The sequence below is a fragment of the Chiloscyllium plagiosum genome, unplaced genomic scaffold (genome assembly GCF_037043375.1).
Source record: "Chiloscyllium plagiosum isolate Xiang-an unplaced genomic scaffold, Cpla_swu_hap1 HiC_scaffold_19, whole genome shotgun sequence".
NCBI classification, from domain to species: Eukaryota; Metazoa; Chordata; class Chondrichthyes; order Orectolobiformes; family Hemiscylliidae; genus Chiloscyllium; species Chiloscyllium plagiosum.
This window is the reverse complement of record NW_028270157.1, coordinates 48,452,669-48,574,564: the sequence shown is the minus strand read 5'-3', so window position 1 is coordinate 48,574,564 and position 121,896 is coordinate 48,452,669. Positions and strand designations below refer to the sequence as shown.

Genomic DNA, 121,896 nt, shown 5'->3' with positions numbered 1-121,896 from the left:
GTATGCCACCATTATCCTTGGTGCTAATACTTATCTTATCAACAGCTGAAAAATGTGTTGCTGGGAAAGCACAGCAGGTCAGGCAGCATCTAAGGAGCAGGAGAATCGACGTTTCGGGCATAAGCCCTTCTTCAGAATCAATACAAAAACAAATCAACTGGTGATCATGACACTGCTTGTGAAAGTTTGCTTTGCCCAAATCCGCTGCTACATTTCTGCCACTTCTAATGGCTACATTTCAGGAAATAGTTCATTAGAAAATAGCAGTCGAGGTACACACAAATATAAAAACTCCTACATAAATTCAAGTCTTTCTGTACACCATTTATTACACAAAACCCTTGCACTATTTTTCACACTACGCCGCTCTTGCACAACCAACTTTTTTTAAAGCATTAGGCAGTTTTCAGAAGCAGCACTATTTGCATTTTCTTTTTTCACATTAAGCGAACAAAGAATCTTTTTCCATTCTCGTGTTTCTGTTCCCCAACGCCGAAGAAGCCAACCATTGCGATGTTTACCAAACCTTGGGCACTTCAGCTCCCAGAAGCCCCAGTCCGTTTCCGGTCCTGCGGCGGATGTGACGTCTGGTTTATCGCCCATGGCCCCTTCCTATTGGCCGAGAGCTGCTCAGGAGATGTCTGACGCTGCGGAGCAACCGAGAGCGACGAGCGATGGAGCTGTGAGTGGCAGCGGCGTCTTGTACTTGAAAGGAAGCGCAGTGTGAAGAGAAGTAACGGCCTCTCCATCGGACAGGTAATGGAAGCCGCCGAGCTCAGTGTTTGTTAGCTGCAGTCAGGCCACCGCACTGATGCCCACCGGGCTGAGGAGATTTGGTGGGGGCCGGTTCATTGTTGCCCGAGAGTGACAGCTGGCTCGGGAAGAGCGAGGCAGAGCCAACCGGCGAACGGTGGCTGTGTGTCCGGGCGGCGGGTCAGGCTCAGCTGCCGGCCCTCTCTCTCTCTCTCCGGTGTGTGTCTATGGGGAAGGGAGGGTGGTGTGAGCGTGTCTGTGTACGCGCCTCAGGGAGTCTGTCCATGGGAGGGCAGACTGAGCAGGTGCTGGCGCCTCAGGGAGGGCAACGTCCATCTCAGTGCAACACAAGTCAACTCGAGTACAGTTCCCATTCCTTCTCCTGGAGGATGGCATCCCAAAGTTTTTAAGGAATCCTGCCTGTGGTCAAGAAATCCAGTCGACGACTTGATCTGACCGCATACTGTTACGAAAGCTAGAGTGTTCAGACAAAGCATGGTGCGAGCCTGGTGCCCATGAGAAAGTATGTGATCATTCTCATACTGTCAAATTCAGACTCGAATGGCTGACACCCTGGACGCACCTCAGAATGAAAATGAGAGTTTTCAAATCACTTTTTAGTGGACTATGTGCCAATTTTGTTCCAGCAAACACAGCATTGATTGGTAAATGGGATTTGCTGTGAATCAGGATACCTGCAGCAGTGTTCCAAAAAAACAAAATAACAAGAGTAGATGATAAGCTGGGCCACCCGCACCAACCAACCCAACCGCCCCGTGGCTGAACACTTTAGCTCCCCCTCCCACTCCACCAATGACATGCAGGTCCTTGGCCTTCTCCATTGCCAGACCCTGGCCACACGACACCTGGAGGAAGAGCGCCTCATCTTCTGCCTAGGAACCCTCCAACCACATGGGATGAATGTAGATTTCTCCAGCTTCCTCATTTCCCCTCCCCTCACCTTATCTCAGTCCCAACCCTCGGATTCAGCACCGCCCTCTTGACCTACAATCTTCTTCCTGACCTCTCCGCCCCCACCCCCTCTCTGGCCTATCACCCTCACCCTCACCTCCTTCCACCTATCATATTCCCAGCACCCCTCTCCCAAATTCCCTCCCCCCTACCTTTTATCTCAGCCCGCTTGGCACACCAGCCTCATTCCTGAAGAAGGGGTTATGCCTGAAATGTTGATTCTCCTGCTCCTTGGATGCTGCCTGGCCTGTTGTGTTTTTCCAGCACTACACTTTTCAACTCTAGATGATAGGTTGCCCTATCAATCAGTGCATTACATTAGCTTAGATTTCCTATGGAAACAGGCCCTTTGGCCCAACAAGTCCACACTGACCCTCTAAAGAGTAACCTACCCAGACCTAGTCCCCTACCCTATATTCACCCCTGAGTAATGCACCTATCACTATGGGTAATTTAGCATGGGCAATTCATCTGACCTGCACACCTGTGGATACGTTCATGATTGATCATCTATAATTGCCCATAAGAAACAGGATAAAGTCAATCTGACCAATTACACCTCTTAGGGGCAGCCTGGTGGCTCAGTGGTTAGCACTGCTGCCTCACAATGTCAGGGACCCAGGTATGATTTCCACCTCAGGCAACTGTCTGTGTGGAGTTTGCACATTCTCCCCGTGTCTGCGTGAGTTTTCTCTGGCTACTCCAGTTTCCTCCCACAATCCAAAGATGTGCTGGTCGGGTGAATTGGTCATGCTAAATTGCCTACAGTATTAGGTGCATTAGTCAAGGGTTTTAAAAAAGGGTAGGAGAATGGGTTACTCTTCGGAGGGGTGGTGTGGACCTTTTCGGCCGGTTTCCATACTGTAGGAAATCTAATCTAATGTTTACCTTTTGATCAGCAAAATAATGGAAAGGCCATTGATAGTGCCATCAGTTGCAACTTAGCTGTTAGCTGACGCTCAGTTTGGGTTCCATCAGAGTCACTCAGCATCTGACCCCATTACACGCTTGGAACAAAAATGGATAAAAGAGCTGAACTTGAGGTGAGCTGAGAGTGACTGCCCTTGATTCCACACTAAGTTACACATTGCCTTGGTGTCAAAGATCGCCGGCAAAATTCAAGCCAGTGGAAATTGGGGAAAGTTGTACATTGGATGGAGTCATACTTCACAGAATGATAGGTTGTTTGGTTGTTGGAGGTTAAATATCTCAGTTCCAGGACATAATTGCAGGAGTTTCTCAGAGCGTTGTCCCATACCCGACCATCTTGAACTGTTTCATCATAACCTTCCCTCCATCACAAGATCAGAAGTGAGGTGTGCCCTGTTGCATAAAGTTTTGTACCATTCATGAGTTATACTGAAACAGACATGTCCAAATGTAGCAAGATCTGGATGACATCCTGGCTTTGGCTGACAAGTGGCAAATAATGTTTCTGCTGCACAAGTGCCAAGCAATGACTGTTTCCAAGAACAGAATTCAAACATTAGCCCATAATATTTAATGGCATGACCAACACTCAAACCCCATCAATATCCCCGGTGTTACCTTTGATCAGCAAATGAACTAGACCAGACATATAAACCTGTCTGCCGCTACAAAGCAGAAGTCAGGAGTGATGGAATATACTTGATTTGATTGGGTGAGTGTAGATTCAATAACACTCAAAAGCTTGACGACATCGAAGGTGAAATAGGCTAGTGATTGGCACACCATCTAGACCTTAAATGCTCACTTCCCCCATGACCAGTGGTAGTACTGTTGCCATTGAAAAGTTGTACAGCAGTAACTCAAAGATTCCTTCATTAGCACCTACCAAATACCACCACATCCAAGTTTCCACACCAAGACATAACACTGTCCTGTCTTGAAATATATTGTGTTTCTTCACTGTCACTGGGTCAAAAAACCTAGATTCCCCCTACTTAACTGTCATGTTGGAGTACCTTCATGTCATTGATCGAGGTGGTTTGTGTAACTGGTTTTGTTGATGGGCCACAACCCATATTGTTTGGGAGGGAGGCAGGAGGCAGCATGGAGACTATTGTAAAGATGTTGGACTGGACATTTAATCTAATATTGTGCCTATCACACCTCTGTCAAAAACCTATCTGGTATAGGCAGTTAAAATTGAGCTCATGGAAGCTGACTCAGTCCCATTTGCTAGCACTTTCCCATATCCCTCTAAACCCTTCCTATTCATATAGTCATCCAGATGATGCTTTAATTGTACCAGTCTCCACCACTTCCTCTGACAGCTCATTCCATATACGCACCTTCTGTGTGGGGAAAGTTGCCCCTTAGGTGTCTCTTACATTTTTCTCTCTTGCCCTAAACTTATGCCCTCTAGTTCTGGACTTGCCCCCCCCCCCCTTTTCTACTTACCCTATCCATGCTGCTCATGATTTTATAAACCCCTATAAGGTCACCCCTCAGCCTCTGACGCTCAAGGGAGTGGCCCAGTGGTTAGCACTGCTGCCTCACAGTGCCAGGGACCTGGGTTTGATTCCAACCTCAGGTGACTGTGTGGAGTTTGCACATTCTCCCCGTGTCTGCATGAGTTTCTTCCCACAGTCCAAAGATGTTCAGGTTAGGTGAATTGGCTGTGATAAATTGCACATAGTGCTCAGGGATACCTAGATTAGGTTCATTAGTCAGGATAAATGTCGAGTAATGGGGTAGGGGAATACTCTTTGAAGGGTCATTGTCGACATGTTGGGCCAATAGGCCTGTTTCCACACTGTAGGGATTCTATGAAAACAGCCCCAGCCTATTCAGCCTCCCTCTATAGATCAAATCTTCCAACCATGGCAACATCCTTGAAAGTCTTTTCTGAACCCTTTCAAGTTTCACAACATCCTTCCTATAGGAGGAGACCAGAATTGTGAAATTTGGAATACAGATAGATCAGCAATGATTTATTTAGTAGCAGAGCAGCCTTAAAAGGCTTTTCCTAATTTGTATGTTCATGTATTTCTACTTGAATTTTGAACATGCAAGAGGATGAGAAGTTTGCAAAAGTTCCTCAAAAAAGGAGGGATAAACCTGATAGCAACAGGCCAATTAACCTAACTTCAGTGATGACAAAATTACTATAGAGCAGGGGGAATGATGAAAAAATGCATAATTTTCCCAATCTGGATCTTATTGTCCCTTTTATTCCCAATCACTTTTAAGTCTAGATCACATTTTCCATTTCTCCTAACTCCACACCCTATTGATCTCCTTCCCTTTGTAATTTTCTGTTTTCTTTGTGACCAGTGAGTCATATGGGAGTGGTTGGAATGAGCAGCATGGTTATAGTTTCATTGAGTTGGACACCCTTCCAATACTCTTGTTGAAGTGGCCATATCTGAGCTGTGTTTGTTCGATTGCTTAACATGGTGTGAAGTGGTGTCAAAGCAGAACCAATTCTCATTTGAACACTTTCTGATAAAATAACATCGGTGAACCCAAAGTGATTCTATTGTTACAGATTGCTGGGGGTCCAAGTTGTTGTGGCATCATGCACTGGCAAATCATGGTGTCCACAACCTCATGCCCCAGAAAAGTCTGTTTGTATTATTATAATAAGGAAGGTGGAAAGTTAGCAGTGCTTTGTTGCAGTGATTGCATTTTATTTCCAGTGAGAAACTGGATTTGAGAGCAGTGAGAACTCAGTCTTGTAGTCCAAACAATTATTCTATCATTAATTGATAACATAACTTCAATGCTAATGCACCTATCTTTTAACGTCTCCGTGTTAGAATTAGAGTTGACTACAGAAGTTGTTTAGGTTGACTCACCTGACAGCCAGTAAAGTAAATTACTTTTGAGAAACTTGTATTTTAAAATGTGATTAGATTAATCAGAGCAGTGATCATTCAAATTCATCGATCACCCTCTAGTCTATAATGACAGTATAGACAAGCAATGTACAATAAGCTAACAAACTAAATGAAAGAACCTAAAGCCTTGTACTTCGGCATGTTGAATTTATCTGTTTCAAATTTTACTTGTAGCCAGCATTTCTTCTGGGTCTAATTAAATGCACCTAATTTTCTGAAAATTTAACTTGTGAAAAGTTAAAAGAATTTATTACTTCAATTGATTAGAGCTCAGATTTATATTAGTAACCAAATAACACGCAGTGTTCAGACTTTTAGCCAATTTTATTCGCTACTTTGTACGTTTTATATTACAATTAGAAAACATTTCATCTAGAGAACTCCTCAGTAAAGAATTATTCGGTAATAACTTTGTTAACATTAGAAGATGTAACAACACCTGTTCTGACATTTTGTCTGGAGGCTGTCCTGTATGTGATTGGATCACTGACATTAACAAAACAAGTTGTATTTAATAACTTTTTAATGTAGTCACCTGTCCCAAGGTGCTTCACGGGAATGATGATATAAAGTAAAATTGACACATGAGATAGTAGGACAGATGACCAAAAGTGGGGGCAAAGAGTTAGGTTTTAAGGAGCACTTTCAAAGAAAGGAAAGAGCGATCAAGTTGTTTAAAGTGGGTTTTCCAGAGTTCAGGACGCTGGGAGTTTGAGGCATGGTGACTAATAGAGTGATTAAAATCTGAGGTGTTGAAGAGGCCTGAATCAGAGGAGAAGAGATGTCTTGATGGTTGTTGGAGGTTACAGTCATGGTGAGGCCATAGAAGTATTTGAAAATAAGGATGGGAATTTTAAAATTCAGGCACTACTTGTTTGTGAACCAGTATAGTTTAACACAGACAAGGATGATAGTTGATTGAGGGAAGGTACCAGTTAGACACAGGTAGCAAAGTTTTTTAGATGCTGTCTACTGTACGGAGGCTGGAAGATAGAGGCTGACTTGAAGTGTTAGATTTGTACCATTCAAATGTAGCAAGGGATGAAAAACAATCAGAATGAGGAAGGGATGGAGTTAGGCAATGAGGAAAAAATGGCAATTCTTGCTGATGTGTACATTGGGTCAGAAGCTCACCCTGGTATTCAATCTAACACCACAGTTGCAAATAGTTGTATTCAACTTGAACAGTTGTCAAGGAGGAAGGTGGAGTTGGTGGTTAGGGAATGGATTATGTGGTAGGGATGGAGGATGATGACTTCTGTGTTCCCAATGTTTAACTGGATGAAATTTCTGCTTAGCCAATATTTGATGTTGGGCAAATGGTGTGACAATTTTGGGACAGTGGAGAAATGAAAAAAGCTGGATGTGATGTTGAAGTGTTGACTTTATCTGTATGTGGAACCGGGAGCTGTATTTTTGAATGCTGTTACCAAGGGTATCAGGAACGTGAAAACTAGGAGGAAGTTAAAGAGAGATATGTGTGCCAGCAGAAGTACTTTTGTGGAAGCAGCAAAGGAAGTCATTGCAGGTGATTATTTGATAAATACTGGATAGACGAGGAGGGGGCAAACCCAGACTGAATGACATGCCAATTAGCAGAGTCTGTCAGGAAAATGTAGTGTGCATTGCGTATACACTTAAATTGTTACACAATGCAGCAAAATACAAATTTTGTATATCATACAGACCCAATTTGATATTTTTAAGTTAGGAGTCTTGCACGACTTCACTATCAAAGCTTGTGTGTAGTTGCTGTATTGCAGAAGGCATGTGTTAGCAAAAAAGTATTTATGAAGTGTAAATGCTGTTGTCTAAACTGGCTATGTTAAACCCTATTTTGGACAAGCACCCTATTGTATACAATAAATCTTTTGACTCATCCTGGGTATTATTTAGAAATCTCTTATATTAAAAACCTTACACTTGCACAAGTTCCCATGGGTTAGCACTGCTGTCTCGCAGCGCCAGGGACTGGGTTCAAATCTAGCCTCTGGCAGCTGTCTGTGTGGAGTTTGCACATTCTCCCCGTGTCTGCGTGGGTTTCCTCCGGGTGCTCCAGTTTCCTTCCACGATCCAAAGCTGTGCAGGTCAGGTGAATTGGCCATGCTAAATTGCCCATAGTGATAGGTGCATTAGTAGGGGAATGGGTCATGTGTGGATTACTCTTCGGAGGGTTGGTGTGGACTTGTTGGGCCGAAGGGCCTGTTTCCACACTGTAGGGAATCTAATCTAATGTAGTCTAATCACTCCTTTTAAATTCCTGTCTCTTTATTTAAAATGGAGGACCTCAGCAAGACACCCTCTGAGGACAAGCAGTCACTTGCACTGAAAAGCAACTTGTTGTGGGCCTGGTGTCAAGGAGTGCTTAAGACTGAAACATTACATCATATTACACTAGTGTGTGTGTTCTCACCCCCCGAACAAAAAAAAACAGGTGGAGGGGTAAGAAGGAAGGATTTGGCTGGAGAAGTTTTGGAGAGCAGCAGCTCAGCAAAAAGTACAGGTGAGCTCAGGTGAAGTTCTTTTCTTTTTATTTTACAGCAGTTAAGATGTCAATTCGGACAGTTGCATGTTTCTCCTGCAGGGTGTGAGAGTTCAGGGAGACTTCCAATGTCCCTGATGACTACACCTGGGGGAGGTGCACCCAGCTGCAGCTCCTGGGAGACCGGAGTTGGAGCTGGATTCATTCCAGGTCATCTGAGGTGCTGAGCATTTCATAGATAAGAGTTTTAGTGAGGTGCAGACAGAGAATAGCTGGGTGGAAAGGCAAATGAAGTAGGCAGAGAGTGTAGGAAGTCCCTGTGGCCATTCTCCTCGAAAACAAGTATACCATTTTGGATCGTGTTGGGGGGAAATGACCATTTGGGGAAAGCAGTAGTAGCTAGGTTGATGGCACTATGACTGGCTCTGGAGCACAGCAAGAAAGAGTAAACGTAAACAGGACCTTAGTGATAGGAGACTCAATAGTTAGGGGACAGATGGGTGATTCTGTAGCCGCAAACGGGAATCCAGGATGGCGAGTTGCCTTCCAGGTGCCAGGGTCCAGGGTGTCTCAGAGCAGCTGCAGAACGTTCTTAAGGGGAGGGGGAGCAGCCAGAAGTCATTGTACATGTTGGCACAACTGACATGGGTAGAAATAGGGATGAGATCCTGCACAGTGGTAAGAGAGCTAGGAAAAAAAGTTTAAAAACCAGGACCTCGGTGATAATCTCTGGATTACTTCCAGTGCCATGTGCTAGTGAGGGTAACAACAGGAGGATGTGACAGCTGAATAGGTGGCTAAAGTGGGCAGAGATTCGGATTTTTAGGATGTTAGGATTTTTTCTGGGGCAGTGGTGACCTGTTCAAGAGGGGCAGGGTCAGTTGCACCAGAACTGATGGGGACCCAATATCTTGGCGGCCAGGTTTGCTAGTGCTGCAAGAGAAAGTTTAAAGTAGATTGGAAGGCGGGAGGTGGGATCCTCAACAGCAGGGAGGCAAGTGCGAGGCTCGAAGGAGATACAGTCATCAGAAATAGTAGGTTGAAGAGACTAGTCAGGCTGGAACACAACAGGGAGTAAGGAATGCCTGTTGGATTAGATTGCATTTATTTCAATGCAAGAGGACTGACAAATAAGGCCAATGAACTCAGGGTGTGGATAGATACGTGGGACTGGGATATTATAGCCATTACAAAAACATGGCTAAGGGAGGAACAGGACTGGCAGCTTAATGTGCCAGGTTACATGTGCTTTAGGCGCGACAGGAGTGGTGGAAGTGGGGGGGTGAGTTGTAATTTTGATTTAGGCGATTATCACAGCAGTAATCAGATGAAATAACTGAAGGATCATCCAGTGAGGCTTTGTGGGTGGAGTTAATAAGGGATGGTGACCTTATTGGGGTGGTACTGTAGACCCCCAAATTGTTAAGAGAATTAGAGGAAAAATTATGTAGGGAGATTGGGAAGATTTGCAAGAGGAATAAGGTTGGGATTTTAATTTTCCTAACATAGACTGTGACTGTCAGACTGTTAAAGGCTTAGATGGGATGGAATTTGTTAAGTGCATTCAGGAAAGTTTTCTCAAGCAGTATATAGAGGGCCCTACTCAGGGAAGGGAAAAACTGGACCTCTTGGGAAATAGGACAAGATGGTGATGGAGGGGACAATGGGGGAGCACTTTGGGACCAGTGACCATAGTTCTATTAATAGTTATGGAAAGGGACAAAACTGGTTCACGTTCTAAATTGGGGCAAGGGGAATTAGACAGGAGCTTACGGGGTTGATTGGAGTAGTTTGTTTGCAGATAAAGGGATGCCTAGCAAGTGGGAGGTCTTCAAAAGTAAGATAGCTAGAGATCAAGGTCTATATGTTCCTGTGCGTTTGAAGGGCAAGGTTGGCAGGAATAGGCAACTCTGGATGACGAGATATTGAGGCTTTGACCAGAAAAAGGGAGACGTGGCTTAGGTACAGCTGGGATCAAGGGAATCCCTGGATTATATAGGGAATACAGGGAGTTTACTGAAGAAGGAATTCAGGAAGGTGAAAATAGGGTATGAGATAGCCTTGGCAGAGAAGATTAGGATGAATCCAAAGAGGTATTTTTAAGTATATGAAAGGGAAAAAAAACTAGAGAGAGAATAAGGCCCCTCATGGACAAAAGTGGACATGTATATGTAGAACCGTAGGAGGTGGGTGAGGTTCTTACTGAATATTTCTCCTGTATGTTTACTGTGGAGAAAGACATGAAGACTTGGAGACAGTCCATATCACAGTAGAGGTGGTGTTGGATGTATTAGAATGTATGAAGGTTGATAAATCTCCTGATTCTGACCAGATATATCCAAGAACACTGCAGGAGGCAAGACAAGAAATTATGGGGCCCTGGCTGATATTTTTGCATTATCGTTCGTCATGGGTGAAGGGTAGCGAATGTTGTGCCATTATTCAAGGGCTGCAAAGGGAAGCCTCGGAGAACCCGAGGAGCAGGAGAATCAACGTTTTGAGCATAAGCCCTTCGTCAGGAATGAGGCTTGTAGCCCAAGGGGGCTGAGAGATAAATGGGAAGAGGGTGGGGCTGGAGGGATGGTAGCCAGGAATGCGATGGGTAGATGAAGGTGGGGGTGATAGGTCGGAGAGGAGGGTGGAGCAGACAGGTGGGAAAGAAGATGGACAGGTAAGACCGTTCAAGAGGGCGGTGCTGAGTTGGAAGATTGGATCTGGGATAAGGTAAGGGAGGGGAAATACGGAAACTGGTGAAATTTACATTGATCCTGTGTGGTCAGAGAGTCCTAAGATGAAAGATGCGGCGTTCTTCCTCCAGGCTTTGGTGGCCCAGAACTTGCATGTCCTTGATGGAGTGCGAGGGGGTGTTAGCCATCCTATGGCTGAACACTTTAATTCCCCCCTCTCACTCTGTCAAGGACATGCAAGTCCTGGGCTGCCTCAACCACCAAACTCTAACCACCCAAAGCCTGGCGGAAGAACACCTCATCTTTCGTCTTGGGACCCCTCCGACCACATGGGATCAATGTGGATTTCACCAGTTTCCTCATTTCCCCTCCCCCCACCTTATCCCAGATCCAACCTTCCAACTTGGCACTGTCCTACCTGTCCATCTTCCTTCCCACCTACCTGCTCCATCCTCCTGTCTGACCTATCATCTTCACCCCCATGTTCATCTACTTATCACATTCCCAGCAACCACCCTCTGCCCCCAGCCCTAACACCCTCCCATTTATCTCTCAGCCCCCTTAGGCCTCTTCCCCCTCATTCCTGATGAAGGCCTCATGCTCTAAACATCAACTCTCCTGCTGCTTGGATGCTGCCTGACTGGCTGTGCTTTTCCATCACAACAGTCTTCAACTTAGAAGGATATGGGCCAAGTGCAGGGAAATGTGGTTAGCATAGACAGACATTTTAGTCAGCGTGGACCAGTTGGGTCAAAGGGCCTATCTCATGCTGTAGGACTGTATGGCTCTAAATAATACGTTGACAGTTTCAAAGGCATCTCTGTTAAGAGTCTCTATCAGTGTGTTACATACCAGGAGGGCATGTGACCTGGATTACTGGACTGACTGATCAAATAGGAGTTCTGATAAAGGGTCCTCAAGTATTTAGCATATTCATTTTGTTTCAGATGCTGAGCGATATATTCTCCATTTTTGACTTTTATTTGAATTAAACTTGATGTTAGTTTTGGAATTTCCAGATGCTTTAATAAAATGTACTAATCTACTATTTGGAAACATTACTTTAAATATTGATGTTTAAAGATCTACTGATACAGGTGAAATCATGTCTACCTAACAGATTTTTTAGATGTTTTCATTATTCAGTTGTTTTTGTAAGTTTTTTTGTAGGATTGTCTGTCAGTTGCATATGCATTTTTGTAATTTTTTGATCAGGATGATTCTCAGTAATGGAGCGACAAATATTTTACTTTGTAGCAGCAAGCAGTTGACATTAATAAGCTCATATTGCAGAGGAGGGAATAGGTATGAAATTTTAACACTTTGTCTTCTACCTTTGTGCTACTTTGTATAGAGAGTGGTGGTGGAGGGTTGCTTTTCAGACTGGAGGCCTGTGACCAGTGGTGTGCCACAAGGATCGGTGCTGGGTTGACTGCTTTTGTCATTTCTATAAATGATTTGGAGGTGAACATAGGAGGTACAGTTAGTAAGTTTGCAGATGACACCAAAATTGGTGATGATGTGGACAGCCAAGAAGGTTACCTTGGAGTACAATGGGACCTTGATCAGATGGGCAGGTGGGCCAAGGTGTGGCAGGTTGAATTTAATTTAGATAAATGGGAGGTACTGCATTTTGTAAAAACAAATCAGTTGCAGGACTTGTATACTTAATGGTAAGGTCCTGGGGAGTGTTGCTGAACAAAGAGACCTTGGCGTGGAGGTTCATTGTTTCTTGAAAGTGGAGTCACAGGTTGACTGGCTAGTGAAGAAATTGTTTGGTATGCTTTTCTTTATTGGTTAGTGTATCAAGTATAGTGGTTTGGAGGTCATGTTGCAGCTGTACAGGACATTGGTTAGGCCACCTTTGGAATTCTGCATTCAATTCTAGTCTTCCTGTTGTAGGAAGGATGGTGTGAAACTTGAAAGCATTCAGAAAAGAGTTACAAGGATGTTGCCAGAATTGGAGGGTTTGAGCTATCAAGAGAGGCTGAATAGGCTGGGACTATTTTCTCTGAAGCGTCAGAAACTGAGGGGTTTAGATGTTCATAAAACCTGAGGGGCATAGATAGGGTGAATAGCCAAGGTCTTTTCCCCAGGGTAGCCGAGTCCAGGACTAGATGCATAACTTTTAAGTGAGAGGGGAAAGATATAGAAGGGATCTGAGGGGAAAGATATAGAAGGGACCTAAGGGGCAGCTTTTTTATGCAGAGATTGGTGCATGTATGGAGTGAACTGCCAGAGGAAGTGGTGGAGACTGGTACAGTTATAATACTTAAAAGGCATCTGGATGTGTATCTGAATTGAAAGGCTTGAGAAGAACATGGGCAAAATGGAGGCAAATGGGCCTAGATTAATTTTAGGTTGTCTGGTTGGCATGGATGAGTTGATAGCTCTAACTTTAACTTGGGACTGCAATCTTAGCTTCAGAGTTGGATTGATGCCACATTAGAAATGAAAGCAGCATATGGTAAAGTAGATAAAATAATATTTTAAGATAGCTGACCAAGGCGTAAACAAGTATCCTTTTGTATTTGCATCTGTGGAGTGTTATTTGTGGCTGGGCCAGATTTAAAGTTTTATTATTATTGTTCTTGTGAACCACAGCTAGTTTGAGTGTATATTTTCCATTCGTACAGCAGTCTGTCTGTCCATGTGTTGCTGTCTTTTAAAAGTGAGTATGAAAAATGAATTTCTCAAGCTTTGTTCCAGAAGTATTAGAAAGTTAGGAGCAGTCTTGCCGGAATGAATTTTTTTTCAAAGTTTGAAAGATATGAAGGAAACTGCAAGCAGGGAATCAACTATATAGTCTTGAGAGTAATAGCAGAAGGAAACTATGAGTCTGAATTATCTTTTTTAGAAAGAGTAAGCTCCTCAACTTGAAAATAAGCTCTTTCTGAAAAGCAAGGTTTGGTTTAAATAGAATCAGAGTTCATAACCAAGTGGACAGGAGGGAAAGGCTGGATGTAAATAGTATGAAACAAAGGTACTCCGTGCTGGTGAAACTTAACAGCTCTGGTAGCATCTTTGGAGACAGAAATTGAGTTAATGTTTCAAATCTAAACTCAAAACATTAATTCTGTTTCTCTCTGCACAGATGCACCCAGAGCTGTTGCATTTCTCCAGTGTTTTTGTTTTGTCTTAGATTGTCAGCATTTTTAGTATTTTGAATGTTGGATGAATGTTTAGAGATGTGTAGAATGAGAGTTCAGGGCCAGGCAACACGTATAATGAAACTAACAAAAAAAGATAATGAAATTTAGACAAATGAAATGAGGACCTGTGCTTCCAGTGGTGATGGGGGCTGTTATCTACAATGTAATAAGAACTATTAAAAAGGGATTCCCATTTCAATAGTTTTCAATTTTCTCATTATAGATGTTTATGGAGACAGCTAATATTTTAAATGAGGATATGTGGATTTATAATATTGAAAGTTTGTTGGAGAGTTTGTAAAAATCTTGCATTTTGCAATATTGTAGACTCCTTTTATAGTGTTAGTCAGTGAGTCAAAAGATTTGATAAGGTTGTTGTGCTATACCATGAGATCACGAATTGATGGTAAATCACACCCCTAGAGCAGGGGAAATTGAACCACAGCTTTCAGTTTGGTTGTTGGGAGCCCAATTTAAATTGTGTTCTTGTATTTTACTGATACTTTGGGATTTGAATTTTACCACTGTTGCCCTTTGTAAAAGCATGGAAACATAGCATAGAAGAAAGCAGTAGGGGTAGGCCATTTGACCTGTTGAGACAGCTCCGCCGTTCACTGTGATCATGGCTGGTCATTGAACTTGATAGCCTAATCCTGTTTCCCCCACCCCAGACCCTTTGATTCCTTTGTGTGGTAAGGGACACACTAAGTTTATCTACCACTTCCTTAAAAATGCATAATGTATCGGCCTCAACCCTGACAACATTTCTGGCAAAAATGCATTAATAGTTTTGTTTTATGTATACTGTTAACCTATGTATTCTGTTTTCAATATTATATTTAATGTTAAGAATATACAAGAAGTATTTGGGAGAAATGATGTTCGGCAGATGATATTAAGGAGTCCCATAAGATTTGATAGCTTGGACTTATGGGGTTTTTAAAAATCTGAGATCTCTATAGAGGGGTGCCCAAATGTTGGGAGAGCAAAGAATATGAGGCTTGTCTTGTTAAATTCCCAGACTCTACACAAAGTGAGGCAAAGTGTGGTAATGGACTTCAAAGCAGTAAGTGGAAATTGCTTTATGATTTCTAATGGATCTCTTTGGACATTGAATTTGGTATTTGTGATTGGCTCTTCATTAGGTGTGTTATGTTTTCTTTCCTTTATTTTCTCCAATGCAATACAAAGACATGTTGATTGAAAATCTTAAGTTTGATTTTGGCCTTTTGGTGATAAGGGTAATCTTTTCATATTTGGTCTAGCATGCAGCTTGACTGTTCCTGGATAAGCATGAGAAAAATAAGCAGGGTCCTTTTTCTTAATTCATTGATGTATGTTGACAACTGTTGATAGAATCTGCAATACTCTCCAAAGTTGCACTAATGTGTTGACACTCAGCATGTAGGTTTACATCCAAAATACTGCAAAGTTCCATCAAGCTGCTAACATTGGAACTAAACGGCAACATTGGGAAGAGAGACCTTTTAATTGGGAAAGTAAATAAACTCAGTAGTTTGGGCCTCCTCTTCACATTGGAGAATGCATGAGAAGTTTGTACTAAAATCAATGTTTTTCTTGTTTATGATTAGCAAAAATAATTCCCGATACTAATACAGTATTAACTTAGTGTATGTGCAAAATATGGATGAGAAGATTAATTTATGTACTCTTCTTAAACAGGTTTTTGAAATTAACAGCATTCTGAACCAAACAAAAACACCAGTTATTTTTAAAGAGCAACTTTATATTGTTAACAAACTGGAAGGCCTACGGTTAGAAGAGAGTCTAAGCTCAGGCTTAAGGCATCGGAGAGGAGGAATAAGAGACCTGATGTCAGCGCAAGAAAAACTATGTGACACTCCAAGTTCAGAGTTGAAAGAAGTGAATCCAAATGTAATCCATGAACCTGACTTACTGAATGTAAGTACTGTATCAAATTTAAAATGTTGAGTAATGGATTAGGGGGTGGTGGGGGAGAGGGACCCGTTGCTCTCTTTATTTCTATAAATGCTATTTTTCAGTGTAGTTTAATACTAGGGCAGTTCAACACAAGCTTTCTTGAGTTCTGATTGAAATGTTCTTGTAAGGATGAAATACACCTGTCTGACAAATTCAGTATTGCGCTATGTATCAGTCATTCAATAGCTTAATACTAAAGCAGGAGACAAGTCTGTTTTACATGAAACTTGGCATATTTCTAATATGTTCTCGGGTATAAAATTAGATAATTTTATAATTATTATTTTTGAATAAGGATATCTGCAAATAATTGACTAAATAAATTGCAGTCCTTTTGAAAACGCTAAATTCCACTTTATAAGAGAAATTTGGGTGAACTTGTTTCTTTTAATGATAGTATTCTAAAAGGACAAGTTGTATTATAAGTAAGTATATTTGACATCTCTTAGTTAAGCTCTTTGTTGAACATTTGAGTTTTTTTTTAAAACAAGACTTTAAATGTGCCTTTAGTAAGTCTTTGTACATCATCCCTCGCAGAGTATGTGCTTCTAGATCTGTCATTGCTGCTTTGAAGCTGCCTCTTGAGGGTAAATGAGGGTTACTTTTCAGTTCCAGAGGATAACTATCTGGACTTCACCTTTACTCCCCAAATTCTGTACCTGTCTTCAAGAACTTATTTTTGTGGAATATGTTGCAACTGAGGTTCTTTATTTGATACTTAGTTTAACTCTTTCTTGTTCTGAAAAATCATGTGACTATATGAACAGCTGAACATAAAAGGATCATCTTAGAGATGTAATCTAGATAGTCATCAGGCTTTCAATAAAATGTAGAGAACTAAGGTTTGAGCTTATGGAGTGAGAGAATATATAGAATGACTAGAAAGTTGAATGCAAAACAGAATAAAGATTTAGTGTAGTTAGACTGACAAAAGTGGAAATGATGTTCCAAATGCTTTAAAGGCAGTTGACTGCATTTGAATTTTGTCTATTTATAAATTTAAATAAAGTGGAGGGGCTGGTATTGGACTGGGGTGCACAAGGTTAGAAGTTGCACAACTGTTGTAGTCAAAAAGTGTGGCTCTGGAAAGGCACAGCCGGTCAGGTGGGGAGCAAGAGAGTCAACGTTTTGAGCATAAGATCTTGCATCAGGAATGTGGAAGGCCCCAAGAGGGCTGAGAGATAAATGGGAGAGGGAGTGGGAGTGGGGGGAAAGGTAGCTAGGAATACGATAGGTGAACGAAGGTGGGGGGTGATGGTGATTGGTTGGAGTGGAGGGTGGAGCAAACACTGTTGTTGTCCAACAGGTTTATTGAAATCACAAACTTTGAGTGCAGTCCCTTTGTCAGGTGAAGTGAAGAAAAACATATAGGCATAGAGATCAAAAGATCGTACAAATGGTGTGAGTGCAGTGTCGTATAATAAGTCTCTTCAGGTGATTGAATATATCAGATGGTGAGAATAAAATGTCAACAGCTGAATAGTACGTGAAGGTGATCTGTAATCCAATTAATTGAGGCAAGGAGATAACTACTAAAAATTAAAAATATGTTGGTGCTGGAGGCAAATCAAACAGTTGGGATAACATGATAGGTAGAAGAGTCACATGCTGAGGGTCTAACCAAATTAACCAGTAATCCAAAACTGTACAACCTAATTAAGTTAGAGAGATCATAAGTTATCAGGGTGATGATGTTAAAACAAGACAGTAAGGAAGCTTTTCCAAATACAGTAAGGAAGATTTTGGCAGGTGCAGAACAGTATGGTGGTGTTACATGGCGACTTTAATCCAAGAAATAGGTTGAGGCCATCTTCATGGATTCGGAACTTGGCTATCAGTTTCTGATCAGCGATTCTGCATTGTTGTGTACCTCGAAAGCTGCCTTGGAGGACTCTTACCTGAAGATTGGAAGCTGAATATCATTGACCGCTTAGGCCATTTGTATGATCTTTTGATCTCTGCCCAAGTATGTATCTGCCTATAAATTATGCGCCTGTATGCTTTTCTTCACTTCATCTAATGAAGGGGCAGCGCTACAAAAGCTTGTGATTTCAAATAAACCTGTTGGACTATAACTTGGTGTTGTGTGACTTCTGATCTATAGTTTTAAATCTCAGGATGCAATCTTTGCACAGCACTCTCACAGTGAGTTTTTTTCCTCTGTGGTATTGGATCGCTGTTCTCCTGAAGGCTGAGTAGTTTGCTGCAAGCGATGGTCTGTTTGAGGGCAGGAAGTGGGGGCATAGGAATAATGTGGCAAGATCTTCATTTTCATTGGTGACATGTTGATAGGTGTATAAATATCAGTCATGACAATTATTAACACCTCTGCTCCTCTTGATGTAGTACATGGAGCCTTTTATGCCCACTTGAGATAGCGTATAGAACTCAAATTTAATACCTCACCTGAAAGACAGCACCTCTTGTGTTATCTCTTCAACACTGCACCAGAATAACGGCTGGGACTTTTGTTCTTGCATTTCTGGAGTAGGACTTGAAAGCACAATCTCTTGGTATGAGTTTGAGTCCTACCATAACAATCATGTTAATGTTGGTAAAAATGTCAAGTAGTGAAGACAATAGGTGAAGCTACAAGAATTTAATGTTTGCATTGTTGATTTGTATTAGATCAAAAGATAGAATTCAAAATAAACTGTCACTAAAGAATCCAACTGGAAATAGATGGTTTCCCACAGGTAGCAGCTGGCTTATTTTTGATAACTCAATGATACAATATGGTATTTGTACTGGATTGGTTATGACCACTGCATATGTATAATGGTCAACAAAAGTACGCAAATTAGAACATGATTTTTAATACAAGCTTGTTTAGGAATAAAGTGTGACTGTCTGGGTATTCATGTTCACCTTTGTTTCTGTTACCTATTTTATGAAAATATTCAAATTTTCAGCTACAGGAAATAATGCAATGCTGATTATATAGTTAAATGTCTGTCTCTTGCATTTTTAAAGTTGGTAAGCTGTATTTAAACCCCTGCTCCACAATTTTACCCATTTCCAGAAATGTTTAGAGTTACTTCCATGCTTGGTCAAACTCTTGAAAAGAGAAAAGAGTAATTTATGAAAAAATAGATCAATGCAAAACTTATCAATATAATCTTACATTAATTGTTTAGTACGCTTGCATCATTGCTCAGAACATGGAGAATAGGAAGTGGAATGTCATTTTGAAGTTGTACAGGACATTGGTGAGGCCACTTTTGAAGGATTATGGGCTGTTCTGGTCATTCTGCTGTAGGAATGATATTATTACATTGAAGAGGGCTCAGAAAAGATCTGCAAGAATATTGCTGGAGGATTTGACTTGCATTGGAAAGGCTTTTTCAGTGGAGCATAGGAAGTTGAGGGGTGACCTTATAGAGGTTTATAAAATCATTAGGGACATAGATAAGGTGAATAGGAAGGGCCTTTTCCCTCTGGTAGGGGAGTTCAAAATTAGAGAGTGCATTTTTTTAAGGTGAGAGGAGGAAAGATGTAAAAGGCACCTGAGGGTGGTTTGTATGTGCAATAAACTTCCTGAGGAAGTTGTAGATGCAGGCACAATTAAAGCATTTAAAAGGCACTTGCACGTGGATAGGAGCGGTTTAGAGGAATATGGGTCACACAGGGACTAGTTTAGTTTGAGAAACTTGTTTGGCATGGACGAGTCGGACCGAAGTGTCAGTATCCATGCTGTATGACTCTATAATAAAAGTTTCCTGGTTTCTATCATGCATTTCTCAATATACCTAAGAACTTTTGACATGCTAAAATGTTTGTGTCTTGTCAAAGGAATTGGGCATTGCTATTTGTAAACCTGGCCCCAATAGTATATGGGTCCTAAATTTTGTTTTTGTTATCCAAGCATGTGGAATGACAAATGTGGTCCAGCACACATCTGTTCACAAGTGTGCATAGATTATGCAGCTAGGTTGTATTATGTTAATTTGCAATCAGAAATTGTTGAAAGCTGCCATTGTTTCAACTTTGTCAGTTGCAGGCTATATTCTGAATTTGCACCTGACCTGTGTATACATGAAGTGGGGGTATATTGGGAGAGGGAAGATTTGTTTGTTCTGATCCACAAAGAATTAGGAATGGTGTTCAGTTTAGAGAATTTAAGGAGTTATGCTCCAAGTTCTAATCTAGAGCCGCAGTGGATTGCTATTTAAGCCATGTCCTCATTGTCATAGCAGCTTAGAGAATTAAATATGTGGTTCAAGGGATGGTGTGGCAAGAAGGAATTTTGAAGGGACTCAATTTGACGCGAATTGAACATGAAAATAAGCTGTTTCAATTACACAAGACAATGGTGAAACCACATCTTGATACCAGTGTTGCACACACCATTGCTTATTTTAGGAGGGATATAGGTGTAGTGGAGGGAGTTCAAAGAAGGTTTACGAGATTGACACCTGAAATTATTTAGTTGTCTTATGATACAAGATTGATCTGGCCAAGCGTGTTTGGACTGGTGTTTAGAAGGCCAAGGGATGATTTGATTGAAGTGTATAAGATAACGAATGGTCTTGACAAGGTGGAAGTGAAAAGGATGTTTACTCTTGTGTGTGAATCTAGAATTAGGGGACACTGTTTTATAATTAGGAGTTGCCTTATAGGATGAGGTGAGATTTTTTCTGAGGTTTGGAACTGTTACAGAAGGCAAAGAGGCTTGATCATTGAATATGTTCAAGGCAGATATTGATTCCCTTTCCCAACAATAATCTAAGATTATCTGGGTAGATGGGAATGTGAAATTTGAAACAAATAAATTGGAAATTGCCATGATCTTATTGAATGGCGGAGCAGGCTTTCAGGGTCAAATGGCCAACTCTTACTCCTCGTTTATATGAACATGTGCTCGTATGAATAAAGGGAGAAAGCAGGAGCAGTTCCTTGGTGACAGGCACCACTGCAATGAATTATATAACTAGAGCAATGGATAGGGTCTTAAAATTAAAAATAAACATGTTGGAGGTGCTAATGAAAGGAGTATGTTTTTGAAGGAAAGGAAGTTTAGAGGAAAAATAAATTTACATAATGTTGAGGCAATAGAACACGACGGTCATTTGAATAGAGAAAAATGTCCAGTACTAGAGGGCGTAGGTTTAAGATGAGAGGGAAAGATTTAAGAGACCAAAGGGGCAACAGTTTCATGCAGAGCGTGGTGCATGTATGGAATGAACTTCCAGAGGAAGTGGTGAAGGCTGGTACAATTACAACATTTTAAAGGCATCTGGATGGGTGCGTGAATAGGAGGGATTTAGAGGAATATGAGCCAAGTGCTGGCAAATGGGACTCGATTAATTTAGGATATCTGGTCAACATGGACAAATTAGACCGAAGGGTATGTTTCCATGCTGTGCATTTCTATGATTCTAAAACTAGAGTTTGAAAGGAAGGGACAGAGATCTAAATCTTAATGGTATTGTGGATCCCTGTGAGAACTCTTCTTTTTTGAAAAAAACAAAAGTGGCATGTGGATCTCGAAATCCTGTGCATTCTTATGAATATTCCCTTTGTTGGGTTGAAACAGACTTCACTTCTGTGATAGCAAGGGCCTTGTGTGGAAATTGCATATTTTAAGAGTAGATGTAAATATTCTTCAAGGTTAGATAAAGTGTAAAGAACCAAGAAAGTTATCTAAATGCCCATTCCTTTCTATTTAAAAAAGGTTTAAAGATAGCCCGCCTTTGCCTGTGATAATTGAAAATAATTCTGTTCTAGCAACTACAGCTTTTTGTTGACATTACTCTAAGAGCTATCATTAATCATGCTTGGCTACTTTTCATAGCCAATCAGCTCAGTAAAGTGTCCAAAGTCAATAGATTCAAGAGGTTATTAAAGGATTATCTATCTGAAATTATGAATACAAAAATGTTTTGATTTTATAGGGAATTCTGTATTAAAAGAGATTTTGTTGATTAGCCTCCCGTGTGGACCTTTTATTACATGCTTTCTGAAAATCCAAATTCAGCACAACCAGTGGTTCTCCTTTATAAGCTACAAACAGTGTCTACTAAAACTGCAATAATTTTGTTGAACATAATTTTCTTTTCACAAATCTATATTGAACTTTACCAATTTTAATTTTTTGTAAATTGTTTGTATCACACCCTTTTAACAGGTTCTATCAATTTTCCCTGCTGATGATATCAAGCTAACAGGCTTGCAGTTCTCTATTTCCCCTTTACTATAATTTTATCATAGTGGTTGTTTGTTCTTTTCAATTTGATAAAGTGATTTGCATTTTATGTCTGGGTATGGTAGTGTAATGGTTGGAACTGAACTAGTAATCCAAATGCCTGGACTAATACTTGAGCATGTACTAAAATCCTAGTTTTAATTCAATTGGGAGAAAAAAATGGAAATGAAAAACAGATTAGAGAAAGTGTTTCTAAGGCAGTCAAATTTGACGTGTCTTTCAGGGGAAAAATGTTGCCTTCCTTATTTGGTTTGGCCTATATATGACTTCACTCTAGAGGATTGTGATTGTCTCTCAGTTACCCTCTGAAGTAGAATAACAAGCTACTTAGCTATTCAAGCTGCTTTCAGGTCAAGTTGGATTGAACAATAAATAGCTATTTTCCAATGACTTGTTCTATTGAGGATCAATGATACGTTCTCAATGCATATAATACACTCTTCAGCTTGCATGTAACTCTAAACCTCTTTAAATTCATGAAATTGGATTCCTAACATAATACTTAACCAGTCAGATTCAGTGGATGAAGGCTATTTATTGAAACATATCTGCCTTTATTATTGATAAGAATATGGTGTTAGTTGAAGCTGTGATGGTCCGTTAGTTGTTGCAGCTCTGGGAACTCTCATTGCCTGGATGGTCAATTTTTGTAATTCAGTGTATGTACTAATGCTGGATCATAACCAGAAGATTAAGGGCGGCACGGTGGCACAGTGGTTAGCACTGCTGCCTCACAGCACCAGAGACCCGGGTTCAATTCCCGACTCAGGCGACTGACTGTGTGGAGTTTGCACGTTCTCCCCGTGTCTGCGTGGGTTTCCTCCGGGTGCTCCGGTTTCCTCCCACAGTCCAAAGATGTGCAGGTCAGGTGAATTGGCCATGCTAAATTGCCCTTGGTGTTAGGTAAAGGGGTAAATATAGGGGTATGGGTGGGTTGCGCTTCGGCGGGTCGGTGTGGACTTGTTGGGCCGAAGGGCCTGTTTCCACACTGTAAGTCTAATCTAATCTAGTCTAATCTAGTCTAATCTAATTAAGTAGCCAACAGGAAGCGGACAGTAGGCATAAATGGGTCAGTTGGCAAGATGTAACAATTAGTATGTGGGCGGCACGGTGGCACACTGGTTAGCACTGCTGCCTCACAGCGCCTGAGACCCGGGTTCAATTCCCGCCTCAGGCGACTGACTGTGTGGAGTTTGCACGTTCTCCCCGTGTCTGCGTGGGTTTCCTCCGGGTGCTCCGGTTTCCTCCCACAGTCCAAAAGATGTGCAGGGTCAGGTGAATTGGCCATGCTAAATTGCCCGTAGTGTTAGGTAAGGGGTAAATGTAGGGGTATGGGTGAGTTTCGCTTCGGCGGGTCGGTGTGGACTTGTTGGGCCGAATGGCCTGTTTCCACACTGTAATGTAATCAAATAACCCTCCTACTATGTTTTGGCATTATATTAAGCATTTAAACTATTTGATACATTTGTGGTTTTCTCCCATTTCTTGTTGCTTTTAATGCTTTTTTTTTGCCAACGTCCCCAATTCTGACTGTTTAATGGTTCAGATTGTTGGCTTTACACAAGACTAGTTCCATCCGAGCACTGATCAGAGTTGCAGGACAGAATGTTTTGTAATTAAAATGCACCTTGTAGTCTTTTTTTAATAAAACAAAATCTATTTGGCTGTCCCTCTTCTATAATAAAAATACTTTGTAAGTTGGTTTACATGTTGACTTCAAACTGAGTTGCACATATTCTGAAAGTAAATTATAGAATATGTTCATTCAGTCTTTATGTTTACTGTAATTGTATGTTCATGTTTTTATATCCTTGATCAGGCTCAAATAGGAAACAATTGTACACCGCAGCCATATTATACTTTATTGATCACGTGTTTAAAATGGATCTTAACAGCTATGTCAACAGACTTGATGATGACAGATCCTGCTATAGTCCTTTTTTTGGTGTTAACAAGTTTGCTTTGCACTAACAGTTAGTTTTCCCACTTCATTGTGTTGATTGTTTCCAATAGTTTACTTGAGTTGCATCATTAAGCCTTTGATGACCTTTATACATAGTGAACTTTGTTTCTGAAAAAAATCGTTAGTGCTGTAATCTGCATGCTGTGTTATGTTCAACTGAAGGTATTTCAGTAAGCACCAGTGATTTGAGATTTAATTTTGTCTGACTGATACATTGAAATAAATGCAGTTTAAATTTAAGAGATCTAACAGGGAAGGTAAATGAACTCAGGACATGGTTAAGAACAGGGGACTGGGATATCATAGCAATTACAGAGACATGGCTTAGGGAGGGACAGGGCTGGCAGCTTAATGGTTCCAGGATGCAAATGCAATTGTAAGGGTGAAAAGGGAGGCAAGAGAGGAGGGGCATAGGATTTTTGACGAGGGAAAGCATTATGGCTGTACTCAAAGAGGATAATCCTGAGAATATGTCCAGGGAAGTTATTTGGGTGGAACTGAGAAATAAGAAAGGGATGATCATTTTATTGGGATTATATCATAGATCTCTCCTTCCTCCCCCCCCGGCCCCCAGTAGACAGCGGGAAATTGAGGAACAAATTTGTAAGGAGATTTCAGTTATCTATAAGAATAATAGAGTGGTTATGGTAGGGGATTTAAATTTCCCAAATGTAGACTGGGGCTGCCATAGTGTTAAAGATTTACTTGGATAGACTGAATGTAAAAGTTGATGTTCTAAATTGGGGGAAGGCCAATTTTGACGGTATTAGGCAAGAACTTTCAAAAGTTGATTTATTAGCGGATGTTTGCAGGTAAAGGGACAGCTGGAAAATGGGAAACCTTCAAAAATGAGAGAATGCGAGACCAGAGACAGTATATTCCTGTTAGGGTGAAAGGCATGCTGGATGACTAGAGAAATTGAGGTTTTGGTTAAGAAAAAGAAAGAAGTACTGTATATGTCAGGAAAAGACAGCAGAAATCGAATGACAAAGGCAGTAGGAGTATACTTAAGAGAGAAGTCAGGAGGGCAAGAAGGGGACATGAGATAGCTTTGGCAAATAGGGTTAAGGAGAATCCAAAGAGATTCTATAAATATATAAAGGACAAAAGGGTAACTCGGGAGAGAATAGGACCTGTCAAATATCTGCAAGGCAGCCTATGTGTAGAACCACAGGAGAGTTACCAAATGAGTATTTTGCATCCGTGTTTACTGTGGAGAAGGACATGGAAGATTCAGAATGTGGGGAAACAGATGGTGAAAAATGTCCGTATTACAGAAGAGGTGGTGCTGGATGTCTTAAAATGCATATAGATAAATCCCCAAGACTTGATCAGGTGTACCCTGCAACTCTGTGGGAAGTTGGGCAAGTGATTGCTAGGCCCTTTGCTGAGATATTTGTATCATCGATAGTCACAGGTGTGATGCCACCATTTACGAAAATAAGAAAAGCGAGGTAATTATAGCCAGGTGAGCGTGGCGTTAAGTTGTGGGCACGTTGTTGGAGGGAATCCAGAGGAACAGGATGTACTTGTATTTGGAAAGGCAAGGACTGATTAGGGATAGTCAACATGGCTTTGTGCATGGGAAATCATGTCTCACAAACTTGATTGAGTTTTTTGAAGAAGTAACAAAGAGGATTGATGAAGGCAGAGCAGAAGATGTGATCTATATGGACTTCAGTAAGGCGTTCGGCAAGATTCCCCATGGTAGACTGGTCAGCAAGATTAGATCTCACGGAATACAGAACTGGCTCAAAGGTAGAAGACAGAGGGTGATGGTGGAGGGTTGTTTTTCAGGCTGGGGGCCTGTGACCAGTGGAGTGCCACAAGGATCAGTGCTGGGTCCTCTACTTTTCATCATTTATATAAATGATTTGGATGCGAATATAAGAGGTACAGTTAGTAAGTTTGGAGGTGTAGTGGACAGCGAAGAAGGTTACCTCAGATTACAACAGGATCTTGATCAGATGGGCCAGTGGGCTGAGATGTGGCAGATGGAGTTTAATTCAGATACATGCAAGATGCTGCATTTTGGGAAAGCAAATCTTAGCAGGACTTATAGACTTAATGGTAAGGTCCTAGGGAGTGTTGCTAAACAGAGACCTTGGAGTGCAGGTTCATAGCTCCTTGAAAGTGGAGTTACAGGTAGATAGGATAGTGAAGAAGGTGTTTGGTATGCTTTCTTTTATTGCTCAGAGTATTGAGTATAGGAGTTGGGAGATCATGTCGCAGCTATACAGGACATTGGTTAGGCCACTGTTGGAATATTGCGTTCAGTTCTGGTCTCCTTCCTATCGGAAAGATGTTGTGAAACTTGAAAGGGTTCAGAAAAGATTGACAAGGATGTTGCCAGGGTTGGAGGATTTGAGCTATAGGGAGAGGCTGAATAGGCTGGGGCTGTTTTCCCTGGAGCGTCGGAGGCTGAGAGGTGACTTCATTGAGGTTTATAAAATCATGAGGGGTAAATAGACAAGGTCTTTTCCCCAGGGTAAGGGAGTCCAGAACTAGAAGGCGTAGGTTTAGGGTGAGAGGGAAAAGTTTAAAGGGACCTAAGGGGCAACTTTTCATGGTGCATGTATGGAAAGAGCTGCAGGGGAAATGGTGGAGGCTAGTACAATTACAACATTTAAAATTCATATACTTGAATGCCAAGGAAGGGTTTAGAGGGATATAGGCCAAGTGCTGGCAAATGGGACTACATTAGGTTTGGATATCTCGCTGGCATGGATGAGTTGGACTGAAGGGTCTGGTTCCGTGCTGTACATCTCTATAACTCTGTGAATTAGTGAAGGTATATAATATCTAACTGCACCAACGAAGAGCCTCTGATGTCTCTATGTTCAGAACGTGATTTATTCAACAAGTTTCTAATGCAGGCTCCATTGACCTGTTTCTTGTTTTGTGAAGTATTTATCTGAACCTGAAAGCACACATGAGGTTCATGAATGCGTTGTGCTGTTGAATGAGCTGTCTTTTGGACCTTGGATACTCGGACCTTTTCTTAATTAGTTTTCATATGGCCATTCTTGAGAAATGAATGTTGCTTGCTAGAATGGCATTAACTGGCCATTCCTAATTGTCCTTGAGTTAAGAATATGCTGATTAGCCCCCTCCTTGAACTGTTGCAGTTTTAGGGTTGAAGACAATCCCACAAAGATGTTAGATAGGGAATTCCAAGATCTTAACACAGAAATCATGCAGTAGAACAACAATATATTTCCAAATCCGGATAATGTGCCCTTCTCCTTGTTTGCAATGTGCTATCAGTGCTTCTCATAGAAGGTGCACACAGCAGCTGTGGTAATCTGTTGATGGAAGGAGGAAATGTTTAAGGTTGTGGATGAGCGCCAGTTAACCATCATGTTTAACAAAAAGAAATTACAGTAGATGCTGGTGATCTGAAATTAAGTTAAAATCACATCACACCAGGTTATAGTCAAAAGGATTTATTTGGATGTCCGAGCTTTCGGAGCAATGCTCCTTCATCAGGTAGCAGTGCTCTGAAAGCTAGTACTTACAATGAAACCTGTTGGACTATAACCTGGTGCTGTGTGATTTTTAACTTTGTCCACCCCAGTCCAATACTGGCACCACCTCATATGAAGTAAAAAGTGTTGGGAAATTCAGCAAGTCTGGTAGCATCTATGGGACGAGAAGCCATGGTAATGTTTTGAATCCAGTAACTTTCTTTGAATGAAGAGATGTGCACAAGTTGAAGGCTTTATGCTGTTCAAAGAGGGAGATATAAGTGGGACAAAAGGGCAGGTCACAGAGGTTAAGGACAATTAGAGATCAAAAGTGTTGCAGAACAAAAGACAAGATGAGACCTAGATGGTTGTTGAGGGTTGGAGCAGGGTACTGTGAATGTTCCATTCCACTTATCAGCTCACTTGGAATCATAGAGATGTACAGCATGGAAACAGACCCTTCGGTCCAACTTGTCCGTTCCGACCAGATATCCCAACTCAATCTAGTCCCACCTGCCAGCACCCAGCCCATAACCCTCCAAACTTTTCCTATTCATATACCTTTTATATGTTGCAATTGTACGAGCCTCCATCACTTCTTTCTTGAGCTGCCTGGGGAAGTCATAGAGATGTACAGCATGGAAACCGACACTTCTGCCCAACTCGTCCATGCCAACCAGATATTTCAACCCAATCTAGTCCCACCTGCCAGCACCTGGCCCATATCCCTCCGAACTCTTCCTATTCATATACCCATTCAGATGCTTTGTAAATGCTGCAATTGTACCAGCCTCCACCATGTTCTCTGGCAGCTCATTCCATATACGTACCACCCTCCGTACAAAAGTTGCCCCTTAGGTCTCTTTTATATATTTCCCACCTCGCCCTAAACCTATGCCCTCTAGTTCTGGACTCCCGCACCCTAGGGAAAAGACTTTGTCTATTTATCCTCTCCATGCCCCTCATGATTTTATAAACCTCTATAAGGTCACCCCTCAGCCTTCGAATGTTCCAGAGAAAACAGCCCTAGTCTATTCAACCTCTCCCTGTAGCTCAAATCCTGGCAACAACCTTGTAAGTCTTTTCTGAACCCTTTCAAGTTTCATGACATCTTTCCGAGAGGAAGGAGACCAGAAATGCACACAATATTCCAACAGTGGCCTAATCAATGTCCTGTACAGCCGCAACATGACCTCCCAACTTCTGTACTCAATACTCTGACCAATAAAGGAAAGCATACCAAAATGCCGCCTTCACTATCCTATCTACTGCAACTCTGCTTTCAAGGAGCTATGAATCTGCACTCCAAGGTCTCTTTGTTCAGCAACACTCCCCAGAACCTTACCATTAAGTGTATAAGACCTGCTAAGATTTGCTTCCCCAAAAAGCAGCACCTCTCATTTATCTAAATTAAACTCCATCTGCCACTTCTCAGCCCATTGGCCCATCTGATCAAGATCCCATTGTAATCCGAGATAACCTTCTTCGCTGTCCACTACACCTCCAATTTTGGTGTCATCTGCAAACTTACTAACTATACCTCTTATGCTCACATCCAAATCGTCTATATAAAGCTTGAAAAGTAGTGGACCCAGCGCTGATCCTTGTGGCACTCCACTGGTCACAGGCTTCCAGTCTGAAAAACAACCCTCCACCACCACCCTCTGCCTTCTATCTTCGAGTCAGTTCTGTATCCAAATGGCTAGATCTCCCTGTATTCCATGAGATCTACCCTTGCTACCCAGTCTCCCACGGGGAACTTGAAGATTAAAAAAAAAGTGAATTACTTGTACTTCATTCAATAATATTAATCGTATTCATTGTTTAAAATGCAGTCTCCTCTACATCAGGAAGGCTAAATACAGAACATGAATGTAACTCAGTCATTTTGTTTCTGCTTTTATCCTCCTCCCCAGAACTTCCCTTTTGTTCTTCCTTCCCAATGTTCCTTAAAGCCTGTCATATCCAACTTGCCCTAGTTCCAAAAAAAAGTCATCAATATGAAAAGTGAGTTCAGTTTCTTCCTCCATTGATGCTTTTTGGTTGGTGACTATTTCCAGAACATACTGGTGCTTCAACTTTTCTCTTTACAGGTGCTGACTGAACAGTGCATTTCCATTCTTACTACAGAGTCCTTAAGATTTCAGCTCACTAACATTAAGTGATGAACTTTTTTGAAAGCCTATCCTAAAGCAGGATTAAGTTTTGTCACCAGCAAGAAGAACTTATTTACTTATTTGCTGTGCTGCTATCCTGTTCTGGGGTCTCGTCCAATGCATGCTGTCAGAATATGTGCAACATGCAGATTTAAAAAGATCACAGGATTAGTGTTTATTGTATTCAGCACTGCTATCATAATTTGAAACCAACTCCTATTTTGTGATATTTACCCTTTTAATGGGGCCATAGACCTCAAATTCACGCCTCAGTTTAGACTTTGTTGTATCATAGTTCACCCTGGCAACAAACTGCTTCATTATCTGAGGAGTTGTGAATGCAATTGAGTATTGCAGTCATGAATGAACATCGCATTTCTGATCTTATGATGTAAAGAAGTTTATTGATGAAACAGCTGAAAACATTTGCGCCTATGTCATTGTTGAAGAAATCCTCCCATGGCAAAATGAGTTGAGATGATTGGCTTCAAACAACCAAAGCCCTTTTTATGGCTGTAACCAGTGAAGAGTTATAGTCGGGGGTAAATGTAGGGGAATGGTTCTGGGTGGGTTGCTGTTCTGGGTGGGTTGCATTAACCTTTTTGGCATGCAGTCTTCTACATATTTACTGAAAACTATTATAGTAATGGCATACTCGTTTAGGTTGGTTGCTTAGAGATCATCATAGAATCTCTACGGGGTGGAAGCAGGCCTTTCAGCCCATCGAGTCCACACCAACCCTCCCAGATTAACTATTGTGAAGAAATAAATTTTATAGATCAGCTTCCATTCCCTTATTTCGTATTCAGAATATTTTAATTTACTTTAGATGCATTCAGCTTTTGTGAAAGAACATCTATTTGATTTTGGAGAAAGGTTGTTGCACTCAAAAGACAAAATCTGTTTGTTTAATACACAAAATATTGGGTGTTTTCAGGGTATCTGATTAAATTCCGAGTGGAAAATACCTTTCTGAAATTTGAACTACATTGCTTCACGTGAAGGGCTAAAGGTGACATCTTGAAGTGAAAATAATTATAACTTCACAAATCTCCATTTCGTATTCTAGAATTGTTTCCATAATAATGTTCCTTCACTTTATTTACGTTGTGGGTCTGCTTTGGCAACAGTTGTAAAATTGGTGCATATACACAATGAATTGCTGCCGTGCCACACGTGTGTATAGCATATGCAGAGCCTAGATATCAAACTTTAAACTTCTCGAGCAAGCTGAAAAATGGTTAGAATCCTGTGATTGGCTGTGAAAATTAAACATCAACTATTAAATATTTGAGTTGAAACTTGCAATTTAAAAAATTGCACAACTTCAAATATCTTTTGAAACCCCAAAACTGGTTTTGTTTTAGCTTATTTTGCCAAAATCCACCAGTTACCAATTTATCCTTTGCAACAATCAAGATACACTAGGTATAGAAAAATGAATTACTTACGAGAATGATTTTTTTAAAAAAGTAGTCTTTTGTATCTTTTAAGATATAATTTCTTTTGCTTAAAAGGAAAATACTGGCCTTTTGTCAAGACCACAATAGCTTTAAGACACTGATCATTGGTTTATTGTGGCTTATATTTGTTTCCTTGCCCTATTCTCTTTCACTTTTCCTCCCCACTGCTCATCCACCTCCAAATAAAGTGAATAACTGGCTGCTTAAACTGAATACAACTTTTCAAGTTTGTGATCACAATACATAAATTTTTTCCAGCGTAAGAGGAAGTTCTGTTTTAGTTATAGAGTCATAGAGAGGTGAATAGCATGGAAACAAACCCTTTGGTCCAACTTGTGTATGTCAATCAGATATATTAAATAAATCTAGTCCTATTTGCCAGCATATGGCCCATATCCCCCTCAACCCTTCCATCCAGATACCTTTTAAATGTTGTAATTGTACCAGCCACCACCACGTCCTCTGGCAGCTCATTCTGTACTTTCTGCTGTCACTTGTGTGGGCCAGCATTATTAATTTTAAGCATTTACAAGTTGAGATGTTGTAAATAATCATTTTTTGTTTTTTGTCCCCCCTTTACAACCTGTATTTGCAAAAATGCTTGAAGTAATAATCAGGTCAGGCAGTGTTTATGGAGTAAGAATAGAGTTAATGTTCTGACATTAGAACTGGGAAAGTTTAGAAATTAGGTTTTTAAGCGAGTGAAAGGGGGAAGAGGGTGAACAAAGAACACAAAGGATGGTATGTACTAGTCTCATAATGAGATATTAAATGTCAGAAATGTTTGTGTTGTGAGGCTGAAGTGGTAATGAGACAAATTTTAAAAATATTTTGATGTGAATTACAGAATGATGAACAGCTTCCATCTAAAAGCAGAGGGAAATTTAGTACGTCCCTGAATTTGCAAACAAAAGGAAATAGATGTGTACAGAGATAGTTTATACTCTAAAATTGCTGACCTCGATATTGAGTCCTGAAGACTGCAGAATATCTAATCAAGCTTATGTTGAGTTTCATTTGGAACATTGCAGAAGCTGAGGACAGGGAGGTCACCATGAGAGCCAAATACAGAATTAAAATGACAGGAGATGGAAACCCATGGTCATGTTTACAACTGAACAGAGTGATTACTATTCTGCATTTGTTTTCCCTGGTGTAGAGCAGACCTCATTGTGAACAGTAAGTGCAATATAGTAAATTCACTGTTTTCAGCCGAAAGAAATGTTCGGGACATTCTGTGAGAAACAAGAATTAATCTCCGAACTTGCATGGGGAGGGGTGGGGTGTTGGAGGTGATTGGCAAATGCAGAATATTGAATAAACAGTAGTGGAGGGGCCAGTTTATCAAATAGGAGTGGACTCCTCCATTAAGGAAAGAGGAAGAATCAGAAAGATTGCATCATCACTGTGATAGGTTCAATTGGAAAGGAATAAAGAATTTTTCACCTATTCCACAAAATCAAAGCTGTAGCTAGAGTCATGTGACTATCCCTAACAACACCTTGATTTGGAGAATGCTGTTTCAATTTTCATAAAGGAAGTTAAAAATCACAACACCGGGTTATAGTCCAACAGGTTTATTTGGAAGCCGTAGCTTTCGGAGCACTGCTCCTTCAAGTAGCTGTGGGTCCTGATAGCTCTCTGGAAACTAGCGCTGCCAGATAAACCTGTTGGATTTTCACCGGAGTGTTGTGAGAGTTTTAACTTTGTCCACCCCAGTCCAACACCTACTCCTTCACTTCATAAAAGAAGAGAATGACATAAGTATTATGGTTCAATAAGCGAGAGCTGAATTTGAATAGAAGTAGTTGGCATCACTCAGGAAGTTGACCGATCCATGGATGCATCCTAGGTTATTGAAAGAGAGCAGAAATTCTGATCTCAATCTTTCAGTCCTCTTTGGATATTGTATTTGCCAGAGGACTGGGGATCACGGATATTACAAATCTAATCACAAATGTGAATTTTAGTAAACCTGGTAATGGCAGGTCAGTCATCTAATATCCACTCTCCAAGCAAGCATCGTGACTTAGTGTCATTCTCCTCATGTCTTTCACTTTATTTCTGTTTAATTAATTGTCTGATACACTCTTGTATTAATCAGTGGGCTCTCTCTCCACCACACATTCAGGCATTTCATTCCAGACCTTAATCACTTATTGTATGAAAGTTTCTCATGCCACATTGGCTCCCTTTGCACATTACTTAAAGTCTGACCCTCTATTCTGGATCCTTTTATGAGCAGGAACATTTCCCCCTCTCTACCCTATCCATCCCCTGCACAGTTTTGAAAACTTCTGTTTGACCTCCTCTTAGCTTTCTCTCCAAGGAGAACAGTCCTCTCCCTCTTCAATATGTCCTCGTAACTGAAATCTCTCATTTTGGAACTATCCTTGTAAATCGCTTCTGTACACCGTCCAGTGCATTAGCACCTTTCCTATATTGTGGCCTCCAGAAACGTGCACAATACTGTAACTGAGGTCTTAAGTGCCTTTTAAAAGTTCAGCATAATGTCTTACACTCAATGCATCTATGCCTAGGATACTGTATGCTTTTGTTAACTGCTCTCTACACCTGTTCAGCCACCTTCAATGATCTATGCACATATACACACGGATCCATCTGTTCCTTTAGACCCACTTTAGCCTTGTACCCGTTTGTGTTGTCTGCTTATGTTCTTCCGAGCAAAATGCATTCCATTGGACTTTATCTGCCACCTTTCCCTGCACCCACTCTAACCTGTCTATGCCCTGTCAAATTTCTACAATGTCCACAGTTTATGATGTTTCCAAGTTTTGTGCATCTGTAAACTTTGAAATAGTTTCTTGCATGCCAAAATTCAGAATGTTAAGAAAAGAAAGGATCCCAGTGCCAGCCCTAGTAACTTCACTATGACCTTCCTCTGTCCCAAAAAAAATTGTTAAAGATTTTTATTTGAAATGTGGGTCGTGCTGTCATTTATTGCTCATTCTAATTGTACAGAGGCAAATTACAATCAACCACATTATTGTGGGTCTGGACTCCCGTGTAGAAAGTGAGGTCTGCAGATGCTGGAGATCAAAGTTGAAACTTTATTGCTGGAACAGCACAGCAGGTCAGGCAGCATCCAGGGAACAGGAGATTCGACGTTTCGGGCACAGGCCCTTACTCCCGTGTAGGTCAGATCACATGCTGATCCAAGTCATTGCCAGTATGAACCATGACCTCTAGCAGTACACCCTCCCAGCAGAATACCCTGCAGTTGCTCTGTAACATTCTTGATCCTGGTACCCGGGAAGCAACATACCATCCGACAGATATGTGAAAGACCCCAGAAATGCTTATCTGTTGTTCTATCTAACTAATCTCAAATCTGTATTGCTGTTCTTTCTGCCCAGCTGAGTTCTCGTTCTACTAGCATTGTATTTAAAGGACCATCTTTCACCATTCTCACCAGCCCCAAAATGATACTTTCATCAAACATGTCTTCACCTAACAGAACGTGGCTCTGACTGCACTCTCTTGGTGATCCAGTGTTCCCATCAACTTTGAAAATGGAAAACTGATTTGTGGGCAGGACCCCAGGGGATGCCTGTTTCTTTTGGACTAACTGGCTCCTAAACTATGGTGTAGTCAACTCTCTGAATGTGTTATTAATGCAACTCAGTCTTGAAGGTCAGCACAGTGACTCCACCTGCTTCTCAAACTCTGAAATCTGCACATAAAGTTTCTGTAGCTGCATATCATCTTGGTCACAAGCTGCATTTTAGACTTGATCAGGCTATTTTGCCATGTCTTAACTTTACTTCCTTTACATAAATTTTATTCTCCTTTGGTCTTAGGTTAGGTGATGGCCTAGTGTTATTATTGCTAGACTAATAATTCAGAGAGGAGAAAGTGAGGACTGCAGATGCTGGAGATCAGAGCTGAAAATGTGTTGCTGGAAAAGCACAGCAGGTCAGGCAGCATCCAAGGAGCAGGAGAATCGACATTTCGGGCATGACGTGCTGCGCTTTTCTGGCAACACATTTTCAGCTAATAATTAGAGACCCAAGTAATGTTCTGGGAACCCGAGTTTAAATTCTGCATTTGAATCCAGTAAAAGTCTGGAATTGAGAGTCAAATGGTGACCACAAAACTGATGTTGGAAATATTTATTATTGGAAAGTTCTATCTGGTTCACGAGTGCCCTTTTCAGGGAAGAAAACTTGTCCTAACTGGCCTGGCCAGGCCTACATGTCACTCGAAACCCACAATCATGAGAGTGCCTCTTAACTGCCTTCTGGGCAGTTAAGGATGGCCAAAAATGTTGGCCTCATCAGTGATGCCCACATCCTGAGTGAATGGGGGAAAAAAGGTTACTTGTATTTGCTCAGCCTCGGGATTGATCAAAGTGTTGCACAACCAACAAAGGCCTTGAAATGCAGCCACCATTGCAGTGCATGGAACATGGTAGACAATCTGTACTAACCTTCTGGGTTATGGGGGAGAAAGCTGGATGTGGGCGCAAATAGTGCTCTCTTGCTTAAGAACTGGCACAGGCACGATGGGCGACATGGCTGTTTTTCTTGTCTTGGTATTTCTTTGTGAACGAAGATTTTAGGAAAGTTGTGCACATCATTTGCAGGTCTTTTGGTGCCTGGTCAGGCTTCTCTGTGGCTGACTCATTCTCCCACAGTGGATATAGATGAAGGTGCAATTGCTGCTGGAGGCAGTTGGATTATCTTTCCCTCCTTTTCTGTTTCACAGTGGCTCCTTGCTCTTGGGCAGTCAACTATCTTTTATCTGGGCAACGTGACCATCCAACACAGCTGGCTTTGCAGGAAAATAGCTTTAATGCTGGTGATATTAGCTTTATCCAGGATTTTCAGGTTTGTAAAACAGTCCTGACACTGGATTTGGAGTTCACTGTGGAGACAGACTGATGAAGTACATCGTCAGTAGTAAAAGACCTACGCCATGACTTGGCACAATATAGAAAGTTGGCGAGGACTGTGGCTTTGTCCATTTTGAGTTTGGTCTGCAGTCTGAGGCTGTGGATGCCTCACATTTGTAGATTCACTGTTTTTGGAGCTTTATTGTCTATGGCAGCTTCAATGCAATGATGCTTCCCAAAAACATTCCCAGCTGGTTACCTCAATGACACTGCTTGGTGAATCTGTATTCTTCTGTTGATGTATGCTGATGCAGGACTTTGGACTAAAATTTAATGAAAACTGATGAATTGTACTACCTCAGAAAAACATGTTGTTAAATGTTGCAGGTCTGACTGGGCCAGGAAAAGTACATTTATCAGTGAGAAGGTTACAGATGAGTGTTTCTCGTGTGAGACTTAAGAAACCGGAGGTTGTAAAGATTTTCCATCAATCCAGAAGCACGCACAAATTCCCTCATCAAGGTCTTTGGTCTTTTGTGCTATAAAATTCTGTGATGATCCAATGACATTCCAATGAAGTACTGATTTCTGTGGTGTGCCTGGTGCTGACTTGCAGGTTAATCATTAAGCCCAGTTCTGTCTATCCTGGTGATACAAGTGACTGATCCAACTTTTGTGATCTTTTGAAGATAATCAGCAAAATACCATTTTGATATGTTTGCCAACTCAAAAATAAGTCAATTAGTCTCTCGGCTCATTGTTTATGGAATATTGCTAGGTCCAAAGTTGCTGCCAGATTTGTCACATAGTAGTAGCATGGCTCTATGAAAGTTCACTGATGGAAAATAAACTTTGTTTGGCTCTTCACAAATTCTGTCATACCTGTGGAGCATTTCTAATTTGTTTTGATTTTTAATTCAAATTTCCAGCATCAGCTATTTCTACTAAGAGTTTGGCCTGGCACCTTTTTTAATATTGCATAAAATGTTGCTTATTGAGTAACTGCCTGACTGTTTGCTTTGATATGGATTTTGTGACTTAGACTATCCATTTTTAGTTTCACAACAAATCAGGGCTAGCTTCCAAATCAACAGTCACTTTTTAAACTGAACACTTAGATGTTTGCCAGGAAATCATAATGCTAAGTTTTTAATTGTGAAACTAATTTTGTGACAGATAGTAGAGGTAGGTGTTTGTTATTCAGACATATTTCTGGAAGAGTTTAATGTTACAATAATTAATTCCATTACAAAATATATTTGGGTGATTAAGGTCTTTGCACAATAGCAATCCTCCTGTCTACAGAAAAACTACAGCCATTGACAGTATAGTACTCACATGCTGTTCTTCTGAAATACTGCAGCCCCAAGTATTATTGTATTTCATCTTACTGACTCACTAAATATGGCGTATATGCTGTAAATTATGAAATGTGTTTCTTTGCTTTAAATAAAATCCTGCTGAACATTCTTATTATTTCTGTACCCCAATGTTATTCTATGCTACTTTGTGTCGTCGTAACAGCTAAACCTTGTGGTGATTTGAGAGTTGATCAATAATTCTGCCTTGGTGAACGAACATTTTGTTAAGAAGAATCCATAATAAGCTGGATCTCCAATATGTGTTTGAGCATACCTTTCAGTTTAAGAGAAACTTGTTAAATGACCAGGTTTAATAGGCTGCAACCAATGGTACAAACTTGGCCAGAATTTCCAAGGCAGCCAAATTAACTACAGCTTAGGAGGATTGTCACTTCATAATTTTTTGCAAGATTATATAATTTAAATGTGTGGGCCCTTACTTTTTTTATATGATCATAGACATGCAGTGAAGTTACTTAAAGGAGCTGATCTGTGCTTGGTTTGCATGGGAGCTTGCAGCTTATTTTGTGGTAGAGAAGCTTGGAGGAGGGCTCCCACCTGAGTCCCAAACTCCAGTGGGTTTGCAGAAGTAACATTCGGGGTTGAGTTTACCTTTTTTTAAGGCAACAAAGATGACTTTGGAAGAGGATTGATATCCCAGTCTGGAATCCCTGACAAGAATCCTGGGCACGTTGGATTGATGCCATCAAACTTCAGGCAAATGCTAAACTGTCAGTGATTTGATTTCAGAAAGAGGTTGACCATTTAGGACTGAAGTGAGGAGAAATTTCCGGTTTCAGCAAGCTCTATTAGTCAGATTTTGTAATAAATAACATTATGGTTTAATCAAAATAAATCTTGTTCAAGTTCGATGCAGTAATTGGCTAACTTGCATGTAGTTTTATATGTATGCAAGAAGTATATATGCTTATTTCTCTAAATTTCCTGAACATAGCTGTGCAAGGAAAGAGATAAATTATTGATTTTTTTGTAGATTTTGACCTTTTAAATAAAAACAACTTCTGCCAATAGCATTCTAAAGTGTAAATAAATAAACTGAGATGTTCTAGAGTTAGCAAACCTGTCTATATTAAAATTAAAACAATATATTGTAGGTGCTGGAGTTATGATATAAAAACAAGGTGCTGGAGAAACTTCAGAACTGAGGTCTGAAGAAGAATCATACCAGGCACGAAGCGTTAACTGTTTCTTTCTTCATGGATGCTGCCAGATCTGCTGAGGTTCTCCAGCATTCTGTTTGTTTTCCTTTATCCAACTTGTCATTTCTTTAAGGAAACTATCATGACTTGGATAAATTTAATTTCCCTTTCACAAAGCAATGTTGACTCTGCCAGATCTCATTGATTTTCTATGTATCTAACCATAACAATAATGGATTCCAGCAATTTGCTTATGAGACATGCTGAACTAATTGACTCATTGTTTCTTGTTTTTTGCTTTTCTTGAATAATTATTACATTAGGCCTTTTCTAGTTGAAGGAATTTTGGGAGATTTTAATCATGCAGCTACTTTCTCCAGAGCTGCTGCTTTTAAGACCTGGGGACACAGGTCATCTGGGCCTGGGGGGGATCCTGTCAGACCTTCCGTCTAATAGTTTCCTAATTATTATTTTAGTGATTGACTTAGAGGAGATTTCTAAGGCTTCTATGGTGAAAAGACACAGAATATCTGTTCATTCCTTCTGCTATTTCTTTCTTTTGTTATCTGGATTTATCCTGTTTAATTTTAAACTTTGATTTAGAGTAACTTACTAAAACTGTTTATATCAAACACTGTTTTGTGTAAACTTCTTGATGTTGTGTAAACATCAGCATTGCAAGGAAATCCCTTCCTTGTTTTTGAATCATTATTGCATCAGCATAGCATTTCAACATGTAGAGTAACTATAGTCTCATAGTTAGCTCAGTTGGCTACATGGCTGGCTTGCAATGCAGAGTGATGTCAACAGTACATGTTCAGTTACTGCAATGACTGAGGTTACTGTGAAGGCCCTGCCTTTTCAACCTTGCCTGTCTGAGGCATAGTAATCCTTAGGTTAAACTCACCACAGTTGTCTTTCTCTAGTGAGAGAGCAGCCATAGTATCCTCTGCAATTATGACGACTATACCTTAGTATTTTCCAAAATCAAACTGTTCTGATTCAGTAAATAGACTGTAACTAGATGAACAAAGGAAAACTGACTTGCACAAAATGTAAAGGTAGAACTAGAAAGGGGCTTACTGGAATTAATGTAGGAAAATGCTGAAACAATTAAAATGACAGTCATAAGGAAAATGTGTGTCCTGGGTAAAAAGACAAAACAACTGAAGCTAATAAGAATCAATAAATGAACCAGTGGTGATGAAGCTGTTGTAGCACAGAGGAAGTGTCACTACCTCTGAGCCAGAGGTCATATTCAAGTTCCACCTGCCCCCTCAGTTATTGTAACATGACTGAACATGTTGATTAAAACACCAAGCCAGTAGTGATCTGTGGAAATATACTTTTAGGCAGTGAATGGTAATCTCGAATGCACTACTTTCACCAAACTTTCTGACAATGATAAAACTTGGAACAAAAGGGAATTGGATAAATAATAGGACATAATTTACAGGGTTATAGGGAAAGTGCAGATAAGTGAGACAAATTTGGGTAGTTCTGTCAGAGAGCTGATATGGGGATCATGGGTTGATTTATCTCCTTTGTTTCAACATTCTGTAATAATACAATTCGCTGGGATAATGTGTCGGAACTCGAGCGATACAGTTCACTGGGGTGGTGTGCTGGAAGTCGAGCCCTATTCCCAGAGTTGTCACAAAATTTAAATATTTTGAAGTAAAGAATTTCCAAACTTGTCACATTTTTAGATACAGATTGATGGAAAGTATGGACCAGATCTTTGTACTGAACAAGAATTGTTATTTATTAGAAGTAATTAATCTATTTAGAAGTAAAGAGTTGTAAACTGTCAGTGTATAACACTGCAAATTAAAAGGAATCCCCTTAAACTCTTACGTGTACACGCACAGGCAAACAGATAAGGAAAAACAGTTTATCGGCAGAGAAAACTGGGAGGCAGTTCAGTGGACCCTGTTCATAGGGTGCTGAAGTGCTCCTTTATAATTGTAATGCTGGTCAGAATGTTGCTTTTCAATCGTTTGTCTTAGATCCTTCCACTTGTTTGCAAGAAACACATGCTGGCTGATTAGCTTACTAAAGGTCTCTTACTTAGCAATCTAAAAATTGCAGCTTGTTTACAACCGCTGAAGGAACGGTGAACTGGTTTTCTTAAAGTTTTAAAGTGAGTTTTGACTGCAAAGGGCAGCTGTTGTGCTGATAGAGATCAAAACTCCTCTCCTTACAGGTCGTTCTGCTACAGTGTGACATCTGTATTCCTCTGCACCCTCGCGGTATAGAACATCACGCTGTAGAAGATTGCTAATAGAAAGTCACTATATCCATTCAATAGAAAGTTTGTGTTATCCAAATAACATCTACAATTCGTCAATCATGTTATAGCCAATTCACACTGATGCGTGTTATAGCAGAATGACCTGTACTTTATTCCCACCCCCAAGGTGTTCAATTTCCTGAGAACCAATTATGTGGTTGTTGGCAGGCAGAAGGATTTTGTCATCAATAATTGTTCACTAGTACATAGACCAATCAACTACAAGTTGCCACCTAGCTGTATCTATGCACAGAACTCCTTGGCTCCAATTTGCCTACAGCCACTTTAATTATTGCTTGCTTAAACAGCAATTTGCACAGTGCTTGCTATGAGTATTGGGTTATTTGTTTCTTTTTCAAGTTCTTTCTCATTTATGTCTGCAATTTTATAAAGCATAAAAGTAAAAAGACATGTCTTCACAATAGTCAAAACTAATCCTTCTGTAATTGAACAGCAAGAGGGCAAATAAGTAAAAACTGAAGGATGAAAATTGGCTTGAAACGGAAGCTGAGCATAAAATAATGGCAGATCACTTACCAAGGGGAAATTCATGAGTAACATGAATTATCTCTAGCATAATGGGTGAATTTGCCATTAATGACATGAAGTCTCAGGCCGAATAAGCACAAAATCAATTAATCCATGAGCATGGATGATATTTAGTGGTTGAGTGATGGTCGTAAACCAACTACTGTAGCAATAATGTTGTGTTACTTTGATTCCTCCCCTGGAATTTGTCGTAACTCCCATAGAGAACTGGAACAAAAAGCAACATTTTGGTTGGAGCTAAGGTACTGAATTTTCTGCTCAGGGCAGGCATTCAGGTGCTGGTATACCTCTGTACCTAGTTAGTGACTTTCTGCCTTAAGACTGTGAAGCAAAGCTCCAAGATGGTGCACCATGGTAGTGTATTTCTTCTTTCAGATGTGTGGCCTCAATTATAAAGTACAGTATCTGTCTATGAAATGGACTTGCATATTTTCCCAGGTTTTGCCTGTACTGTATCTGAACCTGATTAAGGTTTGGGGCAAAATTATTTCGCTTCAAAGCTCTCCCCCCCCCCACCCCCCCCCCCCCCCCCCCCCCGTAGGGGTGGTGGTGGTTGTAAGGAAGCTGCTGCTCAGGAATGTGGCCTTTGTCAGTTGTGTTCTAGGAGCCTAGTGGAGGAGAGAGCTCAAGGTGCTGAGGGTGACTAGATTTCAAACTTGTTGGATATTGGAGGAACAAGCTGAATGACATCACTTCGGGTGTCTTCATTTTGGTCTTTGGTCAGCATCTGCTACACAATCAAAGCCATCTGGGCACTCATGACCATGGTACTTGGCTCCAAAAATACACAAGACTGAGGCAGCTCAGGAGTGCAGTGAGTTTTCAGGTAACCTGACTCCAGTCTATATGGAACTTGACATTGACCCCAGGAAATGAGTCCACCCTCTGGAACCTGTGCACTATGATCTGAAGTGTCTTAAGGAAATTTCCTTTGTGTCCACAAGTAGCACAGAGACACTTTCTATATGGGCTGCTGCAAACTTTCTATTTCCTCACCTTAATCCACTGTCTGGAGATGCCCTGGAATAATGTCCTATTTTCTGGTAGCAGAAATTCCCAGTAGCAGGCTTGCTGGAGAAGTTCTCCTTCACATCTGTGATGTGCCATGGAGTGTGCTCCATGCAGTCATCGTATGCGATAGATATGTAAGTATGTGCTAGGCCATGTGTTTTGTGGCCCAGAGGCAATAATCTTTCTTGTTTGTTTTGAATGTTTTTGTTTGCAGCGCTTGTTGAATTATTAAATGTTTTTACATTTTTAGTCACATTTCAACCCCATGATGCTGATTTCTGGCCAACCTGTATATGGTGGGGTGGAGGCGAGGAGAACAGATTGGAAGATCTTTTGCTCTTGGACCTGGCAGGTCTAGATCAATAGATCCAGGCAGCAGACCATGATGGAGGTCGGAGCACTTGACTGTCTGTCTGTCTTGAGGTTACATGTGCATTAGAGTGACCATGGCGGGGGAGGGGAGAAGTATGTGGAATCACCTGCACAATAGAAGTCTTTGAGTGCCATAGGCCCCCAAGAACTGGCATGCTTCAGCATCCTTGGTAATAATATTTTGATAAGTTTCTGTTGTAGTTTTCCACTATCCTTTTCATTTTTGATTTTGTCTGAGGTTGTTTGATCTGAAATCTTTGTTTAAATGTGCTGTGTATCCCAAGGTTCTGTATTCTGGGCAAGAGATTTTAAGGTATTTAAAAGATGGTGATCGTAACTCTTAAGATTTAAGGTAACTCTGCAAAAGGATAAAGATGGACTAAAAATAAAGGTTCTGGATTGGGGAAAGGCTGATTTTTATATAAGGCAGGATCTGGCCAAAATGAACTGGGAATAGCTGCTTGTAGGAAAATCACAAAAGTCCTAGGAAAATACCAAGTGCCAAAGGAACTTAGGAGAACAAGAAGGTGGTATGAAAAAATACTGGCAGGTAGAACAAAGAAGATCCAAAGATGTATGAGTATATTGGGTCAAGAGAATAACCATGGAGTAGAAACCAAAGTGGTCATCAGTGTGTGGAGCTGGCAGACATTGAGGTTTTGCATCTTATTCACTGTAGTGAAGGATAATGTAGGTGTAGAAATCAGGAAAGGTGACTGTGATACACTGAGAAGGAGGAGGTTATAAAATTGGATAACTGCCCCAGATCCAGAAGAGAGAGAGAATTGCAAGGGCCCTGACCTTTAATTTTTCAAATCCTCTCTGGCCACAGAGAGTTGCCAGAGAACTAGAGGACAGCTAATGTAGTACCATTGTTCAGGGAGGTTTGTAGGGATAAGTCAGGGTACTATAGGCTATTGAATCTAATATCAGTGGTAGAAGTAGGAAAATTTTGTTTTTTAAAAAAAGCTAATGGGTAGAATTAACTTCCTCCTGGAAAGGGCAAGGATAATCAGCATGGCTTTTTCAGGGAGAGATTATATCTTACAGGTTTAATTGAGCTTTTTTAAGGAGGTAATTAGGTATGTAGGTGAGGATAGTGCAGTTAATGTAGTCTACATGGACTCTAATAAGGCTTTTGACAGTGTTACATTGGAAAACTCATCCAGATGGTAAAAATCCTTGGGATCCAGGACAATGTAGCAAATTAGATCCAAAATTGGCTCACTAGCAGAGGGTAATGGTGGAAGGTTGTTTTTGTGAGTAGAAGTCAGTGTCCATTGGCTTGGTGCTGGATTATTTACTGTTTGTCGTGTACAAGAATGATAAAGTAAGAAATCACATGACATCAGGTTATAGTCCAACAGCTTTATTTGAAATCACAAGCTTTCCGAGTATAGTGCCTTCGTCAAATGAAGTGAGAGGGGAGCACACAGAACATAGAATTTATGGACAGAGAGATCAAAAGATCATACAAATTGTGTGAGGGGAGTGTTGATTACTAAGTGTCTGCAGGTGACCAAGGGTGTTAGATAGTGTGAGTAAAAAGCCAATAGTTGAATAAGGATGACCTATAATCCAATTAAATGAGGCAGAGAGATAATTACAAAAAAATAAAAATAAGGAGACAAACCAAGTGAATGGAATAACATGGAACAAAAACAGAAGCTTTTGGAAAACCAGCAGGTCCAGCAGCGTGAAGGAAAAGCAGAGGAAGGATCACTGGATCCGAAACGTTTTCTTCACAGATGCTGTCACACCTGAGCACTCCACCCCCAACCCTAACCAACAACCTCTGCTCCTGATTTACAGCATCCACAGTTCTTTAGGTTTTCATTTGAGTGGAATAACATGTTAGGAGTAAGAGTTGCATGCCTAGGGTCTAATCAGAATACTTTGATCAGTAAGTTTGCAAATTACATCAAAATTGGTAAATAGCGGAGGCTGAAAACCTTAGGCTACAGGATAGGCTTGTCAGATTGGTAGAATCATGGCAAATGCAATTTAATTTAGAAAAGAGAGGGGTAGTACACTTTAGAAGGACGAACTAAGCAAGGGAGTACACAGTGAACGGTAAGACTCTCGAAAGTACATCAGATCAACATAAGGTGGTGTGAATGTCCATAGCTCTTTGAAGGTGGCAGGTTAAGGAAGCATATGGAATACGTGACTTCATTAGCTGAGGTTTTGAATCCAAGAGCAGAGAGAGTTTGATGGAGCTATATAAGTTGCACACTCTGTGCAGTTTTGATCGCCACATAATATGGAGGATGTATCACTAGGGACTCTTGTGTAGTGGTAGTGTCGCTATCTCTGAATCAGGAGGCCTGGATTTCAGTTCCTCTGCTTCAGCTGTGAAGAGAGGCAAGGTAGACTAGGATTGTTTGTCTGAGAACAGTGATGGTTGTGGGGGGCCCACTCGAGGTGTACAAAATTGAGTGGTGTAGATAATTAATGGAACTTTGCCTCTACCACGAGTTGTTATTGATATTTGAGTGTTGCTGTTGTACTTTCAAGAAAACTGTATAAACCTGCAAATTTGAAAGTAATTGCAGTTTTTGACACTTATATACTCACCATTAATTCAGTGTGATGCTTGTACCTTTGGTAAAGGTAACTTATATATTTGTCAATATGGTACTCTCTACAGTTAGGACAAAATGGAATTTCTGACTCTAAGCAAGGAAACTTTATTGTGATTCTGAAGGATTGGGGATATATTGTTTAATAGGCTAGATGGCCCATAAATGGGATTTAGTGAGCTGGCTAAAAATCAGGGTTTCAGCAATATGTTTGAATGTATGCTGTTTTCTTTCAGGGTAACATGGAATCTGAAGAAAGGGAAATGGTTGAAGAAGAAGGGTTCATGGGCATTGCACCACTTTTACCGGCATATCATGCTATGGAAAAGATGGAAGAGTTTGTTCACAAGGTGAGTTAACCCAGTTAGGAATGTTTGAATTCTATCACTGAAAAAATTTTGTCGTCTTTGTATTTCATGCTGTTGATCCTCCTTATAAATCTTGACTAAACCCAGTATTCATTCTAAGTTTACTTGACATGGTATTATCACCTCAAAATATTTGTTACGTATTCTTCATAGCAAATTTTACTTTAAACAAAATTAAATCTTAAATTAAATCGGTGGGCGGCACGGTGGCACAGTGGTTAGCACTGCTGCCTCACAGTGCCAGAGACCCGGGTTCAATTCCCGACTCAGGCGACTGACTGTGTGGACTTTGCACATTCTCCCCGTGTCTGCGTGGGTTTCCTCCGGGTGCTCCGATTTCCTCCCACAGTCCAAAGATGTGCGGGTCAGGTGAATTGGCCATGCTAAATTGCCCATAGTGTTAGGTTAATGGGGTAAATGTAGGGGTATGGGTGGGTTGCGCTTTGGCGGGTCGGTGTGGACTTGTTGGGCCGAAGGGCCTGTTTCCACACTGTAAGTAATCTAATCTAATCTACATATCATTTTGCTATATGTTACTAGAGAGATACTCAGGTATAGATGGATGGAAGAGCTTTATGAATTCTTTATTGGTGTGGTATTATTTGATGGGCAAACAGACTGAAGCAGTCAAAGGGATGAAAAAATGCTGGCACCAGTAGAAAAGTATTTACAACACAAAGTCTGTCTTATCCATCCATGCTTCATTTGTGATTAGTCATAATGGCAGTTCACTTTTGTTACTAGAACTTCATTTCTGTTTCATTGGCATTTTATTAAAAGCTGCAGTCTTTTAATGTATAAGCTGTTCTTTAGTCGAATTATTTTATATCTGTTGATTAATTCATATCTGATTGTTGCTCATCATTTTTAAAAAAAATCTGATGTTGATCAATAATTTGTAGAAGTCAGCAGCCAACCTAATGAAAAGATAAACTTTTAGTTTTTAGGCTTGCAGCCAGTTGGTAGTGTTTCAGTTTCTTTCATGCTTGCAACAGTCTCAAGTTAATTGAACAGACACTCCAAAATGAGTCTAATTTTATTTAGTTGCTCTGCAACTTGACTCACTGGTTCTAAGATAAAATAGTCTGCTATTGCTTTCCTATGTGTATTGAAATGCTCCAAAGTAAGTCTTACAGCTGGGTACTATTTATTTAAAACTGTGGGAAGTAACATGGCAAGATCTAAAAGAGCCAATAGCTGAAACAAGTCCACCATTTTAGTGTAATCAGGCCTTTAATAACTGAACTTCCATGTGCTTTATTATTGATTTGTGCAATGTGCAAGTGTTCTTCAATGTTTGGACTTCTTTTGGTATGACAGGTAGATAGACATAACACTATCACAATCACAGGAAGAAATTGATACCTTGATTTCAAGACCAAGGTGAAATAATTCATATCTTTCACAAAGGTTGTAACTGTAGCCTCCTTTTCCCAGGTAATCCAATACAAATAAATAAAGGCAAGTCTCCTTTCACTAGAATAGGAAGTAATTATTGTTGAACTTTATTTTGAATTGTTCAGCTGTGCCAAAACCATGGAATCAAATATAGGTGGTACTTAAATCTATGCACTACTGCATTTCAAATTTCATTCTGTTAAAGTAACACTTGGATGCAAATAATTTTAATTTGACTTGCTACATTATAGGCATGATTTCCAAGAGGTGCTATAATTGATAATAAAATGATCTGTCCTGAAACAAGGTCAAGAGAATATATCACCCATATCGCCTATTATCATAACTAGTAATTCATCGTATAGTAGTACAGAACTTGAATTTTGATCAGACTTTTCATTTTTTGCTCATAACAATTGAAGGGGAAATCAACATGTCTCCTGAATGAAAGGAGTGTGCTGATTGGTTAGCAAGTGGATGCTGGTTGTTAGAGATATTGCAATGGAGAATGCACCAGATAGATATGACTAACTGTTAATTACTTTGTTTATGTTTAAACGAGCCATGTTGACTCTGATCAAACATTGTTTGTAGAAACGAACTATCACCACACTCAAACAGCCTGTGCTTCCAAAATTCTTAATGTTTTGTCCAACATTAGATATAATTCCATGGTTGGATGCATTTGTTGGATAATACAGAGTATGCAAATAATTAATCTCATCATTAATTTAGGATTGTCAGTTGGGTTTGCAATGTGGTGCATTTCTATGTATTTAAATCTGCATATATTAATACCCAGGGCCCTGTTCTTTTTCAGAGAGAAAGAAAATGTATATGTACTGCACTTGTTTCAATTCAAAATAAGTGACAGCTATTTACTGGTTCATTTCTCAGGGGACTTGGAGTCAACTTGCCTGGTTTAAAATTTAAGCAAAGCCTGGTGATTTAACTGTCTGCCACTATTAAGTTGTGCATTTTCCATTGAAATGCCTCAACCATTCAGAATCCACTTGACAACCAATCAGCACTGTTCTCTCAGACATAATAAACGTTGGTTTCCCCTTACAATGGTATTTTTGTGAATCATCCTGAAAAGTGCAAGGTGAAAAGATTTGACAAAATACGTATTCTTCAAAAACGCAAAGTATTGATTTTATGAATCCTCAATCTATACAAGTACAACTTTATATGAGAATGGATACTGGCAAAAAGTAGATTTATTCATGGTCCGGCCCAACTACATATACCTCCTCATCTGTGTGAATGTTTATGAAGAAATGACATGGCAAAGCTTAGTGGTAAACTAGATGATTGGGTAATGTTTAAAAATCAATAAAACACTACCAAAAGAAACAAAATAAACTCTGAGGCAATGTTTGCAAATAATATCAAGACAGCCAGCAGAGCTTCTTAAATATATAAAAAAGAGGAGAGAACATAGATCCCTTACAGAATGAGATTGGAGAAATAATACTGATGAACTAGGAAGTGTTAGGTGTTGAATAAATGCTGTGCATCAATGTTCACAGTAGAAGACACTAATGGAATTCCAAAGTTAATTGAAATATGGATTTCAAATTTGTGCTTATGGGGCTTTTGTTAAATCCTCTTTCTTCTAAATTCCTGCTCCAGTTTACTCGGTCTCTAAACACAGGATAACCTCTCACTCTGGAATCTATTTTAACCATTGCTAGTCCCCTCTCATGCATACATATCTTTGGTCCAATATAGCAATTACATATGCTCACAGTACTCCAGGACTGGTTTCACCAAAGCCAAAGGACAGTTGTAGCTGATAGACCTCAGCACTGAGATTCCTCTTAAGTTGAAATGCTGCTGATTCTGTGGTGTGCATGATTTTGGCTTTTTGCAACTTAATATTGATTGACTGTAATATTTCTAAATGCTTATTAAAATAAGTGAATGTTATGAATCAGTCAAAGCTGATAGCCAACTAATTTTATAGCTCAGGCGAAAATGAGGACCGCAGATGCTGGAGTCAAGAGTGTGGTGCTGGAATTGCACAGCAGGTCAGGCCGCATCCGAGGAGCAGGAGAATCGACGTTTCAGGCGAAAGCCCTTCGTCAGTTGATGAGATGACTGATTTGCAACAGTAATACCAACAGCATGGGTACAGTTCCCATACTGACTGGGGTCATCTCAGCTTCTCTCTTTATTTGAGACTTGGTGACCCTAGTGTTAAACTCGTCACCAATCAATTCCCTCGAATAAGGAAACCTTTGATCCTGGGACTTTGGCAACTTTTATATTCACTGATGTGTAAATTCTGTGGTTTATCAGTTCTCTTTTCCTGAACAATTTTATTTTGTTGCTGATCTTCAGTAAGAATGACATAATTGCATATTGAAGGAAGATTAGAAATTGTGGCAAGAACCAGTGCTGTCGACTCTCTAAATCTAAATGGTCTAATATTTGTGCCCTTCGGGTCAAGTGATTCTTCTACCACTATAATTTTTTTCTTGCCATCATTTCCTTCCAGCTGTTTCTGCATTCCCACCAGGTACATTATATTGATAAACTAATGCAGTTAAAGGCTGACAAAGGACCTGGACCTGATCATATACATCCCAGCCTGATAAAAGTATTACACTAAAAGTAATGACCTGTAAATGTTAGATGGGTTAGTGATCATTTTCCAAACTATTATCGACTCTGGAGCAGATTTTACAGGTTGGAAGGTGCAATATATAACCTCACTCTTAAAAAAGGGAGGAAGAGAGAAACAAGAAGTACAGACCCATTAGTCTAACATTAGTATTGAGCAAAATGCTAGAGTGTAATGACAGGAATGTTGAGACTGGGCATCACATGGCAGTTGAGGTACAACATGACTAAATGTGAAGTTATGCACACTTGTGTGGAAAACAGACATGAATAGTAGTATTAAACGATAATATATATATCTTCATACCATCTTTGCTGTGAAGACTCTATTTCATTCACCCACTTCCTCCACCTCTGTCTCCATCTGTTCTGATGATGCCAGTTTCAACAAGGGAGCCTCTGAAATGGCAGCCGCCTTCCTCAACTGAGGATTCTCCAGCAGCATTGCTGACTGGGCGCTGAGCTGGGTCCAACCCATCCCCCGCACTTTGGCCCTCAACCCCTGTCCTTCCATCACACAACAGCGATAGGGTTCCCCTGTCTTTATCTACCATCGCAGCAGTATCTACAGCCAGACGATCAATAGCTGCTATTTCCACCACCTCCAGTGAAATACCACCACCAAACACATGTGCCCCTCCCCTCCCCTCTCTTCCATCCTTCCACAGGGACTGTTCCCTCTGGGGCACTGAGGTCCACTCTTCCTTCTCTTCCAAAAGACCCTCCCCTCAAACAGCCCCACCATCTTCCCCTGCAATAGCAGAAGGTATAATGCCTGTTTACTTCCTCCATCCTCAGTATCCAAGGGCACAAACACACCTTCCAGGTGAAGCAGCGCTTTACCTGCACTTCACACAATCTAGTTTACTGCATTCTTTGCTCACAATGTGGTCACCTCTACATTAGAGAAATGAAACGTAGACAGGGTGACCACTTTGCAGAACACCTACATTCTGTCCACAAAAAAGACCCTGAACTTTCAGTTGCCTGTCTCTTCAACAGTCCACCTTGTTCCCTGGCCAACATCTCTGTCTCAGGCTTGCTCTAGTGTTCCAGTGAAGCTTAGTGCAAGCTGAAAGAACAGCACCTAATTTTTCTGTGTGGGAACTCTACAGCCTTCTGGACTCGATATTAAGTTCAATAAGATTAGGGTTTGAACTCTCCCATGTCCTTACCCCAACTCCCACACACCAGGCCTTGTTATCACATGGTCTGCTATTACTTACAACCCATTGTTAGCCATTAACAATCCCCATCAACAACTATTCACCCTTCTAGCCAGATTGTTGTTCACTCCTTTGTCTGTACAACTGTTCTTCTCTGTGGGCTCTAACCCCCTCTCCACCCTATCTTCTTTATAAACTGGCATTTTCTTAGCTACCATTAGTTCTGAGGAAGGGTCATTGGACCTGAAATGTTTACTCTGATTTCTTTCCACAGATGCTATCAGGCCTGCTGAGCTTTTCCAGCAATTTCTGCTTTTGTTTCTAGGGATCTAGGTGCCTTTGTACACTAGTCAACAAAAGTAGACATGCAGGCGCAGCAAGCAATTAGGAATAAAAAAAGTGATATATCGGCCTTCATTGCAAGAGGATGAGAATTCCGAAGTAGAGGTGTCGTGCAGCACTTGTATAGGACCTTGATGAGGTCGCGCCTGGAGTGTGACATGCAGTTTTGGTCCCCCGAGTTGAAAGAATAGACTTGCCATAGAGTGAGTACAATAAAAGTTCACTAAGATGATGAATGGATTTGGCAGGACTGTCCTATGAGGACAGCTTGGATTGACTAGGCCTGTCTTCTCCAGAGTTTAAAAGGATGAGAGGGGATCTGAGGAAATTTTACACATTGCAAACAGAGTTCAACAGATTAGATGCCGGAAGATTACTTTCCCTGGCAGGGGAGTCGAGAACAATGAGATAAGAGTTTGAATATTTAGGACTGAGAGGAGAAACAATTTCTTCACTCAAAGTGAATCTGTGGAACACTTTTACCACGAAAGGCTGTGGAGGCTATATCACTGAATATATTCAAGAAAGATGAATTTTTAGATTTTAAAGGCATAAAGGTTTATAGGGAGAAAGTGGGATTCTTGCACGTTGATGCAGGACATGATCGCATTGAAATGTACATTAGGCTTGAAGGGCCAATTCCTGCTCCGAGTTTCTACGTTTGTGTTCTCTCTCACTCTCTCTCACTCTCTCTCACTCTCTCTCACTCTCTCTCACTCTCTCTCACTCTCTCTCACTCTCTCTCACTCTCTCTCACTCTCTCTCACTCTCTCTCACTCTCTCTCACTCTCTCTCACTCTCTCTCACTCTCTCTCACTCTCTCTCACTCTCTCTCACTCTCACACCCTCACACCCTCACACCCTCACACCCTCACACCCTCACACCCTCACACCCTCACACTCTCTCTCTCACATTCTCATTCTCTCTCACACTCACACTCTCTCTCTCACGCTCTCTCTCTCTCTCACGCGCTCTCTCTCTCTCTCACGCTCTCTCTCTCACGCTCTCTCTCTCACGCTCTCTCTCTCTCTCACGCTCTCTCTCTCTCTCACGCTCTCTCTCTCTCACGCTCTCTCTCTCTCACGCTCTCTCTCTCTCTCACGCTCTCTCTCTCTCTCTCACGCTCTCTCTCTCTCTCTCACGCTCTCTCTCTCTCTCTCACGCGCTCTCTCTCTCTCACGTGCTCTCTCTCTCTCTCTCTCTCACGCGCTCTCTCTCTCTCTCTCTCACGCGCTCTCTCTCTCTCTCTCTCACGCGCTCTCTCTCTCTCTCTCTCACGCGCTCTCTCTCTCTCTCTCTCACGCGCTCTCTCTCTCTCTCTCTCACGCGCTCTCTCTCTCTCTCTCTCACGCGCTCTCTCTCTCTCTCTCTCACGCGCTCTCTCTCTCTCTCACGCGCTCTCTCTCTCTGCGCCTACCAGGTAAAGTCTCATTTCCAATGAATGCAGGACTAATAATAGCAGGAAGCCAGGACCGCAGCACCAAGGAAGTCTGAATGTTTTAATTACTGTGCACTTAAGCCAATATGAGGAAGTTCACATATTTCATCTTTTAAGAAATGAACTCCCAAGTTTAGCTACTGTTATTTTGAACTTAAATATGCTTTACGTATTTGTCAAACTTTATTTTTGCAAATGTCTCTGGTCTTTGCAGAAAATTGGCTGATGGTAATTGCTGTTTCTTCAGTTTGTAAAACTTTGTTTCCTGAGTTCATGTGCATTTGTTTAAAATATGACTGTGCAACTTGCAAAAAGTTTGCTAACTTTGGTGATTTGTTTTAAATTTTTAAATTCAGATTTTTAAGCTGATTTAATTAACAAGAATGAAAAATTAACAAGATTTTTTTGATTCATGGAAATAATTTTTAACTTAATGCCTGGATGGCAGCCTGGTGGAGAGGATTAGAACAAAGAAACTTTACAGTCCAGGAACAGGCCCTTTGGCCCTCCAAGCCTGAGCTGATCCAAATCCATTGCCTAAACCTATTTCCCAATTACTATGCTTCTGTATCCCTCTGCTCCCCACCTACTCATGCATCTGTCCAGACTTACCTTAAATTTATCTACCGTGCCTGCCTCTCCTACCTCTACTGGCGACGCGTTCCAGGCACCTACCACCCTCTGTGTAAAGTACTTTCCACGTGTATCCCCCTTAAACTTTTCACCTCTTAACTTGTGACCTCTCGTTATTGAATCTCTCACCCTGGGAGAAAGCTTATCTCTATCCACCGTGTCTATACCCTTCATGATTTTGTAGATCTCAATCAGGTCCCCCCTCAATCTCCTTTTTTCTAATAAAAACAATCCTAACCTACTCAACCTCTCTCCATAGCTAGCACCTTCCATACAAGGCAACATCCTCGTAAACCTTCTCTGCACCCTCTCCAAAGCGTCCACATCCTTTTGGTAATGTGGCGACCAGAACTGTACACAGTATTCTAAATGGGCCGAACCAAAGTCTTTTAACATGAGCTGCCAGCTCTTATACTTAATACCCCGTCCGATGAAGGCAAGCATACCATAAACCTTCTTGACCACTGTATTCATCTGTGCAGCCACCTTCAGGGTACAATGGAGTTGAACTCCCAGATCTCTCTGCTCATCAACTTTTCCCAAGGCTCTTCCATTTACAGTATAGTTCGCTCTAGAATTAGACTTCCCAAAATGCATCACCTCACATTTGCCTGGATTGACCTCCATTTGTCACTTCTCCGCACAACTCTCCAGTCTATCTATATTCTCCTGTATTCTTCCACAGTCCACCAATTTTTGTGTCATCTGCAAACTTGCTGATTGGACCAACAGTGCCCTCTTCCAGATCATGGTCACCTTTCTCCATTTCGAGAAACTCCCTTCAACTACTACTCTCTGTCTCCTGTTGCTCAAGCAGTTCTTTATACGTCATGTGACTTCACTTTCTCCATTAGTTACCATGGGGAACCTTATCAAACACCTCACTAAAGTCCATGTAAATGACTTGTTTGCCTGAGATTTGATTTTGTTTTGTGATCTATTCTACCTGTGTAGTTTAAAAATGACCTTTGTTCTCAAAATTAGAACTTGAATATTAGACTTTGAAATGAGCTGCATTAACATCATAATGTTGTTTACGTAAAATGTTCCTGTTACAGGTATGGGAGGGGCGATGGCGTGTCATCCCCCATGACGTGCTTCCTGATTGGTTGAAGGATAATGACTACCTCCTGCATGGCCACAGGCCACCAATGCCATCTTTTCGTGCCTGTTTAAGAAGCATCTTTAGGATCCACACAGAAACCTTAAACATTTGGACGCATCTCATAGGTAAGCTGAATAGAAGAACAGCTGATTCAGCACTTAGCTACTAGGTATTGGTGTATAAATTAGAAGTGGTAAATATAAGAGTTTCTTGACTAAGTTGGATTTGGTTTGTGTTGTGGTTAATGATTTAATCCAAAATGCTGCTTAAGAAAGAGTTTTAAGGAAGAATATTCTGTGTTGCATCCCTCAGGGTGCCACTTAACTGTTACATCTGCAGTAGTATAAGAAAATGACTCTAAAGATAGGTGTCTCTTCCATATGAATTTAGAGAAAGCTGAGAGGTAAGTCTTGATGCTGGCCATATGGTGCACTGGAAGAGAAGATTATACCCATAGATGTCGCCTGAGGGGAAAGAATTCATATTCATCTTTGGTTATACTACAGTTAAGGGTACAGCACTGTACAGTTTTGAGCATCTCTTTGTAGAAAATATTAAAACCAGAGAGGATTGAGCATAATTATACCAAATGCAGATATTGTAGTTTGAGATATTGCATAATTACTGATGGAGATCCTCGCTTGACATGTCTGTTTCATGAAATGATCGACTACAGCTGAGCTGCATGTTTTTTTCTAGATCTTACTTTATGGACTCCAATTTCTGAGTGTCCATTTCACCAATGAATGGCACTGACCTTACATTGACTGATGTTTCTTTCCACTGCTGGGCTATCTGCCATCTGATTTTTGTTTTTGTCTTATACTTTTCCTGTGTCCTTTCTATATATTTATTTATTGGTACTCCAGAAAACAGCAAGAACTTGTCATATTATTGACTCTGACCCCAGTTAATTTGATCCTTTTGATGGCAGGCTCCTTTGGAGTTTGTTTTGGGGATGTAGCAGTTGTCCATTTGGCTTGCAAGATCCAGCCAATGGAGTTGCCACTGATTTGAGAGCAATCATTGAGGGCTGGGGATCCCTGCCATTGGTTTACTTAAATATTCAGTACTCATACCTTGCCAGAAAATGTCCAATACTCACCTCGAGCAGTGGAGCTGTAAGGTGTTCAGCTGCTACTCTTTGCTTGCATAAGTTTAGATTACTTACAATGTGGAAACAGGCCCTTTGGCCCAACAAGTCCACACCGACCCTCCGAAGAGCAATGCACCCAGACCCATTCCCTACATCTAACACTACGGTCAATTTAGCATGGCCAATTCACCTAACCTGCACATTTTTGGACTGTGGGAGGAAACCGGAGCACCCGGAGGAAACCCACGCAGACACAGGGAGAGTGTGCAAACTCCACACAGACGGGAATTGAACCCAGGTCTCTGGCGCTGTGAGGCAGCAGTGCTAACTACTGTGCCACCCTTTGATGTAAAGGAGACTGATGAGAAATACCTGATACACACACTTTGTATTTTTAGTCAGTTTGCTGTTTGTCCACACTTGAATTTTCAACTCACAGGCGTGACTGCCATGGCATTAGAAACCCTGGTGCTGATTTACAAAACATGGTACATGTTGGTAATTGTTTATCCAAGATGTGTAAACTATTGATGATGTCAGTGTTAATGGAGCGAGGAGCCTCTGTCCTGGTCCACAAAGTCTTCACACTGATTGTCAATCCAAACTCCTTGCAGACCCAGGAGAACCAATCTACAAGCTATGGTACCATCAGTAAATAGGACTTCACGGACTTGGACTTTATGCACTTTGGTCTCAGCACATAGTTTTGTCACTTTGAACAGCTTGCTTTCATCTCTGGCATAATGTGTTTTACTGAAAACATACAATAGCAAGTGAAAAATATGCCAAAGAGAGTTGGCATAAGGATACTGCTTTACCCTGCTGCTGATCTAGAGAGTGTCTGATGATGCTGTATTGTAAGTGATGGAAGTGTGTGTGTTCTCATGGAAAGAAGAATTTAAGTGCAGATGGACAGCTCTTTATAGCAGCTAGAAGATTTGTTTTCTGTTATTGAGCTCCAAGGCTTTGAGGCCTATGAAGCCAGTGTAGAGTGGTCAGTGTTGTTCACAGCACTCCTTCTGTAATTGTTAAAGTGAGAATATTGTGTCAACCATCGATCTTTCAGCACTGGAGTCATATTATGTATCCAGTTAGATACATAACATCAGGGGCTGCAGTCTGGTCATAGCAAAATGGATAAAGATCTTACCCATGTGACTTAGCAAAGAGATGCCTCAGTAATTGTTGAAATCACTGAAATGCCCTTTTTTTTTCCCAGGGGATAGTATTTGAATCACACATGGCTTTTGGAACAAATCTTTGCTTCCAGCAGAGGTTCAAAAACACATAGTTGTGCTGCAGCAATTCTGGTTTTTCCTTTTTTTTTCAGATTTGTGGTGGAATGCCATTTTTTTCTAGAGCTGTATCACTGATAAGACGGAGAAAGATCTTTATGAGCTCCACTACAGTGAACTTGCTGTTTCTTCAAGTCCTCCATGGGAGGCATGTCTGCAATAGTGGAGATTTTTTTCAGTCTACATTATATAAAGTTTGTGGTTGTGCTCCACATTTTTCTATCTCCTAACTCAGTTCAATGATGATCCTTGCCCTTTAATTGACTTCAAGGGGGCCAATTTAGTTGTTGCATGACTTATCGGTTTTTTAATTCCTCCATATGTCATTCGATTAGATTCCTTACAGTGTGGAAACAGGCCCTAGAGCCCAACAAGTCCACACAGACCCTCCGAAAAGCAACCCACCCGGTCCCATTCCCCTACATTCACCCCTGACTAATGCACCTAACACTACGGGCAATTTAGCATGACCAGTTCACCTAACCTGCACATCTTTGGACTGTGGGAGGATACCCACGCAGACACGGGGAGAATGTGCAAACTCCACACAAACAGTCGCCCAAGGCTGGAATCGAGCCTGGGTACCTGGCGCTGTGAGGCAGCTGTGCTAACTATTGAGCCACCGTGCCACTCCAGTAGCAGATTTCATACTGTTGCAGCGTTTCAACCAATGTTGGTTGTCTGCTGAGTATGGGTAATGGCAGCTCTGGGAGTATTTACTTTTTATTTGTTGTGGACTGACTTGTTGTATGAGAGGTTTCCTCTTGGTCCGTTTCAGTCTAGTAAACCTCCAACCGATCTGTTTTCCTCTTGTGACAAATTAGGCTGGAGGATTGGTAAATATAACTCCAGTGACAGACATTTAAGAGAATATTTCTAAATGCACAGAATAAATGCATTCCAACAAGTAAGGGAAGTTACATGGGCAGGCCCACTATTTGTTGTCAACTGAAAAGGTTAAATTTCAACTTAAAATTGGACTAAGGCAGATGGCAAGTCAGAAGAATTGACAGAATGTAAAACATTTTTTTTTAAATTGAGGAAAATATTAGCACTTGAGAGCAAGCTAGCCATAAATATAAAAAGATAGTAAGAATTTCGAGAAATTTTTATGAAAGGAAAGAGTTAGTGAGCTTTGGTCCTCTAGAAAATGAGTTTAAAGAATTGATTATGGAAAATTGGAGATGGCAGATGAACATACATTTTGCATCAGACTTCACAATAGAAATTACAAATAATATTCAGAAGTAATTATAAATTAGGAAATGGAAGGGTGGGAGGAATTCAGGAGAATCACAACTACCAGAGCAGTGGAACTGAGTGAATTGTCAGTCTGCAGTTCCAACACATGACCATCATAGAGTCTTAAAATAAGTAGCGAGTGAGATGACTGTTGCAATGGTTTCAATCTTCCAAAACTCCCTAAATTTTAAGAAAGACTTATTAAATCAGAAGATAGCAAATGTCACTCCTTTATTCAAAAATGAAGCGAGCTAGCAGGAAACTACAGACCGTTCAACTTAACATCTGTCAGAGAAAAAATGTTAGAATCTAATATTAAAGAAATTAGATTACTTGTGTAAGTTTAAGGTAATCAGGCATATTCACCATGGTTTTGCAAAATGGAAATCGTAGTTTAACCAGTTTATTTGAGTTCTTTAACATGTTGATGTACTGTACTTGAGTAAAGTACAGCTATTGCAGATGCTGGAAAAACTTGTACTTCAGTATTTGGTATAGTGCCGCATTAATGATTATTGCGGAATATTCAACCTCATAGTATAGAGGACAGTGTATTGGCATGGATGGAAGATTGACTGGCAAACTGGAAGCAGAGAATAAGCACAAATGGATCCTTTTCACGTTAGTAAGACCTAAGGAGTGGGGTGCCACAGGGATTGGTGCTGTGACCTCAACTATTTACAATTTATATAAATGACTTGAATGAAGGGATGGAGTGTGTGGTTGCCAAATTTGCTGATGACACAAATATTTAGATTGGTTGAGGTGCCAAAAGTTGTGGCAAATTGAGTGTAATGTGAGAAAATGTGAAATTGTCCGTTTTGGCAGGAAGAATAAAAAAGTGTTTATTTAAATTATAAAAGCTTGCAGAGCTCTGATCTGGGATTCAGTCACTCGGTCTCGTGACTCGTTTCTTTTACCCCCTCTAATTATTTCATTCTGCATGGAATTGTTAGCAACTACCTATTTTTTCTGAAGTTGCAAGGTTCTTTGTTTACTAGCTTGTCCCGTTTCCAGTTCAGATATTCCTCATCTTTCAACTTGAAATCAAAATTCTGTTCATTCTAGAAATCTGAAATAACAAAAAAAATGCTGAATATATTCAGAGAGGTCTACTGCACGTGCTGTTTGCTCTTTGTGTCTCTTAAATGTCTTTAATCAATTGAACCACTTCATTTATTATTTGCCTTTAAAGACCTTGCTATAAGTTGTTCTGTTTCCTCTCTTGTGTTATGTTTTCCTCCTCCCTTCATGCTGTTTCTTTATCAATACCATAATTTTTCATTTGTAATTACCTTAAAAATTATGAAAATTCGATGAAATCTGAAGAAAAGTATGCCTGAAATATTTAACTTGTATGTTTTCTGTCCAGACATTGACTGACTGGCATTTTCTGACTTTGTTTCATATTTCCAGAAATTATTTTTTTGCTTTGAATGAACTTGGTTTTACTTCCCCTCTGCATTCAGGTGCTTTGTAAATAAACTTCTTTATGAATTTCTTTTCATCACTTTTCACTGTATATTTTCCTTTTATTTGTCTTTGCTCCTCTTTCTCCCTTTTGAAGGGCTCTGACATACTTGGTTTGTTGAGAGTGACGAGGCTTGCTTAATCCCTGAGCTTTGTTTACAACGATGGTGGAAATTAGAAAGAACTTAGAGACCAAGGTCCATGAACTGAAATTGTGTTGTAGCTGAACCACTGAACCACATTTTATCTAGGCCCCTTGGATACTTTCAGCTCCCTACTCAATTACCGCAATCATCTCATCAGTCTCCTCCAGTTGCTCAGGTTGAGGAATAGTTGCCACCACAGCAATGTATGCCTACCCTGGCACCTATGCAGCTGATGTCTGAAGAATCTTACTGTTGGATGCTTGAGCATGGAACAAGGAAGAAAAAGCTATTCTGAGTGAGGAGTGGTAGATAATGCAGCTGGGAGGATGAGAGAGGGAGACCCCAGTATAAAATGTAAGACATGGTCCCTGACTCTGTTTGACCCTGTTTCCCTATTTGAGCCAGAATCAGAAGATTGAAAGATTCCAGAGTAAAATGGTAAGAGGGCAAATTACTCCGTCTGTGTTAGACACTCCCTAAATATGGGGCACCCTCCATTAGATTAGAAGATAGCAGATGTCTTTCTGATGTAAACCAGCAAAGTTGGACCCTGACTTGGAGGCCATGAGAAACCCTGGTGCTGTGAACAAATTTGCGATCCATGTAATACTGCACTTGCACTATATATGATTTATTATATATAAGAATGCACCTAATTGCACCATTTACTTTTCTTAGAAATCCCTGAAATCTGTCTCCCCTATAATCAGAGCGATGTTATTAGGACTGAAAGTATGAAATTTCGGTTCACAAAAGTTATAATGTACCACAGAACATTAATTGACTAATTAATTTTACAGTGTCCATTGATTCATGCTGCCACTTGTTGTTATTTATTTCTAAGTATTTTTGTTTGTATCAGTTTATTATACATATTGATCTTTTCTTTCTCAGGTTGTCTTTTCTTCCTGGGTCTTGGAATTTTCTACATGTTTAGGCCGAACATATCCTTTGTAGCTCCTGTGCAGGAGAAAGTAGTATTTGGGGCGTTCTTCCTGGGGGCCATACTCTGCCTGTGTTTCTCTTGGTTGTTTCATACGTTCTACTGCCATTCAGAAAATGTTTCACGTGTATTTTCCAAGTAAGTAACCATGTGTAAAAGAACAATATTCAACTGATGACCTAGCATTCAAAATTTTAAGTAGCATTTTATAACTACTATAAAGGGTATTCTGGATATCTTGGAAGAGGTAAGGATTTTTTAAAAATCCATCTTGAATTGAAAGCAGAACTATTGATTATAATTGATTACTAAAGCAAAACATCCATACAGATCTGTGGTCTCATTTACTTCTCCCCTTCCTTTCCTCCATTACCAAGAAAAAAATTGTTTGGAGTATGGACATCATGGAGTTTATATTTAATCAGATCTGGGTTGCAACTGTTGGTTATTGTTGCCTGACCTTTCAATGCAGCTCTCAGTATTAATTTTCACCCTTGAATGTGCAAGTGCATAAATACAGCATGCAGACTAAAATCCCCTTAATAGGTGTGTGCAAAATTAACAAGAGTTATGGAGATGAGCATCACGAAAACAGACCCTTTAATCCAATATGTCCATGCCGACCAGATATCCTAACTTAATCTAATCCCATTTTCTCTCACTTATTCCTCTAAAACCTTCTTAATCATATACCCATCCAGATACCTTTTAAATGACACGAAGATTGATGGAGTAGCAGAAAGCATAAGGGGCTGTCCGAGAATACCAGAGGATATAGATAGACTGGAGATTTGGGCGGAGAAGTGGCAGATGGTTTTCAATCCAGAAAAATATGAGGTGATGCATTTAGGCAAGACTAATTCTAGAGCGAATTATACAATGAACGGCAGAGCCTTGGGAAAAGTTGATGGGCAAAGAAATCTGGGAGTGCAGGTCCATTGTACCCTGAAAGTTGCTGCACAGGTGAATAGAGTGGTCAAGAAGGCATATAGTATGTTTGCTTTCATTGGACAGGGTGTTGAGTATAAGAGCTGGTAAGTCATGTTAAGATTGTACATGACATTGGTTCAGCTGCATTTCGAATACTGTGTACAGTTCTGGTCGCCACATTACCAAAAAGATGTGGACGCTTTGGAGAGGGTGCAGAGAAGGTTAACGAGGATGTTGCCTGATATGGAAGGTGCTAGTTATGAAGAAAGGTTGAGTAGGTTAGGTTTATTTTCATTAGAAAAAAGGAGATTGAGGGGGGAACTTGATTGAGGTTTACAAAATCATGAAGGATATAGACACGGTGCATAGAGACAAGTTTTTTCCCAGGGTGAAGGATTCAATAACAAGAGGTCACGCTTTCAAGGTGAGAGGTGGAAAGTTTAAGGGGGATACACGCGGTAAGTACTTCACACAGAGTGGTGGGTGTCTGGAACGCTTTGCCAGCAGAGGTGGTAGAGGCAGGCACGGTAGATTCATTTAAGATGCATCTGGACAGATGTATGAGTAGGTGGGGAGCAGAGGGATACAGATGCTTAGGAATTGACCAACAGGTTTAGACAGTACATTTGGATCGGTTCAGGCTTGGAGGGTCGAAGGGCCTGTTCCTGGGCGGTAAATTTTCTTTGTTCTTAAATGTACCAGCCTCTACCACTTCCGCTGGCAACTCATTCCATACGCATGCCATCCTCACCGTTTAAAAAGTTGCCCCTTGGGTCTCTTTTATATCTTTCCCCTCTCACCTTAAACTTATGGCCTCAAATTCTGGACACCTCCACCCTGGGGAAACTATCTTGTCTATTTACCCCATCTGTGTCCCTCATGATTTTAGAAACCTCTAAGGTGACTCCTCAGCCTCCGACCCTCCAGGGAAAACAGCCCCAGCCTGTTCAGCCTCACCCTATAGCTCAAACCCTCCAACCCTGGCAACATCCTTGTAAATCTTTTCTGAATCCTTTCACGTTTCACACCATCCTCCATATTGGAGAGAGACCAGAATTGCACACAATATTCCAAAAGTGGCCAAACCAATGTCCTGCAAAACCACAGCATGACCTCCAACTCCTACATTCAATGCTCTGACCAATAACATACTAAACACCTTCTTCACTATCCTATCTACCCGCAACACCACTTTCAAGGAACTTTGAATGTGCACTTCAAGGTCTCTTTGTTCAGCAACACTCCCCAAGATCTTACCTTTAAGTGTATAAGTCCTGTCCTGATTTATCTTTCCAAAATGAAGCGCCTCACATTTATCTAAATTAAACTGTATCTGCCACTTAGTCATAGAGATATACAGCATAGAAACAGACCCTTCGGTCCAACTCATCCATGCCGACCAGATCTCCCAACCCAATCGAGTCCCATTTGCCAGCACTTAGCCCATATCCCTCTAAATCCTTCCTTTTCATATACCCATCTAGATGCCTTTTAAATGTTATAATTGTACCAGCCTCCACCACTTCCTTTGGCAGCTCATTCCATACACTCACCACCCCATTGCCCATCTGGTCAAGATCCCGTTGTAGTGTGAGGTAACTTTCTTTGCTGTATACTACACCTCCAATTTTCGTGTCATCTGCAAACTTACTAACTATACCTCCTATATTCAGATCCAATAATGACGAAAAGCACTGGACCCAACTCTGATCATAGGCCTTCAGTCTGAAAAGTAGCCCTCCCCCACCATCCTCTGCCTCCTACCTTCAAGTGAGCTCTATATCCAAATGGCTAGTTCTCCCTGTATTCCTTGTGATCTAACCTTGCTAACCAGTCTACCACGAGGAACCTTGTCAAATGCCTTACTGAAGTCCATATAGATCACATCCACTGCTCTGTCTTCACCAATCCTCTTCGTTATTTCTTTAAAAAACTCCAAGTTAGTGAAACAAGATATTGCTTGTACCAACCCATGTTGACTATCCCTAATCAGTCCTTGGCTTTCAAAATACATGTGAATCCTGTCCCTTAGGATTCCCTCAAACAACTCGTTCGCCATTAATGTCAGTCTCTCTGGTCTGTAGTTCCCTGGTTATTTCTGACCACCCTTCTTAAACAATGGCACCATGTTAGCCAACCTCCAGTCTACTGGCACTTCATCTGACTATCGATGATACAAATATTTCAAGGAGCCCAGTAATCACTTCTCCAGCTTCCCACAGAGTTCTAGGGTGCACCTGATCAGGTCCTAGGGATTTATCCTTATTTATGCATTTTCTGACATCCAGCACCACCTTGTCTGTGTAATGTGGACAGTTTTCAAGATGTCACCATCCTATAATTCTTACAGATGACTGAGATCTCCTTACAGATTAGTATCTGAATTTCCCTCACCTATTGGGGGTTCTACAGTACAATCCCAATAAGGTGATCATCCCTTTCATAATTCTCAGTTCCACCCAAATGACTTCCCTGGACATATTCCCAGGAATATTCTCCCTTTTAAAAAAAAAACTGCTCTCCCATATCAAAAATGCCACTCCCCCACTTCTGTTGACACCCACCCCCCCCCCCCGCCCCCGCCCCCCGCCCCCGCCCCCGCTTCTATCTCTCCTGTAGCATTTGTATCCTTTGTACGCTGCCACTCCTGTCCATCCCTGAGCCACATCTCTCTATTGCTATGATATCCCAGTCCCTTGTTCCCATCCATGCTCATCTGCCTTCCCTATTAGGCCTCTTAAATTAAACTGCATTTATTTCAATTCATCAGTCCTATGTTGTTCTCTGCTTTGTTCCTGCTTGCCCTGACTGTTTGACTTGCTCCTCTTTCCAAATGTACCAGTCCCCAATTGATCATCTTCCTCACTGTTTCCCTACTCCCCACCTTACTAGTTTAAATCCTCCTGAGCGGCTCTAGCAAAGCACCCTGCCAGTATATTAGTCCCCTTCCAATTCAGGTGAAATCTGTCCTTATACAGGTCACTTTTATTCTAGAAGAGATTCTAAGATCCAAAATGTGAACCCTTCTTCCCTGCACCAGCTCCTTCGTCACACATTCATCTGCTCTATCCTCCTATTCCTCCCCACACCTGCTCATAGCACGATGAGTAATCCAGATTGAGGTACTTAATGTTCTTTATTTTTTTTCTGGTCTTCACTGGTGCAAAACATTTGAAGGTGAACTTGTAGTCATCATTTATATACTAAACTAAGCTTTATCTCAAGGGCCAGTGTTGTATCATGTGCAGAAATGTTCACAAATGTTTCTGAAGTTTGCTTCTGTTCTTTGAGGGTCAGTTAGCTTGGTTGGCGAGATGGTCTTTGCAATGCAGTGAGATGGCAGTAGCATGGGTTCAATTACCATAATGGCTGAGATCACCGTGAAAACCCCACCTTCTCATCCCCTTCCCTCACCTGAAGCATAGTGACCCTTATGTTAAACTCAAATGAGAGAGCAGCCCGAGAGTCCTCTGGGACTATGATGACTTTACCTTTTATCTGATTCTGTTCTAGTTGTTCTGACTATTTTGTGTTAAAATAATGAGTTTAGCTGTAGACTATATCCAACATCAAAAAGGTTTTCAATTTAATAGATAGGTAGAATTTAGTAGAATCCCTACAGTGTAGAAATAGGGCCTTCGGCCCAACAAGTCTACGCTGACCCTCCGAAGAGTATCGCACCCAAACCCATTCCGCATTACTCTATGTTTTACCCCTGACTAATGCACCTAACCTACATGCATGGCCAACTCACCTAACCTGCACATCATTGGACTGTGGGAAGAAACCGAAGCACCCGGAGGAAACCCATGCAGATGTGGGGAGAATGTGCAAACTCCACACAGACAATTGCCCGAGCTGGTATCGAACCTGGGATCATGATGCTGTGAGGCAGCAGTGCTAACTGAGCCACCGTGCCATCCAATTTTTAATTGGTTCTTGCTGCCCTTGTTTTGTGGCAGATTTTGCAGGGAAACCCCAAGCTTTGCTAAGACCCAGAAATGTGACTAGTCTTGCCTGTTATTAGAATCTCCTGTTATTAGAATCCTCTCCTCCTCCTCAGTAAAGCAACCTTCAACTTATATGTTGTATACTATTTAACGTTTGGTGAACAAAGGATCTTGCTATGTCACTAAGGTTTTCCAGCTTGTTTAACAAATGGAGTAGGATTCAACGCTTAGTACCGCAACTTGATCTCCCAGCCATTGTAAATGTTGGCTTCTTTGATAGAAATGAACTATCTTCGACGGACTGCTTTATCAGTAATTGTGACTGGTCATTTAGTGAGAGATCATGTGTTTTCACTTTAATACCCACTATTTTTGATTGTGCTTCACAGTACTTTTAGTGTTTATTTGTGCTTGCTTTTCATGTCAATTTATCACCTATAAGAATATTGTATTGCTACAATTAGCCTGATATATGCCATTATCTTGTTTCCTCAGATTGGACTACTCTGGTATAGCACTTCTAATAATGGGCAGTTTTGTACCATGGTTGTATTACTCCTTCTACTGCAATCCCCAACCATGTTTCATTTACTTGCTTGTTGTCTGTGTACTCGGCATCACAGCAATTATAGTGTCCCAGTGGGACTATTTTGCAACACCACAGTACAGAGGTGTACGTGCTGGTAAGTTGATGAGTTTCATCCAACGTTTTACACAACTGTTTGCTGAAGTAACTTTTAGGCTCACTTGTTTTTTATTTGTAATGTTTTTATCGAGCTGCTCATTTTGAAATCAGTTTTCTTGGCTACTTAGCTGTGCTTCAAAATACTGTGCTAAATTTGTTTTAAAGAGCAAGCATTTAGATAGATCATTAAGCTTGTCAGTGCGTGGTATAATTTTGAAATGCTTAACGAAGTGTAATGTATGTAAGCCCTTTCATCCCTGGAGTATGATCGTTTGTTAGTTATGTTACCTGGCTTGTAGTCCAGAGAGATTTGGACTAATGATCCAGAGACACGAGTTCAAATTCCACCACAGTGGCTGTAGAATTGTATTGAATTTAAATTACTTAATTAGATCTGAAATAAAAAGCTAATATTGTTATTGATAACCGTGAAGCTACTGGTTGTTATTGGGTTGTTATTAAAACTCATCTTGTTCAAGAATTTCCTTCAGAAAAGAGAGTTTGTCATCCATCCTTGCTTATATGTAGCTACAAACTCATAGTAATAGAATTGACTTTTAACTGTCTTCTGAAATGATCTGCTAAGCTCAGAATTTGGGGATGAGCAATCAGTGCTGGTTTTACTGGTGACCTCTACATCCCACAAATGAATAAATAAAGAACGTGTGCTTTATCTTGTCGAGTAATCTTTATAACAGTTGCCTATTTTGTGCTGGGTTTTAAGCACCATGCTGCACCTTGTATTTCTGTGGCTTGCATCATTGTAAAATATGCAGGTATACTCAATTTAGGAAAGAAATGTTAGTGCAGTTGACTTTATCACTAACAGCTGCTTTACCTCTGTGTAAGTGAAATGTCCCTGCTGTGTCACTGTCGCATCCTCCTCTCCCCCCCCCCCCCCCCCCCCCCCACCCCAACTGCACAGTTGCTTCAATGTCCAAAAACGCTGGTAGCCTGGAGGTAACAGTGCATTTGATAGTGAGTGTGAGCAGCTGGCGCTGGTCATATTGAATGGTGGAGCAGGCGCAAAAGGGCCAAATGACCTTCTGTTTCTATTTTCTGTTAACTTCAGCTTTGCTAAATACTACTTGGATATATTAATTGTTATGGATCAGATCAAACCCCCTTCAAATATATAAAGGAGATAGCCTAGACCCTAATGTTTTTTCTTTAAAGGCAAATGTATGGTGCTATTCCAGATGTAATTTGATTGATTATGCTGCTATACTCTCAGCAAAACACTTCATTTTTACTCTGTAGAAGAACTAGTCTAACTTTGACTCTATTGGAAAACCTAACAGAATCATAGATTATTTAATTACTAAACAGCAATTGTTCTAATATAGTAAAATTCCATGAAAATCCCTTTGACAATGGCAAAGTCAATAAAATAGATGCATGTGAGACAATGTGTTTGTAATCCAGGAGAAAAGAACATCAAGAGAAAATCTGGCAGAGAGAGAGAACTCTAGCTTTTCGCTGTAGCCGAGAAAAATGTGTGGCAGCTTCAAACCCCCAAGAACTACTGAAAGCTAAACTAAAACACAAGTCCTATGTGAGCCTGACTGTACCCATTCCAGATTCCTGATGAAGGGCTTTTGCCCGAAATGTCGATTTTCCTGCTCCTCGGATGCTGCCTGACTGCTGTGCTTTTCCAGCACCACTCTAATCTTGATTCTACCCATTCGTTCTGTTTTTATTGTTTCAACTTATAAGAAAACAAACCCAAGGCCTCTCAAGCTGTTTACTTTATTGGCTTCATGTAGACCACTCTGTTCATTTCTCTCAACCTCTCTTCATAAAAGAAAACAAGACAAAATATGCCTCTTAAAGCCATAGTATTGTCACGTAATGCAGATTGGGTAACACTACTGGAATCATTTACAGATATCAAATATTGATGTTGCTTAAGTAACAGTGGTTTGTCATATAGTTTTAATTTGCATTTAAACCATGACTGATTGTGTGTTTTTTCTTTTACAGGAGTATTTGTGGGATTAGGTTTGAGTGGAGTTGTACCTACTCTGCACTTTATGATATCTGAAGGATTTTTCAGGGCTGCTACAATTGGACAAATTGGCTGGCTATTCCTAATGGCAGCATTGTATATCACAGGTGCTGCCTTGTATGCTGCCAGGATTCCAGAGCGTTTCTTCCCTGGGAAGTGTGACATTTGGGTGAATAACTAGCAATTACTTTTTTTGGCTTTCTGTTCAATTTCTTTGATATTTTGGAGAATCTGCTGTTAGAATGTAATGTGTAGGCACTGTACATAAAAAAAAAAATTCAAGAAAATATTTTTAAACTGTTTGACATTTTAGTCGCATGCTCCAAGCAATCAAATTAGTCCTTCTGTCGCTCAAATTGTGTTTCCGATTCTTTTAAAAGAGCATTACTTACTATCTTTACAGAGTAACCATAAGCTTTTGTGAGTTCTGTGTTAATTCCAACTTGTAATATCATTAGAAGAAAAATGGGAGCTCCTCACTTTTTATCAGGTTTATAATTGAAAAAAAAAACAGTAAGCTAGTATTGTCAATTATAGCAGTAACAAAGATATCTCGATTCTTGTAACATATATGTTCATATAAAAATTCAGACGCTCTCTCTTTGTAGACATTTGGAAAGTAACATACCAGTAGATGTGTTGCTGATTGCTAACTGTGGGTTAGGTGCATTAGTCAGGCAAAATGCAGGCTTTCAGAAATTTAACAGGGATGGGGTAGGGTAATGGGTCTGGGTGAAGTGCTATTCGGAGGATTGATGTGAACCTTTTGGGCCGACTGGCCTGTTTTCACACTATGGGGATTCTATATAATAAAATCAGTGCACTGCATGATTAGCTAGATATTTATATATGGTTTATATTCTTTAAACTAGGTTGTTTACTCTGCTTTTTATTTCCACAGTTCCATTCCCATCAGTTGTTCCATGTTCTGGTTGTAGCTGGCGCATTTGTCCATTTTCATGGTGTCTCGAACCTTCAGGAATTTCGACATGGTGTTGGTGGTGGATGTGCTGAAAATGGCTTGCTATGAGACTGATCTTTAATTAGATGTGCAGAGAAACTATAATCAATGGAACTGGTGATAGAAATACTGAAGACTGTTCTGATAATTCTTACACAGTTGTAATTTGGGTCCGTCAGTCCAATATTGCGTGTTTCACAACTAGTGATCAGTTTTCTCATCTGTTTTGGATGATGCTATCTACACCTGGAAACGAATGGTAATCAGATGACCTGGGAACCAACTGGAAGAGTGCATAACTAGTTTGGGCTTCATTGGAAATACAGGACTACAACTGCATCAGAATGGTGTTTTCCACAACCACCATGGGTAGCCAAAGGAAGTAACCCTTGTAGTAGAGATGGACAAAGCCACTATGCTTGAAGTCAGCAAATGAAGGGTTATCCATGCAATTGTCTAACTAGTTGTAAAATCCCAATTAAAATATGTAAATTATAAATTATAATCTAGTATGTAATTTACATAAGTGCTGAATCTGAAGCAAAGTTCTGCTTTTATTGAATACCATATTTATTTCTATGAAAAAATATAAAATGGAAGAAAATTTTGAAGGAATTAGTACTTCTGGCAGGGTCTGCTGCTTATAACAATAAGGTCCTTGTAAATAAGATTTCTAACTTTCAGTTAATTAGAAAATTTATATTATGAAAAGACTTTTGTACAGAGAGCATTTGCAAGAGTACCACACACTGTTAACTTACATTGCACAAATATTAGTAGACATCACTTCAGGTAGTAGAAAGATGCTAGTATACGAAGCAATGCAAAAAGCCTTCCTTGCGATGGCTTTCCCACTAAGTGTGCTGTGAGGCCTGGTAATTTTATTTTTTATTATGCCGTATGCTATGCTAATAGACAGCAATGATCGGTGAAATCAACTTGAAGCAGGAGTGCAGATTTCTACTGATTGTGCACCCAGTTCAGCTTGTAAGGAATTACATGCCTTTATATGTATGCATATGTTGTATAGACATATTCATTCATATACAAAAATTTAATTTTGATTGTTGTGATGTCCTTTGCATGGGTTGGGGGTAGGACTTGTCACTACATTTTGTTGGTTGTTTTGTTAGTCGTTGACGTAAAGTGATTCAACTGGATCAATGCAGTTTGCTTTCGGTTCAGTTAAAATTCAAAATCATCAGCTTTAAAACATTTTTAGCTTATTTTGTCCCCGTGGATATTCCAGCAAATCTAAATTACTGAAATAAGCAGGTCTTTTATGGTTTCCATTATTATTGTAGGTGCAAAATTGATTCCTTCCTCATTTCTGACTATAGTAGTAGTAAAGAAACTGAACATCGCAGTTTCTATTTGAGATTCATGTTTTGAAATAATAAATCTACCCACTATAAATCATTTAACTTATTTATTGCACTCCTATTGCATTCAAACATGATAGCTTCTGTTATCTACACAGCTGTAATGACAGCTACTGTTTTATGGTTGGATATTTTCAGTAGAAATAATGAAATTTTTAATTCTGACAAAGGATAGTCAAATTACTCAATATTGATTAGTGCTTGCTTTGGCACTGGGCTACCATGGATATTTTTTTCATTCTCCCACACTCTTCCCCTTTTCCTGAATTGTTAAAGTTGATTTCGTGTTTAGATTGGTTCAAGTTGGACAGTTGATTCAAGTGCTTAGCATACAGGAAGAAAGATGCACCTTGATTCAGTCGGCTGAGCGTGACTATTGGCTGCAGTTATGAAGAAGCCTGAAATGCTAATGTGAAAGTAATGCATTATTGGCAAGGAGAGAAAAAGTGCAGTAAAGAACTGAAGTCTCCGCTCATGAGCTCCAGCAATCGAAAGTATTTTCAGCTCTGAGCCAAGGTGTGCTTGACTCACCAGGTGTTGGGTTCATGAACCTAAAATAAGAAGCTATAGTGCTCTTTAAAGGAAATTTATTTTGGTTATTCTTACCTTTAATATTGCTTGATCTTATTGTTTCCTTCTCCATTCTATTTGTCAAAAGACCAGTATGTCATTCTGTTAGGCAGCTAGAATGAGTGCTGATAATAGTATCAAACGAAGAAAGTGCTCCTAGAGGGTGCAAAGTTTGTACCGGTTTCTTTGACAAGAGCAGATATGACATTAAATTAAACATTAAATGTAATGGGTCAATTTTTTATGTTTTACATCATATGTTTGTAGTTGGATCAAAAAATAATTTGCAGGATAAGTAAAAATGTTCATGATATGTTCAAGCGTCAAGAGCCTACATACCAAAATGAGAAACTGACTAAAAGCAAAATTTTATTTGTTTATTGAGTATTAAATGCACAATAATTGCTGCTTAGCTCAAATAAGATTTCCTAAGAGTTTGTCCAATGCCTTATTTGAATCAATTATTTTGCTTGCTGTGGGAATGTTTTATAGTCAAGAACATTTCATTTTCAAATACAATGAGGCCTTGTTTATTTTATTTTCCAATGCTTTACTTCGTGTCTCTAGATTATATATTGGCTGAGGGTGCATAATTGTATTTTTACTTGATGTAACATTCAATTCATCTAATAAAAAAATTATAATTTTTGGTTTGGTTTTGTATCATTTTGACATAACTACCGATATATCTGATTATTGAATTGACTTTATTGGCAGAGTTCTTCTCTTTCTCCTCCCTCTTCCAAGTCTGATTTGAGTATACGGCTACAAACTGAAGCAAGAAATTACTTCTCAGGTCCCCATTTTGCAGTAAGGCGTGGAGTGAGTAGTGGCATTGGATTGGATACAAATAGAAAGTGGTGCTAAATAGATTGACATTTCTCAAAAGTTAATAAATCCAGATGGGATTCATTTTAGGTTGCAGAAGGCATCTAGATAGATCAGAAGCTGTGACCACCATTGTTTTATCTCTCTTTTAATGGGGAGTAGTGCCATTGGACTTGAAGGATTACAAATGTTTACATATCTGTTCATAAAAAGGGAGAAGACTAAACCTTATACTTTCAGTTTGACATCAGTGGTGGAAAATCATAAAGCTGCAACATTAATCCAGAGGTGGTCTCACCAAAGCCCTGTATGATTGTAGCATGAATTTATTCTTGTACCCCAATTCTCTTGCAATAAAGATGAACAAGTATTTTGCCTTCCTCATTGCTTGCTATACTTACATACTTGATATTCCTTGTACAAATATATCCATACCCCTCTGTATCAACATTTTGTAAATCAACATTTACAAAACATCATGCTTCTTGAACCTTACTAGCAAAGAGAATAATCTCAGTTTCCATGTTATTTTCCCCATCTGCTACCATGTTGTCCATTAAGTTAACATGGATGTTTATGTTTGCAGTCTGTGTTCTCACAGCTTGAATTTCCACTGCAGTACCTTGTGTGCCATATGATTCAATGAAGCTACATTGTGATTCTGGATTTTTATTCTCTTCATTGTCTTAAGCCAAGTGCTGACAAAGTGGTGCTCAATTATTGTCTTGTTAACTGTATCCCCTTTTTAATAGTATTGGGAGTTCCTGCAGGGAGAACTGCTGTCAAATGACAATGAGATGTGTTGCTTCAGTAATAAATTATTCTATAGATCACTCCAGACCCTACCATTCAAAAGCATCTGTGTGAAGTGCATGGTTGTTAATATCGACCAAAAGATAACTGGCCACTTGCATTAACATTAATTTCAAAATTGCCAGTTACAGCTTGTAAAATGGCCCAGTTATTTTGGGCAGAAGCAGTTTTTAACTAATCTTGAAATATTTAAGACGTTGGATTTCATTTCAGATATTCGAGAAGCAAAGTGAGGAATGTCGATTCTAACACTGAAAAGTTTGTGCAGGGAATTCACCTGCTATAGACCATGAGTTGCCGGATTAGCATTAAAAATCTAATGAGTCTGACTGGTTTTTCCTTCACCGGGTTGACTCCATTTAATCCCATCAAACATCAGAAAGAAACAGAACAAAATTGCACACTGCCATTGTGGCATGGGCATTCTATCAGGATTCAATAACGTCAAAATAAATGCAGTTGACTCTATATGGTTCTCCTCATTAACATCTGGGGACTGGAATCAAAGTTGGGAGAACTGTCTTAGAGGAGTCAACCAGTTGTTTGTCATAACGGCTATGGTTTTCTAAATAAAATTAACAGGGCACACTCGCAGAGGAGTGCACAGTAAGGTGGAAGTGATTCTAGACGTCCTCAATATTGACACTTGAGCCGTGAGGTTGCATGATGTTAGGCTAAACAGGAGGAAGAAAATCCCTTGCTGGTTAGCACTGATTGTTTTCACCTAGTTATATTTGATGTTAAACCTCAGGGCAGCACGGTGGCTCAGTGGTTAGCTCTGCTGCCTCACAGCACCAGGGTCCCAGGTTCGATTCCAGCCTCAGGTGACTGTGTGGAGTTTGCACATTCTCCCTGGGTCTGCGTGGGTTTCTTCTGAGTGCTCTGGTTTCCTCCTACAGTCCAAAGATGTGCAGCTCAGGTGAATTGGCCATGCTAAATTGCCTATGGTGTTAGGTTAATTAGTGAGAGGGAAATGGGACTGGATGGTTTACTCTTTGGAGGGTTGGTGTGGACTTGTTGGGCTGAAGGTCCTGTTTCCATACTGTAGAGAATCGAAAGAATCTAATCTTGTGAGAGTAGCCAGGGCACAAAATACCAGCCTTGCCAGCAAATGCTATGTCTCAGTAATTATTTTTAGAAAGCACAGATTTCAAGAGCATGTTTAAACATATTTTTAAATTATGGGATCTTACACCATAGAAAGAGGCTGTTATGCCCATGCATGTCCATACTGGTCATTTGCAAAAGCTATCCAACTTGTATCACTCCTCTGCTCTTACCCTATCGTTCTTTTAGAACATGAGAACCAGGTGCAGGAGTACGCCATCTGGCTCTTCAAGGCTGCTCCACCATTCAATAAGATTATGGCTAATCTTTCATGGCCTCAGCTCTACTTAGCTGCCCTCTCACCAAAACCCTTCATTCCCTCGCTGTTCAAAACATTCTTGCCTTTGAGAACATTCAATGAGGAAGTCTCAACTATTTCACTCGCAGGGAATTCCACAGATCTACAATCCTCTGAGTGAAGAAGTTCCTCCTCCAGTCTTAAATCTGCTCCCCCTAATTTTGAGGATATGCCCTCTTATTTAGTTTTACATCCTCCCTGCTTCTATCTTATCTATCTTTATATCTTTCTATAAGCTCCCTCTCATTCTTCTAAATTCCAATGATTATAATCCCAGTCTACTCAGTCTATCAACTTTGGAATCAACCTAATGAATCTCCATACCCAGTATCAGAACAAGTGAACTTTCTGTGGACTGTCTCCAATGCCAAAACTCTTTTCTTAGATTAGAGACTCAAAACTATTCACAGTTTAATTCCATAATATGTCTACATGAGTTCCTCAGAGAACTTTTATTTAACTAATGTTTCTAAACAACCTGTTCGGAGATGTTACCCTCCACTTGAATCCAGACCTCCCTGACCGGGGGTAGGGTCATCACCACTGTGCAACAAAGAGGGCCCCATGAGTTCTTCAGGGTAGTAACCTAGGCCCATACATCTTCAGCTGCTTCATCAATGACCTTCCCTCCATCATAGAGTCAGAAGTGGGATATTTGTGCTGATGATTGCACAGTGTTCAGCATCATTCACGACTCAGACACAGAGTCCATGCTCAATTACAACAAATCTGGACAATAGCCAGGTTTGGGCTGATAAGTGGCAAGTAACATTTGTGCCACACAAATGCTAGGCAAAGATCATCTCCAATAAGAGACAATCTAACTACTGCCTCTTGGCATTCATTTAATCCCCCATTATAACAACTGGAGGGGTGGGGGGGGTTACTATTGACTAGAAACTCAACTGGACTCACCACAAACATAATGGCAACAAAAGAAGGTCAGAGGCTAGGAATACTGTGACAAGTAACTTGCCGCCTGTCCACTTTCTATAAACCAAAAGTCAGGAGTGTGATGGAATACTCCCCACTTACCTGGACGAGTGAAATTCCAACAACATTCAAGAAGTTTGGGACCACCAGGACAAAGCTGCCCACTTAATTGACACATTGATAAGCATCCACTCCCTCCACCATTGATGCTCAAGTGTATGTGATTGCTACTATTTACAAGTGGACTGCAGAAATTCACCAAAGATCCTTGAACAGCTCCTTCCAAACTGACAACCACTTCCATTTAGAAGTACAAAGGCAGCAGATACATGGGAACATCACCACCTACTAGATCTCCTCTAAGCCACGAACCATCCTGACCTAGACATATATCATCGTTCCTTTGCCTTGTGCAATTGACTAATATTCAGCTCCTCTGTCCTTCCAAAGTGTATGACCTCACATTTTCCTTTTTATTCTCATTCCAAATATTTGTCCACCTACTTAACTAGTCTATACCCCTCAGCTAACTCTTTGCGTAACCCTCACCATTTGCCATCCCCACATTATTTTGTATCATCGACAAACCCAGCTACAGACCATTTACTTTCCTCTTTCAAGTCACTGATGTATATTATAAATAATTGTGGCTCCTGCTCCAATCCCTGTGGCACACTACTAGTTACTGGTTGCCATCCTGAAAACGACCCCTTATCCCAACTCTGTATTCCAAAAGTTAGCCAATTCTCTATCCATGCCAATATACTACCTCCAACACCATTATTAAGTAGCTTTATGCGTGATACTTTATGAAACACCTGAAAATCCAGTTTTATTACATCCACTGCTTCCTCTTTCACTATCCTGCTTTACTACCACCTTAAAGAATTTGAATAACTTGGTCAGGCATGACTTCTTCTTCATGAAGCCATGCTGACTCTGCTTGATTATATTATGTTTTTCTAAATGCTGTGATATTGCATTCTTTATAATAGGCTCTATCATTTTCCCACTAACAGATGGTAAGTTAACTGATCTATAACGACCAATTCTTTTTTTGGTAGTTCCCTTTTTAAACATAGATGTTACATTGGCTATTTTCCAATCCTTTGAGATTTACCAGAATCTAAGGACTTGTTGGTCTTTAGCCTCACTAGTTTTTCTAGCATATTTTCTCCACTGACAGTTATTGTATCTATTTCCCTTCTTCCTTTCGCCAGTTGATTGTTAGTAATTTTGGGAACGCCATTATTGTCTTCTTCTATGAAGACTGATGCAAAATACTTTTTTCATCTCCACTGCCATTTTGTGGTTCCCCCATCATTATTTCCCCAGCTTAATTCTCTAAGGGGCCTTTTTATCTATAGCCTCCCCCTAAGATATCAATCTTGCTTCTTCCTGAAATGTATTTCAAATTTTGGTTTTATCAACTACAGTATGCTAAAATCTTGTTCATCAGTCTGACAGAGATCAGAAGAAAATAGTGATGTCCCAAGCTGTCTATAAAACAGAGCAGCACGTTATATTGTGATGGTGGAGATAGAGAGCCAAACCTCAGTTCATAGGTTGAGATTATAGGGTTGTATAACTTGATATTGTAACAATACATGAGCAGTGATGCAGTGAAATAGCAACACATGCCTTCTTCGTGACCAGCTGTTTGTATCTATTTGTTGATTGTTCAATGAAAGAATGGGTCAGGTATAATTAGCATGTTAACTGGCAGCCAATAAAGAGCCACAAATGGTGCACTGACATCTTTCACCAAAGGGCAAATACAGATGGTTCGATAATAAGATAATACCTACAGCCTTTGTCAGATAACTTTGTACAAGATCGGAGCTCCCTATATTACAACCAATATATTACATGGCTTGAGGATTGTTTAACACACAGAAGGCAGAGTTGGGATTAATGGGTCTTTTTCAGATTGAAAAGCTGTCACTAGTTTTTTTTGGGAGGAAGAATTAAATGGCAAACTATTATTTAAAAGGTACGACACAAGGGCATTTGAATGCTCTTGTGCATGAAATGAAACAAAATATTTACCTGCAGGTTCAACAAGTAATTGAGAAGGCAAATGGAATTTTAGCCTTTATTGTCAGATGCATGGGAACATCACCACCTGCTAGATCTCCTCCAAGCCACGAACCATCCTGACAGGGAAAGTCATTTTACAACTGTGCAGGATATTGTTGAGGCTGCAACTGAAGCACTGAGTACAATTTTGATCCCCATATTTAAGGGCTGGATGTAGTGGCATTGGAGGCAATAGTTAAACAGATTAGGCCTTTATTCCTCAGAGCTTCAAAAAATAAAGGGAGATCTTATTGAAACAAACCAGATTCTGAGGGCCTTGATAGGGTTACATTGAGATGATGTTTCCAGTAGTGGGAGAATCTCAAACTAAGAGACATAGTTACAAAGTAAAGGGACACTTATTTAAAACAGAAATGTGGAGAAATTTATTTTCTCAGAGAGTAATGAATGTCTAAAGTTCTCTTGTGGAAGCTAGCTAACTGCAAGTATATAAAGAGAAGCTAGATAAAACATAAAATATTGGGAGCTGAAGTGAAAAGAGTTGAGGCCTATACATTTCAGCCATGATCTCATAGCATGACAGGATTGAAGGGCTGAAGGGCTGAATGCCTATTCCTTCTCCCATTCTTTATGTTCTTAGATATGCTTAAGCCTGCAACAAGTTGTTTTAGAAATTGACCTTTAAAAAAGGTTTCACGTTTGCCAAGTTTCAGAGCTCTAAGAATATCACCTCATAGGAAATAGAGGAAATCTGCATTTCTTCAGATATGTCCCAACTCAAACCATAAGAAACTCTACTGTGGAGAGTTGGAAGTGATTGTAACTGTTAGTTTTGTGTTAAAACTTGCTCCTGTTTCATAGGAGCAACTTATCACATTGTATTATAAACTATATCAGTGCAGTCAGGTCAGGCAGCCTTTATGGAGTAAGCAACAAACTCTGACTTTTCAAGATTACATACTTGGGAGGTTAACTCCACTTCTCTTTTCACAGGTACTATCAGATCTGTTGAGTACTGTACTTCCTGTATTTTCTGTTTCTCTTCAGACTTCCAGCACTCAAAGTATTTTGGTTTGAATTATATTAATTACATTTGAGCAAATAATCAAAAGTGGAGTAGTTCTGTGCAATGAATACTGGAAACAGAATTGTAAGACCAACAGCGGTACATCGCTCATTGTACTTTATATGTCAACAACCAAAGCTAATGATGTGGAGGCACAAATTTGCTAGGAAATAATAGAGATGCAAGAATTATAATGTATTTGTAATGGAGATTTTATCGAAATGGAGACTGGAAAAGCAGTTGTGTAAAAGGCAAAGAGAGGGAAGTGTTTCAGCAGTGTTGAGGAAAGATTTCTATGGTGACATGTTGCCAGTCCAACAAGAAAAGTTCTGTGGAATCAGGTGTGTTAAGTAACAGAATATTTAGGGGATATTAAGCTTGTACTGTAATGTGGAAATAATATTCATAATGTTGGCTGTGGTAAAGGACAATGAACAATCCAGAGTAAGAATAACTAAATTAAAGAAAGCCAACTTCCATGAAATAAGACTCAATTTGTCCTCAATAAATCGGAATCCAAAGTTGGCAGGAAATACAAGAACTGAAGAATAGACTTCTTTTAAAGAGGAGATGATTTGAGCACAGTCAACGTACATTCCCATCGAGTTAAGAAGTAAGGCAAACAAATCTAGAGCTCCTGGGGTAACAGGATAGATGGAAATTAAAATGAAGAAGGAAAAGAAGTGGATTAATGAGAACAAGGCTGCATATGAAAGGGTTGGAGAAAGAATTAACACTGTAATATCTTCCACCCGACCCCTTCTCTAACCAAAAATGAAGGGACTGTCGTGTGTTGCTAAGGTAAGGTGTTTCAATTTATATTTCTTGTGTATCGTGTGATGGATTAAAAGTTTACTATTAGTTGGTTAGTTGAATAAGACCATAGAGAAGTACTAGAAATTATTTAACTCATAAATCTGCATAAAGATGGCTGGACAGGTGATGTGCTATAAGCTGTATGACGTGGGAGCTGGCTGATCCCATTGTGAACGACAGTGATCACATCTGCAGCAAATGTTGGTTGCTGGAAGAACTCCGGATCAGAATTGATGATCTAGAATCTGAACTTCAAACACTGCGGCACATCCGGGAGGGGGAGAGTTACCTGAACGCTTTGTTTCAGGAGGCAGTCATACCTGGTAGATTAAGTAATTCAAACTCAGTTAATGATCAGGGACAATAGGGTGTGACTGTAAGTGAGGCACGTAGGGGGATTCTGAGTTCAGGAGTGCAGGAGCCTCAGCCCTTGACCTTGTCCAACAGGTATGAGATTTTTGGTCCCTGGACCAATGAGGGTCAGGGCTGTGGACGGGATGAGTCAGCCATTCAAAAGGGGAGAACAAAAAGACAAATAGTTGTTATAGGGGATTCTATAATTAGGGGGACAGATAGTATCCTGTGTGAGCTGGATTGGGAGTCCCTCATGGTGTGCTGCCTGCCCGGTGCCAAGTTGCAGGACATCTCTAAGTGGTTTGAAAGGATTTTGGAGTGGGAGGGGGAGGATCCAGTTGTTGTGGCCCATGTTAGCACTAACAACATAGTCAAGGCTAGGAAGGAGGACCTGTTTGGGGTTTATCAAGCACTAGGAAGGAAATTGAAGAACAGGTCCTCAAGGGTCTTTCTGGATTACTGCCTGAGCCATGTGCTAATTGGCATAGGGATAAGAAAGTTAGGGAAGTAAACACATGGCTAAGAGATTGGTGTGGGAAAGAGGGATTCCATTTCACGGGATATTGGCGTCAGTTTTGGAACCGGAAGGATCTGTACCGATGGGACAGTCTCCACCTGAACCAATCTGGAACCAGTGTTCTGGTGAAAAGATAAATAGGGTGGTCACTAGGATTTACACTAGTGAGTCAAGGGGAAGGGAAAGGGAAAGCAACTGGGAGTATGGAGTCAAGTAGAAAGATAAGCTGCAGGTTAGCATGTGTGCAGGATTTAAGTTCAAAGCAGGCTCGGAATGAAGCAACAAGGAATGATAACTTAAGACATATGACTAGAAATGTTGGAAATCATGAGGATAAGACAATTAGTATTTTGAGATTACATTCCCTACAGTGTGGAAACAGGCCCTTCAGCCCAATCAGTCCACACTGGCCCTCTGAAGAGTAACCCACCCAGACCCATTTCCCTCTGACTAATGCACCTAACACTATAGGCAATTTAACATGGCCAATTCACCTGACCTGCACATCTTTGGACTGTGGGAGGAAACAGGAGCACCCGGAGGAAACCTATGCAGACACAGGGAGAATGTGCAAACCCCACATAGACAGCCACCCGAGGCTGGAATCAAACCTGGGATCCTGATGCTCTGAGGCAGCATTGCTAACCACTGAGTCACTGTGCTGCCCTTAGGCATTTTGTCTAAATGCTTGTAGTATTAGTAACAAAGCAGATGAATTAACGGCACAAATCATCATGAACGATTATGATATGGTAGGCATCACAGAGACGTGGTTGCAGGGGGTTCAGGACTGGCAGTTAAACATCCAAGGATTTATATCTTATCGAAAAGGCAGGGAGATGGGCAGAGGGGGCGGGGTTCCCTTGTTAGTTAAGAATGAGATTAAATCTATGGCTCTGAATGACATAGGGTCAGATGATGTGAAGTCTGTGTGGATGGAGTTGAGGAACCTCAAAGGCCAAAATACCATAATGGGAGTTATGTACAGACCTCCCAGCAGTGGTCAAGACCAGGGGTGCAAGATGTACTGGGAAAAAGATAGGGCATGTCAGAAAGGCAAGGTCATGATGATCATGGGGGACCTCAATATGCAAATGGACTGGTTGAATAATGTTACTGTTGGATCCAAAGAAAGGGAATTGATGGAATGCTTACAGGACGGCTTTTTGGAACAGCTTGTGATGGAGCCCACAAGGGAGTGGGCTATTCTGGACTTGGTGCAATATAATGAGCCAGACTTTATAAAAGATCTTAAAGTAAGGGAACACTTAAGAGGCAGCAATTATAATATGGTAGAATTCAGTCTGCAGTATGAAAGCGAGAAGGCAAAATCGGATGCAATGGTGTTACAGTTAAATAAAGGTAATTATAGGGGAATGAGAGACGAACTGATGAAAATCGACTGGAAGCAGAGCATAGTGGGGAAGATAGTAGAGTAACAATGGCAGATGTTTCTGGGTGTAATTGAGGACACAGTACAGAGGTTCATCCAAAAGAAAAGAAAGATTATCCAGGGAGGGTTTAGACAGCAATGGCTGACAAAGGAAGTCAGGGAATGTATCAAAGAAAAAGAGAAAGCCTATAAAGTGGCCAAGAGCACTGGGAAATCAGAAGATTGGGAAGACTACAAAAACAAACAGAGGATAATGAAGAGAGAATTAAGGAAGGAGAGGATTAAGTATGAAGGTAAGCTTACCAGTAATATTAGAAATGATAGTAAAAGTTTCTTTCAATACATAAGAAACAAACAAGAGGTAAAAGTAGAAATTGGGCCACTCCAAATTGATGCTGGAAGGCTAGTGCTGGGAGATAAGGAAATAGGTGAAGAACTTAATAAATACTTTGTGCCAGTCTTCACAGTGGAAGACATGAGTAATATCCCAACAATTAAGGAGAGTTAGGGGGAAGAGTTAAGTATGGTAGCCATTACAAAAGAGTAAGTGCCAGAAAAGCTAAAAGGTCTAAAAATTGCTAAATATCCTGGCCCAGATGGGCTACATCCTAGAGTTCTGAGAGAGGTGGCTGAGGAAGTAGCGGAGGCACTGACTGTGATCTTTCAAAAAATCACTGGAGTCAGGGAAAGTCCCAAATGATTGGAAAAACACTATTGTAACCCCCTTGTTCAAGAAAGGATCAAGAGAAAGATGGAAAGTTATAGGCCAATTAGCCTAACCTTGGTTGTAGGTAAAATTCTAGAATCCATCATTAAGGATGAGATTTCTAAATTCTCGGAAGTACAGGGTCAGATTAGAACAAATCGGCATGGATTTAATAAGGGGAGGTCGTGCCTGACAACCCTGTTGGAATTCTTTGAAGAGGTAACAAGAAGGTTAGACCAAGGAAACCCTGTGGATGTTATCTATGTAGACTTCCAAAAGGCCTTTGATAAGATGCCTCACAGGAGCCTGCTGAGTAAGGTGAAGGCCCATGGTGTTTGAGGTGAGCTACTGGCATGGATTGGGGATTGGCTGTCTGACAGAAGGCAACGAGTTGGGATAAAAGGTTCTTTTTCGGAATGGCAGCTATTGACAAATGGGGTCCCGCAGGGTTCAGTGTTGGGGCTGCAGCTGTTCACCTTATATATTAATGATCTGAATGAAGGGACTGGGGGCATTCTGGTGAAGTTTGCCGATGATACAAAGTTAGTGGACAGGCAGGTAGTATTGAGGACATAGGGAGGCTGCAGAAAGATTGAGACAGTTTAGGAGAGTAGTACAGGAAATGGCTGATGGAATTCACTATGAGCAAGTGTGAGGTCTTGCACTTTGGAAAAAAGAATGCAGGCATGGACTATTTTTTAAACAGTGAGAAAATTCATAAAGCTAAAGTACAAAGGGATATGGGAATGCTAGACCAGGATTCTCTAAAGGTTGATTTGCAGGTTGAGTCCGTGAATAAGACAGCAAATATAACGTTGACATTTATCTCAAGAGAGTTGGAATATAAAAGCAGCGACGTGCTTCTGATACTTTATAAAGCTCTCATTAGGCCCCATTTAGAATACTGTGTCCAATTTGGGCACCACACCTCAGGAAGGACATACTGGCACTGGAGCATGTCCAGCGGAGATTCACCCAGATGATCCTTGGAAAGGTAGGCCTAACATATGATGATCAGCTGAGGATCCTCGGATTGTATTGGTTAGAGCTTAGAAGGTTGAGGGGAGATCTAATAGAAACTTACAAGGTAATGCATGGCTTAGAAAGGGTGGACGCTGGGAAGTTGTTTCCATTAGGCGGGTAGACTAGGACTCGTGGGCACAGCCTTAAAATTAGAGAGGGTCAATTTAGAACAGAAATGAGGAGACATTTCTTCAGCCAGAGAATGTTGGGCCTGTGGAATTCATAGCCATGGAGCGCAGTGGAGCCCGGGACGTTGGGTGTCTTCAAGACAGAGATTGATAAATTCTTGATCTTGCAAGGAATTAAGGCTACGAGGAGAGTGCCGGTAAGTGGAATTGAAACACCCATCAGTCATGCTTAAGTGACGGAGTGGACTCGATGGGCCAAATGGCCTTGCTTCCACTCCTATGTCTTAAGGTCTTATGGTATTATAATCTTACTCTCATCATTCTTTTATTCCTGATATACCTAAAGAAGGTCTTAGGGTTTTCTTTGATCCTATCCACCAACAACTTCTCATGTCCCCTCTTGGCTCATCTTAACCCCCTCTTTAGATCCTTCCTGGCTAACTTATAACTCTCAAGCCCCCTAACTGAGCCTTCACGCTTCATCCTCACATAAACCTTCTTCTTCCTTTCGACAAGAGCTTCAACTTCTTTTGTAAACCATGGCTCCCTCTCTTGGCAACTACATCTCTGCCTGATAGGTATACACTTATCAAGGACCTGCTGTAGCTATTCCTTGAATAAGCTCCACGTTTTAAGAATGTCTATCCCCTACAGTTTCCTTCTCCATCCTATGCATCCTAATCTTGCCTAATTGCATCATAATTGTCTTTCCCTCAGTAATACCTCTTTCCCTGTGGTGTATACCTATCCCTGCTCATTGCTATTGTAAACATAACCAAATTATGGTCACTATGGCCAAAGTGCTCACCTACCTCCAAATCTAACACCTGCCGGGTTCATTCCCCAGTACCAAATCCTATCTACATGCTGTGTCAGAAAACCCTCCTGCACACCTTGAACAAAAACTGACCCATATAAACTACTTGAACTATACTATTCCCAGTTAATATTGAGGAAGTTAAAGTCCCCCATAACAACAACCCTGTTACTTGTGCTAATGTCGAGAATCATCCTTGCTATCCTTTCCTCTACATCCCTGGAACAATTCGGAGGCCTATAGAAAATTCCCAACAGGGTGACCTTTCCTGTTTCTAACCTCAGCCCAAACTACGTCAGTGGATGAGTCCTCTAATGTTACCTCAGCTGCTGTAATACTACCCTTGATTAACAATGCCACCTTGCCCCACCCCCACCTTTTACCATCATCTGTTCTTACTGACATATCTAAATCCTGGAATCTGCAATAACCTTTCCGGTCCCTCCTCTATCCATAGGTCCTAACATCGAAATCCCAGGTACCAACCCATGCTGCAAGTTCACCCACCCATTCTTCCCTCTGTTTCACAGCTGAGTTCATAGCCCATTCAAATTATTTGATCACAAAATATAAAATGACACTTTATTGCATAACGAAGAAGTTCTCTTGTAAGTGCTAAAACATTAAACTGTGACCACATCTATCCCCTCTGTGAATGATCCCAAGATCAATAAAGAGCAGGGATTTTCCCATGTTAGGCTCATTAATTTATTTTTCCTTAGTCTAATTCACTAACTTTGATTGCCTATTAATTTTCTCATTGCTGTTTGTAGGATAACACTGTACACAAATTGGCTGCCAAGTTTCCTGCTTTACATTACTGGTTTCATTTTCAAATTAGTTCATGAACAGTAAAGCACTCGGAGATATCCTGAGGACATGAAAGGTGCTAAATAAATTTAAATAGTTTGGAAGTCTTCTTTTACTCCTTGTGCCTAATACCCTGAACTTTTAACCTAACCTCTTGCTCCTATGTGTGGCCTTAGTGAAAGATTTGTTATTGGGACATAGCTCTGGAGGCTTTGATGAATGAATTAGGTGTTAGGAATGCTGGCAGGAAAGATTATATTTTTATCTTCCTTTTCAAAAAACAGTTAGCCTGTCTAGAATCTGCCAAGATTAATTTTCTGGACAATGCCCCAAAAAATCAGCACTTATTTCCAAGGTGATGTGATCCTCAGGTAGATCCATCCAATGTGTTAAAACATAGAACATAGAACATAGAAAATAGAACATTACAGCGCAGTATAGGCCCTTCGGCCCTTGATGTTGAGCCGACCTGTGAAATTAATCTGATGCCCATCTAACCTACACCGTTCCATTATTATCCATATGTAAGTCCAATGCCCATTTAAAAGCCCTTACCGTAAATGAGTTTACTACTGTTGCAGGCAGGCCGGTCCATGTCCCTACTACTCTCTGAGTAAAGAAACCTACCCCTAATACCTGTCCTAAATCAATCACCCCTCAATTTAAAGCTATGTCCCCTCGTGTTAGCCTTCACCATCCGAGGAAAAAGCTCTCACTGTCCACCCGATCTAATCCTCTGATTATCTTATACATCTCAATTAAGTCACCTCTCAACCTTCTTCTCTCCAACAAAAACAGTCTCATTTCCCTCAACCTTTCCTAGTAAGACCTTCCTTCCATACAAGGTAACATCCTAGTAAATCTCCTCTGAACCCTTAACCCTTTCCACATCCTTCCTATAATGTGGTGACCAGAACTGTACATGACACTCTAGGTGCAGCCTTACCAGTGTCTTGTACAGCTGAAGCATGATCTCGTGGCTCTGAAACTCAATCTCCCTGCCAATAAAGGCCAATGCACCATATGCTTTCTTAACAACCCTATCAGCCTAGGTGGCAACTTTCAGGGATTTATGCACCAGGACACCGAGATCTCTCTGTTCATCTACACTGCCAAGAATATTACCATTAGCCCAGTACTCTGCATCCCTGTTACTTCTTCTGAAGTTAACTACCTCAAACTTTTCAGCATTAAACTCCATTTGCCACTTCCGCTGTAACCCACAACATCCTTCGGCATTATTCACAACTCTGCTTATCTTAGTGTCATCCACAAATTTACTAACCCAATCTTCTGTACCCACATCCAGATCATTTATAAAAATAACAAACAGCACTGGTGGCACACCACTAGTAATGAACATTTCCCATCAACCACCATCCTCTGTCTTCTTTCAGCTGCCCAATTTCTGATGTAAACCCCTAAAACACCTTCAATCCCAAAACTCCTTAATTTGTGCAATAGCCTACCATGTGGAACCTTATCAAACGCCTTACTGAAGTCCATATACACCACATCAACTGCTTTACCTTCATCCACCTGTGTTGTCACCTTCTTGAAGAACTCAATAAGGTTAGTTAGGCATGACCTACCCTTCACCAAACTGTGTTGACTATCCTAACCAAAAATTCCTTTCCAGATGATAATAAATCCTATCTCTTATAACCTTTTCCAACACCTTACCCACAAACGGAGTAAGGCTCACTAGCCTATAATTACCAGGGTTGTCCTGACTCCCCTTCTTAAAAGGGAATAAGATTTGCTATCCTCCAGTCTTCTTGCACTACTGCTCTCAACAATGATGGCATAAAGATCAAAGCCAAAGGCTCTGCAATCTCCTCTCTGGCTTCCCAAAGAATCCGAGGATAAATCCCATCTGGCCCAGGGGGTCTTATCTATTTTCAGATCTTCCAAAATTGCTGAACCCTCCTCTTTGTCAACCTCAATCCCATCTAATCTTGTATGCTGTATCTCTGTATTCTCATTAACAATGCCCTTTTGCAATATGAATACTGGCCATGACTATGTTTTATTAAAAATATATTTTTATTGAAAAATCATTTTTTAATTTTACAGCAAATATACAACAATACAATTCAAAACAATGCAAAGAAAGATCACCAAAAATAAATGTAAAAAACCCAAACCGTCCTCATGTACAAATGTATAAATATGTATCTTTAAAAATATAATAAATCCCCCCAACTACTTAACTAAATAAATAATAACTAACAACTAATAAATAGTAATAATAATAATAATAATACAGCTCAGCCAAACAAAACGCTAACTCGTGAATATCGGGAGTATTAATTTTCACCTATCCATACGTTCACAGTTCCCCCTCTCTGGATGTTGGACTTGTAAGCACAATCATTACAGCTATATAGAAGCCCTTATTAATGTGGCAGACAAATCTGTGTCCAGGTATTCCAAAAAGGGCTGCCAAATCTTATAAAAATTATTAGTTTTGTGGTGTACCATACTTGTGAGAAATTCCAAGGAGATATGCTCCATAACAATCTTCCGCCAACCCAACCGGCCCGGGGGACTTTCGGATACCCAACTTACAAGATATTCTTTCTTGTGTAGAAAAGGTTTTTCTTGTGTGCATCTGCAGGGGACACACTGTGCAGATGAAGAAGTAGAGAGATTGGGTCCTTCTCCATCCTTACATCCAAAATCCCCTCCATTCCACCGCACTCCAATATGTTTGAGGCCTACCACAGGACCAGAGACAATGAGTAAGAGTGCCCATACCAACTCTACCCTTAGGATATGTTGAAGATACTCCTGGTTTAAATTTTGACAAATGGTCCGGAGCCAATTGGACCCTGTGGAGAATCTTTAACTGTAAAGCATGGGTCTTATTGCAAATTGATATCTTTCTTGCGTTTTCCCAAATACCTTCCCATGCCTCTGAGGAGACTTCAACACTTAGCTCTCTCTCCCACATCCTGCAGAATCAATCGAACTCATCTGAGGGGGCACCCCCCAACTGATGATATAAAGTGCTGACAGAAAGTGTACTCTCAGCACTGAGCACTCTTCTCTCTATGTCGGATTTGTAGGGATCAATCAAAAGTGTAGTCTTTTTTTGAATAAAATCTCTAACTTGAAAAAAAAAACAAAAGATGTCCCTGTTTGATAGCTCATATTTCCATGCTAACTGATCAAAAGATATCATTGTGTCTCTTTCAAATAAATCAACCGTGCAAGACACACCCCTAGCTGCCCAGTGTTTGAATCCCGAATCCATCATCCCCAGTTGAAAACTCGGCATACCCACTATAGGTGTAAAATAAGATGTTGTGCCAATATTGCCTTCCCTCTGCCGAGTTGCCCTCCATGCTTTAACAGTATTGATAACTATTGGGTTATGGCAATATTCCCTAACTGTCCTCATTTCGTCCAAAGACAACAAGCTAGTAAGGGGACACCTTGCCTGGGAGGTTTTGATATCTAACCATATTGAAAGAAGGTCCCCACAGGCCCAGTCACTCACGTAGGATAAAAGCGAGCTTAGTTGATAGTTTTTAATGCCTGAGGAATCAATTCCCCCCAATCTGTGAGGCAATTGCAGTTTAGCTAATTTAATGAGGGGTCGCTTACGATGCCAAATAAAGGAGCTGAACCAGGCTTTCAGTCTCCTGAATGTTTGCTTATTGAAAATCAGGGGGAGCATCCGTATAGGGTACAACAAGTGGGGGAGAATATTCATCTTAATAAGCGCTATCTGACCCAACCACGAGACTGGAAGTGCCTCCCATCTTTGAAGGTCTTGTTTGATTTTGTCAAATAATTGAACAAATTTAGTTTTGAACAGCTGATCCAGAACTGGAGTAATTAATATGCCCAAATACACAAAATCCCCTTGCGATCGCTTAAATGGGAATCGAGATTCCCCCTTAACACCTTAGCACCTTTGTAAGATCACCCATAGGCATAGTCTCTGATTTTGCAAGATTAATCTTGTACCCTGAAAAGGTGACAAACGCAATGATGCATTGTATCAGGCGAGGCACCGAAACTGCTGGATTTGACAAAAAAATTAGGACATCGTCCGTGTACAACAAAATCTTATGTAATTTTGACCCCACTTCTGGAGCTGATATTTTGGGATCCCTATGAATGGCCTCCGTCAATGGTTCAATCACCAATGTAAAAAGCAGTGGTGAAAGGGACAACCCTGCCGGCTACCCCTAGAAATGTTAAAATTGCTAAATCGCACCCCTTTGGTGATGACTGCAATGAAGCAGTCACTGTCGAGAACCTTTACCCTTCTTATAAAGACTCCACCCAAGTCAAACCACTCCAGAGTACAGAAAAAAGTACGGCTATTCAGTTCGGTCAAATGCCTTCTCTGCATCTAGAGAAATCACCAATCCTTGTATTGACTGTTTTTGACACACTTGAATTACATTAAGCAGCTTCCTAACAGCTCTTTATGAAGCCCATTTGGTCCTCTTTAACAATAGAGGGTAACACAGTCTCCAGCCTTAATGCGAGAGTCACTGTAACACCCTTAATCTTAACCAATAGGTACACTGGAGCATGATCAGAGATGGTAATATTACCAATCATACAAGATGCCACCAACTCCAGGGTTGCCACGGGGGTCAGAAAAAAAATCAATCCTGGTGTGAAATCTGTGCAGATTGGGGCAAAATGTAATATCCCTGCCTGTAGGATGGAGACATCTCCAGACGTCCACCAACCCGAACTCCACACACAGATCCACTACTTGTTTAGTTTGTACAGAGGGTACTGGGGAGACTTTGGGCAACCTGGCTACCGTGGAATCCATAAGACAATAAAAATCTCCCCCTATAATGATATGCCGGGACTAGAGACCGATCAGTTTAGAGAACACATCTACCAGAAATTTGAGGGGATGGGTTGGAGGGGAATAGACATTTAAAACACCATATTCTTCCCTGTTTATCAGGGCTTTGAGAATTACAAACCTCCCATGTGTGTCTTTAACACACTCTAGTAACTTAAATGAGAGATTCCTCCTAACCAATATAGCCATTCCCTTACTTCTGGCATTAAAAGATGAAAAGTAAACCCGATCAAAGCCATTCTGCTGTAGTTTCAAATGCTCCATATCATCCAATTATATCTCCTGTAACAAAGCAATTTCCATCTTTTCCTTTCTAAGACTCAAAAGTATCTTCTTCCTCTTAATTAGTGAGTGACTCCCCTTGATGTTCCAGGTATACCATTTAATCAAGTCATTCGCCATAACCTTCTGCAGTAACACTTTGATTCCAGAGAGGAGGAACTCGAATTATAAATCGCTGAGCCTTAGTGTCACAAGATCCATTGAACATAAAAACTACAAAAACTAAACCCACTACAATTAGCAAACCTACAAAGCTTTCAAAGATTACATACAACAAAAAACAAAAAACAAACAAACATATAAAGCACCATTGGGCAGGGGGCATCTACCCATCCCAGAACCCAACTTCCCATCCTGCTGCCAAGACTGCAGCCCAGACATTTAAATGCCTGAACAGGTTATAAACTACCCGTAAGTAGGCATCTAGCCATCCCAACCATTTTCCCTCCTCCTAGGTTAAGCCGCATCACAAGCACAAGCAGAAAAGCAGAAAAAAAAGAAAATGCACCATGAAATAGCAATTTGAGCAAAGAAATTTTGAAACAAAAGGATAAGTACCCCACCCATTGCAAGGTTTGTGAAGGTTTATAGCTCAGGTTGAAGTTTAGGATGTAGGTTTGCTCGCTGAGCTGTAGGTTTGCTATCCAGACGTTTCATTACCTCATAGCCCTACACACGGATGAAAAAAACCACTATTTCGACTGGAACAACACATCTATCCTGGGACAGGCTAAGCAAAGACATGCCAGAGAATTCCTAGAGGCCTGGCACTCCAGCCATAACGCCATAAACAAGCACATAGATCTAGATGCCATCTATCAACCCCTCAGAAAACGAACAGGAAATGACATCACCACAAACCCCAGGAACCCCATCCAGGAGAAAGATATAAATAGAAAGCAGGAGACAACAGCTTCGCTTCACTTGGAGGTTGCCACTGATGATGTTACCTAGCCAGGTAATGAAATGTCTGCATATCAAACCTACAGCTCAGCGAGCAAGCCTACACCCTAAACCCCACCCATTGTTTGGTATAGCATAACTTATAAATTGAAAGTATACATCCCAACTGCCCCCGAACATAGTTTAGATCAGATTATTACCAATAGAAAAAGGAAAAGAAAGCCCGACTGGACGTCCTCTTTTTTTTAAAAGAAAAACAGAGACATATCCACTCAACTCAGATTAAGTTGATTTGTCCACAAAGTCTCTTGCCTTCTCCGACGTGTCTAAGAGATGTACGGATCCATTAAAGATGACTGTAGCACCGCCGGATACCTCAGAGAGCACTTGATCACAAGCTCCCTCAGTCTTCTCTTGACCCTGTCATAAGATTTTCTTTTCTGAATCACCGTCGCTGAGAAGTCCTGGAAGAATATGATCTTATAGCCCTTGTAAACTAGGGCCTTTGGATCCTTCCCCTGGATTCTGAAAGCTTCCACGATTCACTCCTTATCTCTATCGTGATGAAACCGCACCAAGAGAGGATGAGGACATTGGTCCAGACCTGACTTCTGTGCCATGACCCGGTGAGCCCTCTCAATCTCTCATGCCAGCCTCCAAGTTAAGGAATTTTGGCAACTAGTCCTCAATAAATTCCGAAGGCCGCTCACCTTCCTTACCCTCCAGCAGACTGATGATCCAACTATTTTTTTCTCCTGCCCTCATTCTCAAGGTCATCAACCTGGTCAAGCAAATTAAGGACCTGCGTCTCCATGGCTTTGATCCTATTCTTGGAGGAACCAGTATCAGCTTCCACCACTGTGACTCTGTGTTCTACCTCATCTGTCCTTTTCTCCAGGTCTCTCAGCTGCTGATCATGCGACTGCAACATGATAGAGATTGGGACCAGCTTCTCCTCTATCTGCTTGCTCAACATCACGTGAAATTTTGCAAGTCCCTTCACCAGGTACAAAATAGAGTCTGAGCATCCTGCAGCCTGGCCTGCGGGCCCGGTCTCAGATGTACTTTCTCCCTCTTTCAGCATCTTTGGATGGCAAAAACCAAGGTAAGTTGCTCTTGAACCATTTCTTGGGACTCTAGTGTTCCAGGATATTGTGGTGGTCCGGGTAGGGCAGGCTAGGACTTTGTCCCGCTTGCGATGCGGTGTGGAGCTCTGCAACATGATCTTCCTAGATCGCCGCCATCTTGGATCCCCCTGGTGACTATGTTTATTGTTTCTGTACATGTAAAGAAGCTAGAGTCCACTTATTAACTCCTAACGTGACTGACATCACATCAATAAAGTGATGAAATAGATTAAACCACATAAGTACAATGGGAAAATCATAAAATACTATATGTAGTGCAGTGACCTTTAAGTTGTAGGACAAAGGTGAGAGAATTGTAGCTGAGCTCAGCAATTTCATCTTGCAAATTCTAAACAAAAGACTGCATCATCTCTGGCACAGTGACAGCATCATCTCTGGCACATACTCACAAACATGACCTCAGTGTAATTTCACTGCCATGAGCACATACTCACTGCATACAGCCCTTGTAATGAGCCAATGGTCTGCAGGAAAACATGTTAAGTACTCAAAATAAAAGTTCCCTAAACTAGGCTGCTCTTTTGGCTATCTACTGGAACTATTTCCGCAGTCATTTTGGAAGGAACCTCTTTGAAACAAGTTGCTGATGATGTTTCTGCTAGCCAGTAGCATCAAGTAGAAATATCATTGCTAACTTGGCAGTACCTGGGCTAAACTATCTTTTCTCTGAAAGTTATATGCTCAGGAAGTTCATTCTTTGGAATCATCAAATTGGAGAAGATGTACCGGGTAATTACAATTCTGTTCTGAGCCACTCTTGTACAGAACTACTCCTATTGTTGTGTATTTGGTCAAATGTAAATAAAAACAACTAAGAAGGAGTACAGTATGAATGACTGCTGTCAGCATAAAAACTAAATTCTGGGATTGCAGGAGATCTGAAATGAAAACAGAAAATGGAACGCCCTAATAGGTCAGGTAGCATCTATAGATTCTTCTGACATCTTGAGGCTGAATTAATCTCCTGACTGCCTGCAGTAATGTAATATGAACTCGCTCAGCAATGTTAATTTGAGATTCTTTCAAAAGCTTTTATGTCATTCATGCAAAATAATAGAAACATTCATTGTAATGAATCTGCTTAGGAAAAAATATTAATTCTAATGAATTTTCCTACAGTTTATTGTTAATTACATTTCACTTTGGAAGGAGATCAAATATCCTGATCACAATAATCAATCCAGAGGATTTCAATCCAAATTCCATCATTGCAAATTGGAGAATTGAATTCAATAAATCTTATAGTTTGTGTCAAACCCTGCAAAATACACAAAAAAATTCAGGATTGTCTAAAACCTAACTGTTTAACTATTGTTAGTGAGAGAATGAAAGATGTAGGCTTATCCACTATAGGCCTATAGGATAATCCAGTCAGACACTACCGAGCTTGACTTTTAATTTTGGATATACAATAAAAACTGTTTGATCCGCACCATCCATATTCCGTGAAATAATTAAAAATAGGATTGGACTTGCAGATACGAAACACAAGTGGTGAATCTGGTATTAAGGTTTCCTGGCTGCCAGGGAATTCCTAGAAGCATGGCACTCATCCACAAACTCCATCAACAAACACATCGACCTGGACCCAATATACCGGCCACTACAGCGGAAAGCTGAAACTGACAACCGGAAGCGGCAGAGACAGGCCACTATAAATGCCGGAGGAAACACCACAGAAGCGCTTCACAGGAGGCTCCCAAGCACTGAGGATGTCACCTAGACAGGGGACGAAACGTTTGCAACAAAAACTTCCAGCTCGGCGAACAGAACCACAGCAAGGTTTCCTAATTTAAAATAACTTTGACAACTGCCTGCAGATACAAAGGATAAATTTCCAATACCTACTGGACTCGGGAGAGGGTTGAAAGAGTCAGAACTGAACAGCACCTTTTGGTGTGCCAGTACCAGTGCTGTGAAGAAATTGGAACCGAGTGCTACTTCATTCACAAAGCTGGTAGCCTCATTCTGTCCATGGTCATGGCCTAGGCCTCAAACAAGTTCGATATTTGACAGCCAAGTAGCTAATGTGTCTATTTTCTCGGAGCGCCAACTGCCTAGTCCAGTAGTTCGCTTTATCTGGCCAAGCAGCCTGTGATGTAATAATTGACAGTGAAGCCAGACTTGGTTCCAACTCAGTTTCCAGACTTCCATAGTTATCCAGTGAATTCACACTAAAGTGTATTACTTAGCCATTGCAGGTTTATAACTAGCCAAATAGCACAATAAACTAAAGACATCTGTAAACATTCCTGGAATGGCAAACTCTTTTTGTGGCCTTAATAGAAACAAAAGATACACAGCTAATAGAACCATATAGAATTCATTGCAGCAAAAAAAAGTCTGAGTGGTGGGGCAAGAGGAAATGTACTGAGTTAGAAGAGACTGTCTCTAAAACAGCATCTGAAATAGTAAAGAAACACATTACCGTTTTCATGCAAATCAACTGCATAAGTAGCATATCAAGCACAATTGCAAATTGTTTTGAAAATTCAAATTCCAACCGAAATGATTTAGATTAGATTAGATTACTTACAGTGTGGAAACAGGCCCTTCGGCCCAACAAGTCCACACCGACCCGCCGAAGCGTAACCCACCCAAACCCATTCCCCTACATTTATCCCTTTACCTAACACTACGGGCAACTTAGCATGGCCAATTCGCCTAACCTGCACATTTTTTCTATTGGCAATTTAGCATGGCCAATTCACCTGACCTGCACATCTTTGGACTGTGGGAGGAAACCGGAGCACCCGGAGGAAACCCACGCAGACACGGGGAGAATGTGCAAACTCCACACAGTCAATCGCCTGAGGCGGGAATTGAACCCGGGATTTGAAACACACTGTCCTGCAGCACCTAGCAACATGCACCAAAACTGCAACACCTGAAGTTTGCAGGCGTAACTTATAGTTTATTTCATTTAATGGCAATAGCTTTGACCTTTTGACTGGTGCAAATGCTTCCAAATAAATAAAATGAAGGCTCTTCAACAATACTTCTATGCTTCAGTGAAATAAGTCTTTGCAATACTTGATTTTGAACATAGAGATCTGAATGTGTGATACAATATAAAGTAAGAGGGCAAAATATTTGAGAATCCATTCTGAGCAACATGGATCATTGTTTAATCAAAAGAATGACATCAGCCATATTGTATTTATTAGTGTTGCTCAGGTTGAACCATGTAACTTGTTTGATAACAACATGGGTGTGTTTGTGACCTTGGGGTGCATACATTATGGATCATGTTGGAACCAACAAAGGAACTGAGTAAAGTCTTGCAAATAGGCTATTGAAATAGATAAAATAGCAATGCTTCGGGCAATTATGTAAAGATTTCTATTGCTACTAAATACTTCTTAGTACATGAATAATATGATATCTATATTGGAGAGATAATGTCATAGAGTCATTGAGATATACAGCACAGAAACTACGTTTCAGTTCAACTCGAAAATATCAACCACATATCCCATGTAAATCTTGTCCCATTAGCCAGCATTTTGCCCATATCAGTCTAAACCCTTCGTATTCATATACCCATCCAGATGCCTTTTGAGTGTTGTAATTGTACCAGCCTTCTCCACTTCCTCTGGCTTCTCATTCCATATGCACCACACTCTGTATGAGGTCCCTTTTTTATCTTTCCCCTTTCACATTAAACCTATGCCCTGTCATTCTGGACTCCCCCAAACCAGGGAAAAGACCTATTTATCCTATCTATCCCCTCATGATTTTATAAACCTTAGTAAGGGTTACCCTTCAGCCTCTGAACCTCCAGGAAAAATAGCCCCAAGTCTATTCAGCCTCTCCCTATAGCTCAAACCCTCCAATCCCAATAACATTCTCATAAATCTTTTCTGAATCATTTCAAGTTTCACACCATCCTTCCTATAGGAGAGCAGAATTGCACGCAATACTCCAAAACCAATCTCCTGTACAGCCACAACATGACCTGCCAACTCCTATACTCAATGCACTGATCAATAAAAGAAAGCATACCAAATGCCTTCTTCACTACCCAACTACCTGCGACTCCACTTTCAAGGAGCTATGAACCTGCACTTCAAGGTCTCTTTGTTCAGCATCACTCCCCAGGACCTTACCATTAAATGTATAAGTCCTGCCCTGATTTGCCTTTCCAAAATGCAGCACTTCACATTTATCTAAATTAAACTCCATCTTCCACTCCTTGGCCTTTGACCCATCCTGTTATAATCTGAGGTAACCCTCTTCACTGTCCACGACACCTCCAATTTTGGTGTCACCTGCAAACTTACTAACTATACCTCCTATGTTCACATCCAAATCATTTATATAAATGACAAAAAGCAGTGGACCCAGCACTGATCTGTGTAGAAAAAAATTCTTCAGATTTCTGATAAAAGACTGGCCTGGGGGAAAAGAAAAAAAATACAGCCTTAAAAACTGAACACTGTTAATTGTAGGGGAGAATACAAAATGAAGAAGCAGAGAGAGGGTGCTGTTAGAGATTGAATAAAACTCTAGAAACTTTTGATGGTACAGGAGGTGAGGGACAAGCTGAATTAATTTAATGAGAATAAAGAAAGTAAAAGGGACTACAAATTTATGGAAGTATAATTTGAAGATGAATTATATCTTCCACATAGTAACTTACCCAAAGACCCATTTGATATTTTCCCAACCAAATAGTGAGATTCCAATCAATTGTAGCACAGACAACTTTGAAGCTGATATTTAAACAAATGGAAACTTCACCTAATCCTCACAACATCTGAAATTGTCTCAGAATATTTTACTTGAAAAAAAAAATCGACTCAGAATCCTTAATATGTTTTGAAAGAGATGTGTAAGACTTTTTTTTAAAAAATCCGTGCATTAGAGGAAAGGAACTAAGAGACTCTCATTTTGAGTGAGGAACAGTCTAATGTCTCAAAGAGCCTCCTTAGCTGTAAAATTCTATGATTCTAATTTTGATTTAATTTTATTCCATCTCACTTGGTAGCATGCATTTAGAATCTACCCATGTGCTTTAACTGGAATTATGAAATGGAAACAATCATAATGGCAATAGATTTAAGATTGCCTAATAACTGAAACATGAGACTGTGCAACTCAGAATTTTGCTTTGTGACAAAATATACATCTGGTTGAGGGTATAAAGGAAGATTATTTGTCTATAGTTTGATCAAAACGTTGTTACAGACAATAATCAACAGTTACACAGTATACACTTTGTTCATAGAAATTGCTCAACACGATCATTATTTTGTGAAAATTACTGAATACTAGAATAAGAAGAACAATAACAAAGGAAAATACTGTTCTCCTTTTCAGAAAGCTGTTTGTGTCATTCCAAGGAATTCCGCCAACGATGAGGTTACTGTGGGACGTCCTAACCAAAACTCAAGGTTCATGATTCAGAACTTTTGTTAAATTATCAGTTGAGGCCTTTAGCTCCAGAGATCCAGATCAATTCCAGGTCTGTACTAATTTAGATAATTAATTTTAAACCAAATGATAAGATATAATGTAAACTTCATTTCAGTTAAAAGTATTGGGTGGCATAGTGGCTCAGTGGTTAGCTACTGCAGCCTCACAGCACTAGTGACCTGGGTTCAGTTCCTGCCTCAGGTGACTGACTGTGCAGAGTTTGCACGTTCTCCCTATGTCTGCATGGGTTTCCTCTCACAATTCAAAGATGTGTAGGTCAGGTGAATTGGCTATGCTCAATTGCCCATAGTGGTAGGTGCATTAATCAGGGGTAAATATTGGGTCTGGGTGGGTATCCTCTTTGGAGAGTCAGTGCCGACTTGCTAGGCCGAAGGGCCTGTTTCCATGTTGTAGAGAATGTAATCTCAACTCTGCTTTTGAGTTTTGTGGTTAAATGCTAAATACTGGAGAAAAAGGGAAACGCAATGATATGCACAATGTTGAAACCTGCCACCTGGTGGTCGAAATGGAACTGATACAAAAACAAGAAGGAGGCAATTGATGCAATTGCAATGGAAACCTACAGCTGCTACAATGGTAATTCTATCACTTCCAGACATTAGGTGGTGGCCTACACACTGTACTATGGTCAGAAAGATACTGGTATGGACATGGACATGTTATGTATATACTGGAAAGAGAGCACAAGGTGTCTAATCATATGCTTCAGGTCTCTTAAACTGGTGGGCACACAGAGTGGGCTGCATCATCTCCCACCATTACGAACTTTGTCATTATTACGGAGCCCCTAAGTGATTAGATCTTTAATCAATGAGTCAATTTCGTTATTTGTTTTCTTTGTTTTATGAAATAATGTGTGTTTAATTTCACAAGAATCCACAAGTATCCTTCCAGGTCAGAATTAGTGCCATCGCAGAGTGTCATGCTGATTTGGGGGGTGCCTATGGAGTACACAAGCTAAGGCAATGTCATAGTCTTCTCTTGAACAGGGATATAGATTTGCCAATGTATCAGGCTTCCCAACGATACAAGGAACCATCAACTGCACTGATCTTGCTTTGTAGTTGTCCACTTCAATGTAAATTGCATCAAAACTATGAGGAGCTCCAATCCTTAAAGTGCAATTGCTGTTTCACCATTAACACACTAGTCAATGCCCACATGCTGGTCAATGCCCACCACCCTCTTTTATGATTTTATCATGAAACAGTGAATCATTCCCACTATATTTAATTCACCATAATGAATTGGAAGTTGGTTGCCTGGTAATATGCTCTTCTTGCTGTGTGTATCACTTGACTGCCCTTTGATACCAGACTACATGTGGACAGTGTGTACAAACCAAAAAACATGCTTCCACCATGAACATCGTGGAACAAACTTTAACCAGTGGATTGCTCATGGAAAGTAGCCCAACATTTGTTTGATGTATCTCCAGATTTATGGTGGTCTGCTGCATCTGCATAACCATTGATTTTCATTAAAGTGCAGACTGTGTGAGAGTATGTTGTGGGAGGAAGAGATACAAAGACACAGTTGCTCTGCATGGGTTACCAGTGAACAACTAATCAGACTGTGGTTCCTTAGAAAACATTTCCATATCACCACTACTTCTCAATTTTCCACCTTTTCATCCCAAGTTTCACTTGGCCAAAGTACAGAAATGGAAAACATCATATGATGAGCACTTCATCCATGGAATCATTCTTGGAAACCTCCTCTGGAATCACCCCAACACCAGCAGATCCTTCCTTAATAGAGCCCAAAATTGCTCGCAATATTCCAGTCTGATCAGAGCCTTATACAGTTTGAGCATTACATCTTCAATCTTGTATTCTAACCCTCTTGAAATGAAAGCTTAACTTTGCACTTGCCTTCTTAAATGTCAACTGAACCTGCGTATTAACCTAAACAGAAACCTGAACTAGGATTCATAAATCCCTTTGTGCTTCAGGTTTCCAAAGCCTTTCCTTGTTTAGAAAATAGTCTACACCTCTATTCTTCCTCCCACAGTGCATAACTTCACACTTCCCCACATTGTATTCCATCTTCCACTTCTTTCCCCATTTGCCTAGCCTGTTCAAGTCCTTCTGCAGTCTGCCCATTTCTTCAACATTACCTATCCCTCCAGCTAACTTCATGTCATCTGCAAACTTGGCAACATTGCCCTAAGTTCCTTCATCCAGACTGTTAATAACATGTCTAGTTGTGGTCGCAACATTGACCACTGTGGAACTCCACTAGTCACCGGCTACCATCCTGAAAGAGACCCCTTTATCCTGACTGCCAATGCTGCCTTTATCCTGTTCTCTATCCCGCCTTCTGCCAATTAGCTAATCCTCTATTCATGCCAGTACCTTGCCCCGAATACCATGGCTTCTTATCTTGCAGCCTTCTCCGTAATACATTGTCAAAGGCCTTCTGGAAATCCAAACAGATCATGTCCATTGGTTCTTCTTTGAATAACTGCTCATTACCCCCTCAAAGAATTCTAACAGATTTCTCAGGCATGACCTCCCCTCATGAAACGATGCTGACGCATCCCTATTTTCCAATGAGATCCAGGTATTCCACAGTCTCAACAACCAAGGTCAGGCTAACTGGTTGAAAATTTCCTTTTTTCTGCCTTCCTCCCTTTTTAAACAAATGTGTTACATTAGCCATTTTCCAGTCCTCTGGGATCTTTTCCAACTTCTGTGATTCCTGAAAGATCGCCACCAATATCTCTACAATCCCTCAGCTATCTCCTTCGGAATTCTGGGGTATAGTCCATCTAGTCCGGATGATTTATTCACCTTCAGACTTTCCAGCACCTTCTACTTAGTGTTGGCCACTACACTCACCTTTGCCACCGATTCTGTTGAAGTTCTGATATGCTGCTGATGTGTTCCACCATAAAAAACTAATGAAAAGTATCTATTCAGTTCCTCCACCATTTCTTTGTTCTACTTCTCTAGCATCATTTTCCGGCAGTTCAACGTCCACTCTTGCCTCTTTCTTACTTTTGAGATATCTAAGGAAACTCTGACATGCTCCTTTCATGTTATTAGCTAGCTTACTCTCGTATTTCATCTTCTTCCTCCTTATTGTTTTTTTTATTTATCTTATGCTGGCTTTTCAAGGCTTCTCAATCCTCTGGCTTCCCTCTAGTCTTCACCACATTGTATGATTTCTCTTTTGCTTTTTGCTGTCTCTGACTTCCCTTGTCAGCCAAAGTTGCCTCATCTTCTCCTTAAATGTTTTTTCTTCTTTGGGATGAATTTCTGCTGTGCCCCCCAAATTACCCCCAGAAATTTCTGTCATTGCTGCTCCGCTATCTTCTCTATTAGGCTTCCCTTCCAATCAACTCTGACCAACTCCTTCCTCATGTCTTTGTAGTTATCTTTACTCAATGGTAATACCATTACAACTGATTCTAGCTTCTCTCTCTCAAACTGTGGTCACTGCCTCCTAGAGGCTCCTTCACCTTAAGTTCTCTAATCCAGTCTACCTCATTGTACATCACCAAATCCAGCTCTCTAGAGAGCTGCTCCAACGGAACATCACATAGATGTTCCAGGAATTTCTTTTCTTAAGGTCGCTACCAACCTGATTTTCCCAGGCCACCTGCATATTCAAATCCTCCATGGTGCTTCTTTACATGCATTTCCTACCTCCTGATTTATTTTCTTCCCCCACACCCTTACTACTGCTAGGAGGCTTGCACACAACTCTCAGCGTATTTTTATCCTTTGTGGTTCCTCAACTCTACAGACTCTACATCACTTTTCTCTACTGATGTAACAAGGCAACTCTGCTCCCCTTTTGCCCATCTGCCTGTTCTTGCAATAGGTTGTATCCTTAGAAATTTAGTTCCCAGCCCTTGCAGCCCCCTCTTTATGACACCTAGAACATCATACCTGTCAATTTCAATCTGTGCCACAAGATAATTTTCCTCATTTCCTAAACTGCATGCATTTACGTACACCATGCCCTAATCCTGTGTTGACTACCACCCCCAATCTCAGAGTTGTCCCCTTACCTGCTGTGCTTGAAGTTAGATTCCTGATCCATTCTATACTCTGTCCTGTTACTTGTTTTGGAAACTTTAATGACCTCTTCTGAGAAACTGACCCCGCCCTTAACATTTTCCCAATATTTTCCAAGCAGCTGAACCCACCTCCCCACTGTTTAATTTAAAGCCCCGTCCATAGCTCTAGTTGTGCCATTCGCTGTGACTCTGGTCCCAGCATGATTCAGGTGGAGTCTATCCCATTGGGACATCTCTCTCCTTCACCTCTGAATTTCCACCCTTCTCCCACACTAATCTTTTCACCATGTGTTTAGCTCTAACTTTCTTGACCCTGTGCTAATTAGCTCATATTCCAGACATTATTATCTCTTTGGTTCTGCATTTTAGTTTAGCCCCAGCTGCTCACAACCCTTAACACAACTATATGGACAACACCAACTGGATCTTTCTACTCCCATTCTCAGCAGTCCAGAGGAGATTCCTGAACTGAAAACACGTATATAAACAGAGATGGTTAGGTAAAGGAAGGTGGGATAGGGCAAAATGTAAGAAGCCCTTACCCACACCATCTGCATGAATTGTGGACACTGATATGGAGAACAAAAATCATCTGCTGCATTTGTAAAGGTTCAATGCTCTTTTCACATGCCTGTTAAGTTACTAAATACTGCCAGATTCTAATGGTATTCAACAAAAAACCTGCACAGATTCCTAGATTTTGGTTGTTAAAATCAACTGATTCCAGAAAGATTTTCCAGACCTTCACCAAAACCTCATCTTTTCTTGTAAACAGAAAATGTACGAAATACGTTACTTATGTAACATGCTTTATGAGTCTTATCGATGGAGAAAGGTCAGATCACTTCTCCATCTCTTCACAATGGCGCAGGAATCAGATGACACTAAAGGGGTATAAACCCATATACACTAATCATGATATACTGCAGTGCACTTGGGTACTGGTCTTAAACTAATTAAGATATAAAAGCCATTCAACTTGACAATTAAATTTTCATTAAATACACCATAGATCCAGATTTTAATGCAGAATAGTTCTTAGACAATAAACGGTACCTCACTAGTATCATTCACATCCAGATAACAACTTCCTGATCATATGAAACCACTTTGCTCTCAACCAATAATTTAAATGTATTTGTTCTTTTCCTGAATCTGCCCAATTCCTAATTAGCATTGAATGATCCTGTTGTCAAAGCACGCTTTATGTTGTGAGGATTATTGAAAATAATTTGTAATTTATATTGCTGGCGTTAAACAATTCTATAATTCAGCACCAAGGCACGCAGAGTGAAGTCTATTTTTAGAAGTGAGTGCTTTGTGGGCACAGCTGTGCACATGCAGAGACATCCACTCACAGTTTATTTTTGCTCGACTGCACATTCTGATGTCCTCTTTAGAAGTGGATATTCCTGCCATAGATTCCAACAAGTTAATTGTCAAGAGGCAAAGGTTCTACTTGACTTCACAATAATTCCAGGAACCAATTCCTACATCACATTCAGGAATATTGTTTATTTCATTTCCAAAACACGGAAGGTTAAATTTCTCACATGAATTCATCACTGCTCAGATATTTTGCAGTTCAATGTGAGTAACTTGCTGTTGGTGTTAACTTCACTCATAGCTTAAATCATTAAAACAATTATAATAACATTAGTGGCCAGTTCTATTGCATTACTAGGTGAATGCTTTGTATAGGTTGCAAAGTATCTGCCCACTCTTTAGCACACTGGAGGTGGAAGGAAGCCAATATCTCCTCCAAAATTTGAAAAAAAAATGTATTAATAATCAGACTATCAGTAATAAATTATTTAGTGTGTAGTTATTTGTAATTAGTGTGCAAATATGGGTAGGCCATGGCCTAGTGGTATTATCACTAGAGTATTAATTCAGAAAACCCAGCTAATGTTCTGGCTACTTGGGTTCAAATCCCACCATGACAGGTGGTGCAATTTGAATTCAAGAAAGAAGCTTGAATTAAGAATGTAACAATGACCCTGAAACCATTATTGATTTTTTAGAAAAACTTATCTGGTTCACTAATGTCCTTTAGGGAATGAAATCTGCCATCCTTACTTGGTCTGCCTATATGTGACTCCAAACCCACAAAATCTGGTTGACTCTTAATTATCCAAATCCTTTGTACAATTAAGGATGGGCAATAAATGCTGGCCAAACCAGAGATGCCCACATGCCTTGAGTGAATAAAGAAGTTACTCTATCATATGGCAATATATTTGACAACAGATGTACCATTGTTCACTGTGCAAATGCAATCCAGAGAATGAGTTCAAACCCTAACATAGGAGTTATGAAATTTACATAAATAATACAACTAGTCATTTGTGAACATGAATCAGATAAAATATCCGTGACTTTATAAAATCACAAATTAGTCCAATGTTACAAGGTTGGTGACTGTTAGAATGATGACTGTAGGAGGAAGACATCTAGGAATGTGACGTTTCAGGTAAGGGAAGGTTGAGGTAATATGCTGGGACAGTACTGATCCCAAGAGGATAAGTGCAACTGAAAGATGAAGATCTGGACTTTCAGATAGTAGACATTTAGCAAAATCTATCCATCTCAGCCGTATCGAGTTTTAAATCTTGGATTGGTAACTCTGCATATACCAGAAGAGACTTGCAGTGTTTCAGTGGTCAATACACTGTTGGCTGCTAAACAGACACGAGAAGATTACAATGCTCTTATCACAAGTCTTGGATGTCTTCCTATTGAACATCATCTCAAAGTAGTTAAGAGTACGAGGCCAACACCAATGTTGGAGGTGTAGTGGACAGTGAAGAAGGTTAGTGGCAGATGAAGTTTAATTTAGATAAACGTGAAGTGTTGCATTTTGGCAAGGTAAACCAGGGCAGGACTTATACAGTAATGGTTGAGCACTGGGACTGTTACTGAATAAGGGGACCTAGGGGTGCAGGTGCATAGTTTCTTGAAAAGGGAGTTGCAGGTAGCCAGGGTGGTGAAGGTGGTGTTTGGTACACTTGCCTTTATTGGTCAGTGCATTGAGCATAGGAGCTGGGAAGTCATGTTGTGGCTGTACAGAAAATTAGGCCACTTTTGGAAAACTGCATTCAATTCTGGTCTCCCTGCTATAAGAAAGATATTGTTAAACTTGGAAGGGTTCAGAAAGTATTTACAAGGATGTTGCCAGGATTGAAGGGTTGGAGAAGCTGAATACACTGCTTTTCTTCCCCTGGAGTGTCACAGGCTGAGGGGTAGCCAAGGGCTCGTCCCCTGAGTTGGGAGTCTAAAACTAGAGGGCATAGGTTTAGCATGAGAGGGGGAAGATTTAAAAGGGACCTGAAGTGTAACGTTTTCATGCAGAGGGTGGCGTATGTATGAACCAATCTGCAGAGGGGGTGATGGAGGTTGGTACAATTACAACTTTAAAAGGTATCTGGTTAGATAAATGAATAGGAAGGGTTTAGAGGGATATGGGCCAAGTGCTGGCAAATGGGATTGGATTAGTTTAGGATATCTGGTAGGCATGGACAAGTTGGACCAAAAAGTCTGTTTCTGTGCTGTACAACTCTATGACAATATGACACCTTGACTCTATAATTCAACGTCTGTTGGTGAGAGTTCCAAGTACCATCAAGTCCAGCTTGAAAGACAAGACAGAGGAATTCGCAATGCGATGGTCACAGCAGGTCTCAGTGAAATTGAGAAAAGGTAAGAAGGCCAAGCAATGTCACTGAGGATCTGGAAGTTGATGATGAGCAGAAGAGGCAGCTATCACAGAACAATACTATTTAAAAAAAGATAAAAGAAAATAATTAAACAAGAAGAGAAAGGTATCATTGAAGATGCCTGAAGTCAAAACATAGGTCATGTATCAACAGCAACAGAATTTCCTGATGAAGGGCTTTTGCCCGAAACGTTGATTTTCCTGCTCCTCAGATGCTGCCTGACCTGCTGTGCCTTTCCAGCACCACTCTGATCTAAACAACAAAAGAACTTCACCTGGGTCCTGACAAGGTCAGAGCTGGAGTAGTGCAACAATTTGTTGGATTCATGAATTATTTGCAAAGTTCTTGCCTAATTTGATATCAGGATGTGAACCTCTATGTAAATTTACTTCTTAAGCTTTTGGAATGGTCCTGGGGCACAGAACAGGAAGTAGCTTTCACTCAAATCAAAAAATGAGCAATGACAGCTTGACATGTTGTGGAAGTTATTAATCTAGCAAAATCATTGAATCTGAAAGACAAACGTCTTGTAATGATCAAACATTCACTACAGGAACAACTTTCTTCAGGGAAGAACGAGTCCAAGAATGAGTGCATAGCAGACAAGCTGACAACAACATCTCACAGCATGTCAATAAAAACACTCTGAATGTTATAGACACAATGGACCAAATGCATGTGCAGAGACTGATGGATGTGGGACAGACTAAAATTAACGCAGTGCTTTTCATGAATGATCATTTTTGTTGATGGATTATATACAGTGGGTAATTTAGGAAACTTCTAACTACAAATGATGGTACTTGCAAACTTTTGAATTATAAGAGGCATGTTTGAAGAACTGCATTTGTAGACAGCACACCAGCTGACTTGCTGCAGATACTTTCCTAATCAATCTATTCAGAGATGTTATTATTTATCTCTGGAGTAGGTGGGCCTTGAACATAGGCCCTGGATTAGAGTGGTGCTGGAAAAGCACAGCAGTTCAGGCAGCATCCGAGGAGAAGGAAAATCGACGTTTCGGGCAAAAGCCCTTCATCAGGAATAGAGGCAGAGTGCCTGAAGGGTGGAGAGATAAATGAGAGGAGGGTGGGGGTGGAGAGAAAGTAGCATAGAGTACAATAGGTGAGTGGGGGTGGGGATGAAGGTGATAGGTCAGAGAGGAGGGTGGAGTGGATAGGTGGAAAGGAAGATAGGCAGGTAGGACAAGTCATGAGGACAGTGTTGAGCTGGAAATTTGGAACTGGGGTGAGGTGGGGGGGGGAGGGGAAATGAGGAAACTGGTGAAGTCCACATTGATGCTCTGGGGTTGAAGTGTTCCGAGGCCTAAGATGAGGCATTCTTCCTCCAGGCGTCGGGTGGTGAGGGAGTGGCGGTGAAGGAGGCCCAGGACCTCCATGTCCTCGGCAGAGTGGGGGGAGGAGTTGAAATGTTGGGCGACAGGGCGGTGGGGTTGATTGGAGCGGGTGTCCCAGAGATGTTCCCGAGAGCGCTCTGCTAGGAGGCATCCAGTCTCCCCAATGTAGAGGAGACCACATCGGGAGCAACGGATACAATAAATGATATTGGTAGATGTGCAGGTAAAACTTTGATGGATGTGCAAGGCTCCTTTGGGGCCTTGGATGGAGGTGAGGGAGGAGGTGTGGGCACAGGTTTTGCAATTCCTGTGGTGGCAGGGGAAGATGCCAGGACAGGAGGGTGAGTTGTCGGAGGGCGTGGACCTGACCAGGTAGTCACAGAGAGAATGGTCTTTGCGGAAGGCGGAAAGGGTTGGGGAGGGAAATATATCCCTGGTGGTGGGGTCTTTTTGAAGGTGGCGGAAATGTCGGCAGATGATTTGGTTTGTGCAAAGGTTGGTAGGATGGAAGGTGAGCACCAGGGGCGTTCTGTCCTTGTTACGGTTGGAAGCATGGAGTCTGAGGGCGGAGGTGCGGGATGTGGATGAGATGTGTTGGAGGGCATCTTTAACCATTTGGGAAGGGAAATTGCGGTCTCTAAAGAAGGAGGCCATCTGGTGTGTTCTGTGGTGGATCTGGTCTTCCTGGGAACAGATACGGCGGAGGCGGAGGAATTGGGAATGCGGGATGGCATTTTTGTAGGAGGTAGGGTGGGAAGAGGTGTAGTCCAGGTAGCTGTGGGAGTTGGTGGGTTTGTAAAAAATGTCGGTGTCAAGTCAGTCGTCATTAATGGAGATGGAGAGGTCCAAGAAGGGGAGGGAGGTGTCAGAGATGGTCCAGGTAAATTTAAGGTCAGGGTGGAATGTGTTGGTGAAGTTGATGAATTGCTCAACCTCCTTGCGGGAGCACGAGGTGGCGCCAATGCAGTCTTCAATGTAGCGGAGGAAGAGGTGGGGAGTGGTGCTGGTGTAATTACGGAAGATTGACTGTTCTACGTAGCCAACAAAGAGACAGGCATAGCTGGGGCCCATACGTGTGCCCATGGCTACCCCTTTGGTCTGGAGGAAGTGGGAGTATTCGAAGGAGGAATTGTTAAGGGTGAGGACCAGTTCGGCCAAACAAATGAGAGTGTCGGTAGAAGGGCACTGTTGGGGACGTCGGGAGAGGAAGAAACGGAGGGCTTGGAGGCCCTGGCCATGGTGGCTGGAGGTTTAGAGGAATTGGATATCCATGGTGAAGATGAGGCGTTGGGGGCCAGGGAAACGGATGTCTTGGAGGAGGTGGAGGGCATGGGTGGTGTCTCGAACGTATGTGGGGAGTTCCTGGACTGGGGGGATAGTATCGAGTTGGGTAGAGATGAGTTCAGTGGGGCAGGAGCATGCTGAGACAATGGGTCAGCCAGGGTGGTCAGGCTTGTGGATCTTGGGAAGGAGGTAGAAACGGGCAGAACACAGGCCTCCTGACTCAGAGATAGGGACATGACCACTGAACTACAAGAGCTATTAGCTGGATTTCTGTAGTTATGCAACCTCTAAATGTTTATTGTAAATGTTTTTATTTCAATTTGTGGTCATTAAACATATTAAATGAAATAAATAGTTACCTAATTTTATATTTGATTCCCTTTGGAATAAGTACCAAATTCCATTTGAGTTCTTAATCAGTTGCTGCACCTATGCACCAGCTAGTTGTAACTCAAGTTTCAGGATGTCCAGATCCCCCTGTACCTTTAAGTTTCTTTCTTTGTTTAAATAACATGTTGCTTTTCTATTCTTGCTGATGAAGTGGACAAATGCACATCTCACATTGTGTTTCATCTGCCAAATGTGTGGCCAAAACATAACACAACTTAATCTCTTTATCATCCTGATGTCCACTAGCCAGCTTAGCTTCCTATTTATCTTTGTATTATCAGTAAACTAGTCACCATCATTTTGAACCTTTGTCTATGTCACTGATAAAGATTGTGAATAGTTGAGTCCCAGCACTTATCCTTGTAACAACATTAGTAACAACTGTAAAAATTTAGGACCTCAGTAAATAGTATCTTTCAGTATGGTATGGATTTCTTACAAATAAAGCTAGTATAATTTCATACTTCCTATCTTTGGAGAAGTCTCACTAATTCTACATTAAAAAAAGATAAAAATCATTATCACAAAGATTAAGCTCTCAATATTGAGCTCACTAGATTCCTGTATCAATGTCAGGGAGTCTTCTGGCATCGTGTGTACCCCCATATCTACACAAGTCTTTAGAAAGGATCAGGAAATAGCCCTCATCATGAAGTCAATTGAAATGTTGAACTTGAGCTGAAGGATGGACATGGAGTGAAGTAATCATCCAGATGTCTGGGGCACCTGTCCTGTATTCATTGATTAGAAAGTTTCAAGTAAATTGTTAATATTGGGTAAATTACCCAGCCTTACGATAAAATATATTAATGAGTGTTTGGAGACAGGGTCAGTCCTCATTAGATGGCAGTCCTTGTCAGGTAAACACCTTCTTCAGATAGAAGATGGACCAGGGAAGATGCAGAAAGAGATGGGAAAGAGTTCCCTGATACTCTGACTAGAGAGAAGAATGTCACCATTACCAGCTCTTAAATCCATTATGTCTGCCACTATTCTGTTTGACCTCTGCTGTCAGTGAACTGCCCTGAGCTGTAAAGGGTTGTACACCTTTCCTGTCTATCTAACATCATATCTAACCTTTTGCTTCTTACCAATCTTAATGAATAATTGCTTGCTAGTAACATTAGTGAAAACAGACATGGAGTTAAAGTGTTTTGGCTTGCCTTCATGGAAATTGCGGCACAAGAAACTAAACTTAGAAAGAACCAATGGTTTATACAGTATTAAAAGCAGCTGTTAATTTATAGGATTGCAGCAATGACCTTAACTTAGTCAATGTTAGTTGATTGAATGCAGACCAGACAGGTACACCCTGATTTGTCAAGGAACAATGAACTGCCAGTGCCAGGCTATTTAAGCTGGCACTAATAGTATACATGCCATAGGTGAGGGCCTGCATGCCCTTGTTTAAATGCCAACCTTTTGGCACAGACATGGAAGGGCGTACCATTCTTCAATTTCTTTTGAAACATGCAAGGTAGCATAGGCGATTTATGCATGCCAATTGGCAAGTGGATGGTTTGGCTTCCCATTCCTTGGAGGTCTGTGCAGGAAAAATGAGAGGAAATGTAGGTTGTAATTAGCAAATTGTGGCAAAATTTCTTTATTGGTTAGAATGGAGTAGTGTGGTCTCTTTAAAGTTTAATGCGATCTTTGGACCTATGCATTCTCCGTTTTCCAGGTTGTGTCACTCTCCCAACCAGGAGTCAGACTCGTTTTATTTCCAAAGTAGGCATTTATAAAATGTCACATTGACTGACTGCCAACAGATTGTGTGCTTTTTGAACAAAATAGGTTGGGATATAGACAGACTACAACCTCACACCTTTAGTGCATTGTCTGAGCTGTCACCTTTTTTTAAATCCACTGATAACATCTTAAGTTATCATACGGCTGTGACTTGAAAGAAATTCTGGGATTAATCGAAACTTGCATCCCCATTCAAAGTGATTAAAGACTTAACAGCCATTTAAGCTTGTTTAATACATTACCTCAGTTGTATGACACTTTGACATTTTGCTATAAATTCTGTGGCCTATGTATCTGTCTCACTAATCTGATGAAGGAGCAGCGCTCTGAAAGCTTGGTACTTTCAAATAAACCTGGTGGTCTGTAACTTGGTGTTGTGTGATTTTTAACTTTATCCACCCTATTCCACCTCCACATCATGGCTACTTTTAGATAAGACAGTACCACCCTATTGTTTAGTGTAGAGCAATTTATCAGAATCATTGTGCAGCATCCCTCCAGCAGCTACCATTATAGGCCCATATTGCTTCTTTTCAGTCAAACAACTCTATGCAAAGTCATTCAGTTTCTCCCAGTTTAAGCTCTGCTTTGCCCATCTTTTTCTTTCACGTTATATCCTCTGCAACATTGACATCCTATTCTCTGTTTCCAGAAGGGCCAGGAGAAAGATCAAAGACAATCTTCCTTCCTTTCTGAGTTTTAATGTTAATCACGTACTATTCATAATTAACAGTAGAGGTTTCAAATGGGTCTTCAAGGCCTTCACAATTTCTCCATTTAGCTATTACAGTCCTTCCCTAGCACTGATAATCTAAGAAAATTGATTTTGTGTTCAGGTTTTCTGGTTATCTCTGGGATTATTTCATAACTTGGCCACCATGACTGGAAGAAACTTGAATTCTGCCTCACACCACCTTTCACCTCCATAGAAACAAGGACTAGAATATAAGACCATAAGGCCATAAGAAATAGGAATAGAGGAGGCCATTCAGTCCCTTGAGACTGTCCTGCCTTTCAATGGGATCATGGCTGATCCAACATTCCTCATGATTACTTTACTGCCCTTTCCCCTTAATCTTGACTCACACTGTAGCGCAAAGTTGCAGATTGCAGTTCTAATGATCTCTGATAGGAACAGAATCACTTATAGCCTGTTGTAAACACCTCCATTTGGGCACACACCAAGCTTTACTTGTTCTTCAGCAAAATTTAAATTTCCTCATGAAGATGTCAGTTGAATATTCCTCCAGGCCCTATCATTGCTCGACTCATGTCCCTGCTCTGTCAATCATCCCTAATTGAATGGAGAATGTGAAGGTGCCCTGTTAATTGGCTGTGTCTGAGAAGATCTCCTGTCCTGGCTCACTGCTGAGCTGAGCAAGGTCCCGATACCTGAAAATATTTAAAGTCTAGAGGTTTGCAGCCAGTAAATTCTAGCTATTCCTTACAGTGAGGAATAAGTGAGGACTGCAGATGCTGGAGATCAGAGTCAAGAGTGTGATGCTGGAAAAGCACAGCCGGTCAGGAAGCATCTAAGGAGCAGGAGAATCGATGTTTTGGGCATAAGCCCTTCATCAGGAAAGAGACTTGTGGGTTGGGACTGAGAGATAAATGGGAGGGAGGTGGGGTTGGGGAGAGGTAGCTAGGAAAGTGCTAGGTGGATGGAGGTGAGGGAGAAGGTTATGGGTCAGAGGGGCAGTGATGGACGGGTCCGGAGGGTGGTGCTGAGTTGGAGGCTTGGGACTGGGATAATGCGGGTGGAGGGGAAATGAGGAAGCTGTTGAAATCTATGTTTATCCCATGTGGCTGCGGGGTCGCAAGGCGGAATATGAGGTGTTCCTCCTCCAGGAGTCGGGTGGTAATGGTTTGGCAGTGGAGGCAGCTCAGGGCCTGCATGTCCTTGTTGGAGTGGGAGGGCGAGTTGAAGTGTTCAGCCACGGGGCACTGGGGTTGGTAGGTGCGGGAGTCCCAGAGATGTTCTCTGAAAAAATTCGCAAGAAGGCGTCCTGTCTCCCTGATGTAGAGGTGACCACACTGGGTGCAACGGATGCAGTAGATGACACCTGCACCCAACAACCCCACCGCCCCATGGCTGAACACTTCAACTCCCCCTCACACTCCAACAACGCCATGCAAGTCCTGGGCCTCCATTACTACCCGACACCTGGAGGAGGAACGCCTCATATTCCACCTTGGGACCTTGCAGCCACAAGGGACAAATGTGGATTTCGACAGCTTCCTCATTTCCCCATCCCCCACATTATCCCAGTCCCAAGCCTCCAACTCGGCACTGCCCTCTGGACCCATCCATCACTGCCCCTCTGACCTATAACCTTCTCCCTCGCCTTCATCCACCTATCACTTTCCCAGCTACCTCCCCAAACTCACCTCCTCCTATTTATCTCTCAGCCTTAACCCACAAGCCTCTTTCCTGATGAAGGGTTTATGTCTGAAACGTTGGTTCTCCTGCTGCTCGGATGCTGCCTGACCAGTTGGGCTTTTCCAGCACCGCACTCTCTTTACAGCCATTGGCATTGTACCCAGGGAGGTATCAACAAACTGAGACATAAATTTTGAAATATTTGCATCACTGTCAATTTGTTCTGTTCAGCTCCAAATTCAAGAACCCTTCAATTTTCATGGTTGCAACATTCCTTCATGGACTAGAGCTCAAATTGATTATACAGTTGTCATCACATCCACTTAACCAAACATGGTAAACTTGGAAATATTACATTAAGTAAACAGCAGGGACCAATGGATAATGTATAGCTCCTGGATTGTGTGTTACCAGACATGTCCTGCGCCTCTTCCATCGTTTAGTTGTGTTTAGAGTATATTTAGTTGCTGGACGTGATGTTGTTGAGCTCCATGGAATTGTCTGCAGGAATTCATTATTTACAGCTTGATCCATACATATTTCAGGCAGAGTCTTCTACATTTTGGTCTAGTTGTGGTCATGGGTGTAAAACCGACCCCTAAACACTCCATCACTGTAAGCAGGGAAGCCCATATAGTGATGTGTCCATCAGGGGCATGCATGGCCACTGGTGGGCTTTCTGCTGTGATCAGGACCCCAAAGCAGTCATCTCCTGTCCTACTTAAAGCATTTGCATCTCAGACATTTGCCACCATTGTGCTGCAAGGACTGTGTCACAGATGCAGGTGCTGACAACCCAGAGGGCTAGAAACAATGGGCAAGGAAGGGAACTTTTCTGAGGGGATTGTGATGGGTCCCATAGGAAGAGGGTCAAAATTGAAGGAGAATTTGGCAGGAAAGTGATGGGAATCTCTCCGACAATGATACTCCTGATTTTTTTCCCCTCCTGCTTTTTGGGAGGGACGTATTCTGCCTATTCTTGTCTCACTAGGTTAGAGTGTCAGCTCCCTTACAACTCAACACTCCCTACGTAATCATGTGCCTTTGCTATCATCATCATTACTATATTAGGTTTCTGATGTTAATCCCACTATTCCACAACCACTGCTCCCCGTGTGTTGATAAGTTAAAATCCAGCCTAAAGCTCTCAGTTAAATTGGAGTCAGGGCTTCTTTTACAGACTGACAGTGATGCTGGGTACATATCAGTCTTTATTTGGATAAAGTGAACATAGAACATAGAGCAGTACAGCACAGTACTGGCCCTCAATGTTGTGCTGGCTTTTTATCCTACTCTAAGCAGACTAACCTACGTACCTTCGTTGTTCTATCTTCCATGTGCCTATCAAGAGTTGCTTAAATGCCCCTAATATATCCGACTCTACCATCACTGCTGGCAGTGCATTCCAGGCACCCACCAGTCTCTGTGTAAAGAACCGACCTCTGACATCTCCCCTAAACCTTCCTCCAATCACCTTAAAATTATGCCCCTCGTGATAGACATTTCTGCCCTGGGAAAAAGTCTTTGGCTATCTACTCTATTTATGCCTCTCATTCTTTTTCGTTCCAGTAAGAAAAGCCCTAGCTCCCTCAACCTTTCTTCATAAAACATGTCATTTGAAATGGGAGCAGAATTGGTTTGGTTGTTTCAGACTGAGTTTACTTCTTTAGAGGTTAAAAAAAACAAGTCGCACTTTGGATAAGCCATTGGTGCAGAGACCCAAAGTCAGCTTTTGTTTCCTTTATTGCAGCAATACCAGGACCTGGCCTCACTCTCACTAATGTCAACAAACTCAGCACAAGCCAGCTATCGAATCTGGGACTTATCTATCATTCATCCTATTTACCGAGAGAACTTTAACACAAGAATATGTTCATGGAAATGATTTAAGTTCCTTAAAATAAACCCTAATCATAAACATGTGTTTGTTTTTAGCCAAAAGAAAAAGTTTAAAAGGAAACATCTGGTCAAACCATACATTGGAAACTTAATGATAGGATGTGGGATTACAGATTCACACTAGCATCCCAGCATGATTATCTCAATGAGTTTCACTGCAGGTTAAAGCTGTCTGTCCATTGTTAATGTTGTTGACATCAATGATATCCATGTTAGTAAATTTCTGAAGCAAATTCAATCTAGTTCAACTAAGAGGTATTGAACTGGAGACTACAATTGGCTTAACTTTATTTAATGGGATTTTATTTCAATATTGCTCCCAGTTATTATGACTAAAGAGTTCTGTCAGGAATTTGTGCTCAAGAGAAAGTAACTAAAATATTTTTTTAGTGAGGACTGAAGGAATTTGCTGCTGAGCTGCACCCGGATGATGGACTACCTCAATCTGAAACAGATGTCAGAATACACTATTTCTAATCTAACATTGTCCGTCTGTCCATCTGTCTGAATGCTCTACCCCCATCCATCTTTGTCATTATTACTGTGCAATGCTGAGGCCTGAATGGCTAACTAATAAGCTGTCTCTATTCACTGGTCTCTGTTTCTGTTCATGTGTTAATGTGTTGGAATACCTGAAAGATACAATACAAGATTGCATGCACATCATGTGGTTTACTTCAAAGGGCTGCAATGTCTCTGTAAAGTGCTGTAAGACAATTTACCTTATTAGCAAATGAATCACAAGATTTTAATATTACGTTGTTTCCATTTTAAACTTGGCAAGTTTTCTCATGTAGGTGACAATCCTTGATTGGGTGATCTGCAGATCTCAACTGTAATACCAGGCAAAAGTGAACTGAAAGAAAACAAAAATTCGAGGCAGAATCGTTATCAAAGTTCTATCTCTCAGATCCTGATAGGTTTGCAAGCCCTGGAGGCCAGGATGCTGGGCTGTACACTATAAGAAACAATTAAATATTACTTTTGGAGAACTTGAGCAGCTTTTAATCAAATAATTTCTGAAGACTAAAGCCTTCAAAGAGTCAGGTAATTTCTATCGCTCAGTTCCAATGTTCACATAGTTTGTGGCTTTAGTTGAAACTTGTGATGTTGTTCCCTGTGCGTCTCTCCCTCAACTGTGTCACTCTATGTTCTACATTCCGATTGTCTTGTCAGAATAACCGAAATGGTCTTATACCAAATAATTTCTTAGTAACCAGGAAATTGTTATCCTTGTATGAGAGCTATGAGTCGCACAGAAGACTGTGTCCAGTTTTAGACCTCTTCTTATGAGGTTTTGGAAAAGGTGCAGAAAATGACTATTACACTAATTCCTAGATTTAAGGATCTTTATTGTCAAAATATGCTCAAAGAGTTGGGACTTTAGACTTTCAAAAATCACAAACATAGGGTGATCTGATCAAAGTATATAAGGTGATGAGCGGAATCGATTGTTTTCCAGTTGACAGTTTGATTCAATTGAACAGGTTTGACGGAAACGAGAAACCCAATTTTAAAGGTTATTTATGGCCAGAAACAAGATAGATGGCATGGCCATGATAAGCTGAACGGACCCTTTCTGAGCTATAATATTTTATACTTGCCAAGAGCTAGTAGAGATTTGATGGGCTAAATAGCCTGATTTAGTGTTGTAGCCATTCTATGATTCTATGTCAGGAAGTAGTTCTTTTCTCAAGAACCCCTGTAACCTGCTGCTGGCTTGTGTGGTGCATGATGGTTCACATAATTCATTGAAGTTTTACAGGAAAATAGTGAATGAGAACAGCTACCAGAAGGCTTTTTTGTTGTTTGACTGCACAGAAGGGAGATAGATTTAAATGCTTTCTCTCTTCAGGCTAGAAAATTCTCCTGGATTGTCCAAACACAAAGCTGTAGCCTCCTGAACCAATCATAAAGTTGTTCCTATGTTGATGTCTTTTGCACCCACACAACTTGTCCTGATTTAGAAAGCAATCAAATGTCTGATTTGGGCAGCTTTGGCCAGAGTCAATCATTTGGTGATGATGCATTTAACATTCTCCTCCACTGCTTGAATAAGACAATATTATATATTCAACTCACAAGGTGTTCCAGTAATTGCTAAAAATAATTGCAAATATCTTCTTACACAGTTTTCTGAAGCAACAGTTTTTAAACTTTCTGATAATTTATTTCAGCCAAGTCTAACAAATCTTTTGGCTGAAAGATTAATTTTCTGCAATTCAGGTTCAAAGCATTTCCTACATTTTCCACCTGAATGCAAGTTCTGCTTTTCTTCACCAGAGCCACGAGGGAATTTCAACACTTCAAAACGTACACCAAACACTAGAAACACTGATATTTTTAGATGATAGTTGAACTGATCTACATTGGATACTAAAAAAGTATTTGTAGGACGATACTCAACAACCATTCTGCATTCTTGAAGTTGTGAAAAGACTATCTTACCTTTGGTCTCTACCTCACTGGACAATGTTATCATTTACATAGCACAGTTTGAGAAATTTAGTCATGCTACGGCTGTGGACGCTGTTAAAGGATGTTCTATGCTATCTCATTCATTAAAATCCACAAAGTTTAACTGCATTTTAATATTTTTCTGCACATTGGGCAGAAATACCATTTTGAGCATCAGAACTTTAAAAATTTAAAATCAAAATTTAGACCTGATAGGATAGATGAATCTGTGATAGGACACTGAACAGTTGTTTCATATTCTGTTAATTGAATAAACCTTTGTTCATTTTTTTAATGACAGTGCACATTCCACATTATTTGATTCATTTCTTTTCAATCCCTTGCTTCAAAATATAACAATGACTTTTTAAATCACAATTAACATTTTCCTTTGAATGAGCTATCACCTTCTCTGCACCAACAAACTTATCTTGCAGAGATCGTTATTGAAGTTTGTATTACAATTCTTCTTGAACAAAGTGGTAATATTTCTCCAAGGAATAGCTTCTGGAAATCGGGTTGTCATCTCCATAATTTCTAAGAGTATAATGATGTTGTGTTCATTTTGCATAATTGTCTGACACAATCCATTAACACCTATTGACAAGTACTTCACAAACTGCTTTGGATAATAAATGTGTTAGTTTGATTGCATCTGGCATCTATGACACATTTTTCAGAACAGCTCCATGTCTTTAAGTAGTCTTAGCCATGTAAAATACCTGCTTATCGATGCTTGAGTTTTCCCTCTTACAACAAGTCCTGCTATAGGAGTTTCATGTGCTACATGTAATGTCATCTTGTGATATCTGACTGGTCCAACTGTCCATTCCTTGTCCACAATTCTGTGAGAGTGTCTCCACTTCCTCATCAAAACTCTGTTTTAAATACAATAACACTCTGGAACTCCTTCAGCCTTAGCTTCAACTTGAACTGCCTGTGCTAACTAATATAACTATTGATCTGCTTCTTGAGCCTCAATTAGTAAGGATATGCCAAACACTTCTGTTTGATTATCTTAACCTTAAATAGAGTTTCCATTATCCTAACATCTGCTTGCAGTATTACTTGTGACCTTAAGTGATGGAAATTATTTAGTCATTTCTCTAGTTATACACATAATAGAAAAACACTTGGAATTTGTTCTTGTAATTGTTCAGTCTCTTTAATCTCATTCAGATATTCCATGATAATGGGTGAAAACCATAACCTTAACTCCAGCCAAATCATTACTCAGGAGTAAGCTAACTCTGTTTACAGCTAATTTCTTAACAACTTCTACTAACAGTGTTCCAGGACAATAAATCATACTTGAATTGCACTTTGTACAATGGGGCTGGGATATACTGTCCACTTATTTTGTTTAATAACGCTTTGGCTTTCACCGTACTCTCTAGAGAAATATTGAACCTTTGTTGGCAAATGAGTTTGAGTATCTCCTGTGTCCTTTAATATAGTTATGGGTGTAGCTGCATCATTTAAAGAGAAAGGAATTATCTTCCATTTTGACTAAAACCTTTCATATCTCTCATCTATCTTTTTCACCCTTTCTGCTTCAGCAGTTTTTACCTCCAGTTTCCTGGTTGTAGTTCAAGCGACAATCTGATCCATAGTATTTTGTTTTGAGTTTCCTTTACTGTTTCACTCATGCAAACTTCAATAAGTCATAGCTTCATAGTCATAAAGTCATACAGCACGGAAACAGACTCTTCAGTCCAACCAATCCTTGCCGAACATAATGCCAAACTATACTACTCCCACCTGCCTGCTCCTAGCTTGCAGTCCTCTATACCATTCCTATCCATTTAATTATCCAAATGCCTTTTGAATGTTGTAATTGTACCCACATCTACCATTTCCTCAGGAAGTTCGTTCTAGATGCGAACTACCCTCTGGGTAAAAACATTGCTCCTCATGTGTTTTTAAATCTCTGTCTGCTCTCATCTTAAAAAATGTGCCCCCAGTCTTGAAATCTCCCATCCTAGGGAAACGACAACTACCATTAACTCTATCTATACCTCTCCTTATTTTATAAACTTCTATCAGGTCACCTCTCAACCTTCTATGATCCAGTGAAAAAAGTCGCAGCTTATCCAACCTTTCTTCATAACTCAAACCTTCCACAACCAGTAACATCCTGGTAAATCTCTTTTGATCCCTATAATAATACCCTTCCTATAATTGGGTGGCCACAACTGGACACAATATTCCAGAAGAGGCCTCGAGGAGAAAGTGAGGGCTGCAGATGCTGGAGATCAGAGGTGAAAATGTGTTGCTGGAAAAGTGCAGCAGGTCAGGCAGCATCCAAGGAAAAGGAGAATCGATGTTTCGGGCATAAGCCCTTCTTCAGGAATGAGGCATTCCTGAAGAAGGGCTTATGCCCGAAACGTCGATTCTCCTGTTCCTTGGATGCTGCCTGACCTGCTGCACTTTTCCAGCAACACATTTTCAGAAGAGGCCTCACCAATGTCCTATACAACCTCAACGTGACATCCCAACTCCTATAATCAAAGGACTGAGCAATTAAGGCAAGTGTGCCAAGTGCCTTTTTAACCACCCTGCCTATATGTGACATAAACTTCAAAGAATATGTACATGTACCCTTAAGTCCCTCTATTCTACAACACTACCCAAGGCCCTACTGTTAATTGTAGAAGCCCTATCCGTGTTTGTGTACAAAATGCAATATCTTGCATTTATCCAGTTTGAACTCCATCTGCCATTTTTCAGCCCATTGATCCATTTGGTTAAGATCCCTTTGGAATTTTAGAAAACCTTCGATGCTGTCTACTGTGCCACCAAATTTTGGTGTCATCCACAATCTTATAAAGCATGCCTTCTGTATTTTCATCTAAATCATTTATATAAAAATAACAAAATAGAAGAGGACCCAGAACTGATTCCCGTGGAACACTGCTGGTGACAGGCCATTAGTCTGTAAAGCAACCATTCACCACCTGCAGGATGCTGGTTTGCACTCAGGAATTTGTTGATTTTAGGTGGTTCGAACGACCACCAGATCCCTGGTTCTGGACTCATTTAGGGAATGTGAAATGAAGAAGGCCGATGGACAGGTATTTCACGACAAAAGGACCTCTGCATTTATTTAAATACAAGAAGGTAAGTATAACAAAAGAAATAAAAGGTAAATACAATAAACAATGAAATTAACATCAATTATGCAGAGTACAGCATTGAAATACATTACTAAATTAATTATAGATTAAACCATATTACAAACTAAAACCACAGTTTCATCATAGAAACTTTAATTAGGCTGCCTACCCTTGGGATCCCATGTTCTGTCACCGCCTGTATTCCCCTCCTTGTTAGCTAGGTCGGAAACTTTAGGAGTTTAAGCTCACCACTGAGGAAAATGTGATTTTGAAGTACAGCTGGCTGTTCCCACATGCCATACCTAATACTTGGATGAAGACTTCAGACTGTGAAGGCCTTTAGGCTGGGTTGAATCCACTGATGCGGTAGGAAGTTTATTGGATCAATCAGGTAAGTATTTGGTTTTCCTTAGTCTCTAGTGGTTTTGCAGGGCCGGTTTTCACCTCAGGATGTGTCAGTGACCTTATAGTGTTGGTCAGGTCAGTGGTATTTGGGAGTTTTTTGGTTCTTAGGTCTGCTGGTCATGGTCAGTTGCCTTTGGTTCCCCTGGCTCAGAACGGGCCTATGTCAGTAGTTCTTGGAATTGCTGTTGGGATTCCTTTTCTGGAGACAACTGCTGGAATTAGCTGCTGGAATTATTCTTCTGGGGATCACTGTTGGAGAATATCTGCTCAGGTGACATCAGGATCTGCATTTATACTGATTGAGGGACCCTTATTTTCACATCAAATCTGTACTTGCCATTGTGTTTCTCGAATTCCCTTTGAAGTCACTTGGTTTCCTGATTGTAAAGAGTTGTGTTAACGTATTTTGATTGACTTTGAATGTCTGGTATCTCTGTGAATGGATTTTGATTGAAGTTCAATGCGTGTGTAGGCCTCATACTGTCTGCGCTGGGTAACCAGAGGTATAAAAGTTAATTCTGGATCAAAGTGTTAGATTTGGTTGATTGTTCTCTTAGAGGTGCAAATTAGAATTTTAGGTTGAACAATAGTCTCAGACTGAAATCATTCTGGCTCTGTGTGTATTTGTTGCAACCAGAGCTCAGGAATTTGTCCAGCATTTTAGATGTTAGAAAAGTTCAGAGTCTTCCCCAGTACAGAGGAACCTTGATTATCTGAATGAGATGGGCGGACACTATTTCGTTCAGATAATTGATTTTTTGATTAATTGAGTCAATGCCTCTCCTCTGGAGCTCAGAGTTTTCTGAAGTTTCCTTTTTCCTTGCTCTGCCTTTCTTTGCTCCCTCTCTGTGCCAGGGTTTGTTTCTGAGCAGAGACACACTTGTGTCTAAGGGACCTGCAGCATTGTTGAAGCCTCCCTCCCGGAGGTATAATGTTCTGATGCAGCTTCGTTTGTGGATGTTGGGGTAATTGCTTCCGTAGTCCAATGAGTCACCACACACTGCAGCACAGAGAAACTACGGAGAGCAGAAGAAAAACACCTATACAGTGTATTCAAAAAGAATGGGTACCCAATGAACACAGTCCACAGATTTCTCAGCAACAAACCCAAACAAGCAGACAAAACACATCCAGAAGCCCTAGCCACTCTCCGCTACATCAAAGACATCTCGGAAATGACTGCCAGACTACTCAGACCCCTTGGCATCATGGAAGCCCACAAACTGACCAGCACACTAAAACAGCAGCTAATAAATTTGAAAGACCCTATATAGGAAACAGACAAAACCAACATCATTTACAAAATACCATGCAAGGGCTGTAACAAACACTACATTGGACAAACAGGCAGAAAACTAACCACCAGGATACATGAACATCAACTAGCCACAAAACAACATAACCCTCTCTCACTAGGACCCTTACATACGGATGAGGAAGGACACCACTTCGACTGGGACATCACATCTATCCTAGGACAAGCTAAACAGAGACACACACAAGAATTCCTAGAAACATGGCATTCCAATTGGAACTCTACCAACAAACACATTGACTTAGACCTGATTTACCACACATTGAGAGTAAAAAACAGGAAACGACATCACCATAAGAAATGACATCACCACAGAAAACAACATCACCAATCCAAAGAAATCCAAACATATAAATAGAAAGCAGGAATCATCAGCAGTGCTTCGTCCGGAGGCTCACTGAAGATGTTACCTAGTATGGTGACGAAATATCTGAAAATGAACCTTCCAGCTCAGCAAGCAAACCTACATCCAGATATCTGGTTTCCTCTGGTCACTTCATCT

At 40.7% G+C, this 121,896-nt stretch overlaps 2 protein-coding genes across 9 annotated transcripts in view; one reads left to right on the top strand and one right to left on the bottom strand.

The window, feature by feature from the left end:
* Positions 1 to 610: 610 nt before the first annotated feature.
* LOC122559588 (adiponectin receptor protein 2-like) lies at positions 611 to 71,678 on the top strand. 2 transcript variants are annotated; one of them, XM_043709320.2, is made up of 9 exons: positions 619 to 756; positions 7,836 to 8,055; positions 15,557 to 15,796; positions 45,509 to 45,622; positions 54,305 to 54,476; positions 60,495 to 60,681; positions 65,919 to 66,106; positions 68,092 to 68,285; positions 69,018 to 71,678. In XM_043709320.2, the coding sequence occupies exons 3-9, from the start codon at positions 15,707 to 15,709 to the stop codon at positions 69,144 to 69,146; spliced, it is 1,074 nt and encodes a 357-aa protein (XP_043565255.1). In that variant the 5' UTR covers positions 619 to 756; positions 7,836 to 8,055; positions 15,557 to 15,706; the 3' UTR covers positions 69,147 to 71,678. The 2 variants fall into 2 exon arrangements, with proteins under 2 accessions (XP_043565254.1, XP_043565255.1); XM_043709319.2 differs by lacking the exon at positions 7,836 to 8,055 and having other exon boundaries at positions 611 to 756.
* A 47,972-nt stretch (positions 71,679 to 119,650) lies between these two features.
* The window catches only part of LOC122559589 (voltage-dependent calcium channel subunit alpha-2/delta-4-like), a 549,452-nt gene continuing 547,206 nt past the window's right edge, over positions 119,651 to 121,896 (bottom strand). For all 7 annotated transcript variants that reach the window (XM_087997322.1, XM_087997321.1, XM_087997323.1 and 4 more), the window contains one exon: positions 119,651 to 121,095. In XM_087997322.1, the coding sequence (XP_087853448.1) occupies positions 120,757 to 121,095 (339 nt within the window). In that variant the 3' untranslated portion in view covers positions 119,651 to 120,756. The remainder of the gene's footprint in view (positions 121,096 to 121,896) is intronic.

Coding starts and splice junctions, on each gene's coding strand:
- LOC122559588 (XM_043709319.2), top strand. CDS start 15,707: ATGTCAGCGCAAGAAAAACTATGTGACACTCCAAGTTCAGAGTTGAAA. Junction 54,477..60,494: donor CATTTGGACGCATCTCATAG/GTAAGCTGAATA, acceptor TTTCTTTCTCAG/GTTGTCTTTTCTTCCTGGGT. Junction 66,107..68,091: donor GTACAGAGGTGTACGTGCTG/GTAAGTTGATGA, acceptor TTTCTTTTACAG/GAGTATTTGTGGGATTAGGT.